Source organism: Pogonomyrmex barbatus, unplaced genomic scaffold (genome assembly GCF_055798465.1).
Source record: "Pogonomyrmex barbatus isolate J1 unplaced genomic scaffold, ASM5579846v1 scaffold12, whole genome shotgun sequence".
Lineage (NCBI taxonomy): Eukaryota > Metazoa > Arthropoda > Insecta > Hymenoptera > Formicidae > Pogonomyrmex > Pogonomyrmex barbatus.
In genome coordinates this window covers 617,401-761,579 of record NW_028297108.1, presented here as the reverse complement: position 1 = coordinate 761,579, position 144,179 = coordinate 617,401, and the positions used below count along the sequence as shown (strand labels likewise).

At 39.1% G+C, this 144,179-nt stretch overlaps 3 protein-coding genes, 3 long non-coding RNA genes and 2 pseudogenes across 13 annotated transcripts in view; 5 read left to right on the top strand and 3 right to left on the bottom strand.

Moving 5' to 3' along the window:
• Reck (reversion-inducing-cysteine-rich protein with kazal motifs) overlaps positions 1-6,330 on the bottom strand; it is a 19,577-nt gene extending 13,247 nt beyond the window's left edge. Inside the window, exon 1 of the mRNA XM_011636442.3 lies at positions 5,950-6,330. Within this exon, the coding sequence (XP_011634744.2) occupies positions 5,950-6,037 (88 nt within the window). The 5' untranslated portion in view covers positions 6,038-6,330. The remainder of the gene's footprint in view (positions 1-5,949) is intronic.
• Positions 6,331-11,472: 5,142 nt separating this feature from the next.
• LOC105425600 (zinc finger-containing ubiquitin peptidase 1) lies at positions 11,473-19,594 on the top strand. 3 transcript variants are annotated; one of them, XM_011636439.3, is made up of 9 exons: positions 11,473-12,247; positions 13,786-14,016; positions 15,603-15,886; positions 15,963-16,266; positions 16,371-16,801; positions 16,886-17,288; positions 17,352-17,479; positions 17,565-17,788; positions 17,887-19,594. In XM_011636439.3, exons 2-9 carry the CDS (start codon positions 13,811-13,813, stop codon positions 17,929-17,931), a joined length of 2,025 nt encoding a protein of 674 aa, XP_011634741.2. In that variant the 5' UTR covers positions 11,473-12,247; positions 13,786-13,810; the 3' UTR covers positions 17,932-19,594. The 3 variants fall into 3 exon arrangements, with proteins under 3 accessions (XP_011634741.2, XP_088927550.1, XP_088927551.1); XM_089071424.1 differs by lacking the exons at positions 11,473-12,247; positions 13,786-14,016 and adding an exon at positions 15,288-15,445; XM_089071425.1 differs by lacking the exons at positions 11,473-12,247; positions 13,786-14,016 and adding an exon at positions 15,336-15,466.
• A 216-nt stretch (positions 19,595-19,810) lies between these two features.
• On the bottom strand, positions 19,811-20,624 carry Cox17 (Cytochrome c oxidase copper chaperone COX17). The gene is made up of 2 exons (XM_011636438.2): positions 20,317-20,624; positions 19,811-20,091 (listed from the first exon to the last, which is right to left on the bottom strand). Exons 1-2 carry the CDS (start codon positions 20,415-20,417, stop codon positions 20,007-20,009), a joined length of 186 nt encoding a protein of 61 aa, XP_011634740.1. The 5' UTR covers positions 20,418-20,624; the 3' UTR covers positions 19,811-20,006.
• Positions 20,625-27,973: 7,349 nt separating this feature from the next.
• Positions 27,974-126,212, top strand: LOC105425598 (uncharacterized). 5 transcript variants are annotated; one of them, XR_016138148.1, is made up of 4 exons: positions 27,974-28,634; positions 28,728-28,784; positions 52,114-52,260; positions 52,328-56,444. It is a non-coding gene; the product is annotated as an uncharacterized LOC105425598 (long non-coding RNA). The 5 variants fall into 5 exon arrangements; XR_016138147.1 differs by having other exon boundaries at positions 27,982-28,634; positions 28,725-28,784; XR_016138151.1 differs by lacking the exons at positions 52,114-52,260; positions 52,328-56,444 and adding an exon at positions 125,543-126,212 and having other exon boundaries at positions 28,019-28,634; positions 28,725-28,784.
• Positions 105,444-107,322, bottom strand: LOC148937641 (uncharacterized; annotated as a pseudogene).
• LOC105425596 (uncharacterized) lies at positions 118,974-125,437 on the top strand. The gene is made up of 4 exons (XR_016138146.1): positions 118,974-119,525; positions 119,629-119,714; positions 119,919-120,046; positions 120,663-125,437. It is a non-coding gene; the product is annotated as an uncharacterized LOC105425596 (long non-coding RNA).
• A 1,373-nt stretch (positions 126,213-127,585) lies between the features above and the next one.
• LOC148937640 (uncharacterized) lies at positions 127,586-130,171 on the top strand (annotated as a pseudogene). The gene is made up of 4 exons (XR_016138142.1): positions 127,586-127,677; positions 128,670-128,728; positions 128,960-129,046; positions 129,350-130,171. The product of XR_016138142.1 is annotated as an uncharacterized LOC148937640 (transcript).
• Positions 130,172-136,895: 6,724 nt separating this feature from the next.
• On the top strand, positions 136,896-139,609 carry LOC105428115 (uncharacterized). The gene is made up of 2 exons (XR_016138096.1): positions 136,896-138,538; positions 138,933-139,609. It is a non-coding gene; the product is annotated as an uncharacterized LOC105428115 (long non-coding RNA).
• Positions 139,610-144,179: the final 4,570 nt, after the last annotated feature.

Below are 144,179 nucleotides of genomic sequence, written 5' to 3'. Positions count from 1 at the left end.
CTCCGAGTAGAAGACGTCCCATTCATTGCCGATCTGACTGATACTCATTAATCGTGCCGTAATCAATTCTCCGGCCTTCGTGATCTCTGCCTTTCGCAATCCTATCGGCCATTATCGGCGATTACGCCGAACGCGCCGCGTCGTTATCCTCAAATATAAGCGCGATAATCCTCGCGAGGGCATAATTAGATGCTGCCGGCAGGCGAACGAAGCGCGCACGTATCCGGAGAAATTGTATTATACATAATTAATATAGTCATCAAGCTTGCACCCGAGCGAGCCGGTGCATTTTATGGTGCGAAGAAGAGAGAAAGGGAAAGAGGAAATCGACAAGGGGGCAGCGAGAGCGGGGCACGCAGGGGAAATAAAGAGAAGGGAATCGAGATACGTGTCTCTCGACATGTTTTTACTCGGCGTGAAGCTGTCATGGGGTTTTATGTGTTTATTTATCTCTCTTCTCGCGCAGTATACACCATAAATGGCTCCCTCTCTCTCTCTCTCTCTCTCTCTCTCTTTCTCTCGATGGAAGAGTACATATAAGTAATCTTCATGGCGAAGAATCTTTCGGAGGCTTTGGCCGATTGGCAATCCTTCTCTCTTTTAACTCCTTCGTTTGTTCTCTCTCAGTCCCTCGAGATTCTGCTCCCACTTTTTTTTTCTGTTCGGCAAAAAATTTGTGACAACCGGTCCTCCGGAGAACACTATCGAATGTCACTGTAGAATCCACAAAAAGTCCATCCCAGTATTTTCTTAATTACAATCTATGTCTTTCACATTGTAACGTGTGCGATCAGATTTTTGAAATTGATGTATTAATTGTTATCCGGGAAAAACAGTTTTGCTAATATATATATGTATATATATATGTATATAATTGATATATATATATATATATATATATTTATATATATATATCAATTTGGTCAGATATTGATCTAAAAATAATTTTGTTTGATTAAAATAATTGTGTAAGACATTCAAATTGATACTCTAATTTACAAATCAGAGTATCAAAAGTTTTTATAGTACGATCGTCATCCTACATAATTATTTGATCAATAAAAGTAGATCCAGCGAAGTTTTCATACGTTTCAGCAAAATTGTTCTCTTCGTGTGTGATCTTTTATCAGCATTCTGATTTTTTATCAGCATTCTGATCGATTAACTTTTTTTAATGTGTCGCCAGAGTTGGTAATATATATTTCAAGGCTAAAAGTAATGTAATACCATGTTAATGGTATAAAGATGATATTTCATTACTAACACAATTAATATAAATGTGATGTTTCAATCTACATCTCTATCAGCGCTTCATTTGCATAACATATAATACTGCATAATATCATTTTATACTTCTTTGCGTAAGCATAATTACGCCAATTTACAAGTCTTGAATTTCTTCAGTTCGCGAATATGACTCTCAGAAGGTTTGCTATGAAAAAGGAAGACCTGAAGTTCTCTTGAAGAAAACGTTCACGCGCCTTCGATCGTGCCGTTCTGTTTCTCTCGTTTTTATCTTCATATTTACATCATCGCGAATAATCATTATTATATTTAATGTCATCATTTATTTTCTATTATGTGAGTGAAATGGGATGTCGCGGTATTCCGATTCGATTGCGTTTTATTATCTAATCGTCGGAATCGTAAAAAAAAAATCCGCTCATAAAGAAAAAGAAACCAACCGGAGGAACAAAAAAACAGAAAAGCAAAACAAGAGGCTTAATTGCCGATCGACCAAATTATTGTAACCGCGACGTAAATCTTATCGCATATATGACATTAATACATATCCTCGAAATCTCTGAATGTCCGAATCGATGCATACCGTCGATTTAATTGTCGGTCATTGGGCGTGATATATGTGCACAGCCAACATGAAAATTATCGTTTCAGTTCGGATGACGATGTATGAAATCTTAAAACTTCTTCAAAGGTATACAGTGACATTAAAATGAAACATTGAAATTGATACAAATAATATCCAGATTTCTCAATACCATACGATTACGAGACATATAAATCTCTATATTTATTCGCAATAATGAAATTATGCAAGAGCAATAATGATTTTTTGCGCACGTGCAAAATTCGCATATGTAATTAATACCTGATATCTGATAATAATCCGGTTTCGCGAAATTAATATGTATTTTCTAAAATAAGGGTTCTCGCTCAGCTTTTGAAAGGTATAATGGTTCATTGAACGTCATTAGAGCGCGGAAAACTCCCCCGGGATCCGATGATATTAGAATTACTTGGAAAACGTATGACGGCATAATAATGCATTGACGGTTAACGAAGGCGTATCGGAGGCGGCGATGAGCGGATGTTAACGGTTAATTAGGAGTATCGATCTCGATCGGCGATCGACGAGCGAGTGCGACTGTGGGTGCACGCTAGTACATTATGCATATTACAGGCTTGCGTAAGTCCTCCGCTCCAATTTCCAGTTGCGGCGAGACACGCGCGAAATTACACGCTCGACGGTGCGGAGCGCGGCCGCGGCGGCGGGCGATTTTACGCACGCTTAGAACCGGTGTCAAATTTACACCCGGCGATCATAATAATCAACACTCCCCGCTGTCATTAAGAGGCGCGGATTATGTACAAGCCGCCAATTATCTCGCCGCCTTTTACGCGAACTCTGCAAAACAACCGATCCGAGCTATCTCCACGCCCGCCCCGTAGGTGATCAATTTCAAATGGACATCATTACGATCTCAAGTGTTGCCCGTTTAACGATCTCCCCTCCCCCCTCCTCCCTCTCCCCTCCTCCCGGTCACGATTGAATCGCTAAAAAGTCACGGCGCGTGGGACGGCTGTTTTTCCCGTCAATCCGTGTGATTATTTATGCAAATGCACGCGCAAAAATTGCACTCGCGCGATAATAACGTAACGATCACTCATCGGCAAAGAGGAAGAAACGGAGAGAGCAACAGAGAGAGAGAGAGAGAGAGAGAGAGAGAGAGAGAGAGAGAGAGAGAGAGAGACAAACATGAAATTTTATTGACAACACAGATTGAGTCGCTGTCTCGCTCAACGTTCAATTTTTTTTCTCCTGGTACAGCCGGGCCGAAGGTGTCGTGTCCGTATATCATTAGGACGGAATAATTACGTAACACAACGAGAACTTTATAATCATTCACGCGCGTACTGTGTAACTATAAATCAAGCGGCAAATTTTGTAATACGCGCGTGCCAGCGGATTACATTACGTACATTTTCCAGTCGTGTAAATAAATTGCTTCTGCATTCCTGCGACCCGTCAAAACCGACGCGACGCGTAACGTGTTAATCATTTGCGACACATGGATGCAATTCGCATTCTATGTAAATCGTATGCGCATCGGTGACGTCTATTACGGCGCTGTTTACCCTCGGTATCGCTTCTCGAGCGGATGGGAGAGTTGTGAATGATGAATGGAAGATCTATCGCTGCTGATTTATGAGAACAACCCAATAATGCCGTAATATTTTCATAACATGCACGCACTCCCCAGCTCTTAAATCACACAATCCTATGAATCTTAAATTACAATTCTTAAATTACAATCCCATTAAAATCAAATTCAAGGCTGAAGATTAAAATAAAGATCGTGAAAATAAAGTTCCAGTCTGCAAATTGAACGTTAACATTTGATCTTCCATTTACATCTCTTCGAAGCCTGGAACGCATTATGCAATAAATTTTCGATTCTTATTTTAAAAGAACAGTTCTGCCGAAATATAAAAATTGAACCCGATACAGATCTGAAAATAATTTTGTTAGGCCATCCAATTAATTATGTAGTTGACATTGGTTGCAAAAATATCAAAAATTTTTGCAATATTATCATTATGCTTAAGCGTCTTACATAACAATTTTGACAGTTCAACAAAATTATTTTCAGATTTGTATCTAATCAAATTTTTAATTTTATTTCAACAAGATAGTTCTTTTTGCGTAGAGATTGGTCCACGTAGATTCTTCCACGAATCATGCTGTTCTCCGCGTCGCGTATCGTTGAGTACGATCGAACGAGAAGCGAGCGAGCGAGAGAATCGCGACGTGTTATCACCTTTGGCACTCGTGGCTGTACTTATGCTGCGAATGCCACCACTTATGCGTGTGTTTCTCTCTTTTTTCTTATTGCACATATGCGAATACGCCTCCATGCTGGACTGAAAGTAAAGAGGCCGGGGACTGTTAGTGATACTTGGTTCACACGAACGCACGTGCACCATGTAAATTTCAGAAAAGATTAAAAGGAACCAGAGGGATGTGAAAATGGAGAGAGAGAGAGAGAGAGAGAGAGAGAGAGAGAGAGAGAGGAGGGGCGGGGGAGATCGCGCGTTGTGGAAACGTCACCTCGGTAAAACGAACTCCCAACGGAGACTCGCAATTGCATTCGATTTACGATAATCGAGGACAAAACTTATAATGTCGTTAACATTCGCGTTATCTTGCGCTAGCTCGCATATTTATTTCAATGATAATTACGACAGGCAAGCGACAGTGCTTTTAATTTCAAGCGTTCCGAGGCTTAAGATTCTTTCTTTTTCGAAGGAAATTTACAAACGAGTCTCAATTTTTCTCGCAGTTATCAATATTCAAGTTCATTTGCATTCAAGATAAATAGAAACGCATAAGTCATATCGTGATGATCGCGATGGAAATCCAAGATTTTATAACAAAAAAAGATTAAGTTGTTTTAAGTGTCGACTATGGAGGAATTTTAACGGGATGACCGCGCGGCGGAAGGAAGCGGAGCTTTTTGCGGCACGACGATCCGTGAGAACTCGAAGCACTTCTCGAGTCAAATCGCGATAAAAAAGCTCTTTCCCGAGCCCGCACGTTCCTTATCCCGGGGAAGAGTTTTCAGCGAGGCGAGCGAGGCGAGACATTAAAAATCGCCATACGGACAGCGGGGTGCGTATGCATGAAAAAAATCAGCGCGACGAAGGGATCGGAGGAGAGACCGGGGGAAAAAAGGCGGGGGAAGTCCGTGCGCACATGTGGCGGGAAGTTGTCGTTGATATCTTCTTGCCGCGCGATGACGAACATTCTCGCGAGGAATGGGTTCAATGAATCTGTCCTAAGATCTCGTATTTTTGCGCGCCGCGCAAAAGCGCTATTAAAAGAGAAAGACAGAGAGAGCGCGCGTGAGAGAGAGAGAGAGAGAGAGAGAGAGAGAATCAAGCGGCGTGACATCGCATCAGCCGATCTTAAAAATAATCGTGGTTCATCTGGTGACATGATAAGTTGCTCCGCTAAAATAGCGACTCTCGTAATCCGCTGTGAAAATAAATATAGCTAATATATGACAGAATCGATTTCGACGCAAAAGTTTTATACTTTTACAATTTTACACTTATTATTTTGGATGAGCGTGTTCCCAAAGTAAGAAATTCGCTATTAATTATAAATTACTACAAAGTTTCTATAGAAAATAGTTTCTATAGAAAATATTTATTGAAATATCTAAAATATTAGCCAGATACAGATTTAGAAACAATTTTGTTAGATTTCTAAAAATAATTATATAGGACAAGTACCAAAAATTTGTGCAATTTGTTATCATCATGCTTAAATATATTACAGAATTATTTTGATAATTCAGATATATCTGACCAAATTTTTAAATACATCAGCAAAATCTGATTCTTTCTGTATGTATACGTGCCAGCTGATTTCTCAATCAATTGTATATTTCGTGAAGAAAAATAAACATTGAAATGCACATCTTGCAGAAAAATTAAAATTAAAATTAAAAGTTTAGAGCTTCGCAAAGATAATGGATTACTAACTCACTTTAATTTATTCGATTCATAGAATCAGATTTTAACTCATTCGTTCATTCAAAAGCATAGGGATAAATTTGTCATCCTTTCAACTTTTATTCGTACATTTCACTTTATCTATTTCTTTATAAAACGCTCACAGGAAGAAGATAAAAAATTATTTACCTTGCGCTGCATCAAGAAAGGGATTCGCGACGGCCGGCGCGAGAATCGTCGCGATCGTTGTTATCAGCAGCATCGTCAAGCGATACATTTTTCGATGCGCGAAGCACCCTTCTCTTGAATCCTTGTATAAAAGATGCGCGCGTTCACCTCATCTCACCACCGCACGTCGTCGTGAGGGAAGGAAAAGAAGCAAAAATGCACGAGGAAGAAAGAAAAGGAAAAAGAAAATGAGGAAAGAGAAGAAGATGTCAGGTAGTCTCACGGACGAGTCACGGAGGAGTCACATGTCGAGACGAGACACGCGTGGCACTCACACAGAAGATCCGAGATGTGCACTCGAGCACAGCTCGCGGGCGACTGAGCTTTTCGTGGCACTTATATGAGCCACGAGTTGAGCTTTTTACTGTGAGTGAGTGGGTGAGAGGAAGAAACGAGGAATCGCATCGGGGCCCACCGAGCGTGTGTGTGTGCCGGAGGAGGGGGGGGGGGGGGAGACCGAGACGACGAGGGCGGATACGAGTGAGAGAGGGACGGCGAGAGAGGAATTGCGTGTGTAGGTGGGAAGAGACGCGTGGCGCGCGCGGCTGTCACGCGGTGCAGCCCGCTATTGTGACATCTTCGACTGTATACCCTGCCGTATTTTTTTTTTTTTTCTTTCTTTCCTCTTCCCGTCGCCTTCTGACCGCACGACGAGTTCTCGTGGCAAGTTCTTTGTTACGCGCGCAAGTAGCGAAATCCGGTCTCCTAATGGCGCGTTCCTTCTATTAATTCTGTTAGGTTATTAGTCCACAAGCTTTTTCTTAACGTTTCAGGAGAATAAATAAAAATCAAATAAAATAAGGATGACAAATAATAAATTAATGTATAATCACAGGTTATACGTTTTTCTAAAACAAGATGAAAACAGGTCATGACAGCTGAGACGCAAAATCTTGTGTGGTGATATAGTACAATACAATTAAAAACAATAATCATAAATATTAAACATTTCTATCTCAGATTGAGTCATCCTCAGCATACATCATGATTCATACAATATAAAATTATCTTATTATATTTTAAATTAATGTTAAAAAATCCGCAAAAAACTAACTAATGCGTCAAAATTATAAAATATTATTATAAATTATAATAAAATAATGCTTGTTATAAAATACAGATTACAATAAATTTGTGTGAGTGTGCATATATATGATTTAAAGGATTGTTTTTTAAATCTAACCATAGGCATATGGTTTCGTTAAAATAACTCACTAAATTTTAAAAATTTCTACAATAAGTATTAAAAATTAACGTGCTTATTTTATAATATTAGTATGACAAAGTCATAGAGTTTTACAATCGCGTTGCATGTTACATATATCGTCGCGTTTCTCTGTCGTCCTTTTTATCGAGAGCGCAGAATTCGATAGTGCGCAGAGAGACACGAACCGTCGCATTGGATGAATTGTGTCGAATTGATGGATGGACAGAAAGAGAGAGCGCGTAATGGACCACTTGATCGTGCCTGCATTCGTTCTCCGGCTGCCGTATCTCCTCGAGTACTTAGCTGCTCCGTCTCGGACCGAGAGCACAGGTCAGACGAAAATCAGTCCGTACCCATAAATCTAATGTCGCGGCCCATTGCCTCATCGCCTTCGAGCGGTGGACCGCATTCCGAGAAGAAGGAAAGCCGATAACCCGTAGGACGATAACTTCCGCCGATAACACCGCCGATATGATACGCATAGTAAATCCTCGTAATAATGTTTCAGATATGCGCTCGTATCCGATGATATAACGTCCTGTACAAATAATCTTCAATTTTAGACATCGATCTCAGCGTCTTTTTCGTCCGCGCTCGTTCCAAACGGTACAGATATTTCAGCGAGATAAGATTAGTGACATTACTCACGGCCGTATCTACGAATTCGAATTATTAATCAGTTCAGGAAAGCCTACGGTGCGCACACGGGTTTTACTCGGTGAACGGCTCAATTAAATGTCAGGACGAGATTCTGTCTGAACTGCATAGCTCGCATTTCTCTATGCTCCCCGATTTATCATGTGGTCAGAGACTGAACTCCACGGAGGACTATCCATTCCTTATCGATGCCGTGCCGGCCAACGGGCGTCCGAAAACACGTTCACTGTCTCCGGATATTTGATTGACTGATCGGAGCTGATTCTCGGAGCGTTCGTAATTTATTAATTTATTCCACCGATAAATCGCCTTCAATCCGCACGTGGGCAGTGGACGACCGGTCTCCCTGATACCTCTTTTTCTTCTCCTTTCTTCTCCTCTTTTAATCTTGCCTCTCTCTTTCTCTCTCTCTCTCTCTCTCTCTCTCTCTCTCTCTCTCTCTCTCTCTCTCTCTCTCTCTCTCTCTCTCTCTCTCTCTGTCGTTTCAAAGAGGTAAGGCCGTTATTCTATTGCGTCGATGTAAATAACAGCAGTGCGATGTGTCATTTGCCTGCGTTGCACGATTGAGTGTAATACAAAAAGAATTTATGTTAACCTGCTAATTTTAAGTAAATTAAGTCTAAAACGCACAATTCTATTCCGTTCAGTCAGTGAATATAATCTATGAGTATAGTCCAGTCATATGTGATATTTTTCGAAAATAAAAGAAGTTCTTTTTTTATTTTGCCGATTAATATATTTTTGGCATAGCATCGCCTGATTGATTTTCACGACAGGAACATTCTTAATGTAACGGATTTACATTCGCCTTCAAATTTCTTAGTATCGGGATCGGTACCTCAACATCTTTCGCGCCGTCCGTCGTCTCTCTGGGACTTCAAGACGATAATATAATAATGCAACCTTTAGTCCATTCTCGACCTAGCAGTAACGCAGTCACGTAAAGCAAACGCGCGACCGGTTACGCGATCGAAGCTCTCCCAAGACACGTTCGCTATGTTAATCGCGCATGATCGTATAAATATTCAAGCGTCGCTGGACCGCGGCTCGGACGGGCCTCCGACGTGCTACCGGTGGGCTACCTTATCCATACTACTACCTGTCGCGCATAGGTAATTAACAATGAAGGAATGACGTACAAGTCGTCTCGCTCGCGGCGATCGACGATTGCTACGCGTAAGAATGTAGCGCTTCGCACAACGTTTGTTCTCGGCACTGTGAACGATGAGAAATTAGCCATTAACCTCGATATGAAAACTCCGAGGTGTCGAATCGAAAATTACTCTTGACGATTTCTCTCTGTCTCACCGGAAATCGTGACTCTCGTATAGATTAACCGACCGGATATTCCAGTGATATCGCTCGAACATCGATGAATTCATTGAAATTCCGTCGATCTCCGTGTATGTTATCGCTTGATAGAGACGCTCGATACGACAAGACGCAAGGATCTTGCATCTCAATTATCCGGCGAGATTCGAGCGAAACATCCTGCCGAAAAATCCGTTTGCAAACGGCAATTCCGGGGAAACCAGTTTGCCAATTGCCGAACAGCGAATGCGAATCGGAGCTGCGAGTTCATACTGGTTCAATCTCGTCGAATGAGTTAAGGATCTTTATTCCGCACGGGAGGATGCGACTAATTTGCGAAGCGAGACGTGATGTCAGCTCGTGCGTTGCTCGTGCATCCTTCTTTCGCGACTCCGACACTAATGAGACATGCAGACGTGCGATTTTGCACGTCCTCCCCGCTTCTGTATCCCGGTCACACATAATTTTATGTGAAGTAATGGAGAATCTTATAAATTAGTCAATAAATCATATATTTATACAAAATAATTAAATGAATAATGCTATTTAAAATGTTTGTCTAAAAAGAATAATCAGACCAGCTAAATAAAGATCAAGAAAGTAGAAAAATATTTAATATTTAAATGAAATTTTTATTGCCTTTATTTGATTCTATTGTTTATTTCTTTTTAGGCAAACATTCTCGATCGGGGGTCTTTGCATCGGAGCGATCTAATACCGAGAAGTCAGTACAGTCCGGCAGCGTGAACTTCGCCGGACTCGATTTAACTCGCTCAAGTACTCGGAATGGTTATTAATTATCTTCGTGCAGATGTGTCGGCTAATTGGACGGCGTTGTATGCATCTGACGGACGAGACAAGCAAGACGTGAATTTTGATTCATCCTGGATCAGCGCGAGAAAGTTATCGTTGTATAAAAACGTCATATAATTTTTCTTGCTCGTGAACTAAATAATAAAGTTTATTTTCAAAAGAATTACCTAAGAAATTTTTTTAACACTTTTCAGAGGAAAATATCTCAGTTAAATAAAAAAGTTGCTTTTGAGCGAAGAATATGAAAAATGTTAGGGCCTACGATAGAACAAATATTAGAAACAGGAATTTAATAAATATTAAATTTTGGAAATGAAAATTCGGAATGAAAATTAAATGTAACGCACGATGTATATAAATAAGTATAAAATATATCTTATATTTATTGAATTTTTACTTCTAAAATTTAATATTTATTCCTATTCCTAATATTTCCTCCATTGTGCGCAAGGCTTTAGAAAAAAGATAAAAGTAAGTATTACAGATATTATTAGAAATATTATAATTTTTTATATCTAAAATATATCTTTCAATATTATATATAAACCTATTATAACATAAAATTCGACATTTAATCTTGCAGAAAACTAGTTTCAAATAGATTCCCCTCAGTTTATTCCGACTCATCTAATTTTTACGAAGAGGAGAGAAAACGGCTGACCAGCGACGAGGGGTGAACAATTCATTGAACGTCGCGGTATCCCTCGCCCGTCGTCGAATGCATGTCGATGAGGCGACCGACGAGCGACCGTCGTTGCATCGCCGTGAGAAATCGAATTCCCCGAGCGCGAATGTATCGCGATCGCGTGCAGAATTCCGAGCGGGGCCACGTCCGCATCGGGATGCATCGCGACGACACGACGCGACGCGACGCCCGCTATCGCGGGAAATAATGGCGGGCAACACGCCAGCCATGCGGATCGCGGATCCGCTCGGCGTTGCACTAACAATGCGGCGCGAAGAGGTACAATCGCGACAGTTGCATTCTGCCATTATGCCGATAATGCCGGGCTTCGCCGTCGGTTCTCTTTTTACGCGCCGGCTTGTCATTACGGAAAGCTCGGGCGTGGAAAGACAATGCGGGAGCGATCGGAGGAATTGGAACGCGCAATAATGAGCGTGATGCGATCCCCGTGCGGAGATTGCGTTGGTTAAGACACGGCGTTATCCCGTTATAATTGTCTTTCTAGAAGTTATTCGAAAAAAAGCGTCACGCGTATTCCGCATTTCGCGCTTTCTGTTTGGAATAAGACAGACTGACACTTGAAGTAATTTGAATCGGAGAGAAAGCCTCTTCAAGCTTGGATCTAATGCGAATTCAATTTATATAATATTAAAATTCAATTTGTCATTAGTTAATATTTTAATGTGTCGCATACAATCGATAACTTTGTCGATACCGCGTGTCGAGGCTCTCACAAGCCACCCTCAGGAGATGGAGCGTCAGCCGTTACCGACGGTATACTCCAAAGGGGTGTCGAGTGGCGCTGGAAGCGTCGTTGGGGGGTGGCGTCGGAGCGGCTCGCGCGATCAGCAGCGGGTGGCAGTACCCCCTACGCGAGGGGAAGCGAATCGTAAGATCACCCGGACGAATAGACCGACGGACGGAACTGCCTGCGGTGCTGTCATATGGAGCCGGGCAACGGGACGGCGCGTTAGGCGATCGGCGGTCCCGCTTCCGCGGGACGAGCGCGAAGGCCTACCACGAGAAGAGCGCGAATGATCGATCCGACAGTTCGGTGAGTGAGCGAACGAGTGACCCAAGTATCGCGGAAAAGCGCTACGAGGAAGGAAGCAAGAAGGGAAGAAAGGAAGAAAGGAAGGAAGAGTGCCCACGGGGACGATTGGCTTCCGAGTGCACGCGTACTCGTCGGCGCGAGGGACCCAGAAATGGGTCAACCCAACCTAACGGAAGCCGTTTCCTCGCGCGAGTCACTCGGTGGCCTAGTTTCACCGGGGGCGAGCAAATAAAAAGAGTCGCGACGTTCCCTCTCTCACCCGCCACACCGCCGCCGCCGCCGCCGCCGCCGCCGCCGCCGCCGTCGCGAGACGGCGGCGACGTTACATGCGTCTCGTCGTCATTGCCGTCGACGACGACGCCGCTGATCGCGAGGATCGGTCTTCCATCTGTCGCGGGAAACGAGTTATGGACTGCCTCGGACTTCCTGCTGGCCTTCGGCTGGCGAGAGTCCATCGATTGACTCGTCGCTCCGACGTCGCGATACGGCATTAGACGCGGCTGATAGCCGCTGCGGAAGTGAAATTGCTGAGGTGAGAAGCTTTTAGGCGCAGCGTTTGGCTCAAATGGATGGATGAGGGTACTTCCCGGGGGAGAGAGAAAGAGAGAGAGAGAAAGAGATGCATTTTTACGGATCTAGTCCAATTGTCCGTTACCCCGAATCGATTACGATGCAGTGAGCGCGATTAATTGAAGCTGGTGATACTGTAAATCAGATGCTGCGATTATTTTAACGTATTTATCATTCAATCATTATTTAAAATATCGGTGAAGGAGAAAAGAGTCACTTCTTCCGGGAAAGAATCCAGAACAGGTGTATTCCTTAGAGATTACTACTGTTATGATTATACTATATTACCAACGTATCGCGTGTTCACAGTCGTTGAAAAGGATGTCCTCTGTTCGATTGCATTTCCGAGAGAAAAGGAAATGTAGAGAGAAGTCGCGAGCAATGCCTTGATAAAATTTTCCAAATGTTCATTCGCACATCATCGTCGCAAGTCCATTTTAAATCAAGAAAACTCCATTGCCTCAAACGCAGCATAAATATTCAAAAGATATTCTAGAGACATTTACAGATGTTCGAATATTTCTAGAAAATGTCTTTTGAACATTAATGCTGTATGAGAAAGCGAATGGTTCGCGCTTCCACGATGGTGCTTCCGGAATCAGATCACAGCAATAAATCTAACAGTGTGTATTAATCAGATTTAAGCTGGCACACATATATACGTCTGGTTAATTGGATCAGTTAATTGACAATTGATTTCCGTGGAATTGTTTTCAACACGAACAAATCGATCAGAAGATTGCGAATTCGTTTGCCGTAAGATATCCCGCGGCGATATCGATTATCGGAAAAAAAAGAAATAATCGAAATTATGCACATAATGCCAAATTATCCATCACGTAATTATCTATCATGTGCTAACCCAACATGTCAAAAGTGGCTTTAAAGAATCACGACCTGCGACCTCACCCTCATTGTTCACATCGTGCTCGACGTTCGATCGGAAACGTTTCTTAATCCGGAAATGTTTTTCTAACTTTTACGTTTTGTTCTTTCAAAAAAAGATGGAATAAATAGATGAATCCGAGAGAGAGAGAGAGAGAGAGAGAGAGAGAAGTAAATATGATAATAAGATAAATAGTAATGATTTTTATTCTATCATTATTATGTAATCATTTCTTAATTAAAACATACATTACAGTTTGTGTTTTATAAATACAAATATATAAATATCAAAATATTTTATAATTGTACATAAGTTAATTATTATTTTTGCTAAATAGAACATTGCTTTACGCATCTCGCATTTACTGTTACTTTATATCTCTATCAATATAATTAATGAAGAGCTTCCAGTAAAATGATATTTACATAAGGATTACATAAGGACATTGTGTTTCCCGATCCGCCGTTATATCCCTCCATTATTTATCCCGGAAATTTTGAATGAATCCCACTTATCCGTCAGGGTCTGCGCGCGATAATCGACGCTAAATTTGTAACGACAGTGTACATCTTCATGCTTCCATTAATCATGTTTAACTGGATTTTCTGATAAAGGATCCGAAAGGCTGATATCGTGAAAATGGCGTCCAGTAAACCGCCGGAGATGAACTACACGTGTGAGATTTGTGGTCTGGAGGGCTTCAACGACGAAGAGATGCGCTCGCACATGGTGCAATATCATCTGCAAGGCGCCGCCAACTGCCCGTTCTGCGACCTGGGCGAGATATCGCCCACGGAGATGTTGGTTCATGTCAATAGCGCTCATCTGGACTATCTGACTCCGAGGTACGTTAAAAGAACAAACTGATAGAATAGCGTTATTCTTTCAAATTTTATTTCATGCATCTCTCTAGAAAATGGGAATATAAATTCTTTTCTTAGGTTAATTACAATTAATATTCTTTATAATATTATTATAAGTATAAAATCGAGATTAATTAAACCAATTAAATTTTATAGATAAATTATATTAAGAGTTACTAGTAAATTAGAGTTATTATCAAAAACTAATATATTGAGGATACAGAGAATTCCCAATTCCCAAATCAAATAAACTTTTTATTCCCAATTATCAAATTAACTTTTATGATACTTTTTCTTTCCCTAACGAAAATAATAGTCATTCAATTTTTTTATACAATTTTCAATTTATTCAATATTCCTCTAATAATATTACAAATTGCAAAGAATTAATTTTTCTAAAAGTTTTATAGATAAATTAGAATGCTTGATAAAAATTAAAGTTCAAAAATATAAAAGGTATAATTAAAATAAAGATTGGATATTGTTCAGTCAATTAATTTTATTGTGCATATATCTCGACTAGAAATCCCTGTTTAGTTCGGAGTCGAATTTATCGGCAATTATCTTTAATTATAACAGTTTTGATCAGTTAATGTTGCATTTAGGATAATCATTTGAATTATGCATAATTTTATTACACATAAAATGAGTCTCGAAATGAACGAGAGATGTCGTCACTAATCAATAAGCCTCTAAAATTTTGTAAGCGTTTGCATTTACAAGAATAAACATGCATTTTCCTATATAATTACTAATGATTAGCAACAATCATTTATTGATATAACTATTGCAAATTGATGTTCACCAATAATGTTGACGTGCCAGTAAATTGTAGTTACTGTTACCGACAACAAAGTTACCAACAGTGAATTGCCGATAATATCGTCAATATTTTAATTCCCGCCAACAAGTCACATGACCAAATCGTAGTTTAGGGTCCGAACACAACGAAAGAAATTAGAAAAAAGTTAAAAAGAAAAAATTAGGAAAAAAGAATTAAATTTTCACTACCAACATAGAGACATTCACATTTTAATAATCAAGGAACACTATTCTTTCGTTAATCGAAAATAATTTTTTGTTTCTAACTTATATTTAATTCTTTATTCCTTATTCATTGTGTTCGGACCCTTAGAATGTTCGCCATCGTGGCGGGAATTGGACGTTACAGCTGATAGGCGTATTGTCAACAAAGGCTGCATTCCAATATTCACTGTCAGAATACTGAGAATATAGAATATAGTTCATATCACGTATATTATAGATTTGTAGCAAAGTATACTCGTGTGAACTGCTGAATTCATTTTAATGAAATAATTTAATAATTTAATGAAATAACGCAAACATTAAATCTTGGACCAGATTTCATGTGGGAAAGAGCGAGAAAGCGGCGGCGCATCGAGAAACACGAGTGAGATTTTTTGACTGAAATGTAATATACGTTTTATGAACTCAATTGACAGCTATTTTTGTATCTGCATCCGCACGTACATAAATTTTGTTGACGCTTGACCGTTAGCGTCAGTGATCGGAGATTAGCATTAACACTGTTGTCTGTATATTTACAGTACTCCAGAGAACGATATGATGGCGTTCATCGATGATGATTCGCTGATGGATGAGCACAATAGGCGCGATGAATGTCGAGCACTCTCGCCATCCATGTCCTTGCGACCGCCTCATCTGCAGAATGGCTGGGGTAGCTCTCTAGGGCAGCATATCAAACAACAGCAGCATCAACAACAACCGCAGCAACAACAGCAGCAGATATCGAGAAAGCCGGATGTCCAAATGGCAAATCCCAACGTGAATAATAATAACAACAATAACAACAGTAACAATGCCAATACTGGTAACAAATACTGTACAGACTGTATTCAATGTTAGAGCATGGATGGAAATGAGATTGTAACTTCTTTTTTTTTTAGTATTGGAAAGTGCAGCGGGACAGGGCTCACCATTACGCTCAGGCCTAAATCTGCAATTGCGCTCGCATGCTTCCCCGAAACTTCCAGTGCAGGAATGTCCAATGTGCCCCTATAGTTCCGACAGTCCACTGAGATTGGAAGAGCATATCAATCGCCAACATTTTGATCTCACCTCACCGTCTTTCCCGCCGGAATCACCGCCATTGCGAGACGGAATCTTTAACTGCCCCCTTTGCGTCACATCTTTTCCAAATTCTTCTGATCTTGAATTACATGTCAATATCGAGCACAAAGATATACTTAGGTATGATATCTATCCTGTAATATCACAATCGCTATGACTATGAAATCACATGCTCAATCAATAGTATAATTACAAGAAAAATTTAATTAATTCGTTTTTGTTAGTCCTGCAAATGGAACGAGCTCACAATCTGATACGGCTACCATTGGTAGTGATTCGACATCCGCCTGTCCAGTATGTCACAGTACATTATTTAAAAATAATGACGACCTAACAGCGCACATCGAAGAACACTTTAGCAAGAAGAGCACACCGTCGCCTGTAACGCCAGATGTCTCGACCGATCGTATGCTAGCGAAAGATATGGAGAGGAGAGAAAAGGAGGTGAGGAAACTGCGCGAGCAACGTGAATTCGAGATGTTGAGAGCGCAATATGGCATGGACAATCAGGGTAACTTCAGAGAACAGAGTGTCACTAACATGCAGCGGGCTGTATATGCGGGCGAGATGACAGTAGCCGATTTCTTTGAGAGGCAAATCGAACTCCGAGAGGCCGAGAGTAACGGTATTGATGATGGCAGCTCTTGTACACGCGGTAAATATGATTCATGATATCCTTTTGTCCTTAAAAAGAACTTAATTTTCGAGAATTTTCGTAACGTTACTTATTCCTTGGCAGGGCTGGTCCCGAAAGTACGAGCCATTAGTCAAGCTTGCAGTAATGTAGTAAATACCTGGATGTGTTCCACTGTGGACCATTACGCATCAACTTACGGCGACAAGGGCTGGGGATGCGGTTATAGAAACATGCAAATGCTAATTTCATCTCTCTTGCAACATACAGGATACAACGAGTTAGTTTATAAAGCATGGAGCTCCGGAGCCGACGGCAATAGTTCCACAGAGAATCCTTTACGCAGTTCCATGCCGTCGATCTCCAGATTGCAGAAGATGATCGAGTGGGCATGGGCGCAAGGTTTTGATATCCAGGGCGCAGAACAACTCGGTGGTAAACTCGTTAATACTAGGAAATGGATCGGTGCCACGGAAGTATTCACGCTACTCTCTAGTTTGAGGATAAGGTAAGTTCCAAACTTGTGATCAATTGTAAAAATCATACGCCACACTATTCTGATTTCGTACAGGTGTCAGCTAGTAGACTTTCATAGACCTACCAGCGTGGATGGAAGCCATCCTGAATTGTTCAACTGGGTCTTGCAGTACTTTCAACGATGTGAGGACTTCAAACCACCTCTTTATCTTCAACATCAAGGTAAACATCAAGGTGTTTTTATTTTTTCGCGTATACATTCGGAAATTAGAGCCAAGCTAAACATATTCAACGTTAATGAATGCAGGACATAGTAGAACGATCATGGGCGTGGAACAACTAAGAGACGGTTCAATAACCATGCTAGTATTAGATCCGAGTCATAGCCCGGTGCAAATGGCACATTTCAATAGTACGAGTAGCGCGCCCGGTGCGATGAGGCTCGTGCGAAAATCCACCGCGGCAATGAAAGCCAGACAGTATCAAGTTGTGGCTGTAACCGGTACTATGGATACGGAAGCGCAGTACCAGGTAATATAGGATAGCATTATGAATTACTTTGAATTACTTTCTCTCTTATTAATAGCACGCACGACGCGTCATTTCTCGTGTCTCTTTTTCTTTTTTAGCAAAGTAAAGTACTACGATCGATGCGTGTTCCTCAAGATAGGTGAGAGTTGCTGGTCCGAGAAATCGAGTCATGGACGAAGACTATAGACTACTGCCTCAAACCAATCTTATCCGGCATCCTTGAAATTACGTGACCGCGATGTCTTATGTTCTTCTATCGCTAGCAGACTTATATTCCATATAGCATATTATATATAGTTGCAGATCGTATTATTTAACAATATATTCTTGCATTTCTTATAGACGTTAACAATGAACTGATCCTTTGAATCGTACCCGCGCGAAGCCTGTGACGCAGAGAAAATAATTTTATGGAGCTAATATTTAAATATCAAAAGAAGGCTCTTCGTCGCGTTGTTGAAATCGAGCACATAATTTTTTTTTTTTTTGAACGGAGAAAGTCGCGTAAATTTCTATATACAAAGAGAATTATCAGATCGAAACGGCGAAGAATCCATGAGAAGATAATTAAATCGACTGTCATTTCTTGTCCAAATGTTCTGCTCAATTTTCGTCGCACCGAACAGGCTGTGCTAATCCTTAGTCGACCAATCGTCTTGTGCCGATCGGTTGCACCATCGAAAAAGCTGTAGCAGAGCTTGAAAAAACGAGACTTTTTCGTAGCTGTGATGCTGTTATCAATCGATGCTAATCACTCACATATGTCTAACAGATACCACTCTTGGAAACGCTCCAGAATCAATGCGGAGTTCCCAGCATTTATCTCGTTCTACATCCTACAAATCTGTGACAGAAAATTTCCACCTAAGCATTGTCGACTTTTAGTCAATATAAAAAGTGCCGAGAGCCGTATGGTGTATACCTTACGACAAATTTTATACAACAATAATGAAAGATATTCTTTGACGTATTTTGATTGCTAAAACGCTTCTACGAAAGAATCTGGAGTGTCTGCAAAAGTGACCAAAAGTCGCATTTTTTCATATATTATATACTATATATAAATACACACACACATACGCGCGCGCGCGCGCGCGCGCACACACACACACACACACACACACACAGAACACATTATATATACATATATTACACATCTGCACACTCTTCGTTATATTGTATTTCACTTGCCCACACATAAAGTACAACTACTTTCATATTAATTAAAAAATATTCTATTTACTTATCTAATCGATTTTAGGCTACTTATGTCTTAGCTTGTAAGTCCAACGCAATGCTGTGAATGAGAAGATAGATGAAAAAAAAAAGAGTCCATATTACTGGTTATTTATATTATATACTTGACAATTATGTGAGTTAGTAAATTATTATTATTACTCTTATCATATTTCATATAAATTGTACTGATATATTTAAGATCTATTTATTATAGTTAAAAATATATTTGCGACCATTCTATAAGGACATGATACCTCACGAAAGTATCCGCGCCCGTTGTTTTATAGCTTCGATATCTATGGTGCACCAGTCAAATGTAAGTTTATCTTTCAGCCCAGTAGGACCATATCACAATATTTATTGACTGGCCATAAAAAACTGTCAAAAAAAGATGGTTAAATTATAAATTAATACTGGAGATTTCGCCATTTTACCGATTTAAGAATCTGTTCTTATTTGGAGTGTTCAGGGAAATCAAGTTGTGGAATTGTTATGCAGGAGTAAAAAAAACCTTTGCATTAGTCACACATCAAATTAAAATATATGCTTTGTTAGAATTCCCAACAAGGATTTTCTTTTCTCTTTCCTATCTCGAAGAAAATAAACAATGAAAAAGACAACAATGAAAAGAAATAAACATTGAAAAAGATAAGATTTGTAAATTTGAATGTTTCGGATAAATTTTATTGGAAAGATGAATAGATATGATTTTTACTTTTAATAAAATTATTAACTACTACTTTGCATTTCTCAGCGTATTAAAATCTATTTAGATTACATTAATTTGTAACTTTACAAACATAATGCTTTATTCTCCATCCAATCTAAAAAATTATTTACAAAAACATACATAGATACATTGACATGTAAATATGGTTATGACCTGAGGTTTCTCAAGATTCTTTGTCGAGTACACTTTTTGCATTTTTTTAGCAAAGATATCTTTGGTGTTGAAACACTTTTATCAATCTTCTATATCTTATATATTAAATCCCATTGATCTCATACAGACTTTGTGTGCTTCTATTAGATCGCTACAATTTTCCTCGCCCTTTTCTATGATACTGAAAATACAAAACATTGATATAAAAAAACTTGTCATACAAACAAAATGGCACCTCACAAAAATATAAATAAAAATATATTTTGTTAAATAAAATCTTTAAATAGAATATGTAATACTATTAACAAATATATATTAATTAATAATTAAAAAATTCTGCGTAATATGAAATAAAACATTTTCTTAACCTATAAATGCACAAAAATATACATGATCATATTATTACCATGCGTCCCTCGCTTTTTTTGTCTCAGGACAAGCGCAGCAAGGTTTCAATTTTTTTTTCTCTTCCGGTTTCGCTTCTACCTTCTCTATCGCATTTCCCATTTTTATTAACTATGGAAGAAACTTTTTCCGCTCAATCACGTAATATCATGTGGTGTCAATTATAAGGATGTGAACGCCCCTTTGCGACAAATTGTACAAAGCTTCAATAACACATTAACAACAGTTAGTAATTAATAATATAAAACCAGTAATTTAATATAACAATAATCGGCAATATTAAAGCAAAAACTATATTATCGACTGTTGAAAGTTAAGTATTAAGGGAATGCTGGACTGACGAGCGAAACCAACGAAAACGTTTACACATATGCACATCTACCATAGATACATTTATGTATACATACACTTATCACATCATTTCTGTCTGTACACATATGATACACATATGAACAAATTTTTGTGATACTCCTCTGATCGTAATAAATGTCTAAATCTAATTCTAAGAACTCAACGTTGCTTCTTCATGTAACCTTCTAGGCTAGCAATATCAGTTTTGTAGGTATAGGTTTCATATAAAGCGAATATTTACTCAGCTTTGGACGCCATTTTAAGTATCAAATGGTAAAAAAGATCTACATTTAAAAATTTTTCTCGTTTTTGATACGAAATTCATATGCTAAACATGTAATATTAATGCATAAAGTTTAATTGTGGAAAAAGACTTCCAGATCCATAAAATTAATAAAAATATGAAAGCAATACAAAAATTAAAATGCGTTTTGTCGGTAATACAGACAAGCATCGTCTTAAGAATTCTAACGATTAAATTCACTTTTCATCAAATAATGGCAAACAATAATATTTCTTTAGTTACATTAATACTGATTCTTTCTTCTTCTTCTTCTTCTTCTTCTTCTATATATAAGCTTAAAAAGCTTGTTTTACCTCTCTCTGTGCTTATGCAGATGCATAGAAATATGAGACCTACATTTTATAATGCCAGTTCCGAACGATCTACTTTTGACAAAGTTCTATGAGCAGGAATACTCTCGTGTCTCCACTCAGATATCAAACCATCGAGTGGAGACACGAGCTCTTATTTCAATAATTATTACTGCACTAATACTGTATTGACGGACTGTATGTATTCATCTTTAGGCTTGTTCTACAATGCATTGTGTGTCGGTGTCGCAAGCCGCAAGCCACAAGAATTGACTAATCACAGTCGAATATGGGGAGAATACTTGATTGTGATTGGTCCATTCTTACGGCCCACGACCCACGATACCGACACATGACATATTGTAGAACAGGCCTTAACGCTGTCCCTCGTAATCAACGCGGTTTAAGACATATGGAGCGCGAATGTAGATGCTATTTCTCGCTCATGTAGAGATATTTCTTAAAAATTTGATTTTGTAAAATGATTTTCTTATATATCGTTGTTTTCAGCGTAAAATGCTCTTTAATTTTTGTTCATATAAAAATGTAAAAATTTTTGACAATTAAGGATGGGATGGGAATATACTCAAAAATATTTTGAGTAAACATTTTTGAAAAATTTAAATACACTGTTGTAAAGTGCACTTGCAATCATAAAACTTTTATAAAACTTGCAATCATCAAAACTTTTGTTTAAAACTTTTTCCATATCTTTAACGGTTTGGGCGATATTCACTGAGGAAGAGAAAAATCACTTTTTTTCAAAAAGTAGTTTGAAAACCCCTCAACATGCGAGAACGCAGATATAAAAAAATATGTGTTTCTTATTTTTGTTTATATTTTATTCGAAGCTTATTAAAAATTAGAGGGAGACGATTAGTTGTGTTTTCTTGTAAGCTATATCGTACGTTATATCATTTAAGGCTTACTGCAAGAACTTTTTTATATACTTTTTTTATATATTTTTTCTTTTACTGTGTTACTATATAATAGATGTTTTGTTTTTTAGAGGAATTAGTACAATTGCAATCTTAATAACTACCATAAATAATGCTTATTCTGTGACATAATTTACTGAGATAAATATTATTAAACAATATTTTTATTAGATTCTTTTACGTGCTTTTCTTCTTTTTATTGTAATTAATATTGTATGTGGCTTTATCAAAATTTTTTAACTTAATCTTACTCAGAACTAGTTACATGAAAAGCTAATATAAAAATAAAGTAAATTTTATTATTTAGATCCTATTTTGTAGCAAACAAAAAGTTATGTATCTTTGCATTTACAAAAGTTATGTTTTTATAAAATAACTTATTTTAGGCAAAAAAATTTGTCGAGGATATGACAGTTAGTGAAATATAATTAACTTTTAATATTAATGACAAATATTATGGTTTAGAATTATCATCTTTTATAAGATATATATCACAGGAAAGCATAAAAAAGGTATATATACAAATCCAAAAATATTATATTGCATTTATATAAAACTAATTCAACATTAAAGTTTGTTATAAATTCATGCGATTCTGTTTGTCATATAGTTCTGTTTGTCATATGGGACTCATAATTTGCAAATTACTTTGAGATTGAAGCTACAATTGAACTGAATACAAGAGGTTTCTATTAATTTGCAATTTTTGTAGTAATTAATGTTTAATCCTTGTTGTAGCTATACTGATTTATCGTAGACGAGAAATAGTTTGCAATAATTGTTATAATAAATAGCTTTATATTTTTATTTTTCTTAAACATATATAATAATTTTGTGATCGTAAAACTTGTAAAATATAAAGGAAACTGAAATATTTATATAATCTATCATATAGAAGTATAAAATAACTCCTAAAATAACTAATCATACTTCAAGAGACTTAGAGAGACGTTTAATTAAAAAATAATAACTCTTAATTAGAAAACAATTAATAAAATTTCACGATTGAGTGTGTCTTTGCACGATGGACCCCTTTGTGTTTATGTACATTAATAAGCATGATTTTACAGCTGTTTGTACGATCTGTGATTGTATGGTTTATAGTAACAGTGAATCACGTGCAACATTGAATAATTACTTTTAGCAGCGCTTACTTTTCAAATCTTAACTGCATGCTCATTCCTAGAATTTTACTAATTTATTTATTGTTAATTATTGCGATAGTGTAAAACATGCATTAGAGTGAAACATACTTTTCTATTCGGTTCAACTTTTTCTATTGTCTATGTTATACAGTTATAGCTATAATATATATAAATCCATATAAGACATAACAGAAATGTAATATAGTTTTAATTTAAATATTAAGTTTAGATATCTCATTTAATGATTTTTTAAAAATTAAATATTTCACAATGTGTATATTTATATAACAAAATAGATTATTATAGATACAACAATATATGAAGCCGAAGATTAATAAATTAATATCGGTTCAAAAATACACAGAAGCCGATTTGAAATCCAGAGACATGTAAACTCTTATATAAATGATATGTATAGATTTTTTTCTCTACATCGCTTGCTGATAAAATTACAGAATATTACATTGTATTAAATGATATTGCATTTAACTATATTAAAGATAGTGAGATATAATTACAACAAATTTATTCTTATCGTTTGAGAGATTTTTTGATATCATAATTTTATTATTTTCTTACAATATCTATCTATTGTAAACATTTTTATATTTAATTATTTTGATATATTTATTTGAACGTAGTAATACAAATTATTAACCTTTAACATAAGAAATAATTTTGAGCAAATAAAAACATAAACTACAAGTATATATTTCTTTATAAATAGAAACAAAAAGAGAAATTGTTTTTTTTAGTATAAATATCTCTTAAAAAATAAATTTATTTGGAGTTTCAAAATTTTAAAAAATTAATTATTTATTAAAATTAGATTTCTATTAACATTATTATAAAAAAATAATGAAATTTTACAGTAAATTAAAAATAACTTTTTATTAATATATTTGTAATCTATTAAATCAAAACTAATTGAATATAATAAACGTCTTATAAAACGTTATAAATTATTTAAAATGTTTATACATATCATTTTTAAATTTAATTAGTCAAATACGCTTTCAAAAAGTGATCAAGCTTTTAGACAGGTTGTATACACTAATTTTTATTTATATGTATCTGTTTGTATTTAAACTTTTCATTACTAATAAATATTATTAGCTTTACTTATATTTAAATTTAATGTTAACATTTGTACATTAACGTTTTTATATCTAATATTTAAATTGATCATAATCTTTTTGATAATTTTTTTGATAATCTCTTGCAATCTCAAATTATGATGTCAAAAGTGAAAAAATATGTAACATCATATCTTAATTAAACATTAGAATAGATATCTTTTAATAAGAAAAATAATTGTTATAATCGATAAATAACTATACATTACTGGTTATATTATGATCTTATCTTTGATTAAGTTTATTTTATTAATTGCAAACGTTATTATGTGGGAAAATTCATCATTTCAATCATTTCAATTGTAATTACAAGAGATTTTATCATAGATCTTCTTCTTTCTATTGTTATTAATCCGGATTAATGTCAATGGTATGTTGATAGAAGTTTTGATTCTCAGATATGTGCTTTTAATATATTTTTTTTAATTGTTTTAAAATATTATAAAATGACACTTAATAATACAGTTTTTTATTTTTATTTCAAACAATCATTATCATTTCTTAGTCAACAAGTTTTATTAAATATTATGAAAATGTGTATTAAGAAGAGAAGAAAAAAATTTACATAAGTCAAATTTTAAAAAAATATTCAATCGTGGTACAAATAGCACTAATGTATTGTAAAAGTAAATAATATATTTATCATATTAGTATTTTGAACTCTTAAGATGTTTAATTTTGTCTCAAAGTTTATTAGAAGAATTTTTACAAAATACATGTATCAAATAATGTTTCAATTATTAAAGATTTTTACCAATTTGTTTACTTGTATACTTGATACTATTTTATAACAATTTTTAAAGGAATGCTTAGAATTTAGTCATGTGCACGGATGTATACATTTTTCGGAGTTTGCTCATCTATTCAATATTACCTTTATTTAACTACAATTGATATTTCGTATTGCACAAATATGACGAATTTGTAATTTATTACCCAAAACAAAATTTTTCAAATTTCTAAAAGAATTACTGGATATTATGTAATTGTATAGAGAAAATTATTTTATACTAAATGAATATTCTTATTTATTATTATTTGCAATTGCCTTAGCAAAGGGAAATTTCTATATTGGAATATAATAATATCTCAGAGATATTCAATAAAAAATTTGGATATATGAAAGATATCAATAAAATATACTATTGTCCACATTTAAGAAAATGTAGAGATATAACTGATTTTAATTAAATATATTTTTATGTTATCCCTGAGATATCTATAATTATTATCTGCTCTTATTAAAATTTTAAATGTATATCGCAGGAATATTAAATATATTAAAAAAATATATTAGAGATTATTATGATAATTAATCATATCTGAGAGAAGTTTTCTAATAATAATAGCTTAATTTACATCGATTTATTTAATATGCATATTAACAAACTTATATGCATATTAAATGATCGATATAAACTAGACATTGATATCCTAGACTGTATCACTTGTCTAAAAGATAACTAAAAAAATATTTAAATTTTTATAAAGATAATCTTAATTAATAATTGTATTGTCAAAATATATTTAATTTATTTTCATTTTACAGCCTTCCATTTAAACGGGTTACATTTAGGTTACATTTAGCTGGAGCCTCATTTTGGAAATTTGTCTTCAAAAAACTATTTCATTGCCGAAATGATCTCATAACACTGCTCTCATAATACAATTTTTTATTTTATCCTGTGTAGTTTATTCTCTGTGTAGTTTTATTTACGAGAAATAAAATTTTGCCGCGTCTATCTTACAGCAATGTCTGCTACAAATAAAATAATAAATTATACAAGTCAATTTATTATATAATATAAAATATTACATAAATCTGTGTAACCGTCACTTAACTGATTATTACTATATGTTTAAAGCTTACTAGTGATATGTTATGTTTATATATTTCATATTACTTATTATTATATCTATAATCATCCATATGATCATCGATGTTTGTTATCACAATTGTTTTATTTTGCAACAAACTGTCAAAGCAGAAAGATTGTGATTCTGGTTATAAGAATACATTATCATTTGTTAATCAGTTGTAATAGTAAGTACAACTTGATTGTTATAAAATACTTTAAATATTTATTAGCATATACGATTTTAGTTTATAAATTTGATCACTAGAAACAAAACACATACACACACAAAAGATTTCTGATCCTTAATCATACATCGCTTGTGTGCAGGTAAAGCTTAAACTAAGTAGAAAAATTCTCTACTTTTTTGTGATTTTTGCAATTAGTAATGAGTTGTTAATTATTAAAAATCACTGAATAAGCGTTCACTGGCAAATGCAAGTACAGCGACATGTTACCATTTATCTCTCAGCGCATTCATGGTTGGCACTATAATCAGATGTTCATTTGTAAATCACACATTCATTAAATATTTCAGCGTACTCTAGCAACCACAAATGTGCTAGGCGATTACAACTCACTGCTCTTATTCGATATTTGGCCCATGCAGATATTCAGCCATTTTTAATAATTAATAACTTATTATTAATTGCGAAAATTGCAAAATGATAGAGAACTTTTCTGTTTGACTGGCTCTACTTGCATACAAGCATATTATTTTAAATTAGACACCCTGTATATACATATATAATTTTATTATATAATATTTTATTATATAATTTCTGAATATAAAAGTGTGCTAAGATTCAATTATTAAGAAATTAATAACTTACGAAATATTTTATATTTCATGCCAAAAAGTACTAGAATATTATAAAGAATATATACTAATAAAAATAATAACAATAGAACAATTTTAACATTAATTCCATCTGCAAATAAATCGTAATCATATCATAATTAAGTGACTCCCTTGAAACTTTACAATTTCTGTTATTTCTTTTGTCAATTGCTTTATTTAAAATATTCCATTGTTTGAATTAAAATAGGACACTCTGTATTAATATTTATGACCAATCAATTATTATCATATATTTGAAAGTGATTAGAGAGAGAGAGAGAGAGAGAGAGAGAGAGAGAGAGGGAGGGAGGGAGGGGGAGAGAGAGAGAGGGGGAGGGAGGGGGGAGAGAGAGAGAGAGAGAGAGAGGGAGGGAGGGGGAGAGAGAGAGAGAGAGAGAGTCTGTGTTTATTTCATATATTATTTATTATATCTTTTAAAATCATCGATGTTTATTATAATAGTTATTATTTTGTAGCGAAAAAGAAGAATCGTTGTTCGAAATTGCTCTAAGTAAAGTGCGTGACGTGTACACGCAAAACGCGCGTGACAATTCGCGGCGATCGAAATATCCTAATATCATAAATCATCCAATCGCATCAGGTAGCCCATTGATGTTTAAGGCCATTGCATGTGAACAAATTTTAGTGGTAATTGTAAGGTCGTGAGCGAATTGACCAACTATAATCGATTATTTTTAGACTGTAAGGAGAATAATTGATTCTGATTGGTCAATTTGCTTATGATCTTACGATTACGATTAAAATTTTTTCACGTGTAATGGCCTTTACCACACGGAAGTGATTATCAACCACCCCTTTGTTTCGCAATCGACGAAATGTAAGTGTAAGCTGTTGATTGGCCGAAAATCACATGATTCGTCGTGTCAATCGCTGATAGGGTGAAATCGATCGGATGATCCTGCAAGCTCTTCACAAAACTCTTGTTCAAAATTCTCGGTCACTCGACCATGCGCTTATCTCGGGAAAGGTAAATTGTGCTTGTATCGTTAGATCTATTACTCTTGTCGTATTACTCGGTAGTGAGGCTCGTGTCGTAATTTATGCTTGTTAAACTCACTCGCTTCGTGATAATATTTCATTTTAGTCGTCGCGTTTACTTTTCGGCGAAGCATTCCGAATCGTGATGAATCCGTACACGACCGCATTCAAATCCTTCCTGAATTTTATTCAATTCAAAGTTCTTTATCGCCATGTTGTGATTCGAGTACCTTCGAACTCGACAAGAATGCGAGCGTTTTCAAGAGAGCAAATTTTCGGTTACAAGAGCGTGTATCTCAGATTGACGAAGCGGCACGTAATCATTCGTAAAGTTCAATCAGTGTGCAAGAACTTGTGAACATTCTCAACCCGTTGCAAACATTCTTTCAACATCCCGTTGTGGACATTCTCTCATCACGTGGTCGCTCAATTTGTACGAAGAACTATTCTACAGTGACGGTGAGTATTTCATATTTTTCTATTTCATATTTGTTTCATACATATTTGTTATATTGAACAAATTCTATTTTATTTTTTTCATTAATAAAGAAGAGCGTCTGTTCCGTTCTACTACTTTTATCTTCTGGCGTACCACATGTTAAATTTAAAGTAAGTACAGTCAAATTATTAACTTGTTTTTTTCCACCAGTCTCGAGCATTTGATAACACTTTTCCTAAGAAACTCAAAATTTCCTTTTCTGATACAGATATCTCTGCAATACTTTTATTAAGTAGTCACATTTATAATATAAAAAAGAAAATTGATAAAAATAAAAATCGAAACAAATTCAATATAAATTGAATAAAATATGATTTATAACGTAAAGATATTAAAAACATTCTGACTCTTCATGCAATTAAAAAAATGTATTGCACATAAGAAACTTATTATTAACTTTTTTAAAATTTATAAATTTCATTGCGATTTGTGCTGTTATAAACTTTTTTAATATAAATATTTACTAAAGATTTAGTAATAACTCCATTTTTATTTAAATAGATCCTAAATCAATCGATTTTTGCAAACCACTAGATTCTTTTTCAAATTTTTTTTCAGTGTTATCTGTAAAATACATATTTTGTAAAATAAAAATAAATTAATTAAAAAATTTAAACTTAGAAAATTAGATAATAAAACTATCCTTATATTAATATTAAGAGTTGATATTCTTTTCAAAAAAAATATAAGAAAATCCAAAATATATTCATTATTATTATGATTTCTTTATTTATCTCAGATAATAAATTTGAGATAATTTATGTACACATACTCAGATAGCAAATTGCCCTCATGCTGCTGTCAATTTGTTTGAACCTATTTTGCTTAAATTGCCTTTATTATTGAAGAAAGCGGCCTCCGCTCTTGTGATATTCAAAATGAAATTCTAATGATAAATTTTGTGCATTTATTGGTTTTTTATGACCGTGATAAGCAATCAAAAGAGGTTCTGCGATATGGCTATTATTATATGAATTTCACCAAGATAGAATAGGCCATAATTGACTTTGTGAACTCTTTGCAAAAGGCAATTCATCAATATTTATATTTATTAATATAATATAATATTATTAATATTATTAATATAATATAATATAATATTATTAATTTCTATAACATCATTTATATCTTTGAAATATTCTAATCTTTCCTGTAATGCTCTTTGTAAACCATAGTAAAAGTAATTTCCCATTTGACATTCTCGAATTATCATTTTTGATGTTTCTAATAGAGTTCTAACATCAGTGGGCAAGTCACTGTGACCTTTTGTGCAAAATATGTAATAAAGCTGTTAAGGATTTAATTTTACATTACATTGTATAACCCATGTATGTAATAGTTGTTTTAAAAATTTATTTGCTTATATTAGATAAATTAAAATCTTGAATAGATACAATATTGTCGTCAGATTGTAAGTTTTGTATGTTATCTATTTTAAAAGATAAATTTATTTCACCGGCCGAGTTTTTAAAACAGATGTCATATTATTATACTTATTTTCATTGAAAGAATTCATGAAATCACTTCTTTCATTTTGCGTAGCTAATAATAAGCAACGATTTTGTTTCCTATGAGATAAATCTCGAAATTTCTTAATTTTCGGCATTGTAATAAATTCCTCACTAAATTCTGTTATTGAAAAATTAAGTATTATGAATAAAGTTTTATATCTTTTATCTTCAATATACATCATTACAGATAATCATTTTGCTTAAAAAATTGTTACAGTATCAGTCACAGCTATTTATCGTTATTTTGATTTATGACATTAAAAGAGAAAACAAAATACAAATTTTCACAAGATATATTAAAATAATTATTTTATTATTTTATTAATATTATATTAAAATAATTCTTAAAATAATGGTTACTGCTCAGTTATCAGGAACAACTAGATCTAGTGATCTGGTGGTTTCTGATAGCACATTGTAAGTAATATATCATTATAAGAATTATTTTATACTTTTTCATGATTTATTGGATAGATACTTTACTTTCTGGTATTTTTTACAAGTTTTAATATCAATTATATAAATAGATAAATAAAATCAACATATTTGATTTTATTTACCTATTTATATATCTATTTATCCAGTTATTTTTATCTCTCTTTCTTTATTTACTTATATATTACTTTATTTTATTTATACTTACTTTATATATTATTCTTTATGTTTGAAATGTATTATTTACATTGGAATGTACACGTATGTCTACTTAATTTGATCTTCGCTTAGTTATATATTCATTGTACTTTAACAAATTGTTTCTGCTTACTTACTTATCATACTGCCTAATAATTTAATCTATTTATCTTATTTGCTTTTATTTACATTTATCTTTTTATTTATTTTCGCCTAGAGATAAATTTACACACCTATATACTTTCTACATTTGTTATATTTTTATTTCTATTTAATTCAACTTCTAATTCAATTAAACTTAATCTAATTTAATTTAACTTTATTTTATTTTATTTATTTATTTCTAATTTAATTCAATTTAATTTAAATATAACTCAATTTTTAATTAAGCTATACTTTTTTATCTCTATACTATCTACTTGTAAGTGTTAATTTAACATATAGATGTAACTATAACTATTCAACTCTCTTAACTTTAATTATTTCTGCTTAGTATTAATAAAGTTAGATTTAATTTCAATTCTTCTTTATATCAGTCTTAATTTAATTTAACGTTACTCTATTCTGATTTAATTCATTTTGACTTAATTGATTCAATGCAATTTTCACTTATGCCTTCTTATTACTATACTCATTAATTCTCATTTTCTTTCTCTATTCCATTATACTTATTTATTATTATTTCTTTTGAAAAATTTGTTTCACGAGCGCCGGATAGCTATCATTATGCTATTCTTGGCTGCTCTGGATGAATATTTGTATATTGCTTATTGATTCCAATAAACACACGATAATATATTATATTATACGTTTAAATCAGATATTTGCCGAAGGTTTAAATGTAATAGATTCAACATATATCAGTTCCGTATAATTTTAGTTGTGATGTCCGGCTAATATACATTATTATAAACCTCATTTATTTGTTTTTTAACGCTATTTTCCAATCGATTAAAATCGATTAAAATATTTAACGAATAAACTATAGTGGTTAACGAAAGTATTCGAACGTTTACATTTATGATTTTTAGTACATCAAATATTTAAACAGAAATTTCTGAAACAATTTGGCGTTTATAGCAAGAGAGAAGTTCAGAGATCGTGTTAGTAAAATTAAAAAATAATTCAATTATGTATATAGGATTTACAAGATATTTATTACAAGTACGTATCATGAACGGATAATAAAAGTATTCAAAGTTGCAAATATTTTTACATTTTTATGTACTAATATTTTGTTGTACCTCCTTTGGTATTAATCAATGTTCAATCTTGATCCTGCAGTGACTTTGACTTATTGGCCTGATTTATCTGCAGGGTCGATAAGATTGATAATGTAATAAATACGTGTACATCAAGATGAACACATTAGCAATATATCTAATAACACACTAATTCTTTTTATTTGTTCTATCTTTTTTTCTTTTTGTCTAATTTATAAAGAAATGCATAAATTATATATATAATTATATATATATAAATTATATACCTTCATCATTACATTGTTTGTTCGTATCAATTTTTATATCCATGTAAACATATATTTCGTAATCTCTAACTACAGTCTTTGTTCCCTCACAATTCTGATTGACTGATTATTAATAAATGCACATAACGAGAATAAGAAAGTAGAAAATGAAAGAGTGAGTGAGATAGTATGTTTGTCACTCTTTTTTCGTTGTGTGTATTATAGAAAAAAAATGTGAAGTATGAAAGTGTCAAGACGCGCTTTTTGAACATAGAAAGATTAATAACAAAATGTATAATGATGATGATGATGATGATGATGATGATGATTTATTTAACGCACTATATCTTCTAAATGAATTACTCGAATTTAAAAAATCGAACGTAAAAATACAGGAAATTGAAAGATCTTCTTATGATGTATCATTTGATTCCCCTTCCCATTTGAAATTTTTGAAGGGTTGACATCCCCGCCTAGGGAGTTGAAGTTGGGGATGAGAATTTTATGTCAAAACATGCCCCCTCCGAATAAAAATCGACCTGTTTTTGCGTTTTTTTGAAAAATCATTTTTGTGAAAATTATTCAGTTTGTTTCGTTTTCCACCACACTGTATATGATAAGAAACTCATATATAATATAAAAGTTTATTAACATTGTACAAAATTATATATAATTATATAAATTTCATATAATTTTATATATTTTATACATTTCGATAAAATCTTATATAATTGTATATAATTATATATGAAAAATTGTTGAATTTTTTAAAAACTTTTGCAAACATCAATCATCGGTGGAGGGGATAATAAAAGGAATTTTAATCGATATCAATAATATTGATAATCGAATTATTATAGAACTACTACATTGAAAATCTGCTAAACCAAAGCGACACGGAGTTGATAATATAATTTGTTACATCCGTAGTTCTAGAGGAAAGATAATACCTTTCGTCAGGAGGAGGAGAACTCGAGTGGATGCACGGAACGACGTCGATCCGCGAGTCGAATGCGCGTTAAGGGAGCAGGAATCGGGTCAGCGTCGGTGACGTTATAACCCTTATCTGCGCCCGCGCTATCGGTGGTCCGTTTTTTGGTCAGAGAACCGAATCTCTTTTACCAGGGATGGACCTCGTGCAATCCTCAGGGAGCCGTGAATAGTTCGGGGTCAAGTTTTAGAGTAAATAAATTGAGACGGAATTTGAGTTAACTGATTTAATAATAATAATAAAAAAAAAGAATTCCAATGTTATTCGCAAATTTTATTGTACATTATTATACATTAAAGTGTTGAAATACTGGTTACAAAAAAGAAAAAATTTTTATACGTAAATTTTATTAATAATAATAAATAATAATAAATAACAAACAAACAAAAGAAAATCTGGATTTTATATACTCAATTGTTCCAATTGGGGTAAAAAATTGGTGATCGCGAGCATGTCGATGGGATCGGGTTGCAGGTGTGGCGGGGGATTAGGGTGCGCGGTGCGGAAAGCCTTGACTGGGACGAGGATCACGGGAAATATATAGGGATGGTATCAGTGATTTAGTGTTTTGAGATCTGATCCCAAAACTGACTGTCGGGTTTGAACTTTCTTTTGATGAAAAAGGTGCCAGGAGGTGGATGGGTGGGAGAGCGAAGAAATTGGCGAACGAGATTAAAGAACTTCTCCACGTCGAAGTTCTCTGGAGTGCACTATTTTTCAAAGTCGGCCGCGGAGCGGAGGGCGGTGGCGTATTGGTGTAGCGAGATGTTAGCTAGCCTCGGTTCTACTTCTATCAATTGCTCCGCGAATTCTTCGGCGTGGCAGATTTCGCGACGAATCCGCTTATTTGACTTCTCCCGACGATGTCGCAATGCCCGTTTCGTTCGTCTATTCGGGATGGCGTTCGTTTGGTTCACTATGTAAAAGAGAGTCAGATGAAAGAGAAATTGAGGAATCGAAATAAGGCAGCTTCACCGAGTTAATCAGCGGCTTGCCAGATTGGAATGTTGTGGAATCGGGGAAGGCAGCTTCATCGAGTTAATCGGCGGCTTGCCAATTTGGAATGTCGGAGTGTTTTAATGAATCAAATATGTAGAGGTCGTGAACCAAACAGCCAGTCTACCGCGGGAAAAAGTGATAAGGATGGACTTACTTTTATTGTAGCGGCCGTTAGTGATGGTCGAGAAGTGTAATGGCTAGGCTGGATCGTGGATCGAATCACAAAAAATGTAAAAATCGCGCACAAATTCTAACTGATAAAAAGATTTTCCGACAACTTTGGATGGTCCCGTCCGTGAAGGCATGGAGCGATGAGAAGCGGGAAGAGAGCGATCCGCTCCAAGTCGCGGTTTTTAAAGGATTCCGAAGGAGTGGGAATATCCGAGGGCATGATGGATTTCCGCGTTGGCTTGTCGAATGATAGTTTAGAATCACAAAAAGAGAAAAATTGTGTGAAAAAGTGAGTATAGAGGAAGGAGGGGAGCGGTGTTCTGTGAATTGTGGTTGTTTTTATATTTCCAGATTTCCTAGCGAATGATGGAATTAGTTAGTAAAAATTTTCCGCCATTCTACACCCTCAATCATTCATTGGTGTGGCCGCCAATGGCCGCTAATCGTTTCTTCTTGATTGGCGTTTCCCTTAGTTTCTCCACCAATTTGGGGAGTGTCACCCTCGAACGATCTGACGCGTTTTTTATCCATTAGGAATTTGCTTTTGTTAATATTATTTTTTTTATTGGTATGTCATAAACTTGTCGGTGCCGACAAAGCTGTTTATCCCAAGAATTTTTTTTTGATAGTGAGACATATCTCGAGAGGAATTTTTGTTTATTTATTTAGGGTTTCCTTAGATCGTTCGAAGCGCTTCGTTTACAGATTAGCAGCCGTTGTTTTTTTCCGAAAGAGAAGAATTCGTGAAGGACGTAACAAATTAATTGCATTTATTTTATATTAAAGACTTTAGCAAGATCCTGCTTGCCGAGAAAATGCCATGTTCGCGTTTCGCGTGTAGTTTGTTAGTTAACATGTATTCGGCCTATATCTATGTGATTATAAGTATACTGGATAATGTATGCAACATGTCATTTTAAGAGTGAATGAATTTTTAGTTTCAAGTGTTGAAAATAACAATTGCATTTAACCGCGAGATGATAGTTCTGCTTGCAATTTAAACGCATAAAAAAGATCAAAATAACAAATCTAACATATACATAAAGCACATTGAGAGAAAATGAAATAGTTCTGATAATTATAATTATATATTTCTGAAATTTAAGTTCCTTAAGTGTTACAAAGTAATAAGAACCAAAGTATTACTGAATATTATAAAAGTATAATAATGGCAACAATATATGTAAACTATTAATTGATAGTGAAATAGTAACTCAATTATAATTATAATTATATAAATTTCAGCAAAGAAGATATAGCATTTATATTTTTACAGTTTAGACAAATATTTTTTTGAAATAAGCCTTTTTTACAATTCTATAATATTAGAGATAATTTAAAAAAATACATTTTGACAACGTTATACAATATATATGTAGATATGTGTAAATATATAAAAGCTGTAGATGAAACAGTTAATAAGATTCAAAAATAGTTATCATATGAAGCCGTTGAGGTCATATGGACTGCGTAAATTCGCGATTTGTAACAAAGAATCCCGAGTTTAAATTTCTGGCGATTTCGTTTATTTTTCTGAATTTCTTCTATTAATTTATCTAACAATGATTTATTATAAATACTTAATAGATTTTCGATGATTTCTTTTTTTTACCGATTTGTCTGTGTTTATAAACTGTGCTTCTTCCGAATTTAGCGGTGCGTGCGTCGTGCCCTCCGAAGGGAAACTGGCCTGCTCGTATTTTCGCGGACGTTTTATATCCCGAGCCCTTCATCAAGTTATTTATATTTTCTTTGGTTTTTCTTTTAAGATTTCCATCCGATTCCTTGAGCCGCGTTTTGACTGCTTCCTTGAACGGAGTATTGTTTTCAACATCCTCTATCACGCCAATTTCGGCACGCATTCCTCTGCTTAGATAAGGAAGTACTCTTCTAAATAATCCTCCAAGAAAACTAATCCCATGACCGCGCTGATAGACTGAACCAACGAAAATTCATGGAATTCTGCCTCCCCTGCCTCCACCGTTTTGCATTTCGTAATATTCGTCATATTTCATGGAGGTTTAGTTTTTTTTTTAAACTTCGTAGACTTTCCACTGCGAATGGTAATTAACGGATACGTCTAAAGTGTAATGTTATTATCAACGTTCCGGATATGAATATTTTTTTTCCACGCTGATCTTTTATATCTATTTCAATTTTATGGAATTTCATTTGACGCAATGGAGTATATTGCAAAGTGGAGAAATATTTTACTAGATTCATCCCGTACGTGTAATTACATCCGGGTATTTCGGTTGGAACGATTCGAAAAAGCGGACTCCGCGTATTGCCGGTTATGTAAGGCTCGCAAATGTCGCAATAAACGTACATTTTATCAGGGATACCGTGCCACATGCTACAGGGTTCTGTAGTCCAGAAAGATACAGAGTGTCCATTACCGATGGCATAATCAAGTTTCAAAAACGGCTAATTCGTTAGAATTAGGTAACTTGTGACGGTAAATTGTGCCGGTATCATCGATGTTGATCCTCAATATTTGAAAAATATTAGCTGGCAGATTTATATAATGAACGAGAGTACAGTTGTCGTCACAATCGATGCTTATACGAACATTACCACCTGAGCCTTTTTGGTTCGAAAGTAAAATGTGAATCGATGTGTCTGCACTCTTTATTAATTGCGTAGATAAGTTCCTCTGTATTTTCATAAACTCCTGCCTGTAAGTGCAATTCTTTCACCGTAAACTTATCAGCATTCTTCTCATCCTTTACGCTCTTCAAATCAACAAATCTAATCTTATTATCGTTTCGACGTACGTGAAAAAGATTGGAAGGAAATTGAATCTCGCTAAGCGCGACTTCCCATTCCCCGAATAAATGTACGCCGTGAGGTAATTGCGTGGTCAAAGAAGAGCATGTATTTCCCGGGAATTCTTACTGCTATCGCCCATAAAAAATTGCTCCTCCTTGGAGATAAGTTAAACTCGAAGCGGGAATCTAACTGTCGAATTTACTGGGATATCCTTGCCAGTTAACTAACAGCTGTTTATCAGCACCGCGTCCTCTGCTTTTTATCACGCGCTCGACAATAAACTCTTTCTCCCCCAAATTTTTACTGACCCGTGCTAATTCTTGTTCATAAAAAATCTCATCGATGTGTTCACCCGATAAATCATACAATTCGTATACGCGGGGTCTTCGCCAATGAAGAACGGCAAACTCGAAATATTTTCTCGCTCCACCGCGCTTCGTATCCTTTCTCGAAAGTGGCTTTTGCTCTACTGACACGAACGAGATCATTAACATCGAATTTAGCCTTTTGTTCTACTACTTTCGACGCCCCCTTCTCTCTCTTCTTTCTACGTCGCTCCATATTTTCGCGTGCGATGCGCGCATTTTCTCTTGTAACGGTCGCCGGTTGCATTTTGATGAACGAATGACAAGTGTGATTGTAAGCGCGCAGGATATCTTGCAGCATTTCGATGTAACGTCGCGTATTTTTATGTGTAAAATAGCGCTACATTCGTTCCTTCAATGTTCTATTGAAGCGTTCAACGACGGCGGCTTTGACGTCCGGATTGTGAGTTACTCGATAACGTATGCCTCTTTCTTTTAAAAAATCTTGCATTGGTCGCACGATAAATTTTTTACTCTTGTCGATTTGTAAGTACACGGGTATTCGACCATCGCTTCTCGAAAGAATATTTTGAAAGCTCCTTGTCACGCAATTGCTCGTTTTATCTCGCAACGATTCTACCCAGACAAATTTACTAAGTACGTCGATAATCATGAGAAGATAAGAAAATCCGTCGTTGTAACTTTTGAGATTACGGAGTTCAATCAAATTAGCCACAGATCATCGATATTCGTTATGTTGTAACATAATTGCGGAAATTTTCATCTCGTCGGACGGTGCAGCGTGTACGCGTCTTGCGATTCGAGCGAGCTACTTCTTTACGAGAGAAATTCGGTTTAGTGGCACGCGACAAGTTATCCGTTGCCGAATACCCCGCATAGTGCGCTGGATCATAATATAGATTTTCAAGCCTGGTCATTTCAATTCACTCCAATCGAGTAAGCGTCTCTTTCTTGCCTGTTGAGAATCTTTCACGAAGGTTATAGGGATATCGTCTTTACGAAAACGCGGCGAAAGAAACAATGCGCACTTCGCTCGCTCTTCTTCTTCGGTCTTGCGTTTTTGTCCCTTTCTCGTGCGTCGTATCCTTTTCCTCGTCATCGTCGGCGTCGTCGTCGTTGACGTTGAAAGTTTTCTTGATATTTTTGGAGTGGAACTCGCTCGTGGTGATGATAATATCTTGACAAATGTGATTGCTAACAATTTCTTATTTCCCACGATCACGAGCTACGCATCACCATTGATGGTTGGCCTCCATCGTACACTGTAACGAGATGTCATTTCATTAAAACGCCGCCAGTTCATCCACGAGCTCCAGAAGACTCTTGTGGTAAGAGAGTAAAGCTGGCCGGATGTTAGGCCGAGGGCACGCATTTCGCGTTCGCTCTGAGAGCACAGATTCCTCGCCATGATATAGTAATGGCGGTGAAACGAACATTATTGCGAGGCACTCCTGCATGTTCTGCCACTCGATCCATTAGACATCATTAGACCGGTACTTTTCCACCTTCCGCTCATGGGACACACTCAATGCGGTTTCGCTGGAAACTACCTGCGCGTCCACGACCACTGCCTCACCACCTTTAACAACGGTCAGGTCGGGCTGTCTGCAGAGGTCGAATACGCGAGTTCCGCATCGACTTGCCATCCCTTCTGTAAGAAACCATCGACTTTACGACATAGGTCGTTATGTCGCAGGATTCTCCCTCTGTGCGTTCTGAAGCAGCGCTGAATGCAGTGCGCTGGCGTCTCCGTGTCCGGACAACTCGCACGACAGCGAACATTGCGCCCATCACGACCTCGGGAAACCCTCGCTCTTGACGGGAGGCTGTTAACCCGTACATGATGATAGTGCACGTAGTCAGCTCCGAGTATAGCATCAGCACGACACCAGCCGACACGAACTCAATTTGGACGAACCCACCTCCCTGAGTCCGCCCCCATCGCACTCGTACAACCAAGCAGTGCACTGCTGCTTTAGCTCGGCAGTTGTGGTAACTTTGTTACCATGGACGCGCATCTGATCGTCACATCAGACCATCTGCCTAGCCACGTACGTGGTTTCGGCAGCGGCGCACGCCGCGGGCAGAGTACTCCTGCACAACCGCTGCAGTCAGTTATGTTTCAGTATAGGGATGAATGTTCTTAGCAGAGGCATACTAAGCCCGCCACTCTGTATCGGCGCATGGAAGTAACCAGCAGGCACATCATGGGGCAATCGCAGCCACTGTCGCACCGCAGCGCGCAGCAGCACATCCATCTCCTTTAAGATCTTTGAGGTGATTACCCTATGATCCATCGGTGGTAATACCGTGGAAGGAGACAATCCCTTAGCAATCTCAGCCGCTGTTGCGGCTTCAGAGGTGCCTTCGTTAGTTGCCTGATGGAATTGGCTAAAGGAGGGACGTTTGCGTATTCCCTAGTGACCTTGATACATGCCTCCTAAGTAGGTCCAGACATCGACTGGGGATCTCTGCGGTATTAGCATTCCCCCCACGGTGAAGTAAGGTATCATGTCAATTTTCACCTTCTTGTCTCTGCCAGACGCCACCATCGAGAGCACGCCAGTTTTCTTTGCGTTGATAGTTAACCCATTTTGCAAAAAGGCGGCATGAAGCCGTGTCAAATTTTCCTGCAGTCCGATTTTGGTAGAGGACAGGAGCACAATATCGTCTGCGTAGCCTAATGCATTGATCAGTCTCGATTCCAATCGATAGATAACATCCCCCGAGAGAATTCCTAATGCCCGATCTACGACCAGATTGAACAGTAGGGGCGACAGCGAATCACCCTGCCTCACACCACATCCTACATGAATGGGCGACATCATTAGGCCACCAGCCGGCTGTAATACAGTCCATGCCTCTGAGTAAACGGCCCTGACATATAACCGGGGTGTTTGTCGTACGTAATAATCGCGCAAACTGACCTCTTCCTGTTGCTTTCACGGTTTTTCTTTCGCACATCGCGTCGTTTATCAGTTCCGCGATATTCGAATCTTTTATAACGTCACCATCAATAGTCGCGATTCCTTCCTCATCCCAAGTAATTCTCGCGGGTACTGCTTTATCAATCAAATGTTTCAAAAGTAAACGCGCGTTGGCACGAAAACTTTTCGGCATCTTTTCTAATATTTTTTCGACGCTTTACCGTTTGCGCTTACGCAGAGACTCAGCATGTAGTATATTACTTACTTGCTCATCAAGATGAGAAAGTTTGCTCAATGATTGTGATTCGTGCGCTGGTTCCAGCATGTCCCCTCCTGCGCATCTGAATTGTTCTCATTGGCGGCGTTACGCGTCGAATCTTCCTTTTGCGCTTTATCAAAATGGAGATATCGCCAAAGTACTTCTTTATACAATTTCCATTTCTCACCTACATCGCGCGGAGTGGAGAATTAAGAATTCTGCTCATATCGAGCAGTAACAAAAGTCGTTCCGGGTGTTTGTACGAAATTTTAAATTTTATCCATGTATCGTCTCCGAATTCTGCCGCATGGAGTTTTCATCGATGCCTATTTCCGATTGCTGATGTTATTGGAAACGATGCTGCATTCTTTCGAGATTTTCCGTAGAAATCAAGATCATCTTCTTTGTCCTTTCCATAATTAGGTTTATTCGATATCTCTCTCTCTCTCTCTCTCTCTCTCTCTTTCTCTCTTTCTCTCTCTCTGATTATTCTCTGATAATTTTCGAAAATAGGAACGAAAAGTATAGGCTCTATGAGATACGATAAAAATCCGCCTCGCTGTAGTAATAGCCTTTTCTTACTTTTCCAATTTTTTTTCGCTGTGCGACGCAAAGATGCTTTATATTATATGGTTTATATTTGTCGAGACGATTTTTTTCAGAACGTTCGAGCGGGACGTCACCCTTGAGAGTATTGAAAACATACTCACAGATACAACGAATGAATTTTTCATCCGACTGCCGTAAGAAAGAGACGCGTTGATTTTTGTTCAAATAACACAGCGCTTTGAGAAGACAGATATTTTTCTTACCGATCGATCGTTCTGCGATTTTTCTCGCATTAACCGAAGACGTTCTCTTCTTCATCGCGAGGAAGTTGCGCGATTGTTGCGTGAGAATGCGAGTGCGATACTTTTATATGAAACTTCCGGAAAAGGATCTGCACGATACGTAAACGTAGTTCAGCGTATCATCGGGAAATATGCACGTGCGAAAACGTACTCGTCGGGAATTGATTGTTTCAGATCGAGCAATAAATATCCGTGAGATTGAGACGTGGCATCGTGATACGCTTCCTCGAGAAACTTTGGATCGTTGGGATAGAGATGGCGAATTTGCGCGCAATCTTGTGGATTTTTGAAAACTACAAAGTAATTCGAGAGATATATCGCGTTGTCCGCGGCTCTGATGAAAGAGATTTTACGTGATAAGAATTACGCTGAGATTCTTATGATGACTTCCCTTGATAAACAGATCCACGATCGCTTCGCTCGAGGACGATTCCCTTATAAGATCATCGATTATTATCAATTTCGCGCGGGATGGATCGTTAGAATAATCTTCCGGACGTGGTAATCCCTCGTGAAATTCGATTGCGAAATCTCGAGTTTTGTAGTAGAGTATTGAAGTTGCTGATAAGTATCCTGCCATTCGGCGTAATAAAACAAAATTCTTTCAAAGTAGACATCTGCCGTAACGAATAAATGATGAAGAAATCTCTTTACAAAGATTGTTTTTCCACATCCCGTCGGTCCGCACACGATCGATGTTTCCAGCGTACATCCATTTCGCGAAATAAACGTCTTGCGCGTCGTATTTAAATTAATAAACAAAGGGATGGGACACTTGAGGTTCTTGATTTTTTCTCAGAGAGATTTTTGAGATTTTTGAGATTAGCTTACTCGCGGAAGGGCCTCACCGCGGCGGAGGTGTGCTCGCACTAGCATCTTTGCGTAACGAGCTCGTACTCGTCCGTGACAAGCTTCGCTCGTACGCTCGTTCGAGCGTCCACCGCGAGAGCACCGTCTCTTACGAGCTTGTACGCGGTGCTCCTCGAAAGCTAATTCAAGCCGAGAAGCTTATTCGCGAAAAAATAATTGAATACTTATTATTGCGGATGTAAAAATTTATAATTTTTTCTTTTACAAAGTAATTTAAAAGATCGTAACTTATGCGATTATAATTTAGGATTATAATTTAAAAAATATTTTACAAAATATTTTAAAAATTCTCTATTGTAAATTCAAAATATTCTCTGTATAAAAAATTAGTGATAAAAGTAAGCTATAGGAAAATTATAAGAAAGTGGGAAAAAATTGGATTTAAAAATTTAATTTTACAAAATTTTTTTATTATACTTTTTCTTACAATTAGAGAAATAAATATTTTTATTACATTTTTTCTTAATAACTAAACGCAAATTTACATTTGTAATTTTACATTTTCTAATCGAAACTTCGTATAATATACATTTTTCAAATTACATTTTTTCTTAAATTTAATACTAAAATAAACTATGACTAAAATAAAAAATAATCTTAATTTTTACAAGCATATTTATCCTGTATACATATTTATACTTGCGGGAGGACGGGGAAAATTCGAGCCTTAACCTAACTTAATTTTAAGTAAAATATATCATAAAACCGTAGGGATAAGAAAGATGATTGTCGATGAATCTGCGCTTTAATAAAAGGAGCACACGTTTTTATTTCGTTTCGCGTTATTGCTTCATGAAACGCGGTGCGGCGAGTTGTCTTAAATTGCAGATTTATCTCTTCCTCCTCCTCTTTTTCCCTATTTAATAATAAATTATAAATACTCTTAAAATTAAGCAGCCTCGAGTTTTCAAAATTTAATTTAATTCCCTTTATCTTATTTCATATTTTCGTGCGTCCGGTGTACGTATCACGTACGTGTAAAACTTTGGCCCGCTAGATACAAACGCCTCGATGAAGCTACCATGCTCTCTCGGGTTCGTCGGTCATGTCACCCAAAAAATTACCTGTACGCGATTCGTATTCCTCGGGATCACCGCTGCTCGTATATATATATATAAGAATCTGTATCGTAATATAATACGCGACGATTTAATTTTTCTAAATATTCATATAATTTTAATCGCGCCTGTACCGTCGTATATGCCGCTACCACCACGTTGGTTATGATGGTGAAGGTACCACAGCTTCGCTCTTTAACTGCCATGAAATGTATATCGCATCCTCGTTGACGGGCAATACATCGACTATCTCGTGTTCAAGACTCGACAGCAATTCGGCGAAACGCTGAGAGGATCTTATTATTTCCGTATTCGGCAGGTTACTCCGTTACTCCGCCGAATTTCCCCCAAAACGAATTAAGACAGAGTTTGGCGACGGAGCGTAAGCCGGAATTACGTACGATGTTGTTATCGAGAATGATACTCTCGGTTGCTTCATATTCCCGCAGGTAGCGTTCTTTAGAAACGTCGTCGTTGCATTCGCTCGGCCATTTACAATATTTCAAAATTTTATGTATAAAATACTCTTGTTTTAGTTGCAAAAAAGTGTTGATATATTCGGTAAACAATCCTCCCTGACGCGTTTCGGGGTTATATCGCGTGAATTTGTACTGCCAAATTTCGTCTACCCGCGTCACGAAATATCCTTTTTCGACTGCTTTGCGTAATTCGCAGGACACCCATGTGCCCTCGAACTCATGCTCCGCAGGATCGTCATGAGTGCACGCGTCGCAAGAAAATGATTCACAACATGTACGGCAAAAAGTAAATAATAATTTACCGCGTACGCGATACGGTAGTACCGGGTGGAAGAGATCACGCGGGGGGAGTACTCGGCAACGTATGAGACTCTCGGAGTAAAATTAAAATTTGGCGCAATTCCAATTAAACCGGCGCATTCCTCGCCCACATAAATATCCGGGTGACCAATTGGAAAAACTCCGATCTTGAGTACGTACGAGTACAGAGAACATACGTCTACATACCGTATCTTCTCGGTGCCTGTAACCTCGTACCGACTCGCGATATTGCTAGTGCGTCCGCTGAAAAATGCATCGCGAGGATCGAGAGGTGGGATTTGCATCATAGGGTAATTTTCAAAGAAATTCTCGCATCTCTCGATTCTCGCGCATTTCTTCCTCGAAAACGCACTCCCATTTTTCCTGTTACATCCGTGGTTTTGGATGAAAGATAATATCTCTCGTCAGGAGGAGGAGAACTCGGGTGGACGCACGGAACTTCTTCTGTTCTCACGGAACGACGTCGTGAGGTCGATCCGCGAGTCGAATGCGCGTTAAGGGGGCAGCGATCGGGTCAGCGTCGGTGACGTTATTACCCTTGCCTGCGCCCGCGTTATCGGTGGTCCGTTTTTTAGGTCAGAGAACCGAATCTCTTTTACCAGGGATGGACCTAGTGCGATCCTCAGGGAGCCGGGAACGGCGCGGGGTCAAGTTTAGGAGAGAAAAAAAATTTAAGACCGAATTTTGATCAACTAATTTAATAATAAATAATAAAAACGAGTTACAATTTTCTGTTCGTGTACATTAAAAAAGAGTTGAGGTATTTGTTACAAAGAAAAGTCTTATACATAAAAAATAAAAAATAACCGCGGACAAGGAAAATCTGGGCTTATATTCCCAATTGTTCTAATTGGGGCAAAAAGTTGGTGATCGCGAGCATGTCTATGGGATCGGGTTGCAGGTGTGGAGGAGGATTAGGGTGCGCGATGCGGAAAGCCTTGATTGGGACGAGGTAGGGAAGAGGATCACGGGAAATATACATAGGGACGGTATCGATTATTTCGTGTTTGGAGATTTGGTCCCAAAATTGCTTGTCGGGTTTAAATTTTCGTGGGATGAAGAAGGTGCCAGGAGGTGGATGGGTGGGAGAGCGAGGAAATTGACGGACGAGGTAAAAAAACTTCTTCACGTCGAAGTTTTCTGGAGTACATTGGTTCTCGAATTCGGCCGCGGAGCGGAGGGCGGTGGCGTATTGATGCAGCGAGATGTTGGCTAGTCCCGGCTCTACTTCTATTAATCGCTCCGCGAGTTCTTCGGCGTGGCAGGTTTCGCGACGAATCCGCTTATTCGCTTTCTCTCGACGGTGTCGCAATGCCCGTTTCGTTCGTCCGTTCCGAATGGCATTTGTTTGGTTCACTATATAAATGAGAGTCAGATAAGAGAGAAATTGAGGAATCGAGATAAGGCAGCTTCACCGAATCAATCGGCGACTTGCCCGGTTGGAATGTTGTGGAATCGGGGGAGGCAGCTTCACCGAGTTAATCGACGGCTTGCCAGCTTAGAAGGTTGTGGAATAGAATGTTGTGGAATCGGGGGAGGCAGCTTCACCGAGTTAATCGGCGGCTTGCCAAGTCGGAGTGTGAAGAAATCGGGGAAGGCAGCTTCACTGAGTTAATCGGCGGCTTGCCAATTTGGAATGTTGGAGTGTTTTAATGAGACAAATATGTAGAGGTCGCGAACCAAACTGCCAGTTACCGCGGGAAAAAGTGATAAAGTTGGACTTACTTTTATGGACCGCTGGTGATGGTCGAGAAGTGTAATAGCTAGGCTGGATCGTCGAATCACACGAAATATAAGAATCGCGCACAGATTCTAACTGATAAAAGAGATTTGTTGACAACTTCGGATGGTCCCGACCGTGAAGGCGTGGAGCGATGAGAAGCGAGAAGAGAGCGATCCGCTCCAAGTCGCGGTTTTTAAAGGGTTCCGAAGGGGGATGGCACGGCTTTGCGCGACTAGTTATCTTTAAATCTGTATCCACCCGAAAGAATAATTCCTATTTCTCCTTCGCGCAAAAAGTTTTTCCGAAAAACTCTCATGCACGTTGAAGCGATAGTTGTACATTCCTCGAATGGACACACGTTTCCCCGCTGTAAGAATATTTTTCGGAAGGCCATGCATGCTCGGCAAAGGATATCAACATCGGTGCGACAATACTCGAGTATTTCACGTTGGAAATCAAATATTACATTTTTTTCCGACATTTCTGCGTGCCACGCGAGAAAACATTCGCGTTCCTCTGTTCGCATGGTTTCGGGCGCGTAATAGCGAACATCGGGTAGTGGACCGACATATGTTTGATTATCGACAGTATTAAATAAGTGCGGAAAGACACCTTTGTCACAAGTATCCGGTAACCCGAAGGCCTTCGGTAATTCTGACAAACGCATTGACATATAATTAACATTGTCGATAAATTTCGCGCGATTCGCTGTTAGGACCATAATTTTTGTACCGTTTAAAATTACACGAGGTTCTAATCCGGAATAATTTTCTACAATGTGCCGAAGGATAAACTGCGCGTCGAACGATTTCGCGTTATGCGCTATGCAGATAATACGTATAAAATGTTTTGTAGGACGTGTTGCGAATTCGATAAATTGTTTTACCGGATCTTGGCGAAAAACAAATTCGCGTACTCCGCACCACTCGCATCGCACCGACAAATCATCTATCTCCGCGCACGAATCGCAAATCTGTTGCGCGACACACAGAGTCGGGACGTGAATTTTTATTTCGGTTCCCTCAAGTGATTGGTCTTGGCGTGTCTCAAAATCATAAAACACGAATGCCACTCGTCCCTTTTTGCATTTCCGCTCACCTGAGTTATTCTGCTCGCTCTCTCTCGCAAATACAGAAGAATCCCCGCCGCACTCAACAACGGAGGATCTGTCTTCGCGAGAGAGAGGCTGCATGTAACAAAGATGGTTTACGGGTTTTTGCAAACTGCAGATTTTATAAAAAGAAATGTCGCATTCGTGTTTTTTTGTCGTTTTTACAACCCGCCCGCATCCTTCGCAGAGACGAATGGTGTTACAAACGCTCGTCGGAGTTTTACCGTCATACGACTTTGTCGCCCGATGATGTTCGAAGCATGCGTTTCCGAAGAACGAACGTTTGCAAGTCTCACACCTAACGAGTTCCACGATTTCGCATTGATCGCACGGCGGCACGTTGTTACAACGCGAACATTTATTCGAACAGCGGTGACCCTTTTCCTCGCGATATCCGATATTACATGGAATACAATACTCTCCTCTACTCCCCGGCTGCTTTTAAATTTAAAATTGGGCTATAATGTCGATGTTGCTCGTGATATATAATATTTAGCCGATATAAAGGTTCGCGTTCTAGAGAGGCGAGTACCGTGCTTCCGTCAAATAAGGGTCTCTCGCCGCGTCCAAAAGTAGCAGAATTATAAACAATAATAGCTATATTAGATGCGGCGAGAAAGCATTGGAAACATTCTATTTCCCGAATCCCGCAACCCTCCGATGGAATGGTGACACCAGCTCTCCTCATCAAATCCAACGCGAGTTCGCGTTGTAACGAGGAATTCTGATGTCTTACCATATTCCACCGCTCGTGAAGTTCCCCCGCACGCAACGTACCGCGTTCGTGATAAATTTGCGCGGTCACGAGAGAGCGGGGAAAACATAAATTGTCCGAATTAGAGATTGTTAAAATCGAACGTTTCGCAACGTCTTTCCGTGTAAGTTTATTCGAAACGCGTCCGCGATCTCTGGGCGCCGCGACATTGAAAACGCATACGTTAAAATTCTGCGCGATATCATAACCTCCGGAGCTTTGCGCTACCGAACTCGACGCCAAATGTCCTCACGAGTTAAGTCGCGTGCCGATCGAAATGATAATCCCGCCGGATCGTGCGTTAAATCCTCCGAATCGAATGAAAATCCTACGTAATCATGCGGTTCGGAGGTATGTAACGCATAAATTTCGGCGAATGCATTTTCAAGCCAGTTATAAACATCCACTTCTTCGGGTAGCGGACGCAAACGGAATATCGCCTCTCTTCCTAATATCGCGAAATTTCTAAAGCGGCGCGAATTTTCCCCGATTAATAATAAATGATTAAAATTTCTGATCTCGTGACCAACACGTGCTTATTCCCTTTCTTCTTCCTCCTCCCCCTCCTCTTTCACTTGTTCTTCTCCTGTCATCTCCTCCTCCTCCTCCTCCTCCTCCTCCTCCTCCTCCTCCTCCTCCTCCTCCTCCTCCTCCTCCTCCTCCTCCTCCTCCTCCTCCTCCTCCTCCTCCTCCTCCTCCTCCTCCTCCTCCTCCTCCTCCTCCTCCTCCTCCTCCTCCTCCTCCTCCTCCTCCTCCTCCTCCTCCTCCTCCTCCTCCTCCTCCTCCTCCTCCTCCTCCTCCTCCTCCTCCTCCTCCTCCTCCTCCTCCTCCTCCTCCTCCTCCTCCTCCTCCTCCTCCTCCTCCTCCTCCTCCTCCTCCTCCTCCTCCTCCTCCTCCTCCTCCTCCTCCTCCTCCTCCTCCTCCTCCTCCTCCTCCTCCTCCTCCTCCTTCCTTTCTTCGTCTGCTATTTCCTGCTCCTTTCCTGCTGCTCCTCCTCAACCTCTTCCTCCTCCAAATTTTCCTGAGATGAAAGCCCTCCTCCTGCGGCTCTTCATTGTTCGCTTCTGTGCAAAAGTTACAAAAAATTAGAAACATTTTATAGAAAATACTTCAAGATTGCTTAGAATATTATGTTCGTATTTAATTTAGTAAACGAGCATATTTTTCTGAGGTAACTCGCCTTTTATCGATAGTATCTCCTTCTCGCATAGAGAATAGGGCTGGGAGGAATTCCTATTAAAAAAGTTCGATAATTTAAAATTGAATACGAACATAAATCGAAAAAGTAAGAAAAAAGATTATATACCAGGCGGTGTTTCTCTAATTTCCTCTTCCTTCTTCGGGTTCTTCCTCGCGCTCCTCCATCTCCTCCTCCTCCTCCTTCTCTTCTTCTTCTTCTCCTTCTTCATCGCTCCAAATTCTTTCTTCCGGGGTTACGGGGGAATTCATATGGTATTCTAAGAAAAAATATATCGTAAATTTTTATTTTCGATATTAATATTATGTCCTTAATCAATAAAGATATTATGTACTTTAATTAATATTTTCTCTCTATCGACTTACCGGGCGAAAACACTCGCTGATCGGGAGTACTTACTGCCGTATCTAAAAACAAAGTTGTATTAAGATTTTCTAACTTTTACTATTTGTTTTAAAAGAATAATTTCTGATGCCTCCTCTTCTAATTCCTGCGTAGATTCAATACGTGGCCTTCCTAAAAGCATTAATATTTTAATCTTGGAAAATTGTATTTTTTAACATTACTCCCGTCTAGTTTTTAATAATATTGCTTACGCGCTGAACTTGCTTCTGCCTCGTCCTTTGCGCGTCACCTTCGAATTTGCGTGAGGATTCACCACCGCAGTGACTCTTTGACATGCCTTTCTTACTATAATTTATTATTAAAAATTAGCTAAATCGCGAGTTCGATATATGAGTTGCTTTTATAAAAATAATAGAGAGTCACTTACCATTGTGGAGATGAAAGAGGAGATTTTGGATGTCTCCAGCCACATCTTCCTCCTCGTGTCCAATCGCACGTCGCGTTTCAGTTATTTCTCCGGCAATCCGAAATAAACGCGTGTCGGTACCAAAGTATCCTAACTGATACAATACTCCCAATATTGTATCAGAACATTTGTACGAAAAACGTGTGAAAAACAGATAGTTGACATCGAGCGAAACGTTAGATATTTTAGTTAAAAATTTCTCCGCGTTTATGTAAGTATTCAACATCGATGCTAATTTTACGCTTCTTCTAATCACTTCACTGCCCATTTTTCCCGCCTTTATTCGCGCAAAATAATCCGAAACTTTTAAAACTCGCGTGACGAAACCAGGGTGAAGCACGAAAGAGTTCAACTCAGAAATAGTTTTAGATAGCCCAAAACGTACTATATATAGGGAAAATCTTTTCCAAAAGAGATTTATAAAAAATTGTAGAATTATCCCGTAGTTTCGAGAGCGCGAGGGATAGGAATGCTATCTCAGCCCAAGTAATAAATCATTTTTTCTTGAAAAATTTATATTACTTGTAGTTTAACCTTTTTCGATTTCACTTTTTTTTTGTTTGCTAACGGCGTTTTTTTGTTATAAACGGTGCCAGATATATAGCACGTCCAAATAAATAGTTATTTAAATTTGAGGAAAGTTCTTGCTTCTTCAAATTTTTAAACATTTAACAAATTGTCACGGCTATCTACATCTTATAATTTTAAATGAAGGAATGCGCGTAATATGATAAAATATTGATTTATTGATTTATTGATTGAATTCTTGTCGATACCAGGCTTCGATTGTTACCAACGAAGATTCAGATGACACCTCTGAGAAAGAACCTTCCCCCTCTTAATTATGGGTTTGAAAGAAGGAAGTGGTGAGAAGCTCGCGCGGGGATTCTGACCATTTCCACCTATAAATATGCGTGCGGAAAAAGCGGCTTTTCTTCGGTACTACCTAGGCGGTGACATTAGTCAGTGGCGCGTAATCAACCTTAGGGTTAAATTCTAAACTTATAATCAATTTCTGTAATATTTCTCTTAGGAGAATTTAAAAGCCTCCTCGATTAAATAAAGGTAAATTTTAAACTAAAATAATTAGGAAAACTGAAATCTTAAATTCTTAATTAAAATCAAGATTATAATTCTAAATCCAAAATCGGTCGCTAACAATAACGTAGTGTACCATTTAGTCACAGTCAATGGTGTTGCGACTGAATAATTTGAATTTAGAATCTTAATAATAAATAATTATTTTCAAACGTATTCATGCCCAAAAGAGGAGGGCGCAAAGTTCAAATTAAAAGATTAAGATTTCAGTTAAATCAAATGATAATTTTAAATAAAGATCCCTTCTCATTATTCCTAAAACTTAAGAATTTGGAAAGACAAACTAAAACTAAAATAATTAAGCAAATTCCTAAATATAAATTAAGAAAAATTGATTTCGAGGTAAATTATCCGAATTATAATCAATAATCAAATTAATAAGAAGGATCCCCGATACAAAATTTATAAAATTCATTTCCTATTCGGGGTTGATTAATTCACAAACCGGTTCAATCCCAGGGTAAAGTACTTAAATGTATTGACCTAAAAATGGACAATCAGGACGTAACAAAATTAAACATTAACAAATTTTAAACATTTATAAAATATTTCTTACTCGTACTTCTATTGTATATTTCGATACTTTCTTCTTCTTCTTGAAATAGTTTCTGCATGATTTTACGATGATTTTTAAAATTTTCTCATTTACTACTCTGACACGTTCGAATGTGATCGAACCTATAATATTCGCTTTATTCGAGAAAATTCTTTCCTTGTTGAAAAAGAGCAACGTAAAATTATAGTTTAATCGAATGTTCAATAATTTATTTATTTAACATTTTTCTCATCTAACATCTAAGACTCACTCGTGTTCGAACATGATCGAATCTGTAATAATTCTATTATTCGAGAAAAGTTTTTCCTTGAAAAAAGCAGAGACAAAGCAAAAAGACGCGTTTCTTCTAGAATCTACGGTTTAACTGTATATTATTTATAAAACGTACTTTTTTTGTTTATTTCAAAGGGTGGGGAAGATGCGATATAAGTAGGTAATGTTGTACCGCTACACTGCTTCACTCGAGTATCGACATTCGAAGCGTCTATTTCGAAAATATCTCTCCGAGTTTTCGTTTGTTAAAAGTGGACATTTTGTTCAAAATTCTCTTAGTAATATGGCCGGACAAGAAGCTGCGAATCCCGCTAAATTAGAAAATATTCGCAAGATATTCAAGAACTCTGTGCAAAATGTGGAACAAATTTGCTGCTTTCTACAACGTACTACCCTCTCAATACCTCTCATACGAAGAAATTACACGTGAGATTACAATTATCTAAGGAAAAGGTCTTCGAGCCTGTTATTAAATTGAGTGGTAATTCTGCAGAAGGAATCAGCTTTGATCCGGACACGTGGCAGCAATTTCAAGACAGTATTCGGTACATGAGCGCAAACTCACTCTCCGCAACCAAAAGGATATCGAAGTTGCTGTGAGAACGCAAATAAATAATTTACCATTTTTGGATACATATTTTAATATTGTATTTTTAGAATTAATTACACTAAAATTTAAAGAAATTACTAATATAATTTTAATGAATCGAGAGTTATAATTTTTATATAATAACTGAATAATGTATTTAATTTTGAACAAAACATATTCATATATATATGTGAAAAATAATAAATTTAGCTTATACATGATAACATAAATGTAAATTTACATCGTTTCTTTATCTTTCCCTTTATCCTTTAAATTTTTTCAACTTCTTTCCTTTTTTTTTTAAAGCTATTTACGATGACCTGCACGAACGTGTTTTCCTATTGTCTCCTAGTATCTCTATGCTTTCTTGACATCTCTCTCTCTCTCTCTCTCTCTCTCTTTCATCTTTCAGTATTCCTGCAAAGTTATCATCGCGTCGAAAGAAAATTTTTTCAACCCACGTTTGTCATAGGATAAAAGCCTCGTATAACTTCAAATTCGTCGACGTCGTCAAAACTCTAGTGCAAACCTGGCCGTTCCTGTTTTCCTCCCCCAAATACCATACGATTCGGTAAATAACTCTAATGGTTATTACTTTGAAAACCTCTCGTCTTCAAAACGTTTATTCATTTCCTCCATACAAAAAATGTCAACTCGAGAAATTTATTTAAATTCGTTAGCTATGAGGCGTCGAGAAACCTTCTGTCCTAGAAAACATGATTTATCATAATCCATATACACGTAATAAAAACTCGCAAAAAATCAATTTTCTTCTCCTCGCTCTATCCCTCGTGTCATAAAAACCGCATTTCCATTCTCGTCAAGTATATTCCCTTCACACCCTCCATCTTTCTTTTTCGCAGACGCCATTTTATTTTCGGACTCCGAAAATAAAATCTTCCCAGACTTTCTCCTCGTTCCTCTTTTTCGTCTAACAATTCGACAACCAATCACACACATGGAGCACTATGCAGAGTCAATTACGCGCCGGGCAGCTTTGGCTTCAGCCAATCAGAATAGCCCCATTAATTACGTAATTATCACTTGCTCACCGACCAATCAGAACGTTCCATTCCCACGTGACTGACAGTTTTTTGACAGCGGGAGGCCACGCCCTTGGCGCCAGTGAGAAAGTGGTGGGGGTTTGTTTTGACAGGCCATGGCTACCCACATACTACTTACGAGCTGCCACGGCCGGTGTTGCAAATTATAATATTTTGGAAAGCTGTTTGGAAAGCGTGGGCAAGATTTACGTGTATGACTTTGCAGGCTTCTTTCAATGGTCGGTTATTAATATTAGGTGATGGTATATTCACTGATTGTCAATCTTCGTAGTGAGGGCTGTTTAATTCGCGGCCGTGGTTTAAGTAGGCAGGTGTATATCCGATGGCCTTGTGCCATGCGATATTGTACGCAAATTGGAGTGCGGAGATGTGATGATCCTACCGCCGGTGATTTTTCTGTATGAATTGCTTGATCACAATTTCGATCGTTCGGTTGGTTCATTCCATCAGATTGCAATGAGGGGAGTAGGTGAGAGTGAGTCGGTACTTAATGCCATACGTTCGCAGCACGATTTTGAATTGTCCCGCTATAAACTGACGACCATTGTCGGACATTACTGCAGGGGCAGTCCGGAAGATTATCTGTTTCGTCAGCCCCTGTATTACGGCCGCGGTAAAGGTTGCTTGGTAAAGGTCGTAATTCCATCTATTTAGTAAATTGGTCTTGCATGATTAGTAATCCATGGTCAGAATGGCCATGGTCGAGCGGAATAGTGTCCACGAGATTGATAGTGATCTTTTTCCATGGAGCTAACACATATGACGGATGGAGAAATCCGGCCGGATTCCTGTGTTATTTTGTGTGCAAGACAATTTTCGTAGTTTTGTACATAGCGTGCGATATCGACAAACATTCCGAGCCATTAATAGAGGCGGCCGTTTGCGCGATCGTTTTTGCTATCTTTAAATGCTCTGCGATCGGTTCGTTGTGTATTCGGTGTAGCACTTCGGATTGGCGCTCCCGTGACACGCACTTCTTCCATTAGTCTGGCGTTTCACGGAAATCTGTTGAAAATAAGAAGAATAAACGATACAGCCGATTTTGACGGATGCTGTAATCTTTAAAGCCCGGTCTCTCGTGGACTTTTTTAAATTGTCGGCGATACCACGGGCAGATGATGCGGAAATAATTACGAGTTTTCAAGACTGGTTCGTGGTCGGGCCCTGCCGTGACGCACACCCGGAATTGAATGATAGAAAACATATGTCTGCTATTGTACTTAGAATGGTGATAGTACATTCAGTAGATACATCAGGTCGTAAATTTATGTCATTTATAACGCAGGCCCATAGTGGATACGCGATATCGTTTCATGGAAAAAGATTTATCAATTTGGGAAGTATCGAAGCCAATGTTTTTGGAAGCCATTCAGAATCTATTTTTGTACTTGTATAAAATGGTCTCGCTTTCCCGCGCGGAGAGCGGTCAGTCGGTTGCCAGGAGGGGAAGCGAGGACGTTGGAGACAGAAAGTTGTTATTAAGTTATTAGGCGATAATTATAAGAAATAACGATGCTTTATTCAATTAATAGCGGTGCGATGGAATGCACCGAATCTTCGCGTCAATGTTCGTGGCCGTGGACGGGCGAGACGGCGATCGGCGCGCGGATAGCGCGTGGATACAAAATGAGATATCGCTCTGGCGGTCGGCGCGATACTGGTCGCGGCGCGCAGTTCGGTGGCGCGGGGCGCGCGCGGCGGCGGCGGTGTCGCACGTGTTCGTCGCGGGCCTTTAAATCGGCGTTGGTTGAAACGTGCACGCGTGTCGCGGGTGTTGTCGCGAGGGTGGATATTCGCGAGGTCGTCGGATCGTTTAGATCGGAGAACGGGTGTGCCCGTTCTCTGCCGAGAGGGCTCGGCTGACGGGGGGTGCGCCCCTCGTCTGTGTGAATGCCGAATGAACTCGGCCAGCCGGGGAGGGCCCCAGCTGTGTGCGGAGAAGAAAGTGACGGTGCCGAGTGTACTCGGCCGATCAAGATGTACCCTGGTGCTCGGAGAGGTGGTATCGGGGGGAACTCCGATACCTGGCGGAGAAATCTCAGAAATGGCGGAGTCGGGTCGAGCGAACTCGACGCGCTGGGGAGACCCTAGCAACTCTCGGCTTGCCGTGCGAGATACGGAGGATAGGTGATACAAAGGACACACACACTTTACTCAAACACACAGTGTACCATGAACGAAACGATGACAGTACCACTATTGGGTATGTAAGTTAGCATACATGCACGACAGATAGTATAATAAATAAAGGGTAAATAAATAGGACTTTTATAATAAATAATAAATAATGTTAGATAAAAAGGAGGAATAAATAATGATTACATTACATGTTTGCAATTACACACATGAACATGCTACCACCACCGGTACCAGTGCTTACCCTGTGCCCTGTCGGTCCCTCTCCGCTTGCTCCTTGATGGACATAATCTCCCCCGCAAATTTGCTAAACGCGGACCATTTCTGTTGTCCTTGGATGATAGCCCCCAATATCTTTCTCAAGTCAGGTCAATGTCCCCCAGTTCAAAACCCAACGAGTCGAATAATTCTCTTCCAAAACCATGCTCTGCATTCAAGCAGAGTATGGTCCGCGTTGTCACTTCTTCCGCCCGTGCAATGTGAGCATAAGGACGAGGGAGCCCGACCCATTCGAGCCAGAAATTCGTTGAAACAGCCGTGTCCGCTGAGAAGCTGCGTCATATGAAATGTCAACGAACCGTGCCCGCGACTTATCCAGCCGTCGAGCATAGGAGCAAGGGCCTCCCTGATCCTAACCCCGGATTGTCTGGGATCCGCCAAAAGCGCCCTCCAGGACTCCATAGCGTCTGCGTCCGCCCGCTCTCTAATTTCCCTCCTCGTTCTGCTAGAGATAACATTTCCATTTCTATTTTCCCTCTCCTTCCAGTAAATGTTCGCTAGTCTATTGGCCCTAATATGAAAGGGGAGAATTCCAGCCAATAGAGACGGCTTTCGGCCAGGCCAAGCGAACTTGGCGCGTTGGGGAGAGCCCCAACAAAACTCAGGCTTGCTACCGGTTTCGGATGCTCGCTTCCTTGAGACGGGCTCTCGGAAAACGAGCTAGGAACAGGAGTCAACGAGGAGTGATTTCCTGTGGAGAGCGATGCCTTTTTATATCCGAGATCGACCTCGGTATTTTCGGTCGGATCGGTCGAATTGGTCGATCTCGGGGTTAGCATCCCTCTCCCCAGGAGCGGAAAAAAGGATCGGGTATAATTGGTTTTTTGGGGATTAGACGGAATAGGAGCGGGGGATGATTAAAGATAGGGAAGGAATTCGGTGGGAAGGTAACGGCGCGGTGCGGGGGTGGTTACGCGCTTGTGGACGCGTCGTGACGCGATGCGGGACGCTCGCTCGGTTGCGTGGCGCGGCGTCGGTGCGGCGCGGGACGCGTTCATGCTCGGTGGTACGATGCGTGGCGCGGTGCGGAGTGCGTTAGCGCTTGTCGGCGCGACGCGTAGCGCGGTGCGAGGAAATACCACGAAAACATACATGTTTTCGTGATATTCTCCGACGCTTTGAAGTTCGCATATTGACAGATTAAAAAAGGAGGCATTACTGCCTCTTTGCGGCCACTGCCGCACTCCGCCTGATGTTCGGCGGTCCCCGACGGAGTCGGTCGGGGGAAATTCGGAGGAGGAATGGAGCGGAGGGATACGCTCCGTTACATGTATATAACGTCATAATCTCCACATATTTAGAACTAAAATCATATATATTTGAATTGTGATACCGGAAGGGCAAAAATTTTAAGAGATATTCCGCTATCTCTATATATATATATATATATATATATATATATATATATATATCAAATATCACAAATAGTACTCTACTTTGTACTATCAGCTTCAGCATGGAATATATACGAAATTTTCTTTGCTTATATGACACATACTTCGCGGACCCCAATTCTATGATTATATATATATAATATATATATATAATCATAGAATTGGGGTCCGCGAAGTATGTATCATATAAGCAAAGAAAATTTCGTATATATTCCATGCTGAAGCTGATAGTACAAAGTAGAGTACTATTTGCAGAAAGATTATGTCACACAGCAGCGAAATTTGTGACGAGCTTCGAAAATAATGCGACGATATTGACGGCGGGACATAGACGATATTGACGGCGGGACACCTTGAAAGAGTCTGCTACACTATTGAGCTGGCGATATTTCACGTCAAATGTGTATTGCTGGAGTTCGAGTATCTAACGTCCGAGCCGTCCGTTCGGGGATTCCAGGCGCTGGACTCATCGGAGAGTCTGGTCAGTGACAACTGTGAATTTATATCCCTCCAAATAATTCCGCATGTGGCGGATCCCCCATACAACAAGGCATTCAAGCTCCGTGCGCTCAAACAATTGCGCCCAGCTCCATTCAAAGTACTCGCGTAGGCAATTACGCGTTCTTTAGAATGTGACACCGCTTCGCATCTGTTCGAAAGATATGTTTGATTATAATTGAGAGATTCACAGCCTGGTCGGATAGTGAATATGAACGCGTATACTTGCGGGATAGCGCGTGGGTCGGATACGCAGCGCGTTGCTAGGCAAACGGGCCCTTGTGTTGCCAAGCGCTCGAAGGTACGGGTTATTAGGCAACCACAGATGCGTAACACGTGTTTTCGTACGTCGAAGGAAAAGTCCGAGATCTCCGACTTTTCGTGTGTGAGGCAACGAGAATACTGAGAGCGTTCGATATTCTTGTGGGAAGGTGAAAAGTTCAAGAACATTCCGATTTTTCGGAGGAGGAAACGAAAATACCGCGAGCGCCGGGTATTCCGCAGAAAAAAAATCCAAGAATATTCCAACTTTTCGAACAAGAGGAAACGAGAACACCGCGAACGCCCGGTATTCCGCAGGAGAAAAGTCTGAGAACACTTCGACTTTTCGAATAGGAAGAAAGTGAGAATATTGAGAACGCTCAGTATTCCACAAAAGAAAAGCCCGAGAACACTTTTCGGATAAGAAGAGAAAGTGAATACTGAGAATACTCGATATTCTGAACAAGAAAATTCTCGTATTGTTCGGATCGGAAAAGTATTTCGAATGATCGGACAGGTCTGATTGTTCTTTGCAAAATTTGTTGGGTTTATATACCCATTCTTGCGCTTGTCAACACGCGATTTGTTAAATTGCAAAACGCTGTCGACGTATGACAGATCAGCGGCGCGCGTATGTCGCTCGGTCGCGATCGGGGATGTCGGGCGACCCTGGTGTGGGCCGCGTAGCGCACGCTTAGTAACGGAGCATTACATATGCTCCGTTATAGTACAAATATTAATAATCTTAAATATAAAGTAGAATTGTAGCGATCAAATAAAAATATAATTCTTTATAAACAAATATGCGGAATATGTATTTAGGAATTTTTCAGTTTTTTAATGAGACAATGTTGTTTTACATTTTTCCTTTCTAGTTCTGTTTCACGTGATGCAATGATTACGTCTCAACGAAGAATGTATCTTGGACAAAATTTTTTTCAGAAAATGTGCGATTTCTCAATAAAAATGTATAAGTCCAAATTAATATTTTTTATTAATGCAAAATTAATTCATCTTTTAACTCAAAACCACGCTTTGCAATGTTGCAAAAAAATATCACCTTTGAATTTCATATTCATTATGTTTGGTTCAAATGAGAAGGAAATGTTTTATATGCTTAATTCTAAAGGATCGATAATTATTTCGCCCCTATTGTTGTCAAATGTGCATTTCTTTTATTGTCTGTCCAAATCCTTTATGAAAGTAAAGGATCTTGGTACAAATTTTCAGCTTAAAACGGAATAATTTTCTATTAATAAAAATTTTTATGCAGGAACATATAATTACGAAATGCCCATATATATTTATATTAATTTCTTTCTTTTGTAAAATTTTTGTATAAAACTTTGGCACAAGAAAAATAACAGTAATAATGAGAGAACATAAGAAATAATTAAAAGAATAAGTTTCACATTAATATTCTTTTACAAAAAGTTAAGTTGAGATAAATTGAGAAAAAAATTGAATAAAAATATATATAATCATATATATTTATGATCAAAAATATATGTGATTATATGGACATTTTTATTTGATTTCTTCATAACTTAAGATTTTATCTTTTATAAAACAAGCAAAAATTAAAATTCTTCTAATTAATTTTTAATAATTATTTTTATTTTCCTTTATTACTATTTTCTTTATGAAAATTCTAGTGGCGAAGAATTAAATAAATATTTTTTGGATTAATTCATATTCTATGCCAATTAATCCTATGCAACAATGTAAAAAGATTCTTGATAATATGAAATAATAATACTTATTCAAGAAAATATGAATTATCAAGAAAATATGAATAAAATCAATAATTAGAAATTCTATTGAAATATGCAATTTTCCATGTAAACAAAATAAAAAAGGAGAAACTAATATGAATATATTTCATATAATGTTATAATATATATATATATATATATATTTATTTTATGTTCATGCATAAAAACTTTTTTATCGGATTCTCATTTTAAGAAACTTCATTATTGTAGATTGAAGCCGCTGTAAGGTAGGATATATTACTGCCGAAGTGGAACTGCTATCGAGTGGCCTCTAGATATAGAGAACAACGAATATACAAAGAAGCAATCTCGCAATGAACAGACTCTGAGACGAGCAATGGGCTTTGCTACTCTCTCTTGAAAAAAGTTACATGTTCTAATGCAGCTTTTACAAGATGAGTTGACGCCTCTCGTCTAAATACAACTTTGAAATTTTCTCTACAGTCAGCGTACTGCTCCCCGTGTCTGGGGAGCTTAATTGAGACGAGCAATGGGCTCTGCTACTCTCCCTTGGAAAAAGTTACATGTTCTAATGCAGCTTTTACAAGATGAGTTGACGCCCCTCGTCTAAATATAGCTTTGAAATTTTCTCCACATTCAGCGTACTGCTCCCCGTGTCTGGGGAGCTTAATTGAGACGAGCAATGGGCTCTGCTACTCTCCCTTGGATAAAGTTACACGTTCTAATGCAACTTTTACAAAATGAGTTGTCGCCTCTCGTCTAAACACAATTTTGAAATTTTGTGGAATTTAGTGGAATTTTCTCCACATTCAGCGTATTGCTCCCTTGCTTTGGGAATTTAAACAGTGTTTGTTTCATACCGAGCAGTTGTAATAAGAAATATTATGTTTTGTCAGTTACATTTAAAGTGGCAGGCCTACCGAAAGCAGGATTATCAATAATTATACATTAACAAGCTCCAGCGGCTTTTAATAATTATATTATATTGACAATATATATATAATAGCGAATTATATGACTTTTAGAATTGTATCAGCAGTTTATTCCAATTAAATATAACGAATATAATTGAATACAATTGAATATAAAATTCAAAGGAATTGACATTCAGTCTTTAAAATATAAAAGTGATATTAATATCTATAAATCTATAAAATAAAATTAATATATTATAAAAATCATATTATTTTTAAACAAATATTAAAAAAAAAGTATAAAGATATCATCTTATTTAAAAACTGTGTAAAAGTGTCGACTAATTTTCCTGTACAAGCAGTTTTTCGTTGTGACGTTCTGTCTCATGTTCATCTTTTTATAGCAACATATTCTTGAAATACACTAAGAGAAAAGATTTTGTGGATTTAACAAACCACCAGTACCTTGTAACAAATTTGATTTGTAGATATAATGACAAAAAATATATTAGTACCGAAAACGAATATGATTTGTTACATTTGATTAGTTGTTAGTCCAAAATAATATTTCTATCATGAAACAGCTAGTTCGTCATGAAATTGCTATTTCAACCAATTATTGATAATAAAAGCAATCATGTAACCATTGGATAGATTTTTATTTGCTAGCAATACTGATTATTTACAGAAGATACAATTTAGCAAATTAATTGTTTTATTTACAATTATATATTCCTTCATATATATTTCTTTCTGCAATAATGTGGGGGGGGGGGATAGAATTGACAATACATTAAATTCGAATAAAATATATTTCAGCATGTAGATCTTACGTTATTACAGTTTAAAAATATAACGCATTATACATAATAAACAGGTTATGTAAGTAAAGGATTTATTATACTTGATAGATTGCAATCTATAGGGTTTCCAAAATTTTACTGTCAATTGCTCATATATAAAACGGATTAAACTGGGCAGAAAAGTCCTACTATTTTGCAAACAATCACGCAAAATTTTGAGTTATTAATGATTGAAAATGATAATCTATAGAAGTTTTTTTATAATCAACTCAGAAATTTGCGTTTTATCTACAAAATAAGAAGGGAGGGTGTGCGTCACGGCGGGGCCCGACCACGAACCAGTCGTGAAAACTCGTAATTATTTTGCGAAAAAATACCACCTCAGCCAGGAATCGAACCTAGATCTCCTGCTTACCGGGCAGGCATCTTATCCTTTCGACTACCGAGGCATGTGATGATATTTATCGCAAATAACGTGTTTAGAATAACACGTCAACAATACAATGATACATATACATATACACATATTACAATATATATATATATATATGTATATATATATATATATATATATATATATATATATATATTACAATATGCACATATACATGTATTCTTTCGAATCCCCACGACCGGTACTCCAGAGAGATGATGATCCTATTCTCTCGATGGATGCAGATCGGACTGCAGCGGCGACACCCTCCAACACCATTGGCAAATATACAAATAATCCTCCTGGAGCACGACAGGAGAGATTGCATCAAGCATGGCTCGAGCCCCCGGATAGAGAACTTTTCTGTTCAATTTAATGTTCTACCTTCATATGAGCGATTGGCAGAAAAGTTTCGGATACTTTGCATAATGATAGAATTCTTTCTAAATGCTATAATTAAGCATATATGTTTCTTTATTAACTGTAGTATATGCATAAAGAGATTATGGATCAAGCAAATCATTTATTCTAAAACCGGACCGCCTTTATGTCGGCGCGTGATTTATTAAGTTTTATATACGCGGATACGCGTCGGTCCAGGTTCGATGCAAAAGACGGCAAGACGACATATAATGTTCTTAATTATTAATTATTTATTTAGATAAATAATTTAGGTGAACAATTGAGATGTCTAATCATGATGACCATTGTAGTATTTTACAAAAACAAAGATGGTTCGCACGAATCTCTAGTGGTTAGTGGTGCGCATTTGATTTATGCGTAATATTTCACGCAAGAATTACAATAGTTTGGCTCGCGAGTATTTACAGCGAAGATTTATGCGATTATGTACAACGACGATTTACAATAAGTTGTTAAGCAGCACAATTATTTTATAGCAGAATTTACACGGTTATTTACAGTGAGCGTGATCGAAAATCGAAATATCGCGAGCGCGGTCGAGAATCGAAACGTCGCGGGCGCGGTCGGATTTCATCGCGAGCGTGGATCGCGGATTGATTCCCAGAGGAAGGAGAGAAAGGATAGTGCAGGTCGTTCATGGTGGCGAATGGCCTCCACTGTCAGTAATATATGGGTAGTCATGGCCTGTCAAAACAAACCTTCACTACTTTCCCACTGGCGCCAGGGATGTGGTCTCCCTATCAAAAACTGTCAGTCACGTGGAAATGGAGCGTTCTGATTAGTCGATGGGCGTGGCAGGTAATAATTAGGTAATTAGTGAGAGTACGTACATACATACATACATCATATATATGTACGTACGTACATACGTACATACATATATACATACGTACGTACATACGTACATATATACATACATACGTACGTACATACGTACGTACATATGTATGTGGCCACCGCATATATCGCGCTCGATAAACATAACCATATCGGTGAGCAACTCAAATTTTACACGCGTATATTTTAGCATGGTGTCCCACGTAAAACCTGGCAATGTATAGTAATGAGCGGAATCGAGACTATAACTTTTGATGCAACTTTCGCGGAAATTTTCGAAAACATCGGCCAATAACAAGACATCGGTTTTTAAATACAGATCGCTACATTCGCCTAAAGTTTTAATAGGGAACCATTGCCAAACGTTCACGGCGTGCGTGTAATTATTTTCCGACATCGTATCACCGGTCAACGAGCTATAAAATAATTCGCGCGGTGGTAGGCGCGTGTCCTGCAGCTTGTCCGCGCGATCTACGTATTCGTAGGGAAAGACACCTTTACGCGTTGTTACGTCCGTGTTCTGGACGAAAGATAATATCTCTCGTCAGGAGGAGGAGAACTCGGGTGGACGCACGGAACCTCTCCTTTTCTCGCGGAACGACGTCGTGATGCCGATCCGCGAGTCGAACGCGCGTTAAGGGGGGCAGGGATCGAGTCAGCGTCGGCGACGTTATTACCCTTACCTGCGCCCGCGCTATTCGGCGGTCCGTTTTAGGTCAGAGAACCGAATCTCTTTGACCAGGGATGGACCTAGTGCGATCCTCAGGGAGCCGGGAACGGCGCGGGGTCAAGTTTAGGAGAGAAAAAAAAAATGTTTACTATCAAATTTTTGATCAATTAATTTAATAGTAAATAATAAAAGTGAGCTACAATTTTCTGTTCGTGTACATAAAAAGGTTGAAGTATTGGTAACAAAGAGAAGTCTTATACATAAAAAATATAAAAAAAACAAAACGACCGCGGGCAAGGAAAATCTCTTATATATCCAATTGCTCAAGTTGGGGTAAAAAGTTGGTGATCGCGAACATGTCTATAGGATCGGGTTGCAGGTGTGGAGGAGGATTAGGGTGCGCGGTGCGGAATGCCTTGATTGGGACGAGGTAGGGAAGAGGATCACGGGAAATATACATAGGGACGGTATCGATTATTGCATGTCTGGAGATTTGGTCCCAGAATTGTCTGTCAGGTTTAAATTTTCTTGGGATGAAGAAGGTGCCAGGAGGTGGATGGGCGGGAGAGCGAGGGAATTGACGGACGAGGTGAAAAAACTTCTCCACGTCGAAATTTTCCGGAGTACACTGGCTCTCGAATTCGGCTGCGGAACGGAGGGCGGAGGCGTATTGGTGCAGCGATATGTTGGCTAGTTCCGGCTCTACTTCTACTAAGCGCTCCGCGAGTTCTTCGGCGTGGCAGGTTTCGCGACGAATCCGCTTATTTGCCTTCTCGCGACGGTGTCGCAATGCCCGTTTCGTTGGTCCGTTCCGAATGGCATTTGTTTGGTTCACTATATAAATGAGAGTCAGATAAGAGAGAAGTTGAGGAATCGAAATAAGGCAGCTTCACCGAATCAATCGGCGGCTTGCCCGGTTGGAATGTTGTGGAATCGGAGGAGGCAGCTTCACCGAGTTAATCGGCGGCTTGCCCGGTTAGAAGGTTGTGGAAATGAATATTGTGAAGTCAGGGAAGGCAGCTTCACCGAGTTAATCGGCGGCTTGCCAATTTGGAATGTTGGGGTGGTTTTAAGATAAATAAATTGAGAAAAATAAATAAGAGGTCGCGAACCAAACTGCCAGTTACCGCGGGGAAAAATGATAAGCTTGGACTTACTTTTGTTGTAGCGGCCGGTGGCGATGGTCGAGGAATGCAATTGCCCAGGCTGGATCGTTGAATTGTTCGAGAATAATAAAGTCGCGCACAGATTCTAACTGTAATAGTTACGGAAGGTGTCGACCACGAATGTAGCAGGAAGAAGAGAGCGATCCGCTCCGAGTCGCGGTTTTTAAAGGGTTCCGGAGGGGTGCGAATATCTGAGGGCGTGATGGATTTCCGTGTTGGCTTGTCAAATGATAGTTTAGGAAAATTGTGAATATAGAGGAAGGAGGGGAGCGGTGTCCTATGATTTGTGGTCGTTTTTCCATTTCCAGATTTCCCAGCGAATGATAGAATTAGTTTTTAGATAGATAGAATTTATTAATAAAAATTCTCCCGCTAGTTCACACTCTTAATCGCTCATTGGTGTGCCAGCCAACGGCCACTAATCAGTTCTTCTTGATTGGTGCTTTTTGTGTTTCCCCACCAATGTGGGGGGTGTCATCCCCGAACGATCCAACGCGTTTCCTATCCGTTAGGGATTTGCTTTCGTAAATATTAATTTTTATTGGGGAGTCATAACCCTGTTGGCGCCGACGAGCCGGTTCACCGAGTGTTTTTTTTTTTGATAATGAGACATATCTCGGGAGAACGATTGTTTATTTAGTTTTTTTTTTTTTTTTTTTTTTTGTTTGATTGGGTTATTTTTGTTTGATCGTTCGAAGTGCCCGTTTATGGATTAGCAGCCGTTAAATTTTTCCTTCCCGAAAGAGAAGAATTTGTGAAGTCCCCCGGACGTAACAGCGTCAACAAGTTAAAATCTTTGTTTAATAATGTTGAAAATTCGAAATGTAAAATTTTTAATTTTTCTTTTGTTAGAAAAGGTGCCAATTTATCGACTGGTATTTAAAAATTTGATACGAATCGATGAACCGTAGTTGTACACAATTTCGCAAATCTGATCTCTCGGCGGTATCTTTAACGTGTTTTGTAAACGAGATATATTTTTCTTTTGTTATCGGCAGCACGTCGATCCTGCCTTCGAATGCCGTAGCTATTTCCATAATGACAAAGTGCGCGTCATAACCGGATAAGTTGTGAAATACTATGGGAATGTAATATGAATCTTTATAATTCAGATTACAATTTGAATGCGCGGGACCACGGTAACGGCCGGTAAGGTGGCAGTGATCGCGTACCCGCGTGTCGTCCGACGCAAATGATTTTTCACAAATGTGACAACGCGTCGCGCTACGATATGCCTCCCACTGTTCTCGCGATAACGCTTCCATAGGGACATTCGCGGATAACAAAATTTTTACTCGATGCGCTAAAGCTTCGAGTTGCCGAACGAACCATATAACGCAGTCTTCACCGCGACGAAATTGGTACGTGGATAACGCATCATCGTATGAGCATCGCACGTAATATCCAACCACGCTGAATACCTCATGCCGCTGATAGGTGTATGACGCGTTTTCCTCCTCTGTCGGTTCCGTTCGCCGTAGTATGCACTCCAAGTCTGCGTATGCGACGAAAGGAAGTCGTTCCTTATTTACATGTGTTACGTCCGTGTTCTCGTCAGGAGGAGGAGAACTCGGGTGGACGCACGGAACCTCCCTTTTTCTCGCGGAACGACGTCGTGACGCCGATCCGCGAGTCGAACGCGCGTTAAGGGGGGCAGGGATCGGGTCAGCGTCAGCGGCGCTATTACCCTTACCTGCGCCCGCGCTATTCGGTGGTCCGTTTTAGGTCAGAGAACCGAATCTCTTTGACCAGGGATGGACCCAGTGCGATCTTCAGGGAGCCGGGAACGGCGCGGGGTCAGGTTTAGGAGAAAAAAAAACTGTTTACTACCGAATTTTGATCAATTAATTTTAATAAGAAATAATAAACGTGAACTACAATCTTCTTTTCGTATACATAAAAGGTTAAAGTATTGATAACAAAAGAAATCTTGTACATACAAATATAAAAAAAAAACGACCGCGGGGAAGGGAAATCTCTTAAATACCCAATTGCTCAAGTTGGGACAAGAAATTGATGATAGCGAATGGGTCTATAGGATCGGGTTGTAGGTGTGGAGGAGGATTGGGGTGCGCGCTGCGGAATGCTTTAATCGGGACGAGGTAGGGGAGAGGATCGCGGGAAATGTACATTGGGACAGTATCGGTTATGGCATGCTTGGATATTTGGTCCCAGAATTGTTGGTCGGGTTTAAATTTCCTCGGGATGAAGAAGGTGCCGGGAGGTGGATGGGCAGGAGAGCGGGGGAATTGACGGACGAGGTGGAAGAACTTCTCCACGTCAAAGTTTTCCGGAGTGCACTGCCTCTCGAATTCGGCTGCGGAACGGAGGGCGGAGGCGTATTGGTGGAGCGATATTTTGGCTAGTTCCGGCTCTACTTCTACTAACCGCTCCGCGAGTTCTTCGGCGTGGCATTCGCGACGAATCCTTTTATTAGCCTTCTCGCGACGGTGTCGCAATGCCCGTTTCGTTGGTCCATTACGGATGGCATTTGTTTGGTTCACTATACAAATGAAGGTCAAATATGAGAGAAGTTGAGGAATCGAAATAAGGCAGCTTCACCGAATCAATCGGCGGCTTGCCCGGTTGGAATGTTATGGAATCGGAGGAGGCAGCTTCACCGAGTTAATCGGCGGCTTGCCTGGTTAGAAGGTTGTGGAAATGATTGTGAAGTTAGGGAAGGCAGCTTCACCGAGTTAATCGGCGGCTTGCCCTTTGGGAATGTTGGGGTGGGTTTAAGATAGATAAATTTTTGAGGAATAAATAAATAAGATGTCGCGAACCAAACTGCCAGTAAACACGCGGGAAAAATTGATAAGGTTGGACTTACTTTTTGTTGTAGCGGCCGGGGGCGGTGGTCGAAGAATGTAATTGCCCAGGCTGGATCACTGAATGGTTCGAGAATAAAGTCGCGCACAGATTCTAACTGTTACGGAAGGTGTCGACCTCGAGTGTATCAGGAAGAAGAAAGCGATCCGCTCCGAGTCGCGGTTTTTAAAGGGTTCCGGAGGGGTGGGAATATCTGAGGGCGTGATGGATTTCCGTGTTGGCTTGTCAAATGATAATTTAGGAAAATTATGAATATAGAGGGAGGAGGGAAGCGGTGTCCTATGATTTGTGGTCGTTTTTCCATTTTCAGATTTCCCAGCGAATGGTAGAATTAGTTTTTAGGTAGATAGAATTTATTAATAAAAATTCTCCCGCTAGTTCGCACTCTTAATCGCTCATTGGTGTGCCAGCCAACGGCCACTAATCAGTTCTTCTTGATTGGTACTTTTTTGTGTTTCCCCACCAATGTGGGGAGTGTCATCCCCGAACGATCCAACGCGTTTCTTATCCGTTAGGAATTTGCTTTTGTTAATAAAAATTTTTTTTATTGGTAAGTCGTAAACTTGTCGGCGCCGACAAGGCTGTTTACCAAGGATTTTTTGATAGTGAGACATATCTCGGGAGAACGATTGTTTATTTAGAGTTTTTTTTTTTGTTTGATTGGGTTATTTTTCTTTGATCGTTCGAAGTGCCCGTTTATGGATTAGCAGCCGTTAAATTTTTCCTTCCCGAAAGAGAAGAATTTGTGAAGTCCCCCGGACGTAACACATGGTAATGTAGACATCTGCAAAAAAGAAAAGGAAAACATGATTTTTAGTATTTAATAAACAATTTATAAGAGAAATTATATTTGATATTGAATTATATGAAATTTGTTAAAAATACATACCGATCGCAGAAGTATTTCTTGTGTTCTTTTTTTTGTTTATTTGCGAGCTGACGAGGCGGGACAGATCTTTAATGCACGCAAAGTGCCCCACATTATCGTCGCACGGATCCTGCATGTACAATAGATTTACGTGTTTCTCCATTTTCTTATATGTCAATCGTATCGGGAGTATCTCTTTTTCCTTGATACCATAGACATTGATTGAGATGTTATTAAAATATTCGAATTTCTTAATCTGTTTCAACGTCACAGGAAACGTCTTGGAGATTCAGGACCGACGTGTAATGTAGGTATGACGATTCCCGATCTGTATGCCTTTTAGCCGGATGCAGAGCCGCAACCACCCATATTGTCTCTGCAATATGTTTTCGAATTTGGAAATCGAACTCGCCCATTATGATTAATGGAAATATTTTCATTGAATCGTTGCTCTTATAATTTAAATTATTGATTATTAATTTTAATACTTTTTTTTCTTTTATGTAGAATTGTTCTATCTTTACATTTTCTATTTTATTAATATTAATAATAAAATAATAATAATATCTGTATAATATAAAATTATAACACCTAAATAATTTACAAATTTAATATAAACACTCTAATTATATTAAAATAATTATTTAAATTATTTAAATAAACTCAAACCTCAAAACTTTATATATATTTTTATTCTTAAAAGAAATTTTTTAAATATAACATAAATTAAATCTAAAAAATTTTTTTATTTTTTATAAAATTTTATATGATACCTCACCTCAGTTTATTGGTCATATTTAACTCAAACAATAACTAAATCTTAGAGATACATAATAAATTATAAATATAAACATTATTAGTACATCTTACTTTTCTTGTTTTATATAATTTAATAACTAATTTTCAATATTCTAATCACATTTATAAAAATTTTTATATATTCTAACAAATCATGATAAAACCTGTATTCATAGAATATATTTTTTAGTTCACAATCATTAAATCCATTTGGGATCCCAAATAAGAAGGGAAGGTGTGCGTCACGGCGGGGCCCGACCACGAACCAGTTGTGAAAACTCGCAATTATTTTTGCGAAAAAATACCACCTTAGCCAGGAATCGAACCTGGATCTCCTGCTTACCGGGCAGGCATCTTATCCTTTCGACTCGAGGCATATGATGATACTTATCGCAAATAACGTGTTTAGAATAACACGTCAACAATGCAATGATACATATACATATACACATATTACAATATATATATATATATATATATTGTGTATATATATATATATATATATATATATATATATATATATATATATATTACATAGTCTTGCCATAAATTATGTCCCTCTTAAAATTGTACGTATTTTGAAGTAAAACGAACAAAAATGAATAAAATACATTGTATGTTATTTTTTATTTCCTAATTTATTGGATAAACATGCAATTTATTCAATGTGATCTTTTGCTTTCACACACATATTCAATCGATTTGGCCACTCGTCTATCGCACGCACCGTTTCCAGAGATATCGAAGCCACTGCTGCCATCAAATCACGCTTTAACGACTCGATATTACGGTGAGGTTTCGAGCATGCCTTCTCCTCTAAAACTGTCCAGAGTCGGTAGTCCGAGAGGTTGAGGTCGGAACTTCCAGAGGGCCAATCTTCGCATGCGATAAACTCCGGTAAATCTTTTAGCCACTATTCAGTGGTTCGTGCTTTGTGTGCTGGAGCGGAGTCTTGTTGGAATATCCAATGCTCATCGGAAAACAATGTTTGAATGAGTGGCTTTACAACAGGCTCCAAAATGTCACACTGGTAATTTGCCGCCTTAGTTTTTACGCCTTGTTGACAAAAATGGAGCTCGGTGACTCCCTCGTATGACACGCCTCACCAAACCATGACAAAAGCCGGGTGATGGCCTCTTTCCACCTTAGCAACCTTCTGCGAAGCTTCTTGAGAGCTGTGAGCGTAGACTCTGTCATTTTGACGGTTGTATTTTTCTTCTACGGTGAAAATTTTCTCATCGGTAAACAGGATTCTTCGGTACCCGCCCTTAGCGTGCTTCAGAAACAGTTGTTTCGCTCTGGTCGCTCTTATGTTGCGTAAAGCTGCTGTTAAGCGATGTCCTGTACTTCGTCGGTAAGCGGCAAGCTTCAAGTCTTGTTTGATGATGCGTGACATGGTCCTCGGTGGAATCTTCATCTCTCTAGACAAGATTTTCTGCTTACGGAGAGGATTCCTTCGAATTTGCTCAGTAACAGCTTTGATCGCCGCTGGCGTCCTGGAAACCCGCGGGCGGCCACTTCTAGGTTTGTCATCGATAGAGGACATTTCACTGAACCTTTTGATGGTACGGTATACGAATTTTTTAATAATTCCTAGCGACCGCAACAGATTGAAAATCTCGACCGGCTTTTTTTTGCACTTGTGTAGAGCTATAACGGCGACTCGATTTTCTTTCACACCCCACTCCATATCTTCAGCTTGGATAGTTAACATCAAGTGATATTTTTCTAGAAAACCGAAGCCTATTTATGTCATACAGAAACAACAAACCATCAAATGTCAATTCGTTTTCGAAATTTTCGAATTCAAATTTAGGGACAGAATTTTTGGCCAGACTAGGTATATATATATATATATATATATATATATATATATATATATATATATATATTGTAATATGTGTATATGTATATGTATCATTGTATTGTTGACGTGTTATTCTAAACACGTTATTTGCGATAAGTATCATCACATGCCTCGGTAGTCGAAAGGATAAGATGCCTGCCCGGTAAGCAGGAGATCCAGCCAGATTCGATTCCTGGCTGAGGTGGTATTTTTTCGCAAAAATAATTGCGAGTTTTCACGACTGGTTCGTGGTGACGCCGTGACGCACACCCTCCCTTCTTAATTCGTATTTGTTTAATTTGGTAATCATTAAGATTTGATTTAGACAATATTGTCTCTGCAATATGTATATTTTCGAATTTGGAAATCGAACTCACCCATTATGATTAACGGAAATATTTTCATCGCTGAATCATTGCTCTTATAATTTAAATTATTGATTATTAATTTTAATACTTTTTTTTCTTTTATGTAGAATTGTTCTATCTTTACATTTCTTTACTTTTCTATTTTATTAATATTAAATTTTCAATGATTTTTTCAATGATAATATTTTTGTATTTTGAAAATCTGATATATGGATATATTATTAATTTTTTAATTATGTTCATTTTCCTATAACAAATTTGAAAAACATTAATAATAATATATTGACGACGACGACGACGACGACATGATTTAAATTTTTATTCGAAATTAGATTTAGATTTAGGGTAGAATTAGATATAGTGATATATGTTTAGATCGAATTTAGATATAGATTTAAGATTATGATATCTCTCGACTATCTCGACAGTGTAGGCAAATGATAATATACATATATAAATAATAATATTTTTTCCATAAATAATAACATTTTTATTAATTTCATGACATTTATCTAAAAAAAATGTTTTTAAAATTTGGACAAATATGTTTTTAATATAAAGCTGAAGTTTAAAATTGTCATAAAAGTCCAATTCCATTAAAAATCTCAAAATCAGCAAGAGTTTCTCATTAAAAAATTTACAGACAAATGAAAATCTTTTCATAACTTTGACATGTATCACTATATCTGATGTTTTCTATTTAGTGATACAAGTCGACACAAATATCATTCTATCTTTCTTGGCTTTCAATGATGAACAAGGACAAAATGATACTTGTCGACTTGTGCCACTAAATAGAAAGCACCATTATTGTTAAATATGCGATGTTAAATGTGTATTAATCTTTTTGTGTGTGTGTGTGTGTGTGTGTGTGTGTGTGTGTGTGTGTGTGTGTGTGTGTGTTTTAAACTTACTTTATATAATTATAATGCCTTCAAAGTGTTATAATAATGCCTGTATAATGTCTTTATACAATAATACAAAAAAATCTGTAATATAAAATAAATGCTGTAATATAAAATATATATAATCTGTATAATATAAAATAATAATAATAATATCTCTAATAATAACAATAATAATAATAATAATATCTATATAATATAAAATTATAACACCTAAATAATTTACAAATTTAATATAAACACTCTAATTATATTAAAATAATTATTTAAATTATTTAAATAAACTCAAACCCCAAAACTTTATATATATTTTTATTCTTAAAAGAAATTTTTTAAATATAAATTAAATCTAAAAAATTTTTTTATTTTATATAAAATTTTATATGATACTTCACCTCAGTCTATTGGTCATATTTAACTCATACAATAACTAAATCTTAGAGATACATAATAAATTATAAATATAAACATTATTAGTACATCTTACTTTTCTTGTTTTATATAATTTAATAACTAATTTTCAATATTCTAATCACACTTATAAAAATTTTTATATATTCTAATAAACCATGATAAAACCTGTATTCATAGAATATATTTTTTAGTTCACATCATTAAATCCATTTGGGATCCCAAATAAAATTGTCTATTTGCAACGGTGAGTCGAGGACGCTTAACACGACTAAATTCTTCGAGTTGTTCGATGCACTCGTCGCATCGTTGCAGCCACGCGAAACACTCCACCAAAGTAGCGACCTGGCTGCATTGTTCTAGCAGCTCGCGTTCCACACTCGCTCGAGATGTTCCATTTTTTATACTACGTCCCACGGAGCACTTGCACTTGCACGTGATTTATCCACAATATCTTTCTTACGCGGTGCAAATTGGGCACATGTTACATGACATTGTTATATATACGGACTGACTGCAATTGGAGCAAAATCGACCGTTTAACGTGTTACGTCCGTGTTCAGGACGACAGATAATATCTGTCGTCAGGAGGAGGAGAACTCGGGTGGACGCACGGAACCTCTCCTGTTCTCGCGGAACGACGTCGTGATGCCGATCCGCGAGTCGAACGCGCGTTAAGGGGACAGGGATCGGGTCAGCGTCGGCGACGTTATTACCCTTGTCTGCGCCCGCGCTATCGGCGATCCGTTTTAGGTCAGAGAACCGAATCTCTTTGATCAGGGATGGACCTAGTGCGATCCTCAGGGAGCCGGGAACGGCGCGGGGTCAAGTTTAGGAGAGAAAAAAAAATTTAAGACCGAATTTTGATCAACTAATTTAATAATAAATAATAAAAACGAGTTACAATTTTCTGTTCGTGTACATTAAAAAAGAGTTGAGGTATTTGTTACAAAGAAAAGTCTTATACATAAAAAATAAAAAATAACCGCGGACAAGGAAAATCTGGGCTTATATTCCCAATTGTTCTAATTGGGGCAAAAAGTTGGTGATCGCGAGCATGTCTATGGGATCGGGTTGCATGTGTGGAGGAGGATTAGGGTGCGCGATGCGGAAAGCCTTGATTGGGACGAGGTAGGGAAGAGGATCACGGGAAATATACATAGGGACGGTATCGATTATTTCGTGTTTGGAGATTTGGTCCCAAAATTGCTTGTCGGGTTTAAATTTTCGTGGGATGAAGAAGGTGCCAGGAGGTGGATGGGTGGGAGAGCGAGGAAATTGACGGACGAGGTAAAAAAACTTCTTCACGTCGAAGTTCTCTGGAGTACATTGGTTCTCGAATTCGGCCGCGGAGCGGAGGGCGGAGGCGTACTGATGCAGCGAAATGTTGGCTAGTCTCGGCTCTACTTCTATTAATCGCTCCGCGAGTTCTTCGGCGTGGCAGGTTTCGCGACGAATCCGCTTATTCGCTTTCTCTCGACGGTGTCGCAATGCCCGTTTCGTTCGTCTGTTCCGAATGGCATTTGTTTGGTTCACTATATAAATGAGAGTCAGATAAGAGAGAAATTGAGGAATCGAGATAAGGCAGCTTCACCGAATCAATCGGCGACTTGCCCGGTTGGAATGTTGTGGAATCGGGGAAGGCAGCTTCACTGAGTTAATCGACGGCTTGCCAGGTTAGAAGGTTGTGGAATAGAATATTGTGAAATCGGGGAAGGCAGCTTCACCGAGTTAATCGGCGGCTTGCCAATTTGGAATGTTGGGGTGTTTTTAAGATAAATAAGTAGAGGTCGCGAACCAAATTGCCAGTTACCGCGGGGAAAAAATGATAAACTTGGACTTACTTTTGTTGTAGCGGCCGCTGGTGATGGTCGAGGAATGGAATGGCCAGGCTGGATTGTTGAATCACTCGAAAATAATAAAATCGCGCACAGATTCTAACTGTAACAATTTCGGATGGTGCTGACCGTGAATGTAGCGATGAAGCAGGAAGAAGAGAGCGATCCGATCCAAGTCGCGGGTTTTAAAGAGTTCCGGAGGGGTGGGAATATCTGAGGGCGTGATGGATTTCCGTGTTGGCTTGTCAAATGATAGTTTAGGAAAATTGTGAATATAGAGGAAGGAGGGGAACGGTGTTCTGTGAATTGTGGTTGTGTTTACATTTCCAGATTTCCCAGCGAATGATAGAATTAGTTTTAATATAGATAGATAGAATTATTAATAAAAATTCTCCCGCTAGTTCACACTCTCAATCGCTCATTGGTGTGCCCGCCAACGGCCACTAATCGGTTCTTCTTGACTGGTGCTTTTTGTGTTTCCCCACCAATGTGGGGAGTGTCATCCCCAAACGATCCAACGCGTTTCCTATCCGTTAGGGATTTGCTTTTGTAAATATTAATTTTTATTGGTGAGTCATAAACTTGTCGGCGCCGACAAGCCTGTTTACCAAGTTTTTTTTTTATAGTGAGACATATCTCGAGAGAAAGTTTGTTTATTTAGGGTTTTTTTTTTTGTTTGATTGTTCGAAGTGCTCCGTTTATGGGTTAGCAGCCGTTAATTTTTTTCTTCCCGAAAGAGAAGAATTCGTGAAGTCCCCCGGACGTAACAAACGCATCAAGAGTATTTATCTCATGCTTCCTAACGGCATACATTATTCCAATGTCAGTGTCCGTCTGACGAACTATGCATTCGATACATTTAGAGCACCACCCGTCGAATAATAAAATTGTATTGTGCAATGTTTTCTATTACTATTTAGTACAAGGAGTTCCGAACGCGTAACAATTTTTTCTGAATAATCCATAAGTTCATCACTCATATCACTTATGCAGTCACTGTCGTCAGACAACGCATGTTCTTCGTCTTCAATGTCAATGTTAATATTGTCAATATTGTTAATCTCCATTTCTAGTTTATCTTCAAACTCTTCATCCACTATATTCCTGAGGTTTTCCATGTTTATATTTTCTATATTTAACACATTATTCATCGTCAACTATTTTTCTTACACACGCACACAGTATCGCAGTCGATATTCGCTTCGAGACTTCCGAAAATCTACTGTGATCTCGTATACCCAATGATCTCTACTGTATATCGTTTGTAATTTCGCTGTCCCTTTGTCAAACTCGAAGCATGGTCATAGGTTTTCCGAGTTGCAATTTGGATTTTTATAGCAGCCCAAGTTTTCTCGTTTTTTTTACCCCCAATTTTTTCTCCGATAAGAAGATTCGATAGAAAAAATTTGATGACTTTTTTTTAAAGACAGCATAATTTGAAAGTAACAGTTGGAATAATATCAATCGATATCCGGAAATAGTTTTTTTCAACATAAAAAGAAACTTGATATTTATGATGGAATATTATTTATTTTATTTATATATATCGGTGTAACATCGATAAAAAATCGTATTCAGTTTTATAGTTTCCGTTCCGTGTCACTGTCAAAATTTATTTGCTTTTACGTGAAAACTTGGACTTGACCAAACAGGAACGAGCATGTTTCAATATTTATTATTAGGAAAAAATTAAGAAAGAAGAAGTGTCCATTTACCGACTTATTTTTATTGAATAATGAATTTTTCGAGATTGTTCGAAATTAACTCGTTACAACATGTACATTTGTTTAGCAGCCGAATTATTGGCGCTTCTCTTAATATGCTGTGACACGTACAGTCATCAATTTTTTCTAAATCGGGACATCATTATAAATCTTTCAAATAGCAATTTGTTTAGGTACATAGCAGCCGGAATATCGGCGCTTTTTTTTCCTTTTTTTTCCTACGTCAATTTCTACAAAAAATATCTTTTCTAGCAGCTCTTCCTAGACAAAAAAAAGACCCCCTCCTCCCTTCCCCCTCAAAAATACATTCCAAAGGATCAAAGCATTCCCCCTTCCCCGTGCGTTACTCCCTCTCTTTTACCCCCCGTCCCCGAGTTACCCCGCACTCCGCTCGAAGCTTCTGAGTTAGAACCGGCCTAGTATTCTTACTGAGAGACAATTCGGATTAACTACGATTTAATAATAAAAAAAAAAAGGAAATACAACATCTTAACTGTGCTCGTACGAAGTAGCACAAATGTTAGAATGTACATTTGAAAAATATGGAAAATTATCGTTTACAAAATTTTCATACGCAAAACTTTATATAATTAAAAAAAATCCGCTCTCTACATGGAAAATTATGGTTTACAAAACTTTCGTACATAAACTTTATATAATTTGTAACGGTACGTCCTTGCGCGCTAGATTTATTCTATGGTACGGACGCGGGGACGTGCGCTCGGAGTATGCTCGTCGGATGTCAGATTCGTGAGAGGATTGCAATCGGGTTTTAACTATTTTATAATGATTTCGTTATATAAATGACGCCTCTTACAGCGCGGTCGCTCGTGGTCGTCTTTCGCTCGTCGCTTTGCGCTGTTCGTAACGCGGTTGGATTGATGATGCGACGGATGGCGATCTGATCGTGGTCGTATCGGTGATGCGTTGCTAGGCAACCGGGCCCGCGCATGGCTGAGTGTTCGGACGCGTGGGTTGCTAGGCAACAGTCGATGCTTGCCGTGATGCGCGTGATGGATGTCGCTGGAAAGTCTGAGAATGCTTTAGCAGCCGAATTATTGGCGCTTCTCTTAATATGCTGTGACACGTACAGTCATCAATTTTTTCTAAATCGGGACATCATTATAAATCTTTCAAATAGCAATTTGTTTAGGTACATAGCAGCCGGAATATCGGCGCTTTTTTTTCCTTTTTTTTCCTACGTCAATTTCTACAAAAAATATCTTTTCTAGCAGCTCTTCCTAGACAAAAAAAAGACCCCCTCCTCCCTTCCCCCTCAAAAATACATTCCAAAGGATCAAAGCATTCCCCCTTCCCCGTGCGTTACTCCCTCTCTTTTACCCCCCGTCCCCGAGTTACCCCGCACTCCGCTCGAAGCTTCTGAGTTAGAACCGGCCTTTTTAATTATATAAAGTTTTGCGTATGAAAATTTTGTAAACGATAATTTTCCATATTTTTCAAATGTACATTCTAACATTTGTGCTACTTCGTACGAGCACAGTTAAGATGTTGTATTTCCTTTTTTTTTTTATTATTAAATCGTAGTTAATCCGAATTGTCTCTCAGTAGGAATACTCAGCCGTAACTTTCGAATACGCCGGAGAATACTGAAATCGCGTGCGCCTGACATTCCGTAAGAAAGTTCGAGAACACTCCGACTTTCTGGATAGGATGAAACGAAAATACTGAGAACGCTCGGTATTGTCGTGGGGAGAAAAATTCGAGAACACTCCGATTTTTCGAGAAGGAAAGATCAAGAATACGGAGAACACTCAGTATTCTTTGTGAGAATCTTATCTCGCTGTTCTGATCGGATCGGTGCTTCGAAATGAACAGGTCGGATGAGCGGACAGGTCTCTATGTTTACGCGAAATTCGTTGGGTATTTATACACATTTTCACGCCACGTGTCAACGTTTAATATGTTTTAAATAAACCAGCTGATCGGTCACGGCGTCGACGCGTGACAGCTCAGAGGCGCGCGTGTGTTCGGTTGCGGTCGGAGGTGTTCGGGCGGCCTCGGATGGTGCGGGCCGCATAGCGCGCGCTAGCAACGGAGCATTTTTCGAATGCTCTGTTACAAATTGAAAATCCGGTTTCTACATTTGAATATGGAAAATTATTGTATATACATCTACAAAATCTTCATACATACCCTTTATATAATTGAAAACCCGGTTTAAACTTTCGTTAAAAAGACTTATATTAAAAATCCGATCTCTAAATTCCCAATTGCTCTAATTGAGGTAAAAAGTTGCTTATTGCGAGCATGTCGATGGGATCGGGTTGGAGGTGTGGCGGGGGATTGCGGTGAGTGCTGCGGAAAGCTTTCGGGGACGAGATAGGGAAGAGGATCGCGAGAAATATACATCGGGATAGTATCGTGGAATTGATGTTTTGAGATTGAGATTTGCTCCCAAAACTGGTTGTCGGATTTAAATTCTCTCTTTATATAAAAGGTTCCGGGTGGTGGATGAGTGGGAGAGCGAGGGAATTGGCGGATGAGATGATAGAACTTCTTCACGTCGAAGTTCTCTGGAGTGCACCGCTGTTCAAATTCAGCCGCGGAGCGGCTGGCGGAGGGCGGTGGCATATTCTTGCAAAGAGATGTTAGCGAGTTTCGGTTCTATCTCGATTAACCGCTTCGCGAGTTCCTCGGCGTGTTCGGTTTCGCGATGAATCCGTTTGTTTAGCTTCTCCCGACGGTGTCGCAATGCCCGTTTCGTTTGCTCGGGATGGCTTTCGTTTAGTTCACTATGATAAATTTAAGAGAGAGTGAGTGAGCTGAGAGAGGTGAAAGAATTGAGGAATCATGGTTGGGCAGCTTCACCGAGTCAATCGGCAGCTTGCCAATTTGGAAGGTTGAGGAATCGGGGGAAGCAGCTTCACCGAGTCAGACGGCGGGTTGCCAATTTGGAATGTTGAGCAATCGGGAGTAGGTATACTAGGTGGGTTCTAATCCAGGTCCTCTGAGGGGGGTGTGGGTGTGCGGGATGGAACGGCGCGCAACTGAGGAGCTCCGGGAAGGGAAGGGGTGTTGGACAACCCAGTATCATTTGAACGTAAACAGCGTGCGATTGAATCGACGATTGATGCCTTCAACATTGATAAATAATTACGAAAAGATAAATAACGAAGATGATATAAAAAAATTGCGCGTGGACAGGGCGCGTGGACATGACGTCAGGAGAGGGGGTGCCGCTACGTCCATTGCTGCCGCTTCGCCCACCGCCATCGCTGCCGAGTAAAAAATAAAAAAAAAGAAAAAAATAAAAAAAGACCAGATTGAGGTAGAAGAGTCATAAAAAAAGTCACTTAAAAATACAAAAAGAAATGTCACAATCCAAGAAAATGTCACGTAAAAATACACACAAAAAAATGTTTAACAATCCAAGAAAAAAATCACTCAGTCATTTTAACAAATATACAAAAAAAAATGTTAGTAATCCAAGAAATAATTTTACCCCCTTCCGGATTACTCGCAGGAGGGGGACTTCAATGAAACGTACGCGCGTTTCTGCAAGGGTTACTACGGATACGAATATCTCGAGCCGAGTCTCACCGTCACGTCTTTTCTACATAATGATCCATTCGTAATCATCGATTGTTCTCGACAAAATGAATCGATCAAGAGCGCAACCGTAGATGTGAGATTGGAATTTGAGACTAAGGAGAACGTACCCATGAATATCACTGCGTACTCTCTCATTATACACGAGTGTGGTTCAGTACAATCCGTTGACCAATGTTGTACGTAAGATCACCTAAGAGCTGGCACATGAGAAAGAGAGACAATAAAACGATACGTCGAAATTGACCGCAGTCTCGAAAAATTGCTCGTCATGGTCGCGCCAATGTTCGTAGACCTGCAAGGTTTTCTCGTTGGAGGACAGTTTGTTGCAAGGTTTTCTCGTTGGAGGACAGTTTGTTGTAAAGGAGTTTGCCGCTCTCAGAAAACGGACCGTTCTTTCTCACTACATTTTCGTAAACCCTATACTATGGCATTTCCTCGCAAGTGCCGACAAGTCTCGCGCACGCTGGGTGATACGTCATCACCATAGATTGCGATGGGACGACGGAACGATTTCATACAGCAAAGCTAAGAGTTTGATTACAAAGGCTGTGCATGGAACGGAAGAAGAAGACGACGACGACGACGACGACGACGACGACGACGACGATGACAGCGATGCTGTCGTATATGTCAAAGGACATGAAAAACGACAATAGCTGGAACTTGCTTCTGGATGATGAGCGCGTGTGCATCGAAACTGTGGATGCTGATTACAAAGACGTAGATTCTCTAAACAATCTGGATGCTGATAATATTATGCAATGCGGATATCACTATACTAATTGCGCATTACAAAATGTATTCAAATTATTTAATTGGTGGTCAGATAATCATGAATAAAATAAATATGATATACGAATTGTTTTTTTTATTTCTTTCCTATGCGTTGATAATTCTAACAATCGACGTACCGCTTCTTATCATATAACGCCGAGAAGTTTATCTTGCCGGGGTGACTCGCGCGCGTCGGATAGGAATGTAGGTCAGTGTGTCGATCATGCACATGAAAGAAATTGAATCACGATTAAAAAAAAAAGTGAAAATTTTTTTTAATATTTATTTAATGCAAAAAATAAATCATACAATGCACTTTTATTTATTGTATATATATTCATTTATGGATCTTTATTAATTATGTTGTATAATATTGTTGTCGCATCCGTCCGCTCCGTTCCTCCTCCAATTTTCCCCCGACCGACCATTCGTCGGGGACCGCCGAACAACAGGCGGAGTGCACCGTTTTAAATCACCGCTGATTTAAAGGTCCGCGACGAACACGTGCGACACCGCCGCCGCCGCGCGCGCCACCGAACTTCGCACCGCGACCAGTATCGCGCCGACCGCCCGAGCGATACCTCATTTGTATCCAAACACTATCCGCGCGCCGATCGTCGTCTCGCCCGGCCACGACCATTCGCGAAGATCGGTGCATTCTATCGCATCACTGTTATTTGAATAAATCATTATTGTTCTTATATCATTTCCATTAATAGATGTACGTATATTAAATGTCAAAGCAGCAGAAAAAACTTCATTCAAATTATAAGATTTATCTCCAGATCTCAAACAATGACCATACAATAATTCAAAAAATCTTCTATCTATTTCCAAAAATTTTCGCTTAAATATTACAACCGGTTCAGACAAAGTCCTAAATTTACTTTCCGAATAATAAGCCTCATCATACTCCCAAGTTGATAACACAACATAATCCGCATTTATATTCCAAAAACTAAAATTGACTTCCAAATCCATTTTTAACGGCATCATTTCACAATAAGTATACTTAATAAACAAAATACTATAACGATAATGAAGTCTTTCAATCAAATAAATTTCCCCCGACCGACCATCCGTCGGGGACCGCCGAACAACAGACGGAGTGCGGCAGTGGCCCCAATTCTATGATTATATATATATATAGAGATAGCGGAATATCTTTTAAAATTTTTGCCCTTCCGGTATCACAATCCAAATATATATGATTTTAGTTCTATATTCTTTAGTTCTATATTTAGTTCTAATAAACTCTACCTTTTGGAGTAACAATCAAAGTTTGTCTCAACATACGCATATAATCAACCAAATCATGCACATATCCCAACGACAAATCATCCACAAATGTAAAAAAAATTTTTCCTTTCTTTTTTATATAATTTGCATGTATAGGTTCAATCACACCAGTATCTTTATACATCATACGCATATCAAAATGAACAACACTCCATACAATATCAAACTCATGACTATCAAACATCTCAGCCATAACTATTCAAACTAATATCATACTCAGAATGCATCAACATATATTGCCTTTATTTTACACTTCTCAGTCAAAGTATGACAACGTCGCATAATATTAATTATACCCCTTAATCACATAATCATAAGTTTTTTCAGATATTTTAGAATTACCAATCAACGACTTTATTTCAATTTTCCGTTCAGTCTCTCTCTACCCGAATCTCTCACGTCAATAATTGGACAACAACAATGAACATTATACCGGTTTTTCTTCACATGACGCACATAGTTCGCTCCAACATCCACCAAAACTGCATCCTTGCCTTCAAACGGTAACATATTTTCCGTATAATTTATAAATTTTAAAATTAAAGCCTCACAACAATTACGTACTGCTGCCATCGCATGCGGATGATTAACCTTTCCAGTTATAACAACATTTAACTCCGGAAAATTCTTTTGTATCATAGCTATTTCCGACACTCAAAGCATAATCAATCTTCAAACTTCCTTTTCCAAATTTACTTTCTAGCATAGATTTAAACATATGTCTAATTTCATGTCGGATCCTTCAACTGCTCAGTAATTTGCTTCCTCGAAGCCTCAGCCATCGCAGCATTCACATCAATTCCACCAATATCACACAATCTCGAAAATAATTGCACACCTTGATTAATTCGAACCAAGGCTGCCCGATCTGAGGGTCCAGGATTCGAGTCCCTGTTCGGGCGCCATAAAACGGTCTCGCTTTCCCGCGTGGAGAGCGGTCAGTCGGTTACCAGGAGAGGAAGCGAGAACGTTGGAGACAGAAATTTGGTCAATCAAGTCGTTAGGCGATAATTATAAGAAACAATAATGATTTATTCAAATAACAGTGGTGCGATGGAATGCACCGACGCGAATGGTCGTGGTCGTGGACGGGCGAGACGGCGATCGGCGCGCGGATAGTGTTTGGATACAAATGAAGGTATCGCGCGCGGCGGCGGCGGTGTCGCACGTGTTCGTCGCGGACCTTTAAATTAGCGGTGATTTAAAACGTGCACGCGTGTCGCGGGCGTTGTCGCGAGGGTGAGATATTCGCGAGGTCGTCGGATCGTATAGATCGGAGAATGGGTAGGCCCGTTCCCTGCCGAGAGGGCTCGGCTGACGAGGGGTGTATCTCTCGTCTGTCTTAGTGAATGCCGAGTGAACTCGGCCAGCCGGGGAGGGCCCCAGCTGTGTGCGGAGAAAAAGGCGGCGATGCCGAGTGTACTCGGCCGACCAGGACCCTGGTGCTCGGAGAGGAACGGTGGTAACGGGGAGAACCCCGATGCCCGGCGGAGAAATCTCGAAAACGACGGAGTCGGATCGAGCGAATTCGACGCGCTGGGGAGACCCCAGCAACTCTCGGCTTGCCGTGAGAGATTCGGTGATACGGCTTTCGGCCAGGCCAAGCGAACTTGGCGCGTTGGGGAGGGCCCCAACAAAACTCAGGCTTTTTACCGATTTCGGATGCTCGCTTCCTTGAAACGGGCTCTCGGAAAACGAGCGAGGAACAGGAGTCAACGAGGAGTCAACGAGGAGTTCCTATAGAGAGAGATGCCTTTTTATACCCGAGATCGATCGGTATTTTCGGTCGGATCGGTCGATCTCGGGGTTAGCATCCCTCTCCCCAGGAGCGGAAAAAAGGATCGAATATAATTGGTTTTTTGGGGATTTGGGGAGAAGGAATAGGAGCGGGGGATGTTTGAGAGTAGGGAAGGAATTCGGTGGGAAGAATAACGGCGCGGTGCGGGAGTGGTCACGCGTTTATAGACGCAGTCGTGGCGCGGTACGGATGCTCGCTCGCTTGCGTGGCGCGGCGTCAGTGCGGCGCGAAACGCATAAAAGATACGCTCGGTGGTACGGTGCGTGGTGCGGCGCGGGGTGCGCTAGCGCTTGGTGGCGCGATGCGAGAAAATATCACGAAAACACACATATTTTCGTGGTATTCTCCGACGCTTTGGAGTTCGCGTATCGTAATACTTAAAAAAAGGGAGGCATAAATGCCTCTTGCGGCCACTGCCGCACTCCGCCTGTTGTTCGGCGGTCCCCGACGGATGGTCGGTCGGGGGAAATTCGGAGGAGGAATGGAGCGGAGGGATGCGCTCCGTTTCATGTATATAACGTCATAATCTCCACATATTTAGAACTAAAATCATATATATTTGGATTGTGATACCGGAAGGGCAAAAATTTTAAAAGATATTCTGCTATCTCTATATATATATATATATATATATATATATAATCATAGAATTGGGGCCACTGCCGCACTCCGTCTGTTGTTCGGCGGTCCCCGACGGATGGTCGGGGAACTATTCGGAGAGGGAAATTCGGAGAAGGAACGGAGCGGAGGGATGCGCTCCGTTACATTTCCCCCCTCCGTCGCAAGCCAGAAACCAATGGCTTATGTTGGCCGGCTGGATCATAGCGTCCCATTTGCGTTAAAATGCAGGACGTATTTTCTTCCCCGTATCTTGACCCGGTATTTGCGGTTTTTGTGTACCGCGAAATGCGCTACCGGTACGATCATTCCCGGCCAGACTTCCACCGGGATCGGCGGAGGTCGTGTCGGGCCGGCGGGTTGAAGTGGCAACGTAGTTGGCTCGGCGCTGGTCTGCGTGGCTATGTCCATCATTCGTGGCTTGGCGATCAGTGGCGTGTTCGTAGCCACCGAGACGGTCTTGCCGATGGTAGGGCGGACCATATATCTCTCGGTCGATCGTCGGCCTTATTTCGGCGGCGACGGTGGTGCTTCTGTGAGCCAGATAGCTTTTCGTTGCTGGGCTGCATCCGAGCGCTGGATGCTCGTGCCGACCTTCGGCACGGTTTTTCTGACTGGGGCACTTCGATGGTTCGGCGATGGCTCGGTCCCGGTATCGGAGTCTGATCCGAACAAGTCGAGGTAGAGTTCCTCGAGTTCCGGCCGCGTTGGATCATATGGTGGCAGCAGGCGTTCTTCTAAGAACGCGTCGATCTCGTCTACGATGTTTACGCATCTCTCCATACGCGTTTCTCGGCGGTTCGCAGTGAATTGAGCGGGATCGTTCTTTGTTGCCGGCGGTCGCGTCGCTGGCGGTCGCGTCGCTGGCGGTCGCGTCGCTGGCGGTCGCGAGTTTTCCCCCTACTTTTATTAATTTTCGGCCGTTATCTGTTTATACTTTGGCTCGAATTTTCCCGCGGACGTCTGGAGCCTCGTTGTTGTCTTTTTGTTGACGTCCCGCGGTTTGCCCCTTTTCTGTGGTGCGATTGCCGGGGGCTCGTCGGTGGTGGTGACAGTCGGCGTGATGTCGGCGTCGGTCGGCTGGTTGTCGGCGTCGGTCGGGTCGTTGTCGGCGTCGTCGTTTGACGTTTCGGCGGCGCTGTTTCGGTCTTGCCGGGCGACGGTTTCAAATCCTGGAGGTGAACGTGCCGATGCTATTTCCCACGTTTACTCCGTAAATCGTAGATTACGGGGGAAATGGCTGCCTTCACCTCCAGAGGCCCGATGTATCGGGGCGCGAGTTTTGCATTAAATGTCGCGCTTCCTGGAGAGGGGATGATCGCGCTTCCACACCCACTCTCCGAGCTTTGGTCGCCAGTCCCGTCGCCTTAGGTCGTAATTCCGCGCCTGCTGTTGGAAGGCTCGCGCCAGGTTAATGCGGACGAGCTCATACGCGTCTTCGAGTTGCTGACGTAAGGCGTCGGGTTTGTCGGAGCCGACGATGGATTGGTTTGCCCGGACAAATGAGCATAGCTCCCGACCGAGATTTAAGTAGGCCGGCGAGTACCCAGTGGTGTCATTCGATGCGATGTTAAACGTGAACTATAATTCGGGCAACGTTTTATCCCACGTTTTCTGAATGCGCCCTACATACTGCGCGATCATGGTCTTAATAGTCCAATTTATCCGTTTTCGGTCGGTTGCAATAGGGGCCATAAGCGGGGGTGAAATAATGCTTGATCCTGAAGGCGCTGAGGAGTCGCTCGACTTCTTTCGCCTTAAATTGAGTGCCGTTGTCGCTTATCATCTCGGTCGGGCAGCCGTATCGGAATATGACACTTCCGCGATGGTTCTCGCGACGGATTCGGCGGTGGCGCGGCGGAGGGGCCGAATCTCGAGCCACTTCGTAAAGCGGTCCTGCATATTGAGGATCCACGTGTGTCCGCGGAGGGAGCGCGGTAAAGACCCGATTAGATCGAGCGTCATTTGTTGGCACGGACGGTCGAGTGCGGTTGCATGCATGGATCCGGGCGGGTGTCGGGTCGGTACTTTGTACGCGAGGCAGCTCTCACATGAGCGCACATATCGCTGCTGTGGCTAGGCCACAATCCTTTATCTTCGGTGCAGGACCGTCTATATGATCTCAATCCCACGATTGATAATGCTCGACACAGCGACGATAGGTTTGAATCTCCAAATCCGCCTTTATATGTTCCGGAAGCTTGTCCCACGTGGTCGATATAGTCGCCGCACACGCGTAACAATATGACCTTCGATATATATTGCAACTGCTCAGCGCTCAAGTCCCGAATATCGGAGGGATGCGACAGCACGAGGTACATTTTTGCAACTGAGCGGTTCGTGTTTTCGCCTATAAATAGGTGTTCGATCGAAGCCTAGATAATGCAATGCGAACATGAAATTTGTACGGCAGTTGCTGACGATACGCGTCACGAACTGTGACGAGAAAGCGCGAATGATGGGAGACATCGCGACGGAGCGCAAGCACGGTGAAATGTTACGTTGAGTACTATACGCGCCATCATTTGCGGACCGTCGAATTGCGATAAAACCAACGTTCTCATAAGCTTGCTCGAGAATCCGCACGATGTACGTTTCGAGAACGTGTACGTATACTCGAAATTGCTGCAACAACCGAAATATCGATACTTGGAAAATTTATTAACATCGATAGAAGAAATCGGCTACTTTACGTTCTCCAACAACAGCAACGTTATTCCACCGAGCGATGCACATCCCAATTCGATCTTTGTCTTCGACGACGTTGCGTGCGATAAGCAAAATGCGGTGAGAGAATACTTCTCGATGGGTCGCCCCTCGAATATCGATTGCTTCTATCTCTGTCAGACGTACGCGAGGATACCTAAACATCTGATATGCGACAATGCGAACCTGCTGATCCTATTCAAACAGGATGGTACCAACTTGAAACATGTTTACAATGATCACGTGAATACCGATATGTCGTATGATGAATTCTATACGTTATGCCGCGATTGTTGGCAGCGAGTATGTATTTCTAGTGATAGATAAGAACAGTCCGCTTATCAATGGGCGATACAGAAAAGAATTTAACACGGTCGCGGCACCATAACGCGATTAGTCGATGTCGATATGTCAAGCAGGCAACATGGATAACACCAAAAATCGCGAGAAAATAGCGAAACAGATTGCGAAAACGAGCGATTCGATTCGCAAAAAATATCGCGCTTTGAAAACAGATAAAATAGATGAAAATGTAGCGTTGGAGAGACGTTCCAAGCCCATCGTCGAACCTCTACAACAGATTGTCAAGGAAACACATCCAATTAAAAAAGAAGCCAATGTTGCAAAGAATATCGGTATTAAGAAAAAAAAGAAACGTGAAGACAGCGATGATGACGATGACGATGACGATGACAATACTACTACTACTGACAAGGATTCGTATTGGACGGATGTTGAATGATTGAAATTATCGCCGCACCCTAAAAAGTGTACAAAACAATTGAATACCGCATCAGATTCATTCACGTTCGATTCTACATCGAAAGAACTATCTAAAGAACCACCGACAATATCGACTATTCGTGCGAAATGAAAGTATTTTTGAAACAAAAGACGTTAGTAAATCGTCACTCGAAACAACCATCAAACAGAGTCTGCAAACGCAAAGAAGAAGCCGTGAGGTGCTTCGTGATCAGCTAGGACCGTTGGAACGAAAGTACGTGGGCCTTCTTCTCGGTGACATAGATAAAGCGATCGATAATGTGTACGGTGTCTATTTCGATAAAAGTGGTACGATGCTCGGTGACAAAAAGTTTGATGTTGACAAAGATAACTCGATAATCATAGACAATGTGAGATACAATGGTACACCAGGATTATACAAATTGATCTTCAAGAGACTTCCCGATGAGGCTATATTCATTCCGAAGATGACAAACAAACATATAAAAGTATACTATTAATATCGAATGCTCATAGACGTGGTCACAGCGCCCATAATCCCGTTATAGGCAACAAGGGATACAAGTACATTAACATTATCGCTCCGCTCGTATCTACATATAAGAAAAGCGATAAAAAGGGTGCAGGTATTGGTATTGGCAATATACCATCCACCATGAAATTAAACGACAACAAGATCGATTACATGCATTGGGACGATCCCAACGAACTGCGGATCGATTCCGATTGCTCGACTTCGTACCGAGCTGGTAACAATGCTCACGACAACGAGATTCTGTCGATCATCGAGGAACTTCGCGAAGCTGGCATTATTATAAATTAATCGCCTATCGACGAAACAAGCCAGTCGATTAACGTCAGTGAGGAAAAAAATAATTTTAAATTGTATATCTTATTTACTATTAAACATCGTCGAAACATGCGATCTGATGGACGTGAAAAAAATGTTAGCTCCGAGAGGCGACGACTCGTTGAGGAACTGCACGCTCCGGCGAGGAGAAATTTTCCACGAAGACGTGTCATAATTCGGGGATATGACGATCTGTGGCAGGCTGACATCGTCGAAATGCGCCCGTACTCGAAGTTCAACAGAGGCCATCACTACATACTCATGTATCATCGATGTGCTGAGCAAGCACGCCTGGGCCGTACCGCTCAAAAGCAAGGCCAGAAGCGAAATAGCCTAACGCTAAGATAATTCGAGAGAGTGGAAGATGTCCAAAAAACTTGCAAACGGATATAGGGAAGGAATTTTACCGATGTGCAGAAACTTTTGAAAAAACACAACGTTAATCATTATTCCACGTACACGTTGTTGAAGGCATTGATCGTCGAACGATTCAATCGCACACTTAAGAACGACATGTGGAAGATGTTTACACTCAACGGCACTTACAAGTGAGTCGACGCGCTACCGCGTCTCATGTCAGATTACAATGCGCGCAAGCATCGCACTATCGGCATGCGACCCGTTGACGTAACTCCCGCGATCGCCAAAAGACTTTTGGATACGGTATACAGCGCGATAAAGATCGCAGGTCCAGCAAAATTCAAAGTAGGCGAATCGGTACGCGTGAGCAAGTACAAGACAGTTTTCGAAAAAGATTACACGTCAAATTGGAGATGTTTAAGACCGTTTAAGATCACCGAGGTGTTTAAGATCGTTAAAGTGCAGCGTACTGATCCCATAACCTATCTGCTCGAGGATTATCGCGGAAAATCGGTCGTGGGCGCATTCTACGAGCACGAATTGCATCGCGCGACTCATCTGGATGTGTATTTCGTGGAGAAAGTACTATGAAGGAAGAGAGACAAAATTTACGTCAAGTGATTGGGATTTGATGGATCGCACAATTCGTGGATAACAAAAGCAGTGTGATTTAAGTCAGTTTTTTATTTTATAATGTATTAAAAAAATAAATATACATGTATACATGTATACATGTATACAAAGAGTTTTTATTATTTTTTTCTTCTATTACATTTTTTTTAAACTATACATGTATGCAACTTACGAGAACACATGTAAAACTACATGTATTATAAACAATATATGTATTAAGCTGAGCATACATTAAATAAATCGAAGAGAGAAGTAAAGCTAATTCCTCAGCAAGCAGGATCTTGGTTGTATGTATCGATGTCTTTTATCAAAACTCTTTGTTTTGCTTTTGTATTGTTACGTCCAACCCGAGGTAAATATATTTTTATATATTTTTTTTCTTAATGAATGGGGCTTGGAAGGACGCTCCAAATATCCTCTCGCAGGTGGCCGCGCTGAGGCGTCCCTACGAGTCGGACACACTGTGCAGAGCCACGAGTGCGAGTCAACGTCTTGAAAAAGACGCTATGACTTCGACTGCGTGACGTGCGTCCGTCGGTCCGTAATTTAGGCAAGAGAATTTAATCTCTTTTGCCAGGGATAGGACCATGCGCGAATCTTGGGATGACGAAGAATGAAAGAGGGAGTGAATAACCAAACGATAAATAATTTAAATTTTACATATAATTAACAATTTTAAGATACAAGGTTAATTACATATCGAGATCGTATACAAGATCGTACATTAGCTACAAGGTCGTATCATATATTTTTTTTCGTTGGAATATATTTATTGACGATATATTTATAAAAATATAAAACAGGAAGGGTGTTACGTACAGAAATTCGTGTGTTCTAGAAATCGACGGATGTATTGTTTGGTTTTTCTGTGTATAATTCTATTAATCTATTAATTTAGTTTTTTTTTATTTGTTATTAATTTATTTTAAATTGTATGTTGTTGACTGTGTGTGTTCTGAGAGGAGGTCGGGTTTTCGCCAGTGAGATCTATGAGAGGAGGGGAAGGAGTCCGTAGTTCACAGAACTCGTCCAAGGATTTCAGGAAATCTGAGTATGTCTGGAGGTGGCGCTCTGGGAAGAGTACACTGAAATCTGGGGGTGATCCAGATTCAGTTTGGTCTTCAGGTTTGATCGGGGAATAGGATGGAGGAGAAAGGTGTAAATAATTGGGTCTCCTGCTGGAACAACTCGTGATTTCCTGATGTATTAAAACCTCGGATGTCCCAGGCAAAGGATAGCTTCCCGTCTGGCGAGCTCGCTTGTTCCGACGGTAACGCCTCTTTAGGGCTCGCCTCCGTCTTTGAGCGTCGGAGAGTGTGGATGATGCAGCTTTCACTAAAAAGGAATGGATTTGGAATATGAAGGAAATGTCGTTAGTCGCGAACCTTAAGGCTATCTCTGAAATATTTCAGGAAACCGAGAGATCCGAGAGGAGAGGAAAAAGGGAAAGGAAAATTGTAAGAGAGGAGAGAAAAGCCAAAAGAATAGATTTCCCGAGTTACTCGACAGCCATGAACCTGCTGAGTGCTCCGCAACGCATAGGGAGCCCGAGAGGTTCGACGGCTGAAGCCAACAGGGAAGAAGCAGATTTTTGCCAAACTATTCGGCAGCCATGAACCTGCTGAGTGCTCCGCAACGCATAGGGAGCCCGAGAGGTTCGACGGCTGAAGCCAACAGGGAAGAAGCAGATTTTTGCCAAACTATTCGGCAGCCATGAACCTACTGAGTGCTCCGCAACGTATAGGGAGCCCGAGAGGTTCGACAGCTGAAGCAAGGTGTTGTAGCCAGGCCTACAACCAATAATAAAAGTAGTCCGCATGGCAACAAAATTAGGTTGCACGAACCTCGAAAAGTCTTTCGAAAGATTACACAAATGTGTGATCGCCGAAATCGCGACCAGTCTTTCGAAAGACCGAAGAAATGCATCGCGAAAACATTGCGAAAAAGCTGATCAACAAATTCCTAAATTTTATGATCAAATCGAGCGTGATATTGATTGATCAATATCACGCAACCGATCGACGCAATCGATCGGAATGCTGACCGGGCATCGATCAGACTATATAACCAGCTATACAAGGCGGAATAGTCAGAGTCGGGAATCAATCAAACATTACGTGTCGTTCGGAATCGTCATTATCGCGCAAGATATTACACGAGCACAGCGAAGTTCACGCGAGCCGTACTATCATCGTCTCAGGTGACATACTCGGTCGACGGCCGCCAGAGTAATGCGATACGCGCCCGCCGACGTTTAACCGTGTGTGAAAGAAATAATAAAAGCAATAATTAAATCTAAGAAATTGTGCAGTTGTTAAATAAATCAAGTATCCTAAAGAAAGTGTGTTAGTGATTTCAAGATTTCCTTCCATTCGTTTGATCCTGCTCGGAGTCCCAACTCCTTAGGCTTAACGAACCCGACTATCTCTAAAAATTAACGTTGTAGCCCATCCGGGGTACAACATTTTGGTGGCAGCGATGGGATAGTCAAAACCATCCCCAAGAACAACTTGAGAGGACCATCGTTAATCAAGCCAGCAGAATCAAACGAGTAAGCCCCAACGCATTGCATTACGGGCAGAAGAATCAAATTCTCAATAAGCAGAAAAAATAAGACCTGCAGTAATAGACAGGCAGAAGAATCAAAATAAGCAGAAAATACAAAACCTGCAGCAATAGACAGGCAGAAGAAATTCCCAATAAGCAGAAAATACAAGACCTGTAGAAAACAGGCGGACGGAAAAGGCCCCGTCAAAAAATAAGCCGCCCACGAAATTGTGTCAAGTGTACAGTGCAATATTAGTAGAGTGCCGACCTACGACAACGAGTGTCCAGTGGCAGCGGAGCAACGACCAGAGAGTCCACGAGCACCGAGAGCCAGCCAGCGCTGACCGTGTACAACGATACCAGGCAGCAAGGACGCTTCACCGACACGCACTACTACACGCAGCCAATTGACGCACCAGCACAAACAGCGAACATGCGAGCGTATGCGATTTATCTACTAATGTAAGTCAAAGAAATTATATTTTGAAAAAGGCGAATGTCCGCAGCGAAGGACAACGTAGCAAATGCGACTTGGCCAAAATCTCGGTCAATAAATAATTCTGTAAACTTTCCGCATACTATCTCCGCGTTAAATACCGCGAGAAACGCATTAAAAGAAATACGCGATAACGTGCGCCGCGTATTACAATACGATAGTGACGAAGACGTCCACGTAATAACAGAACGCGAATTTCCATACGACGAAAAAGATTACAGCTTGCTCGAACCGAACGACACCGACTCTCACACTAACACACACGTACAAGCGCGAAAAAACATACATACAAACCTACGAGACGGAAGCTTATTCAATTCTTTTAATATATATCAATCGCTAATAAACGAAATGGCTCACTCACCTGTCGAACAACAGAATGAAATCGACAACGAAATTTTACAATTACGACACTCGGTCGAGAGACATGGACCGCAAGAAAGTCGAACGAACCGCCGCGTCACAATCGACGCACCGCCCGATAACAGTCTCATTCGAGAATTAATGGACGAAATACGTGATCTCCGTGTGCAAGTCAACGGATTAAGACAACAAACACAATTGCCTATGGGCGAACGAACGAGAATATCCCAGGATTTTTTACCACACCCGTTAGATCTAACTTACGGACGTTCGTATCAAGATATACGAAACCAGCCGGGAAACGCACTGGCATTCCTCACACTGAAAGACGCGCGTAACATGATCCCAGAGATCGACGGCACGTCACGAGGACGCGTATACGAATTTCTAAACGCAAATACGTACGCGATAAAAAATATACATCCCGCGGATGAACATTCTCTATTAGAAGCAATTCTTTGCACTAAATTCAAAGGCAAGGCCATGATGGATTTCCGTACGCGAGATATAATAAACTTTGAACAATTGAAACGAGAGTTAGAAAAAGAATATTTAAGCAAACGAAGCACCGCACATTTGCAACTTGAATTCAACTCGCTCAAACAAAAAACAAACGAGAATGCACAAGAATTCGGCAGACGAACCGACAATATAGCCATGGAATTATATGAATCCATGGAAGAAGGGAAAAATCATACGGTCGAACAGCAACGCGCGATCTTAGAAAATATAAAAGAGCAGGCGCTCCACAATTACCAGAATGGTTTACACGAAGAAATTAAATTAATTGTACGATCGCAGCGTTATCAAACTATACAGGAAGCAATCGCAGGAGCAACCGCGGAAGAAAAAACGCGAGGACCTAGCATGCGAACGCTAACCTATCGAAACCGGCCAGTATTTAAAACGCATACACCTAGTCCGCGTTGTGAGAAATGCGGAAAAATCGGCCATTACGGATACGATTGTAGGACTAGCCGCTTTTCAAATAGATATACTCTGCCTAAGCCAGAAAGGCAACCACGAATTAATACAGTTGAGAAACAGTGTAGCTATTGCAAAAAGATAGGACATTTACGGCACGAATGTTGGACATTAAATGGAAACCCGGAAAATAGCAAAAATTCCGGAAAAATTTTTTCGAATTCGCGAAGAGAAAATTCCGCGAAGAATTTTAAAAATAAAAAGAGCGAAACCGGCGAAGATAAATCGACCGTCCCGCGTCCCGCGTCAGAGTATCGCGTGGCACACGTCAAGGGGACACCGCTCGTTAACACTGGATTAAATGCGATTACATTACCGATTGCAGAAGCCAAAGGTAGAAAGATAAATTTTTTGTTTGATACGGGAGCATCAGCAACAATAATAAAACTGAAACATGTCCTAGACCACGTCCTAATATATGAAGAAAAAACTAAGTTAAAGCTAAGGCATAACAGGACATGAAATAATAACTTTGGGCAAAACACATATTACGGTGCAACTGTCGCGAGAAAAGATACGACACCCCGTATACATAGTGCGAGATAATGCGCCAATGGAATATGATGCAATCCTAGGAGCAGATTTTATTTAGAAATACATGACTGCGTTCAACCCAAGAATAAATTTAGTACAATTTCAAAATACGAAATTCAGACTGTACCCATACAGGCGCGTAACCTTAGGGCCGCGCAGCGAAACAATCGTGCAAGTCACGACTAACCAAAATATAATGGGATTGACAAAACCAGAGGAAATGATACCTGGAATTTTTATTGGATGTTGCTTAGTCGAACCACGAAATTATACGTGTCCAATAAGTATAATAAATATTACAGAAGAAGAAAAAATTGTGCAAGTACCACAAATAATAATAGAAGAAATAAATACACAAGAAAAAATAATACAAGAATCTGTAAACACAATACAGACAAAAAATAAAGAGACAAAATCAATAGCTCGAGAAGAGCAAATAAACAATTCCTTGCGCACAGAACATTTAAATGAAGAAGAACGAAAATCGATATTAAAATTATGTCACGAATACAATGACGTGTTCCACCTAGAAGGGGATACGTTATCATGCACAACAAAGATTAAGCATGAAATAGCAGTACGAACAGATTCGTCACCAGTAAACGTACGACCTTATTGTTTACCGGAAAAACACAAAGACGAGGTAAATAAACAGATTCAAGAAATGTTGAAACAAGAAATTATCAGACCGAGCGTCAGTCAATGGAACGCACCACTATTAGTCGTGCCTAAAAAGACAGATGCGTCAGGAAAAACAAAATTACGAATTGTAATAGACTTCAGAAAATTAAACGATCTCACAATCGGAGATTCATTTCCGTTGCCCAATATAACGGATATACTTGATCAGCTGGGCAACGCAAAATACTTCACGACACTGGATCTCGCATCAGGTTACCACCAGATATCAATGACGGAGCGAGATAAAAATAAAACAGCATTCTCTACACCACACGGTCATTATGAATTTAATAGAATGCCATTTGGTCTGAAAAACGCACCTGCAACCTTCCAACGATTAATGAATTCAATTTTAACAGGGTTGCAAGGAATCAAATGTCTAGTGTATCTGGACGATATTGTAATATACGGTCCTAGCTTAATAGAGCATAACAAAAGATTAAAATTAGTTCTCCAGAGACTAAGAGAGAACAATCTAAAGCTCCAACCGGACAAGTGCGAATTTTTAAGAAAAGAAGTGATTTATTTAGGACACATAATTACGGAAAATGGAATTTCGCCAGATCCATCAAAATTGCACGCCATAAAAAATTTTCTTATGCCCAAAAAAGTAAAAGATGTGCAATCATTTATCGGATTAGCCGGATATTACCGAAAATTTATCGAAGATTTCTCACAAATAACAAAACCTCTAACAAAACTCACAAAAAAGGGAGAAAAATTCGAGTGGACCGAAAAACAACAAAACGCATTTGATACATTAAAAAATAAATTAACGACGGCACCGATATTAAAATATCCAGACTTTACGAGAGAATTTCTCCTAATAACGGATGCATCGGATTATGCAATAGGAGCCGTCTTATCGCAAGGCGAGGTAGGTCAAGACCAACCCGTCGCGTACGCCAGCCGTGTACTATCGCGAGCAGAACAGAATTATAATACGACGGAAAAGGAATTACTCGCAATAGTATGGGCAGTTAAACATTTTAGACCTTATTTATACGGGACAAAATTTAAAATAATTACCGATCATAAACCGTTAATATGGTTATTTAACGTAACAGATCCCGGATCACGTTTAGTCAGATGGAGATTAAAATTGGAAGAATTCGATTATGAAATAATACATAAAGCTGGGAAAGCAAATGCTAACGCCGACGCATTGAGCCGTAACGTAGCAACAATAACAGAAAGGCAGCAAACTGACGACGTCGCGTCAGAAAAACAATATAAAGAAGAAGAAAAGAAACAAATATTATATGAATATCACAACGCACCTATAGGAGGACACCAGGGCGTTGAACGAACAATAAATAGAATACGATTACACCACAGCTGGCCAGGATTAAAAAGAGACGTTGAGCAATACATCTCAAAATGCGAATATTGCCAGAAAAATAAATTGCAACGACGCGCTAAAGCACCACTAATGATAACAGATACGCCAACAAAACCATTTGAAAAATGCGCATTAGATATTGTAGGACCTTTGCCTATAACAACGATGGAAAACAAATATGTATTGACATTCCAGGACAGTTTAACAAAATTCAGTAAAGGAATACCAATACAAAATCAAGAGGCGACAACAGTAGCGAAAGAATTTGTCACAAAAATTATATTAGAATATGGAATTCCGGATAAAATATTGACCGACCAAGGAACAAATTTTACAAGCGAATTATTTAAGAATACGTGCAAATTACTAAAAATACACAAATTACAAACGACGGCCTATCATCCAGAAACAAACGGAGCACTCGAAAGATCACATCGGACATTAACCGAATATTTACGACATTATATTAATAATGATCAGACAGACTGGGACGAATGGATACCGTATGCGATGTTCGCATATAATACGACACCGCACACCGCTACGGGATTCACGCCGTTCGAACTGGTATACGGGCACCAGGCACCACTACCTACGGCCCTAACTAGCTCACCGAAATCATCGTATACATACGATGATTATGCGCAAGAACTCCGTGAAAGAATACGAGCCGCGAATCAAATAGCAAAGGAAAATATAAAAGAAGAAAAACAAAAAGCCAAGGAAACATACGACAGGAAAACAAAAATACGCACGTTCGAAATAGGAGATAAAGTCCTACTACACGACGAAACAGTTCGGCGAGGGAGATCAAAAAAGCTAGACGCGTTATGGATCGGACCCTACACAATTCTAGAAAAACTAAGCGAATTAAACTATAAAGTAAAAATGGGCCGCCGAACGATAAACGTACACGCGAACCGAATTAAACCGTTCGTGGAAAATTAAAAAGGAAATAAAAAAGAAAAAGCACACAATAAAATATAAAATAATATAAGAGAAACAAGAAAATAAAAATAAAAACATTGAGACTTACTGAAGAAGAATCTCAGCAGGAAAATAAGCCAACATCCACAGGTCCGAAAAATAATAATCCAAGAGTACGAAAACACTACACTACAGTACTACACTACACTAAATAACTACACTACAAACTAAAGTATGATAGTACGAGGCGTGCACCACATCAGGCCCCAGGACAGCGGTCCCTCGCCTGCACGGGATCGTCCGGGTCCTCCACCTCCTCGCCCTCCACCTCCTCGTCCTGAGCAGCTATTTCGACAGGATCGTCCGGGTCCTCCACCTCCTCGCCCTCCACCACCACATCGGCAAGTACGGCGTCGGGCATCGAAATAAGAAGCTCATATAGCTCCACGGACCAGGGCAGTTCGAAAATCCTGCCGGGAGCCTCATTGGTGACGAACCATATACATTCGTCACAAACATGCAACACACCATTACAATAAAAGCGGTTGACGATCATCAACCACTCACGCACACGTCGGAAATGGGCCTGAGCGTCAGGCTGGCCCATAAATTCGTCAACGTCATCATCGTCAATCTCAACATCGAAGCCCTCGTCATCAGACGAGGCTTCCACCGCGGCATCGTCATCGAAAACTGGCGGAGCACGATTAAAATTTGCGTTGTGACCCATGATGTCACAAGGAAAGCACTTCGACAACTGACGAAATGCAGCCAGAGAGCTCATCGCAAAAATGAAATATTAGAAGGATCACACCGATATAATAAATAAGACACCAAGAGAAACGATATACGTCGTAAAAAAGCAAGCTAAACAGATTCACAGGAGAATCGTTTAACTAAGATAACAAATTCAGAATAAAGTAATATTACACCTGGGAACAGGATAAAAAAGAAAAAACGCCGAATTCGAGCATCAAAAAATTTTCATGAGAAATAAGAATTTTTTTTTAACATTGCAGAATAAGGATATGGATAATCAATGGAGAAGAAGAGAAAAAACTACCATTTGAGGTAGAAAACTTCAAGCATCACCCCGGAATATACTTCGAGGAAATAGGAAAACTAAACATAATCGAGTCGTTCTGGAAGATAATTATAAAAATAGATATTTCGCCAATTGAAAAGCGAACAGAACAAATAGAAGAATACATTCAAAAAACGCAAAATATATGCACAATGTTACACCTCACAAACAAGGGGTCATGTCAAAACTATAATGTCATAATTGAAAACAATTATCAACGTTTAAAACACTTAATAAAAAGAATAAACGTTCTGTATAAAACACGAGAGACAAAAACGAAACGAGGATTAATAGATGGAATAGGAACTATTGCTAAAACATTATTTGGAACAATGGACAATGAAGATAGAAAACTAATCAACGAGCAACTAAGTATCCTAGACAACAAACAAAAAACGACAGAGCACATAATAAGGAATCAAATCAAGATTATAAACGCGACAATAGCACACATAAATAACCACGAGGAAATAATTCGGAATAACGAAAACATTTTAGCTAATGCAATCAAAAAATTAGAAATGACGCTAACAACAGAAATAAGTAACGAAAACATAAAAGAACATTTTATAATCACCAACGCAATACTTGCAGCAGTGACACAAAACGCGGAAGACACGCTAGAATACCTAACGGCGATAAAAAGTGGAATATTACACCCACGACTAATACCGTTAGAAGAAATAATAAAAAATCTTAAAGAAGCAATCACACAAATACCACAAGGATCATATTTCCCATTTAAAATAAGGGAAGAGGATTGGCAGACAATAGAAAAAGTAACGACAATGAGCGCGCACTGCGACAAAACAAACGTATACACAATCCTACATTTCCCATTAATTACACTTCCGCTATATGAAATACTAAACGTAATACCACTACCGGTACCATACAAACAAAATATATCCGCGCTAATTGAGACAAACAATCCATTAATCGCTTTGGATACTAACAGACACACGTACGCAAAACTAACTCACAAAAAATTAAAACAATGCAAGCAAATAAATACAAATTACTTGTGCGAACAAATCTTTCCAATAAGAAATGTAAAAACCGACCCACTATGCGAAATAGATATATATACAGAAAATGACAACTGTTATAATAATTGTAAAATTAAATATATAACAATAAAAAATAGCATATGGATAGCCTTAAGCAATTCATATTCTTGGCTATATTCCACACCAGCAAAACAAACTATTACAATTTCATGTAAAAATAATAAAGAAACGCGTACAACCATTACAAACACAGGAAAAATAACGTTATCAGACAATTGCAAAATAGTCACAGCAGACGCGACAATAAAATCTACAAGCACCAATAAAGGAAAAGAAATAAAAACATATCTACCGAAATATAATATTACGCTACTAAGCGAAACGTTCAAGACAAATAAGACAGAGAAATTAAAATTAAAAGTTATACAAGACGCAACAGACCTGACAGAATTAACAAAGAAATTAAATGACATGAAAAACGAAATAAACAATAACGAGACACCCTTTTTTCAACAAAAACACTTTGTATATCCTGTATCAATTAGCAGCTCATTAATAATAGTCATCGTTATCGCAACAATAATAATTGTATTAAGGAAGAAAAAACAAAACGAAACAATAACGCACGCAATGTAAATCGCGCCGTTAGAATAAGCGAAGGTATTCGATTCTAAGCAAACGATTATACCAAAAAATGTATCGGGAAAAAACAAAAATTATGTAAAAAGCGAAAACCTCGTACCTCCGTTTTCTTTTAATAACAGGGGGGGGATGTTGTAGCCAGGCCTACAACCAATAATAAAAGTAGTCCGCATGGCAACAAAATTAGGTTGCACGAACCTCGAAAAGTCTTTCGAAAGATTACACAAATGTGTGATCGCCGAAATCGCGACCAGTCTTTCGAAAGACCGAAGAAATGCATCGCGAAAACATTGCGAAAAAGCTGATCAACAAATTCCTAAATTTTATGATCAAATCGAGCGTGATATTGATTGATCAATATCACGCAACCGATCGACGCAATCGATCGGAATGCTGACCGGGCATCGATCAGACTATATAACCAGCTATACAAGGCGGAATAGTCAGAGTCGGGAATCAATCAAACATTACGTGTCGTTCGGAATCGTCATTATCGCGCAAGATATTACACGAGCACAGCGAAGTTCACGCGAGCCGTACTATCATCGTCTCAGGTGACATACTCGGTCGACGGCCGCCAGAGTAATGCGATACGCGCCCGCCGACGTTTAACCGTGTGTGAAAGAAATAATAAAAGCAATAATTAAATCTAAGAAATTGTGCAGTTGTTAAATAAATCAAGTATCCTAAAGAAAGTGTGTTAGTGATTTCAAGATTTCCTTCCATTCGTTTGATCCTGCTCGGAGTCCCAACTCCTTAGGCTTAACGAACCCGACTATCTCTAAAAATTAACGTTGTAGCCCATCCGGGGTACAACAAAGGAAAGAAAGAGAAAAGAAAAAGAAAAAGGGAGTAGACGTGTAAGGAGAACGGCAGAAGATAGAAAGGATGAATGAGAAAGTATAAGGAGAAGAGACCCGAAAATTATTACTAAGAGAATTTTTTATGTGTAATTAAACTTACTTTTATTCTGTAGAGTTGAGATCTGCGAGATGAAGGCGGTAATAGTGTCGTTAGGAAAGTTGATCGCTTATTCTTGTTGGTTGTTTTCAACTGACACCGACTAAATTATTGACAACTTGAATTATCGACAAACTGGTAAAACGAAATGTTCCGACCGTGTAAAGAAATGGGACGTAGCAGAGAGAGTGCGTTCCGTGCCTTTAAGGGCACTATATATATATATGATTTCGTTGAGGAAAACATCTGTACACTTATTGTTTTTCCGTGATTAGGATAATAGGGATTATCCGTCTAGCCAAATTCTTAGTAATCGACTCGAAGGGATTAGCGGCGTAGCCGTCGCGACCGTAACACAACATGTGTCATTCATTTATCTGCTTAACTAAATTCTAATAACTGATATCCGAAAGAGGAGAGTCGCGCAGTCATCAAGATGTAACGTCGGTGTACTTCAGCGATTAAGATAATAGGGATTATCCGCTTAGCCGAATTCTAGAAACCGACCTCCGGAAGAGATCAGTTGTGTGACCGTCGCGATCTAACAGAGTAACAAAGCATGCGTCACTCGTTTATCTGCTTAATTAAATTCTAATAACAGATACCCGAAAGAGAAGAATCGTGCAGTCGTCACGACGTAACAGTATATTAAATTAATAATGTATATAATATTATATATATAATATAAATATATATTGTATAAATATAACACTGTTTTATGTTGGTGTGTGTGTGTGTGTGGGGGGGGGAGGGGGATCAGTAATAAGCGATTAATTATTATGCTATTAATTATATTAATATTGTGGCGGCCCCCGCTCATACAACTAATACCTAGCAAAACATCCACGAAAAGCACTATGGCTCGCAGTGGTAGCGCGCCAAGTCTCATACACCTGAGGACCTAGGTTCGAATCCCACCGCGGCCAACATCTTTTTTCCGTCATCAAAACTCATCATATATCGTGGATAACTCTCCTCCATCACCAACCGTCACCAAAATATTAATTATTATGAATTTTATTTAAATTAATTTGAAATTATATGAAACATTTAAGAAATATTAAAGCATAATATCTTTCTCGTCGCTTTATTTAAAGTTGACATAATTAATTAAGAAATGTGATTAATTAAGAAATGATTAATAAACTGTGAGTAAATGACTCTTTAATATGCTTATTTCCATATTGAAACGAAACTGACTAAAAAAAGGAACGTATAAAGGATGTATCATCACTCATCAACTGAAAAACGAGTATTGAAAACGGATAATCTATTCAAAAAAAACGTATGCGTACTCACGTGTACTTGTTATGTTCCTTCGCTTAATGGACTGCGCGTGCTTGAAAGTGCAAGAAACGAGCATAGAAATGATAAAACGAGGTAAAAATGGGCTAAAAACGGTCCATATAAGGAATGAAAACGGTGAAATATTTTTGTAAGGGCGAGCAAGAGAAGGAATGATACGCAAATGTTCACGATAATTTAATTATCTAGCTATTCAATAACCTATTATTAGAGACACAAAAAAAAAGGAAAAAGAAATATGAAAAAAAATCTGTTTTAAAACTTACCGGTAGAAGTTACATCCACGATGGATGTCGGGAAGCTTTATCTTCTCCTCGGCTTCGGTCACCACTTCGTTGACAGTCTAGTCCGGATGATCCCCGGTGATGTATTAAAACATCTTCCGGGCCTGACAACTCCACCTCGACCTCGCCGGTGACGTGACAAGAGGCGCCGTATCTCCTCTATCTCCTCTCGATCGCTGCGTCCAGGTCGTGGCAAAGAGGATTCGTCTGCCTTCCTAATTCTGAGCCAGGCAACTCACTTCGCTCGGACAAATCCAAACCACTAAATGGCATTGCACTCTCTTGGACATCCATTTCCGGTTTACGAAGCCACCACGCTACGACGGCTTTATCGTCGTTATTTACTTCACTTATGGGATAATCTTCCTGTACCCATGAACGGGGTGAACGAAGCGGACGCCCATCGTCCACCCGATTGTATCACAGTAATGCGAGGCGCGATAGCGGCGATAATCAACTTCAGGTCTGGCACGATCCTATCCAGAAAGGGAAGGAAAGAACCGGTATCACGAACCGATTGCGGTAGCGGCGACGGCGAAGCCGCGTTTTCGCCTGGATTCCGTGGGTGCGTTTGAAAACGTCCCTTGCTAGGTGTAAGTAAGGTGATTTAGGAATGCGTTGGTGGGGATAATTGGGAACTCAGAGAACTCTTGGTTTTTGAACGACTCCCGTGTGAAATGTCAAATTATCAAAATGGATAGTGCTGATGAATCACATCGAAAGCATTTAATTTTTTGGCAATGATCAGCGATGAATTTTTGAAATATAATTTAATTTATAATAGATGATAATGATACAAACGAAGAAATTGATACTATTTTCCTGACAAGATATCGATATAGATTGCGTGGGACACGACAGAAGCCATTGCGCATTATAATTATGTAGACAGAACTGTTCCAGATGTAAAGGTAAAACAATTTCGTGAGCATTTTCGCATGACTCCTGAGACATATGAGATTCATAGGGGATTCAGGTTTTTTACTAAACAACGAGAATCATTCGAGCAGATCTATCATTCCTGTCCACAAACAGCAAATCCAACAAAGCAATCTAAGAATCGAAGTTCTGCATCACACACTGCTTACAATGTTATTGCGTATTTCTTGTCTTTACTTATGTAGAAGCGTACGTCCATCTAAATAATAATAAGATATATTAAGTTGAGATTTAACTTAATATTTGATAACAGGCTGATAATGATTGGCTATTAGAGAATTCTTAAATTTTAGACAGACTTAAGGATTCTCTATTTAATAGCCAGTAGTTACATCTGACAAATTAAGTTAAGTGAAATTGCATCTTAAAGTTGTCCCAATATCACATAATTGTAATCTCATTGTTAATTATATCTTTATCTCTAAAATAAGTTTTAAAAAAGAAAATAAAAGCATTACCAACAAGATTAAAATTAACCGATTTTGAAAAAATCGGATTTTAGCTAGAAATATTATTCTAAAGATGTATCCCAATAGAGACAGAAATAAAATGAAATAGTAATGAAAAGGAAATTAGTTAGATAGAACCTAAACAATCAGAATGATTCTGTTCTTCTTTTTCAGATTCTGGCAAATATTTTACAGAGCAAAATTAAAACAGAATTATTATTCTGTTCCACTTCTTTCTCCATCAAAATGCACTCTAAAGAATATTAATAATTCTGTTTCCACTGTTATGATATAGGCAAATACCTTTGGAGCTTTGATTAGTATATTTGTCCCATCTATAGCTTCTATTACATATGATAACTTTCCAATATGCTGAAATTTCTCTTGAACAGCAATACGCCGGTCTCCTTGGGGCCAGACAATAACGTCAACAGCAATGTCATTAAGGGCTTCAACAACTCTGATAAAAGAATCGCTTGCAGATGATTTTCTCATGTCAAATCGCTCACCTGCAGTGTACACTACAGCACTACTGACAACAATAGATTAAAAAATAAAGTGTCTTACTTTCATGAAGCATTTTTACCTGTAAGAATCAGGAGCAGTGAGAAGCCACAATGCAGATAACAACATAAATACACACTGCATTGCAATATCAATATTCTGATTACATTTTGTTACTGGTAATAAATAAAGATCTATTCGGATGTACTTGTATAGGCAAACTTGTATCGCACAAATATATGCATAAGGAAATTGATCCTTATGCATATTTATGTAATTATGCAGATGTATTTGAATAGATTGTAACAAAATCTTTCTACTAACTTAAAAAAAATACATAAAGATAGTGCATTTAAAGATTAGATACTATTATAGTAATACTATGCGCTATATAAAGTAGAATTAACTTATAATTATAGTTTTTCAAGGAGTTTTTTCATAAAATGTTCATATATTTCTTGTGCTTTGTCCTGACGTGCTAATAATTCTTGGTGCCTTCGTTCTTTGACTTTATCATGTTTCTTGTTTTCCTCGCTGATCATTTTTGTCCAAATTTCTAATTCGTTCCACACGCGTCTTTGGTTTTTAATTTTTTTCTTTTATCATCTTCTATATTATCAGTATCGCTGGTTGTATTATCAGTATTAGAAGATGCTGCTAGATGAGATCTCTTTTTCAGATTTGAAGCTAAAGCAATAGGTTTTTGGCAAGACTTTTCTCCCAGTACCTCCTCCAATTCTTCAAAATAGTTGCAGATTTTCGGTTCCACTCCTGTCTATTTGATTATTATGATCTTTTGTACGTTTATACACTTTAGTTATATCCTTAAACTTATTTTCACAATTCTTAGCAGTATATTGCCAGGCATTGTTGGCTTTTTTCAGTTCCTCACTTATTTTTATCCATACAACATCATTTCTAATGATATTACTTTCAAACAACGGTTGATGTTGCTTCCATTGATAAATGAGTGTCTTTACAGCATTTTCATCTTTCCAAAATGCAATAGTTTTCTTTTCATCATATGTTAGAGTCTCACTTGAAAGCATATTTGTATCATTTTCACAAGTTTTTCAGTTTGATTTTTCGGATTCAGGGGTCTCATCAAAACATTGCCGAATTTGCGAGACGTCTGGTACTTCAATCATAGTATTTTCTATAAAAACAATTAATAAAATACTAAGTCAATGCAAATGTCGACTTATGAGAATAATACAGATTTGATTTTGGGTAAAATTCTAACATTTGATGAAAAGAAAATTATCGAAAGATGAAAACACTGTGAAAGATACTCAGTGGAAACAACGTCAATCTTTGTTTGAAAGTATCATTAAAAATAATCTATATTTAAGCTTCATAAGTATCATTAAAAATAATCTATATTTAAGCTAAAATAAAATAATCTTTATTTAAAAATTATCTATATTTTTTTTTATTTATCTATATTTAAAGATAATTGAAGATTTGAAAAAAGTTAACTATGGTAATATATTGCTAAGAATTGTGAAAATTTAAAGACATATTTAAAGTGTATATATAAGCGTACAAAGGAGTATAATACAGTAACATACATGAAGGATGCGGTTAGGATGCATACTTTGAACAAAATTTTGTACAAAATACACAAATAAATACTTACCCATTTTATCCCATAAAAGTAAACATCCATTCAGCATAATCGCTTCATTTGTAACTTAGTCTCTAATAAGCAGGTGCATCGACAAATTAATTTCTATATTAGATATCTTTTTTTTCTCGCTTTTATCTGAGATATCCTCTTGTTACGTCCGGGGACTTCACGAATTCTTCTCTTTCGGGAAGAAAAATTAACGGCTGCTAATCCATAAACGGAGCACTTCGAAAGATCTAAAGAAACCCTAAATAAACAAACTTTCTCTCGAGATATGTCTCACTATAAAAAAAAACTCTTGGTAAACAGCCTTGTCGGCGCCGACAAGTTTATGACTTACCAATAAAAATTAATATTAACAAAAGCAAATTCCTAACGGATAAGAAACGCGTTGGATCGTTCGGGGGTGACACTCCCCAAATTGGTGGGGAAACACAAAAAAAACGCCAGTCAAGAAGAAACGATTAGTGGCCGTTGGCGGGCACACCAATGAACGATTGAGGGTGTGAACTAGCGGGAAAATTTTTATTAACTAATTCTATCATTCGCTGGGAAATCTGGAAATATAAGAACAACCACAATTCACAGAACACCGCTCCCCTCCTTCCTCTATATTCACAATTTTCCTAAACTATCATTCGACAAGCCAACACGGAAATCCATCACGCCCTCAGATATTCCCATCCCTCCGGAACCCTTTAAACCGCGACTTGGAGCGGATCGCTCTCTTCTTCCTGCTTCATCGCTACATTCACGGTCGGCATCATCCGAAATTGTTACAGTTAGAATCTGTGCGCGATTCTTATATTTCGTGTGATTCAACGATCCAGCCTGGCCATTGCATTTCTTGACCATCACCAGCGGCCGCTACGACAAAAGTAAGTCCAATTTTATCATTTTTTCCTCCGCGGTAACTGGCAGTTTGGTTCGCGACCTCTACTTATCTATCTCATCAAAACACTCCAACATTCCAAATTGGCAAGCCGCCGATTAACTCGGTGAAGCTGCCTTCCCCGATTTCTTCATACTTCGACTTGGCAAGCCATCGATTAACTCGGTGAAGCTGCCTCCCCCGATTTCACAACATTCTATTCCACAACCTTCTAACCTGGCAAGCCGCCGATTAACTCGGTGAAGCTGCTTCCCCCGATTTCACAACATTCTATTCCACAACAGTCCAACCTGGCAAGTCGCCGATTGATTCGGTGAAGCTGCCTTATCTCGATTCTTCAATTTCTCTTTCATCTGACTCTCTTTTATATAGTGAACCAAACAAATGCCATCCGGAACGGACGAACAAAACGGGTATTGCGACACCGTCGGGAGAAATCGAATAAGCGGATTCGTTGCGAAACCTGCCACGTCGAAGAACTCGCGGAGCAATTAATAAAAGTAGAGCCGGGGCTAGCCAACATCTCGCTGCATCAATACGCCTCCGCCCTCCACTCCGCGGCCGAATTCGAAAACCAGTGTACTCCAGAGAACTTCGACGTGGAGAAGTTTTTTAACCTCGTCCGCCAATTTCATCGCTCTCCCACCCATCCACCTCCTGGCACCTTCTACATCCAAAGAAAGTTTAAACCTGACAAGAAATTTTGGGACCAGATCTCCAAACATAAAATAACCGATACCGTCCCTATGTATATTTCCCGTGATCCTCTTCCCTACCTCGTCCCAATCAAGGCTTTCCGCACCGCGCACCCTAATCCCCCGCCATACCTGCAACCCGATCCCATAGACATGCTCGCGATCACCAACTTTTTACCCCAATTAGAACAATTGGGTATATAAATCCAGATTTTCCTTTGTCCGCGGCCATTTTCTATATTTCAAATTTTTATGTATACAATTTTTCTTTTGTAACGAATACTTCAACCCTTCTTTAATGTACACACACAGAACATTGTAATCCATTTTTATTTATTATTATTAAATTAGTTAATCAGAATTCCGTCTTAAATTTTTTTTCTCCCCTAAAACTTGACCCCGCGCCGTTCCCGGCTCCCTGAGGATTTCACTAAGTCCATCCCTGGTCAAAGAGATTCGGTTCTCTGACCTAAAACGGACCACCGATAGCGCGGGCGCAGGCAAGGGTAATAACGTCGCCGACGCTGACCCGATCCCTGCCCCCTTAACGCGCGTTCGACTCGCGGATCGGCATCACGACGTCGTTCCGCGAGAACAGAGAGGTTCTGTGCGTCCACCCGAGTTCTCCTCCTCCTGACGAGAGATATTATCTTTCGTCCAGAACACGGACATAACACTCTTTTCCTTATATTGATGAGGTAGGGATAGAGAACAGTCATTTTCGAAGTAGCTTGAATGTATTTTCGAACGCAACGATCGAGAGCCCATCGAGAGTTTTTGAAGTGTTTTCGGGAATATTAAGGACACTCGGATAGTATTTTCGAACGCACATCATGAGGGCGGATTCGGAGAATGACGACCCGGACCCGTAGCAGCACCGACTCTCGCGATGAATTCCTCGAAAACTTCCAGGAGAAGCACCGTTAAGTTAGAAGATAATTTAAAAGGGATCATCCAGAAAATCCCTCGCGGAGTCACAGGATGAATAATCCCCGAATCTCTTTCTCCACACTATCACTATCGAACCGGCCTCACTAGTTAGGCCACTATCACGTCCACTATCGGAAAATTGCGCGGCCATCTTTACCGTACAAAGATTCGAGAACAACTGTAGACTCACAAAATCTAGACATTTATAGAAAACTAGCTTCATTGCATCACTACGAACACTTGGTATACACATGAAATAAGCTGCAAAATTCAACAAAAAAAATGAGAATAAGAAGAAAAAAAAGGGGGAGAGAATCCAAGGAAATACGACAACACTTTGATAATAATGGCAGAAATCAGCGAGCCTGCCTGCTTGTTAAAGTACAGATTTTATCCTCACAAATAATCTTTTTTTTTCTCATCACTAACCCTGGCTTTTGGAATATATTAAACGACAAGAATAGCTAGGAATGGCTAACACTACAAAAAATTAACAAATACGACCTGTGAAAAATTTGAAACCTATAAATAAATAAAGAGACAACTGAATTGCAAATCAACTGCGATTATATCTATAAATAAGAAATTAATATTCAAATGAATAATGATAAAATAATCAAAATTTCAAATGAATCATCGGATCACGGGAATAACCGCCATAATCCTGATAATATTAATAACACGGATCGATAAAACTTACGGAATCATAAGTTATGATTGCGGATCCCATCTGCAAATTACACCACCTTATCTTTATTAAATATCGAGAAATGTGACATTCCATCACAAAATGTAGAATCTAGCAAAGTTTACGTACAATTATTACAGATAAATGAATTCGAAGCAGTAAGAGTAATACAATTCAAAGTCGAAATCGATAGAATGATCAAAAGATGTGGAATGTTCTCTCACTCCATGGACGTTTTTAACAGCAAATATTCATACATAGAAGAAACATCACGCAAAGTACGCGAGCATATGCACGCTTATGGAACTTATCAATTACACAACACGTATATTATAACCGGATTAAAACCACATCTCAGCACGACCGGTGACATTAACAGACAACGTAGACGTCGACGGTGCATGCAAGGGGAGCACGTATTCAGATCCGTATGGCACGTGGATGGACGTTGTCGTACTCGTCAATATAAGGATTACATTACAAGATTAGCCGATGTACGAATAAACACTAATCGAGTACTACTTAGATCGGGAATAGCTTGTGAACTCAGCGCTCGTTGTGCAGATATAGAAGGAGGCGATAGCTTTTGGGACCCAGTACCCGCAAATTTTTGTAAATTCTATTACGAGGTATTATATAGCGGATATGCAAACAAAATATTAGACAATATGAGCGAACAACTCCTGATTCAAACAAAATATTAGACAATATGAGCGAACAACTCCTGATTTATTCTCTAATCTGCTGCTGCTGCCCCCTCGGCCGATGGTGGTGTTGGCACTGGTGGGGGTGTCCTTCGCACGACCGCCGTGCACGGTAACGTTCCCCTTGTAGGCTGGGAAGGGAAGTGGCGTGTGGGTGGTGTGTGCCACTCCCCGGCGGCACACCGGGATTGGCGGACATCTGCCGCACAGCGACGTCGTCACCGTGCATGTCGTCAGTGTTACCGGTATCGACGTCGCGGGGTAGGCCGATGGCGTGGCCTATGGTGGGGTCCCCGTTGGACTGCCGCGGGTGGTCTGCGGCAGGCTGGGGACTCGCGCGGGGGGACTCGGTCTCTCTGGGGGTGTCCTCTGCACAGGCCCCCCCGCGCTCTGCGACGTCACGCCGCCCATCTCCCGCCGCGTTATCTCCGCGATCTTCTCGGCCGAGACCGCGATCACCCGACTAATCGCTGCTGCTGTTGTTGCTGCTCTGTCACCGCCACGGATGTTGTTGGCGGTGGCGTCCTTCTCACCACCGGTGGAGATGTCCTGGGCATCGGTAGTGTTATGCCGATCGGTGATCGCTGCAGGTTGATATTGCGTGGCCCCCTCTCACCGCCGAACGTGGGTGTTCCCCCGCTCGAGGGTGGCGAGTGAGCCACTGCATGGCAGAAATTTCGGAGTAAATTTTTAATCTTCGGAAACATTAGCGCCGGAAATTGGAATATATTTAGTGGGGAAAATAATAAAATTCATACTAAATATTCTTGTACACGGATATGCTCTGCACACCGTGTATGGATGGTCAATATAGGATGATAGGAGCCATATGGGACTCATTAAACCAACTTCTATTACACTTAGGAAAGAAGAAAAACAAGAAACTTCCGAACCCATGGTCCCAGCCGAGATAAGCAACAAACCAGACACAATCGAACAACCAAATCAACAAGGCCTACAACCCATATATCTTCCCCTCCTCACTAAAGAAACCTTCACACTTGTATTCCCATTTACACGGACTGCAGATTAGAAATAATATTAATATCTTAAAAAAAAACTTTAATGTTCTTTGCCCTACCTAACAATATTTTCTTTTTTTTTATATATATTATTGTTTGCTATAACCAAATCTTTTAGAACAACAACAATGGAAATCGAATCATATGACACTAATTTCTTAACACGCGGACGTTTGAACGTGAAGGTTCTGCGAGTGCAATCATCGTTATTCTTTTGGGTCCATCTAAAGAACGAAACTGCTTTGGAAAAGCTTCACCAGGAGTTAAATTAAAGAATGATCATAAGACAGGATCAGTTACATTACCTGAGTGACGTGAAACAAAACGATATAATAGCCGTTAAAAAGGGAAATGCATGGCGGAGAGGCCTCGTAACCGCGATCCTTCCCAACACACAAATAGCCCGGATCGCCCTTCGTGACTGGGGGCGAGTCGTTTACAGGAGGTACTTAGACATATATTTCTGCGGAGAACGCATTTCACGAGCTACCATGGCAAGCTCTTACCTGCGGACTAGCTTACATGGCTCCCCTCGTTCCTTGACTTTGTGGCCGCAGGACACGAGGACCCTATGCCAAATCTTAATGGAAGGACAGGAGGGATAGATTCAAATTGTCCACTCCCTCGCCGATGATGCAGCCCTCATATCAATGACCGTTAAACATAAAGCAGGAAATGGATTTGTAAGTCTGCGTCGAGCGCTGGTTCAAGCAGGACATGCTCGCATCGAGCGATATCTGATCGGAAATACACTCCCGTCAGTCTGAATAAAATATTGTAAGAATTAGACGACCGTAAGCGGTCATGAAAGAGATTCGGAATATAAACAGTTAACAGAGAGGAGCCGTCGTGGTCGTGCAGACTAAGTGTCGAATTGGTAGACGAAGGATCCCGAGTTCAAATCCAGTCGGTCTCCGTTAATTTTTTCCGAATCTAATAAATATCTTTCAATCTCAGAAGTGGGATTCAGCCCATGTTATCTCAGAGAGGATACAGCCTATGTTACCTGATAGGGAGAATTCAGTCGATTTTGTATGTGTCGTTTGTGTGTTGTTCGAAATGAACCAAGTCGGGGAGTTAAATACTCCAATGTCGTGTCGATCGTTCAAAAAAAATGAACGGAAAAAGTCGTGGAGTAAAATACTCCAATGTCGTGTTGATCGTTCAAAAGTGAACGGAAAAAGTCGTGGAGTAAAATACTCCAATGTCGTGTCGATCGTTCAAAAGTGAACGGAAAAAGTCGGGGAATAAAAGTACTCCAATGTCGATCGTTCAAAAAAAAAGTGAACGAATTTGGAAGCAGAAGCTCCAAATTTCGGATAAATTCCGGTAGATGAAGACTCGGTACATTCGAGACGAATGTAATGCCAGAATGGCCGAGCTGTAAGAATTAGACGACCGTAAGCGGTCATGAAAGAGATTCGGAATATAACAGCCAACAGAGAGGAGCCGTCGTGGTCGTGCAGACTAGTGTCGGAAGTGTTGGTAGACGAGGGATCTCGAGTTCAAATCCAGTCGGTCTCCGTTAATTTTTTCCGAATCTAATAAATATCTTTCAATATATATAAAGGTATAAAAATATATAGGTTACATATTATACACTTACATTATTATATACTCTTATACACTTATTATTATATATTTTTATACACACATTTGCTATTAGTTGTGTGAGACTAACATAGAAATTAAGTTTTAGTAATGCTATATTGCCCAAAATTTGTAGCATATTTGTTTTTCTTTTAAACAATATAGTAAAATAAGATTTAAAAAGATAATACATAAAAATATGCATAAAAAAAAATATTTTATTTAGAAATTAATGGGAAATTTAATTATATTATCTTTATTCACGTATATTATTGTTACTATGTGTGTGTTCATGTGCGTATTAACGCTAAAATATATTAATTAATCCTGTCGAATAGGGCTTGTTGTTGTTACTGCACTGAAAATCATTCTATTTATGTATTTGTGAATTTTAATTATAGAATTTTAATTAGCATATTTATCACATTTTTCTTTCTCTTTCCATGTAATCGTTAATGTATCGGTTCAGTTTTAGGAACAGACTTCAGCGAAAAAGTATATATTATAAAAAAAATTGTAGAAAAGACGAGAGAATAACAATAACAACGATAAAACCTTTTCTCTCCTCTTTTCTAAGAAAAGGAAGAAATTTTTTTTCAGGATACTCATGTAAACGATAAAACCTAAAAGTAGACTCTTTAACTTACGAAGAAGAAATGATATAATTCATTAATATAGAAAAAGGGAGAGAAAGAGAAAAGAATCATTATATTTCTTCTTTTCTTTTTGCAAATGTTGTCTACCCCCAACATTGGCCTTTTTTTTTTGTTTTGAGAGGAGGAATCTTTGCAAGACCTCCAACGGAAGACAGTTGGGGAGTGTGGGATTCGAGTGAGCGGCACGCCGGACGAAAGACCGTTCAGCAGCGCCCACTAAACCTCCTCTATTTCCAACACGACCGTAAGCGGGGGAGGGTCCTGGAACGTTGACGAAACAACTCATCACGAACCCTCCCCCTTTGGTCATGGCCCAGTAATGGGCAACAGACGCATCAAGGGACGTACCATATTTATTTCGAGGAAGATAACAGATAGATACAGAAAACGTTAATAAATAAATAATGAAAATAAGTAATAAAATAATAATAAATAAATGAATAAAAGTATGCATAAATAAATAATTATATACAGGTGAGTGGGCGGTTTAATTCGCCACGAAGAACCATGCTACTAATTAATTAGTTGAAAACCTATATTGCGTAATATGCGGAAGTCGAAATTAAGAGTGAAAACAGTGTATTCCCTGTACATTCTCTTTGAAAGAATTCATTTATTCGCTCGTTTATTCAATCATCCTTTCAGTCATCCAATTGCAGGCCCTGAATAAATCAACCAATCAGGAGGGCAGAATACGGTTCATAAGAATGAGCCCATAGTCACATTCGGGCACAGCAACAGTTGAACATACTCGAATTAGGACAATTCGTATAATGTAAGGCTATCACATGAAAACCTTGAACAGACCGGGATCCAGGGGAAATAAATTCCCTAGGGCATAGAAACGAGCATTAAAGATCTAAGAAGCGAATATGGCGTGACCCAATGTGATAATAGACCAGATTTAATGGTCGCGGTACCCAATACAATCCTAACCGATTCCTTGCAACATGATCCCCCGGGCTTCGATCGTCCTGGCATTAGCATCCCTCCTCAACTCATTCTTACGTCTAATCGAGAGGGGGGTATCGCCAACCCTGTCCTCCCTTTCCCTGACATACGGTACACAGTATAAAAAGGCCGCCGTAGGAGGATTGTCCTTACATAAAAGCCATCTAACGTTGTCACGGTAAGTATAAGATGGTTCAGAAATTATGGCCGCATAAGCCCCGTGTTCCTTCATCATGTGAATAAATATGTCCTGCGCGACCGAACAACTGTTGAGGTTAATTTGAATTAGCTTCATAATTGCTTTTCCGCAGGTGCAATTTCCATGGTCATAGAATCCCCTTGAGAGTTATTACCTGTCTGTTCGTTGCTTTTTTCAGGGGAGGTTGCTCCGCTGTGTGATCTGTCCTTTAGATTCACCAGCGGACCCGGAGCTACTGGAGGACACATTTCATTTCCGGCCCTATGGCTATACGGTAGTCCTTTCTCCTTACAGAGAAGACAGCTTGGGCGATTTTTGCATGAGTTAAGTTTGTGCGAAGCGTCTCCGCAGTTAAAACAGTAGCCAGTTCTGTCCAGTTCACTGGGACATCTGTGTTTCGTATGACCCCTAGCGAAACATCTAAAACACCTCACCGGTCTGGCAGGTAGTAACTCTACTTTGACCGATTTAACCCAGCCAAGTTCAATCGTACCAATGTTTGATAATTTTAACGCTGATTGTAGGGGACATTGAAGCCACTTTTATTTTAAATAATGTTCCCCGGAGGGCATCTCACCCTCCGGGGTGGATACATAAGAAAACGGCTAGGCCGCGCGCAATTTAAATACTATATGGGCGGGGAACAATAGCCCCCCCCCGCCTTGTGGGCACTAAAATTGGTGTGGCTGGCGAGGTCGCTCCCCGCCAGCATGCGCAAATTAGCTCACTTTATTTTAAAGAATGTTCCCCGGAGGGCATCACACCCTCCGGGGTAGGTACATAGGAAAGCGGCTAGGCCGCGCGCAAAATTAAAATAATATATGGGCGGGGGACAATAGCCCCCCCCGCCTTGTGGGCACTAAAACTAATGTGGCTGGCGGGGTCGCTCCCCGCCAGCATGCGCAGATTAACATTAGATAATCCCCCCCAGTTCGCGTGCTGAGGGGATGACGCAATTAATAATTGGCGGCCCTCGGGGTGTATCACAGATAGATAGGTTAAACAATAAAAGACCCCGAGGGCGCGCACGCGACAATAATTAATATAATAAAATAGACTGTAGTCAGCGCGGCACACTCACACTCGCTTAAAATACAATAATATTTACGCGACACGCACACTCGAACATTCATGGCCCCACAGAAAGAAAACAAGATAAAATAAATATAAATAAATAAGATAAAAATAAAGATAAGTAAAAATAGATAATAAATAGAAATAAATAAATAAAAAAGAATAAGAATAAATAACAATACCATGAAACAGAAAATAAAAACAAACGGTCCGGGCAATAAAATATGTGTACAAGAAAATAAAATGGTGTCCAGACACTAACAAGAGGCGGACAGGAGGCCCGTCCACATCTCATGAAAAAATAATAAGGTAATAGAATAATAAAATAATAAAATAATAGCGTAATAAGAATAAGAAAAATACATATAAATAAATAATAATAAAATAATAAAATAAATAATAATAATAAATTAGACTTAAAGATTAAAGGATAAACTATAATACAGAGATGTGGACATCGGCCGCTCCTGCCCGCTTGGATAAAAAAGGGGGACCAAGACGAAGACAAGAATAAGTTACGCGACATTCACACTCACGGAGATACGCGACGCGTCGCAACTTCTTCAGTGACGGCCCAGCGCCGGCGGACGGCCCGAGGCGGCGTCGCGAGCCCCATCGCCAGCGGGGCGAGAGGGAGCTTGGTACTGGCGGACGCCGGACACGTGCTCCACATAAATGTCCCTAGACTAGCGGATGGTATCCGAGACGATCAACCGCCGCATCATCGAGGCATACGGACCGCCAATCCGCAGCACCCTCAGGACAGCCTCGTTTCTCGGATCCCACGACCCGAGAGCACCGACGACGAAGGCCGTCACGAGGACACGGTACCCCCGCCGCTGGAGCTCCTCAGCCAGGGGAGAGTACTTGGCGATTTTCCTTCCCCTGGCTTCCTCGAAAGACATCCAGCGGTTTTCGAAGGTCACCGTGACATCGCATATGACGACACTCTTGGAGAGCTCGTGCCTGACCAGGTCGTAACTCGCCAAGTTCCCCGTCCATGCCCTCTATCCGCTGGTTGACCCGTTTGTCACCAGGCAGACGGCAAGCCTTCCAGAGGCGGTACAATACGGCATTGTGCCTCAGCTGTATTGCGGCAGCATGGACGCCGCAGTGACCGAGCACATGTGGTAAGGTCTCCGATACCTCCCCGCATCGCCGACAGCGCTTGTCGCCGTCCCCCCAACGCCGCGCGCCGTTGAGGGGAAGGACATCGAGACGTGCTCGATGTATAAAGCGCCAGTCGGCGAAGCGGGTGAAGCTGCCGCCGCGAACGAAGTGATTGCTCACTGGCACTCGCGACGACACCTCGAAGACCTTACCTTGGTCGGGTTTACTGAGCAATCGCTCCGCGTAGTGCTCGGCTACAGCTGAGCGCAACCGATTCACCACCTGGTTACGCGCTCCAGGTGGGATCTTAACCGCGGCACCCCTGGGTCCTCGGCACTCCACGATCATCTCCTCGGTCTCCGGCACCCACCGCCACCGCAGAGACAACCGCTCGGACAGCCTTCGCGCGGCATTCCGCGCCCTCGACCAGAGGGATTTCTCCCCTCCGCCTTCCCTCCAGCGAACCAGAGAGGAAGGCGGCGATACTCTCGCAACTAGGGGCGTGGCCGATCCTGCGCTGAACCACCCCCGTCAGCGACTCCCAGGCGAGACGCCTGACGGTGGCATCAGCTAACGGAAGGAGTCCACACCCCCCCATCGCGGGAGCATGTAGACCCCCTCCGCGCTGGCACGCTGGGGGAGATTCAGCCAGGACTTCGCGAATCTCCGAATCGCGAGATCCGCGGCCGTGAGGGGACGCTTCTCCACACTGGCTCCCCGCAGCAGAAAATCCAGGTGTGGTAGGATGAAGGTCCCGAGCACATCACATCTCTGCCACGGGGCGAGGAGGGCGCGATCCACCGCGCGAACGTCCGAGAGGAGGTCCCCGATGGTGGCGTAGGGTATCTGGTCGACCGAGAATCCCGTCGGAACACCGAGGTGGGTGTAAGGCTCACCCTCTGCCAGATGACGCACCGGTTGGCCCTGGATGCTGAACGACGTCGGCAGAACCCTGCCGCAACCATCCGTGCCGATGTGCAGGGTGGCGCATTTGGCAGGGTTGAACCGCAAACCCACCGACGCCGCTTCAGTCTTCACTGCGTTAAGCAGTCTCCTCATACTCTCCGGAGTCTCTGTCAGGAGTGCAACGTCGTCCGCGTAAGCCAAAACACTAAACTTGTTATTAAACATGCGATACCCCGCGTCGACATCGGTGGCTGCACGCAGCACCGAGTCGATCGCGAGGTCAAAAATAATAGGGCTTAGCGGACAACCCTGGCGTACTCCGGAGCGTATGGGGATGGGCGCGGTGAATCCCTCGGCGGTGCGCACACGCGTAGTGCAGCCGTCGTACATCGAGCCCCATATATTAATGAGACCCTTAGGCACCGCCGCTCCAGCCAGAGCACGGCGGATCGTCGCGTGCGGGATCGATCCAAACGCGTTGGATAGGTCCAGCCACGCGACAACCGCCTGCCTCCGGCTCCTCCTCGCGTCAGTCAGGGCCTCCTGAAGGACGAAATTGTGCTCGAAGCATCCCTCGTCCCTCAGGAAGCCCTTCTGGGCGGGACTAAGTCGGCGGTTGGCGACCGCCCAGTCGGTCAGACGATCGGCGAGAATCGCGGCGAAGAGCTTGGGGACGGTGTCCCCCAAAGCGAGAGGGCGCCAGTTCTCCAGCATGCCCCGGTCTCCTTTCTTATGTACAAGTATCGTACTGGAGGTCTTCCAGGACGCGGGGACTGCCTCGAGCCACAAGCAGCAATTACAAATTGCTGTGAGGAGCCGCGTACCCGGATCCGCCCCACGGAGGTCACGGTAGGTGACGCCGTCGGGACCCGGCGCAGAGTTATTCATGCGCCGGAGCCGACGGTCCACCTTTCGCTCCGTGAAGGGATTCAGGAGATACGCGAACTCCTCCTGCGAACCCGAGATTGCGAACCCGCTGATTGTAGGGGACATTGAAACCATACTACACCCAGATCGTTTCTGGCCACTCTGATGGGTCCGATCCGGACACTGTCGGGGGAGCAATCTCCCACAACCGAGACCTGTTGACGAATCTTCGAGAGAGTTACCGAATCATCAAAGCCGGACAGTCTGATATCCGCCTGCCTCATGGGTTTACCTATCTTGACACGAGGGTCCTCTATAATTTCCCTCATCTTTTCGACAATGTGGTCAGCTGTTTTGGATGGATCTTCACCCCTGATTTCTAAGAGTACACCACCAGAGAGGGCTCGTTTTATCCGCGTATCCGTGACATTGTGTTCCTTCAGGGAAATACTACTCTTGGCCTTGCCCAACATCGACACATACGATGGTCCATCGTTGTCAATTACAATTGAGATTGCCGCCACATTGGGAGACGGGATGTTAACTCCGCTCCTTCCAGGACGACATGGTCGCGGGATATGGTAAGTTTCCCTGTAGTTATCCATTGCACGTTCCGTCGCTCTGCCAGGAGGTCTATTATTATTACCTCTTTTCCTTCTGTTTCTCTTTACAACCTCTGACCAGCCTATTTCCTCTCTGCCTCCGGCCTCTGAGGATGACACAGGAATATTGTTAGCAGCCAATTCCAAGAGACGAGGCTTCATACTCAGGTCTGTCCACAAAACGATTTTCTGTATTCTTCGGATTGTCGGTTTCTCCTCCGCTAGTAATATTAAAGTCATTGGTTAATAATTCTCTCATTGCTCCGGTGAATTTCATCAAGAGCTCATTGACTGCCTCGTATTTATGATTTCTGTTTCTGTTAACTCTACCTGTGTTATCTTTATTAATATTTACATTTGATTTATTTACAGGAGCCGAACGTTCTTTGTCTACAAAACCATCAGACTGTCTAGCATTTTCCTCCTCGACACGGAGCTTCAGGCCGCCTATGCTAGACTGTGCTATCGTGGTTGAGGATTTCTTTTGTTTTAATTCAGCGGTAAGTGCCCTGATCGAGTTCCGTAGCATTCTATTTTCCTCTTTCAGCTTGTTGAGTTCATCTTTAATTTCATCATATTGGCTTCTACTAATATTATCCTTATTTCTGCCAGATACTCTATCCATCAGCTTTTCTATTCCTCGTCTCGCTGCCCACAAGTTGACTTTAATCTACCTGCTTACCGGCCCTTGCAGAGAGTTTGATTTCTTCCTATAACCTTCAACCTCACCAAGCCAGTCTATAATCTGCGCTCCAGCGTCTACAGTTTTCAAGTATTTAATTATATCAGATTTTTCTTCAATTTCCATCTTTTGTGTGCTCGTAAGTTTATCACCGCTAACATTTCTGGGAGAAGAACCGAATCTTCTCTTCTTACCTCTTCTATTTAATCCACTGGGACTATTATCCCAGTTTATCGTGGACGACTCCGGTCCAGTGTTCCCATAAGATACGAAACTAACTTCATCCGAATCCAAAAGGCTGATCGTTTCACTAGGTTGTAAGTTGTCGTATTTGTTACTTCCAGCTCTTCTTCTTTCTCCACTCGGTGTTTATTATTATATTTGGGCTTCCAAGAATCCTCTTCATCGTCCGGGATGTAAATTATGTTCGATAGATTCGGGTCCGGATATCTCGACAAATCAGCTACCACATGAGGGGCTCCTGAGGAGGAAGAGGCACCCTCATCATACGTCTGCCCTATGCCACTTGACGAAGGCCCGCTGGCGGCAGGGACTATACCGCCAGTACCTATACCCCTCTTGCTCTCCCTCGATAAAAGGGGTCCTCGATGACGACCGCACAGAGAGCAGGTTCTTTCCACGAGGCCGCCCTACTGCCATCCGAGAAGCAGCAACCCCCAACATTGGCCTAAGGCGGGGGGTTGTTACGTCCGGTAGACCTCACGATTCTTTTTTTTCGGTACGAATGAGCGAGTTCCGATACAGCGTAAAAAATCATTCTGAATAATAAACTAAAATATTTTTTACGAGCTCAAGCTCTGTGGACGCCAGTCTGCCGAACACGTGAACCTCAGATTGTTGAGGGCCGCTTTTCGAACTACTAAATAAACTATAAAACCCGATCGAATTGTAACTAAACTAAAATAACACTTCATCGACAGTCATATGTCGAACGTAAAAAAACTTAGTGCACTAGCGACGACGGAAAATCATAAATTAAATATCTGTTTTCTCTCATGGTAGGCTGCATACTCGAATAGCCATCTTCGTGGCATCAGTTATTTAATCCGCTGACCACCCATTCAGCCACAAATATTAAGATAATGCCATATGTTAATAGAGGTTCAGATTGACTACCTAATTATCCTCCCTAAAAACCCTCCCCATACTAATCAGACTCTTTTTTCAAAATTCAGAATTACGATAAGCTAACTCCTCTCACATCCCTAATGACTCGCTAATTCCTATTTGTTAAAGATCCGTGAGATATTCTTAATTTCGAACCAAAGCCCCATTCCAGCGACAGCTTTTTACTAAGATCCTCCCTGGAGGAAACGCACTTTTTTATTACTTCTTGACTGGCAATCTTCATGCGCTCTGAACCATCAGTTTTTCACGAGCAATCTTAAACCTTTTTACGAACATGTGTTCGCGTTCGTTCGCGTTCGCATTCGCATTCGCTTTTTAACTCTCGGTTTAGCCTTTGTTGATTCGCGCCGAAGTAACCGCAGATTTAATTATTTAAACTTTAATATTGGGACGAGTAAATTAAATAAGTTTGTAATTTCATTCAAATATTACTTTATTTTATTCCGAACGGAAGTGTTCCTTTTGTTGTGTGCGCCCTTGCTTTCTTCTACTTCCCTGTGGAACCCCAGGAGCACTTAAAAAGAACCCCAAAAGAACACCACTTAAATACCGATCATTTCCCCTTGCTCCCATCCCTCCTCATTTACCTTTCTGAGCCTACCGTGCTTAAGGTTTAATATTTTTACACTTACATAAATGTTTATTTAAATTATTCTATTATTTTTATTTACTTATATTGTAAAAACCGGGCATGACCCTAAATATTTTAACGTAGAGTCTTACCCTGCCATGCCCGATGACCTCCGCATTTTTGTAACACCCGCGTGCTACACCTACATTTTATTTTATTTTTTTCCACTCACATGCACGCATTCGAAAAAATATTAACCATTAGCATTATCTACCGAATGATTATGCATACTATTTTTTTCTTTATGTTTAAGTATTTTATGTTTTAATCTTGTATTGTGTTCCTTTTACATTAATTAATTAAATGTTTCCATTAATAATAAATCAATTTATTCATTCTTAATTTAATCTTCTCGTCACGCTCATTCCCATCCGCTCTCGGGGATCACATATGGTCCTACCCAGGCAAAAGAGATTAAATTCCCAGACAGCACGCATGTCTAAAAGACATCTAAAAGACGTCTTATAAGTGTCGGTCCACAATAGATGATTTAAGCTTTAAGAAGTAAGAAATTGACCAATTATAATCGAATATGAAAAGAATACTCGACTATGATTAGTCAATCACCTATTGTGGACTGACACTAAGAGACGTCTTGAAGACTTTACCAAAAGACGTCATAAATACGTGTTTTGGACATGTCTTGAGAAAGAATATGTCTTAAGAATATCCTTTTAAAGATGTTTTTAAGACTACATCAGAAAAATGCTTTTTCGACATCTTAAAGACATCTTTTCTAAGACATATGTTCCATAACCTCATCTGTCATCAATATAACTTCTAAAAATTTTAAATGACAATTCCAAACATAATTATTTACATTACCGACTGTGATATTTATCGAGAAGCGACTACACATTTATTGATTGGAATAAATAACATGACCAATTTCGATATAATGTAACCTATAAGAATATTGGCAGTCAGTTTATCTAGTACTCCAATATTTTATATTATAATATACAAGAACGCAATTAAGATGAAACTATTCAGAAACGTATTGACAAGAGGAAGAATACGAGATAGAAGGAATTCGAAACAGCTGGAATTACTTGATAAATTGGTATATCAATGATTTAACATCTACATTTCTAATGACAAAATTGATTTCTAATTACAATAGATAAATCAAAGTTGTGTAACCATTATATCAATGATGTACCAATTTATTAAATAATTCCAAATTCTGCCTCGTATTCTTTCTCTTGTCAATACTTTCCGTATAATTAATTTTTATGTCATTATAGAATATCCAAAAGACGTCCAAATAAGACTTCCAAATAAGACATCTGAAAAATGTCTGAAAAACATCTAAAAAATGTATTTATTTATAAAAATGTATTCATTTATTGAAAAATAAGCTTTTATTGCTGTTCTGTCTGTATCCTCCTAAACGATTAACATCATTGCTGATTAAATCTTCATACACAAGCTTAATTGCGTTGAGAACTTCGTCAGACATAGTCGGTTTATGTGTATATAAATTTAAGGTATTGCAAGTTTTTGCCCTTTACCAAGAGCATCATGTATCTAGATCGTTCAAGCACCCCGTATGGAAAGGAACTATTGAGAATTATTGAGAACTATTCAGATTTCTATAGTTACCATTCAATTTGTTAACATTTTTATAAGTGGTCCAAGTATCAGTCGGTCTTGTCTTTTTTTCCAGATAATCAATTTAGATTCATCTGGAGGCTACTTGCATATATCAGCAAATCTAGTTTCTTTATCATTTTCTGCACATATTTTAATATAAATATTTTCTACCCATTACAAGCTGGTACTGCATAAATAGTTGGCTTAGATACGTATACAGGCAATTCTAGTACAGCATACTGCAACAAAATATAAACATTAATAAATATAAATCTTGGTTTATATAAAATTAACATACATATTGATGATATTGGTAATTTTCTTAAACTATGATCTTTTTTTAATGTGTTATGCAGTCTAAGAAAGTTGTAAAAATTAAATGCTAAGAATAAGTTAATTATTAGCTATTTATTACGAATAATAAGTATATACCAATAAATTATAAAAATATACGATAAAACAATAATTTTCATAATCGATAATTATAGATCCATGGATATATAGAATTATTTCTGACAAAAAGATTTTTCCTATAAACTTGTTATCAGACATAATTCTTATAAAAAGCCCAAGTGTATTGTTTCATAAGTAAAGTAACAAGAAATAATCAACTTACCAGTTTATCCGTATTTTCACCGCAATTTCAGTAGTCATATTGAGAATTATATTCCACTGTGGCGGTCCCCCGCTCACACAACTAATACCTAGCAGAAACATACACGAAAAAGCACCATGGCCCGCATGGCGCTGTGGTAGCGCTCGAGACTCATACACCTGAGGACCTAGGTTCGAATCCCACCGCGGCCAACATCTTTTTTCCGTCAAAATACTTCATATCGTGGACAACGCTCCTCCAACACCAGCCTCCACACCACTTTAATTGTCTCAAATAAATAAAAACACAAGATGGTGAAAGTGCGTGCAACGCCGTAGTGTTACGTCGTGACGACTGCACGATTCTCTAAGCGGATAATCCCTATTATCCTAATCGCGGAAGTACACCGATGTTACATCTTGACGACTGCACGATTCTTCTCTTTCGGATATCAGTTATTAGAATTTAATTAAGCAGATAAACGGATGACACATGTTCTGTTACGATCGCGACGGTTACGCAACTGATCTCTTCCGGGAGTCGGTTACCAAGAATTTGGATAAGCGGATAATCCCTATTATCCTAATCGCGGAAAAACAACACGTGTACAGATGTTTTTCCTCAACGAAATCATATATATATATAATGCTCTTAAAGGCACGGAGCACTCACTGCTACGTCCTTTTTTCACGCGGTCAGAACATTTTCAGTTTATCAGTTGTCAATAATTCAGTCGGTGTCAGTCGAAAATAATCAACAAGTACAAGTGACCAAGTTTCCTGACGACACCGTTACCGCCTTCATCATCTCGCAGATCCCAAGTCTCCAGAGTAAAAGTAAGTTTAATTACACATAGAAAAATTCTCTAATAATAGTTTTTGGGTCTCTTCTCCTTATACTTTCTCATTCTTCCCTTACATCCCTTCTTTCTATCCTCTGCCATTCTCCTTACACTTCTACTCCCTTTTTCTTTTTCTTTTCTCTTTCTTTCTTTGCTTGGGCCGTCGGACCTCTCGGGCTCCCTCCTTCCTATGCGTTGCGGAGCACTCAGCAGGTTCATGGCCGCCGAATAATTCAGCAAAAATCTGCTTCTTCTCTGTTGGCTTCAGCCGTCGAACCTCTCGGGCTCCCTATGCGTTGCGGAACACCCAGCAGGTTCATGGCTGCCGAGTAATTCGGGAAATCTATTCTTTTCCTTTTTCTCTCCTCTCTTACACTTTTCTCTTTCCCTTTTTAATTTCTCTCCTCTGTCGGATCTCTCGGTTTCCTGAAATATTTCAGAGATATCCTTAAGGTTCACGACTAATGACATTTCCTTCATATTCCAAATCCATTTCTTCTAGTGAAAGCTGCATCATCCACTCTTTCCGAGCTCAGAGACGGAGGCGAGCTCTGAAGAGGCTCCGTTACCGTCGCAACAAGCGAGCTCGTCAATCAGGGAACTATCCCTCGCCTAGGACATCCGAGGTTTTGACACATGAAGAAACCACGAGTTGTTCCAGCAGGAGACTCCATTATTTATACATATCTCCTCCGTCCTATTCCCCGATCAAACCATCTGAACCTGGATCACCCCCAGATTTCAGTGTACTCTTCCCAGAGCGCCATGACCTCCAGATATATCCAGATTTCCGCACCCAGAAATCCTTGGACGAGTTCTGCGAACTCCGGACTCCTTCCCCTCCTCCCCTAGACCTCACTATCGAAAACCCGACCTCCTCTCAGAAACAACCACACACAGATAACAAAATACAACTTTAAATAGATTAATAACAGATTAAAAATATTAAACTAATAGAATTTGTACACAGAAACCAAACAATACATCCGTCAATTTTTAGAACATTTATATTACATGAATTTCTGTACGTAACACCCTTCTTGTTTTATTATTTTTTTTTCAAATGTATCGTCAGTAAATGTATTTCAACGCAAGAAATAATGACACGATCTTATAGCTACCTAACCTTGTAATCGTTTTAAAATTATTAATTACATGTAAAATTTAAATTATTTATTGTTTAGTTATTTGCTCCCTCTTTCATTCCTCGTTATCAAGATTCGCGCATGGTTCTGTCCCTGGCAAAAGAGATTAAATTCTCTTGCCTAAATTACGGACCGACGGACGCACGTCACGCAGTCGAAGTCATAGCGTCTTTTTCAAGACGTTGACTCGCATTCGTGGCTCTGCACAGTGTGTCCGACTCGTAGGGACGCCTCAGCGTGGCCACCTGCGAGAGGGTATTTGGAGCGTCCTTCCAAGCCCCATCCATTTAAAAAAAAAATATTTACTTCGGGCTAGACATAACAGTAGCGTCACGATATCAATTATATCAAATTAGAGAAAACTATTATATTTTTCTGTTTTATAATGTTCTTTCTTCACTAACATTGCAAAAGATTTATAATTTCTGCAATTCTAATCTTCAGTTATTCTAAATGCAACAATGTGCAATAAGATATAATAGCGACATAATATCCTTAATGTCCATTTTTACCAATGTAGATTAACTTTAACCTCCGATTTTCTAATTTTTAGAAAAAGATAAAAAAAAGTTAAACTGAGATTAAAGAGATTAAAAATTAAGATACATTGATAAAAACAGATATAACTAACATCGATTAACTTAATTGGCGATTATATAATTTCACCGACACTGTTGTTATTAATTCCCGCGCAATGTAATGCTAAGGGACATCAGACCAATGATGCGATTTCGAGGCCGCGCACATCATTAGTTTTCCTTCTTCATATTCATAGAGCCACTCTGTGGATCCGTGTGATCACGCACATTCGGCTGAGTTCGACATATCTCTATATATGTTTAATTGAAATACATAATACAGTTTGTGATATGAATAGAAACAAATATCAAATAGACAATGCCTCTATTGTTAATACTATCAGTAACTGGAAGATAATTCTATTTATGATATTTGTGTACAAAATACACAAAATCAAATATTGTGAAATTAAGTATTGTTCATTGTAATGTGAATGAAGCTAAAAAACTTCAAGTTAGTTCAACAACTTGCTCAATGGGCTCTCCAAAAAAATATAAAACTTAACGCACTGTCTGATCTTCTAATAATTTTAAGAAAAAGTAATCATCAATTTCTTCCTCAATGTGCAAAGACTTTTGAATACTCCAAGAAAGACGACGTTATTTATCAAAGAATTCAAATCTGATGTAAAATTTTGGTATCATGGTATCCTGTCGGGTCTAAAAACTATACTATCTAAAGAATTAGAAAGTATCTTATCTAACATAATAGAAATTGACGTATTTTTCGATGGTTTTTCACCACACAAGAGCATATGGCGATTTTTATGACCAATGGTTCCATAACGGGTAGAAAGGAAGATTTCATTATAGCCATATGGTATGGAGAAAAATCCATCAGATCTTGATGCTTTCTTGGAAGATTTTATTAATGAAACCCAGGAGTTAATGAATGATTTCACTGTACAAAACAAGTACTATAAATTAAAAATCAGAAACGTTATTGCAGATGCACCTGCGAGAGCATGGCTCAAATGTCAATCAGCATAGTAGCAAATTTGCTTGTGAAAGATGAATATATCTGTTATCTGACAGTTATTATTTTATTTGGAAATTATTATTCTTTGATGGAATAATACATTATTTTAAATACTTTCAATTTAATATAACATATATGTTTAACTTTTCTATCTAATTGTAAGTTGAAATAATAAGCTGCTTATTTTTTTTTATGGACTTAAACGTACAAGATACATGCAAAATATAGACACAAGCTATGAAATTTAGTAAATATATTGAAGCAATTAATTACAACTTAGTATTGTTTCAAACGATTATTAAAAATTGGCCTTTCATAATTATAATTTGCTTCCTTAAGATGATTACTTATGATTATAAGTCAAGCATAATGAAATCTTAAAATTTTATTTTATGGTTCTGAATCTCAATCTTATTACAAAATTACTACAAAATTAATTAAACTAATAATTATTTTTATAAACCAATACTATTATTTTTTTTATGAATTTTTTATAAATACATAATTTTGAACTTTTAAAACATATATAAAAAAACATAATAAAATAAAAAAAATATAAATATATTTTAATTGTCTTTTAATAATTTTTAAACTTTTATGATGATTTAATCTGACATGAATTTTATTTGTATATTTAGTAAAACTGAGCATATTTAAAGCATTTTCTGAATAAAAAAGTTGAAATATACATATAATAAAATGAACATAATGAATAATTTGTAGATTTTATAGTATAGTAAGATTGAGATTCAGAAGTGTAAAACAGAATTTTAAGATTCCATTATACTTAATTTATGATCATAAGTTATCGACCTAAGTAAACAAATTGTAGTTACAAAAGAGCAATTTTTAATGATCATTTTGAAACAAATTTGTTACGATGAGAAAGTGTTAATTTTTGTTTAATATTAATATTCTCTTATAAAGGTATACTATTAAAGGTGAATGGTTCGGCAATCGAATGACGTCGAATGACGATCCCTCTGGTAAAGATGCATTTGCGGACAAATGAATCCCTTTTCGAGCAAATCCATAAAGAATATTACAAAGCAGTAACCTCTTTAGCTACAAGACTTGATCTAAAATCTCTCTTTTGAGTCAATTTCCCTTAGAATCGTTTCATGTCTTCTACCTTGGCATTATGAAAAGAATTCTGTCAAGATTATATTGTAAGACTAGCAGATACACATTATCTAATGATATTATTCTTTAAATAGACAAGTTTTGTAATTTCCTGGGACCTTTCTTTCCATCTGACTTTGCTAGGAGGCCACATAAATTGAGTGATTGGAAATATTACAAAGGTACAGAGCTCAGAAGATTCCTATTATACGATGACTTTCTTATTTTCCAAAAACTTCCTCGAGAAGTTTATCAAAATTTTTTTATTATTTGTTTATTATTTGTTTTATTATTTGTGCTGTTTTATTATTTGTGTTTTATTATTTGTTCGAATTTTGGTTGATTCTATATTAATCAAAAATTATACTTTTGATACAGATAAATTGCTTAAGTTATTTGTGAAGCACAGTTGTCAAATTTATGGATTGACTTTTGTAATATATAATGTGTTAATATATAACATCATTTAATACATATTATTGCAGATTGTCAATTACATGGAAGCCTTGAAGAGTTTAGCGCATTTAAATTTGAAAGCTTTTTGGGACACTTCAAGGATTTATTCCATGCACCAGAAAGGTGCAACACTTTCACAAATAGCTTGCTGTGTAATGGAAAGAGCAGCTATGCTTCAATCTTCCATCTATGAGAATTAAATTATTATTAAAATAATGCCCATAATATGAGATCAACTTTGGATTGTCAAGGAATATAATATAAGAAAGTTGAGACATGAGATAAGATGTTTTGTTTGGAATCTGGTGATGCCTTGTCTCACGAAAGTCAATGAAGTAGTTAAAATTGAAAATATTATAAAATGTGATGAAGAAATCTACTTGATTGATAGAAGATTTAGAGTAAAATGTGATCTTTTTTTTTATCCATTTTCTTCGAAATATTTTAATATATATGTTGTGAAAACTCTTGGATCACTAAAAAAATGGCGTATAGATGATATTAAAAAAAAATAGTGCTCTTACCTTTTTCTGAAAAATATAAGAAAGATAATAATTGCATCACTTCAAAGAGTGTGTGTCTTCCAATGCCACATTCTAAAATTTTATAATTATAACAATAAAAAGCTTTCCAATTCTTTTTATTTTTTTGAATAAAAAGCTAGAATTGTTCCGTTTTCTTTATTAATTATATATATTATATATAATTATATATATTTTATCAATACACATAAACCTTTATTCCATGTATTCTTGTATTCTTGTACTATTAATATTAATAAATAATAAAAATGCTCATTAATAATGAATAATCTCTATAATTCTTCTCTTTTATAATAATTTTTCTTTTTATTAAAATAAATAAATTTGTTTTCTACTAATTTAATAATACGTGAACTAATTTAATAATAAGTGTTTAATTTTAATTTCTATACAAGTATTAGTTTCTCAACTTTTTTGTAAAGCCAATATTGAATATTCATAAATAAATAAAAGAAAATTATTATTATATTTCTTCGTTTCAACTTATTTTTATTAGTATATATATATATATATTATCATTAGCTACGTATTAAAATGTGTAATTTATGTATATAAACTTATTTTGTTTAGATGTTTTTATCTATATGTTAATTACAAAAAAAAATTCATCTGGTATGAAGTCGCATAAGCTTGTTTGCTTTATAAAATAATTGTTGAGTGACTTATATTTTCTTTTTACGTTATAATTTAATTTGTGTTCATTAATATTAATTGTAATTGAGTGTTTATATATTATCTATATATCTAAATTATACTATTATATATCTAAATTATATACATTATTTAAAATAGATAGATTATAATTTAAAATAGATATTTAGTCGTTGTTAGATTTAATAATAAAATGAAATACTATTAAATACTATTAAATAATATCTATTTGTTTATTTATTGAATAACACTTGTTTACAACAATTACAAAATTGATACATGGGATAAAGATCGATATAGATTTTAAAATATAAAATTCATCTAAACTTAAGTTTTATGTCTTCTGTGAAACTACCTGAAGAATTTTTTGTGAACTTAGTGTGTCTGTGTCTGCGTCATCGAAATAACAAAATTTCAACGTAGATTGCATAAGATGAAAATCGATATGAATTTATTTATATGAATTCTATGTTGCTCTCTCCTATTTTTATCTATGTTAAATTTCATCAATAATTCTATGTGGATAAGATAAAAATCGATGTGAATTTATTCATGTGAAATTCACGTTGTTATATCCTATTTTTATCTCCGTTAAATTTCATCAGTAACTTTACGTGGATCACATGTATTAAAATCTGTATGGAAGTATCCATATAGAATTCATGTGAATATCATGTCGATATAGTCTTGTCTGCTATAGCCTTGTAATCTATATAAAACACGTGGATACAACGTGGAATCCACATACCTGTTCTCATCGGGTGAACCACGCCTGCCCCTGCAAAATCTGTCACGCAATCAGACGTACTGCCTAATATATTGATGCAACCCTCTACAGGATTATTTCCTGGAGGAAAAATAGCAATATGGATCGACATCCTATTGTGCCAAGAAATTCAAATCTTCTGTAGAATGTAAAATAAAAGAAAATATTAATATATTATTTATTTATAAAAGTTATAAAATATTATATATAAAAATATTTATTTACTATTTACAAAAGTAATATATACAAAAATTTACAAAATAATTGTATTGACATTTCATTTTTATTCTCATATATTATAGAAAATATCCAGTCAGCAAAATGTTAGCAAAATGTCGGCAAATTGGCAACAGATTTAATCAGAAAATGTTTTAACCAGCAGACTGACTTCAATGAGATCTCATTCTGCTTACATTCTGTTGACAGAACCTGTTGACATTCTGTGTCAGCAAATATTTATATGATTGTCAGTTTCCTGTTGCATTCATGAAGTAATAAATGTAACAAGACAAGAAATTATGAGTCAATGGATCAAATTTTTTTCTACTTTTGCAGAAATGAATGAACTGCAAACACAATAATTACTCCGATAGCTAAATCTGAAAGGACATATTGCGCAAAGTCTGTTATAAATTGCAGAAATCTCATCTCATCTCGTCTCGTGCGCATCTCTAATCAGAAAATGCTGAAATAGTAGAACAACGAAGGAGAATTTTCCATATTAGGAATGTCCCTTTTGAATTATCTAATGAGCAATTTATTACATTATTTCATTTAAGTAAAGTTGCAGCAACATATGTTATCAATCTTATTGAACCACATATAACTTCTCAAACAAGGATATCTGCACTCGATTCCATTACTAAAATAATTATTTTAAAATAAAAAATAGCATATGTATACGATATACATAAATAAACAGCCATTTTTCTATACGTTCAGACAGCATTGCGATTTATTGCGAGTGGTTCTTATCAAATGGATATTGGAAAAAATTTATATATGGTTATCAGTCAATCAATAGTTTCATTCGCCCCCCTTCTCCTTTGGGTAGCCAGGTACCCTTTACCCCCCACACGGTGGTCGGCGCCGCGGCCGGCATCGCGGCATACGGGGCATCCCACCTTACTCTTACATTGGCTGGCGCGGTGGCCAGCCTCACCGCAGCGGTAACATACCCCGCTGCGGTCCTCCACGTTGGGGCAGTTCTGGCGGACGTGATCCATTCCCAGACATTTGTAGCACTGGAGAGGTCGCGCCGCCAGAAGTTCCACCCGGGTCATCGCCCAGCCAACAGTCAGCCGTCCCGCTGCCGCCAAGGCATTGGCGGGACGGACGGGGCAGCGCACCCAGCATGTACCAAGTCCGCCGGGTGCGCGCCTCACCTCGCCCACTCTGACGAGGGATTCGTCCAAATTGTGGCGGGACGCGATAGCTCCCGCCACTTCCGCCGGGGTGACCGAGTCATCGAGGTCCTTGACCCTTAACTCGGCCATCTTCTCCGGCCGCTGGACTTTAATGTCCTCGCGGCCGGCCAACACCTCCCTCATTTTCTGGGCCAAGGCGTCCGCCTTGGCCCTCCCATCTTGACCGGGGACCTCTAGGATAAGGGCCCCGGTCACCGCTCTTCTCGGGCGTATCCCCGAAATGCCGATTTCTTCCAGGCTCACTTTCTGGCGGACGAGGCGCATGGTCTCCTCGTATCCGCCAGGAGGGCAGGTCAGCGTGACCGCCGCTGAGCCTGGAGGCTTCCTCTTCGGAGGTCTCCCCGCCGTCATATTCTGGGGGGGAGGAGCCCCACCCCGTGAGGACTTGTTCCTCCCCGCAGGCTGCCTCAGGCGAGCCTGCGGTGCGGGGGGCTTCTTTCCCTTGGCTGGGAGGGGGGGAGGGTTGGGTGTTTTGGGGGTCACAACCCCCTTAGCTCCCTTCCCCTTCCCCCTCTTCCTGCCCACAACTTGGGCCCATGACGCCGGGCCGGTGTCCGGGGTCGGGGCTGTCTCCGGGCGAGACACCCGTACCGCCGGGGTCTTTAATTCTTCGGGCGGGTGGGGGGTCCCCCGAGGGGGAATGTTCCTCACCGCCCGACCCGCAGCTGCATCCTTAGGGAGGGGGGAGGGGTCCACCCCTTGATTCCCCCCTCCTTTCTTCTTCTTCCTTGCTCCCCGAACCTTCTCCCCTGGGGGATTGGGTGGGGGAGGTAGCGGCGGTGCAGGGGGGGCAGACTGGGGGGCCTTGATGCCCATCCCCAGTAATATGATGGGGAGAATTCTCCCCAGTGCCCCCTCTAAGTCCCCAATTGTGAGGGGAGCCACCTCGCTGGTCCCTCGAGTCGGGGGCGAACGCCGATCAGTGGGCCCAGGCACAACAGGAGGGGATGTCTCCCCTGTGCCTTTCGGGCCATACGTTAAGACACGGGGGGGGGAGGGTCTCCACGCTAACTACACGTGGCCCTCCCCTCCGCGTTGCCTTCGTTTCCGGCGGGCTCTGGCGGGGGGGAGAAATATCCCCCGCTCACACGTCTTCCGCCATCTTCCGCCCCAGTGTCGACTGGAGGCGGGGACTTGTATTTGCGGGAGCTTTTCAGCTCCCGCAGCTCCGTCCTCAGCTCCTCTATAGTGGAGCGTAGCTCCGCGTTGTCCTTCTGGAGCTGCCGGATCTCTTCTCGCAGGAGCCTACGCTCCCCGTCTCCGGCAGAGGCGGATTCTACCTCAAGGGCTCTCGTGTATAGAACCTCGCAGGCGGCGGTCACCTCTGCTGTGGCGTCCCACAGCAATTTCTGCCACTCGCCCTTGAGGTTCTTCGAACCCTGAGCCACCTTCCTTACTTTGTCCACCGTCTCCCTGGTGAGACCTTTCACCGAGGCGGTGGACTGCTGGCGAAGATCCTCCGTCAGGTCCCTCTCCGCGCCGAGGATCGCGTCCAGCTTTTTGCTGGGCATGGGGCGCGTTTGGGGATCGAGGGCCACCCTTAGGGCTTCTTCATCCTCCTCGTCCTTCCTCTTCAGCTCCGCCTCCAGACGCTTGGCCGCCGTGAACATCCCCTCGTGGGATGGGTCGATCGCTGGCCTGTCCCTACCCTTTTTACGGGGGCGAAGTGTGGCTGCAATGGGCTGATCTTCGTCTACCACCTCCACCTCATCATCGTCGGAGGGCGAGCTCGCGGCGGGCCTCTTGGTGGCTCCTGAGCTGGTGGAAGCCGCCGACACGCCCAACGCCACCGACTCCATTGATGGAGACGGCTTTAAGGCGCCGGGGACTCCTTCCCCTTCCGGGGCCTTAGGCTTGGTGAAGCGTGGCCCGGGTCGTCGCGGAGGTTGAGCCCGTTCCTTGGCAGGATCCTCGCCAGATGCCGTGCCCGAGGGGGGGGGTGCGTGACAAACCCCCTCCACCTCTCAGTCGGAGAAACTCCTCGTACTCTGGTGTACCCGGAGTCAGGTGCGCCGGGATCTCCAGCGATGTCCCGCTGGAGGAATTCTCCCGTGGCGGGGTTCCCTTGCGGGCCCCGAACATCGCCTTTAGGGGGCGACTCCCCTTAAACAATGACGGCACGACATTTATAAAATTTTTATTTAAATTAGCCATAGTTGCATATATAAAACTCACACCGCGACCCCTCTCCGATCGAGGGTGAGTCCGCCGCTCCGGGGGTGGGTATTCCCCTCACGTGACTGCCCGGAGTTGTCACGTGGGCTATCCGGTGGTGCGGGGATGTAACATCCGCACCCCAGTCCACACAACGGCATCATCTCCGTGTCGCGGTGCCCTGGGCAAGCGTGGTGCCTCCACGGGTGCGATCCCCACATGGGGCTATGGGCCGGGTCATTCCTCACATCCCCCCGAGGGAGGCAAAGTCTCCGACCCTAGTTCCCCATGCGGGTGCCCAAATCTACACCGACCACCGGACCCAGACCTTGGAATACGTCCAAGCGGCCCCGCAGACCTCCAAGAAAAACCCTCCCCTGGACGGAGCACCGCCCCCCCGGCATGTGTCAAGCCGTGACGCCAGGAGCACCCAGCGACACAGCGACACGCCTGCGGGAACACCCGCGTCGTTACGGACAGGGAGCAGACCTCCCCCTATCGGCGCCGCACCGCCGGGCGTTTGAAGTCAGGGTCGCCGTATCCCCTACCGGTCCATTGAGTGTGGCGCTCCCGAAGGAGATCCGACACTCTACTGGGGAACCGGACCCAGAGTACAGACTCATCCGCCGAAGCGGAAGGGGTCCGTACGGTGTGCGCTTAGACCCTGACCCCTCGCACCCGGGCTTTCCCAGGGTAGAACCCCGGTACTGCCAGCAGGTGGTCATAAGGACAGGGAGCCCCCTCACCACGACAAGGTGGCACACCACGAGAGGGGATGCCACGGATTCGTTGCATTCATGAAATAATAAATGTAATAACAAGACAAGAAATTATGAGTCAATGGATCAAATTTCTTTCTACTTTTGCAGAAATGATTTCAGGTTTAGCTATCGGGATAGTTATTGTGTTTGCAGTTCATTTATTTCTGCAAAAGTAAAAGGAAATTTGATCCATTGGCTTATAATTTCTTGTCTTGTTATTACATTTCTTGTTTTGTTATTACTTCATGAATGCAACGTGAAACTGATAATCATATAAATATTTGCACAGAATGTCAACAGGTTCTGTCAATAAAATGTAAGCAGAATGATCTCAGATGAAGTCAGTCTGCTAACATTTTCTGGTTAAATCTGTTGCCAGACACAATAGGATGTATCGGCACAATAGGATGTATCGATTGTATCCATATTGCATTTTTCTTCCGACAAGAAATAATAATCCTGTACAAGGTGTTGCATCAACATATTAGGCAGTACGTTTGATTGCGTGACAGATTTTGCAGGGGCAGGCGTATTCAATAGGTAATGATATATATGTAAATAGGAAAGGATATTACTCAATTAATTAGTAATAATAATTTTAATATTATTTATTATGTTTAATATATATTCAATAAACTATTTCAATTTTTTAAATCTTGTAAATATATATTGCAGTTATATATTGCATTTTATTACAGATTTGTGATTGGCGTCTAAAAATTATGAATACAAACGCCCATTATCCTGGTAATATTCATGATATTTATATTTGAAATAATTCCAATATAAAGAAAACGATGATCCATCTGTAGTAATATCCGAACAATAATTTCCAGTTAGGTAAATATATCACTTAGTATAATTTTGTATGTAGTATAAAGACAAAATATACCCAGATAGAGAGTTTAAAAAGAATTCATTTTTTTATCATCAATGAATTCATTTTCTGATGCAAAAAGAATTTCTTTAGATACAAAGAATGCTTTTTGCATCTGAAAATGAATTCAGATTTGGTGACATAAAAATTAATTCTTTTTCAGTTTTTTGTGCTATCTGAGTAAGAAAAATTAAATTCCACAAATAGAAGACATTATATTGAAGAGAAAAATCTTGCATAATGCACATTTAATAAATACATATAATATATGTAAGAAAAATTATAAAACAATAAAGATCTTATTTTGTAAGATTCTTGTACTTTTTAAATTTAAATAAAGTAACCGTTTTGTCAGGAATTAATGTCCGTTTTTCTAATTATTGTCTATGATTTAATACACGCACTGAGAGAGGTGACTGGCACGTATTGGATAATGGAGCAGGCTTAATAACTTTTCCACAACTTTAATAGAATGCGGTTTATCTATATTTTCACTGAGTCTACAACGTAATACAACGATTTAATAGATATCGCCTGTAACGATATCTCGACTATATTCACTACAATTACTACTTTCGATTAGTTTATCTATATTTTCACTGAGTCTACAACGTAATACAACGATTTAACAGATATCGCCTGTAACGATATCTCGACTATATTCACTACAATTACTACTTTCGACTATTCGACTTGAACTCTCGCGGATGACACGTCCGTCTCAGTCGCCGAATAGGGAGAGAGTCCCCGTCGCTCGCTGCTCCGTACATCGGAGCACGTTCGGTGATTTCAAAGTTAACAAAGATTACATCAGCCCTTGTCTAATTGGTCCTTTCCTAGTGTCACTCACTCGTGTCGTGTTCGATCGGGAGGCGCTCGAGGTCGGGAGCAGAAGCTCCAAGTTTCGGATAAAAGTTCGATAGAGGAAGACTCGGTACATTCGGGACGAATGTAATACCAGAATGGCCGAACTGTAAGAATTAGACGACCGTAAGCGGTCATGAAAGAGATTCGGAATATAAACAGCTAACAGAGAGGAGCCGTCGTGGTCGTGCAGACTAAGTGTCGGATTGGTAGACGAGGGATCCCGAGTTCAAATCCAGTCGGTCTCCGTTAATTTTTTCCGAATCTAATAGATATCTTTCAATTTATTTAGTGTAATATGCTATAATATGCTGTACAATTAGTTGATTAAAGAGTTTACACATTTATATAAATTTTGTCATGCATAGCTTAGTCAATATAAACATTGAGAATTATTAAAAAATAATTTTTTCTGTTGAATAATATATGGGATATACTATAAAATTCACCTAAGAAAAGTTTTATGATCTATCATCAGTTGAATATAGCTGTCTACAAACGTTATTATATTTTTTTATACATACTGCAAGACTATATTGCCAATGTACAAATAAAAATATTAAATTCTTGTATTAAAATGTTTTTATTTAGGTGATTCAGGATTTCTTAAGGCCATGGATTATGACTCCTGTAACAGGTGCAGCAGAAAATAATCCAGAAGCAGCATAATACAAAGCAAATAAGATGCCGTTCGTCATAAGAGCAATGCAATGGAGTATTAAAAAAGCGTTTTAGATGCCTGTTACGTCGTGACGACTGCACGATTCTTCTCTTTCGGGTATCAGTTATTAGAATTTAGTTAAGCAGATAAACGGATGACACATGTTCTGTTACGCTGTTAGATCGCGACGGTTACGCAACTGATCTCTTCCGGGGGTCAGTTACTAGAATTTGGCTAAGCAGATAATCCCTATTATTCTAATCGCTGAAGAACATGTGTACAGATGTTTTCCTCAACGAAATCATATATATAGTGCTCTTAAAGGCACGGAATGCGCACTGCTACTTCTTTTTTTCATGCGGTCAGAACAGTTTCAGTCTGTCAGTTTGTCAGTAATTCAATCAGTCGGTGTCAGTCGAATATTTTTTCACCAAGTACAAATGACCAAGTTTCCTGGCGATACGCTTTCACCTTCATCATCTCGCAGATCCCTCCGGCATTCCAGAAACAGAACAGTAAGTTTGACTACACATAGTAAAATTCTCTAATAATAGTTCTTTGGGTCTCTCTTCTTCTTATATTTTCTCATTTCTCCCTTACATCCTTTTTATCTTTGCCGTTCTCGTTACACTTCTATTCCCTTTTTCTTTTTCTTTTCTCTTTCTTTCTTTGTCTGGGCCGTCGAACCTCTCGGGCTCCCTATGCGTTGTGGAGCACTCAGCAAGTTCATAGCCTCTGAATAATTCGAGAAATCTATTCTTTTTTTTCTCTCCTCTCTTACAATTTTTTCTTCCCTTTCTTCATTTCTCTCCTCCGTGGGATCTCTCGGTTTCCTGAAATATTTCAGAGATAGCCTTAAGGTTCACGACTAATGACATTTCCTTCATATACCAAATCCATTTCTTCTAGTGAAAGCTGCATCATCCACTCTTTCCGATGCTCAGAAACGGAGGCGAGCTCTGAAGAGACTCCGTTACCGTCGCAACAAGCGAGCTCGTCAATCAGGGAACTATCCCTCGCCTAGAACATCCGAGGTTTTGACACATGAAGAAATCACGAGTTGTTCCAGCAGGAGACCCCATTATTTATACATATCTCCTCCGTCCTATTCCCCGATCAAACCATCTGAACCTGGATCACCCCCAGATTTCAGTGTACTCTTCCCAGAGCGCCATGACCTCCAGATATATCCAGATTTCCGCACCCAGAAATCCTTGGACGAGTTCTGCGAACTCCGGACTCCTTCCCCTCCTCCCCTAGACCTCACTATCGAAAACCCGACCTCCTCTCAGAAACAACCACACACAGATAACAAAATACAAATTTAAATAGATTAATAACAGATTAAAAATACTAAACTAATAGAATTTGTATACAGAAATTAAACAATACATCCGTCAATTTTTAGAACATTTATATTACATGAATTTCTGTACGTAACACCCTTCTTGTTTTATTATTTTTTTTTCAAATATAAATATATCGTCAGTAAATGTATTTCAACGCAAGAAATAATTATACGATCTTGTAGCTACCTAACCTTGTAATCGTTTTAAAATTATTAATTACATGTAAAATTTAAATTATTTATCGTTTGGTTATTTGCTCCCTCTTTCATTCCTCGTTATCCAAGATTCGCACATGGTCCCTGGCAAAAGAGATTAAATTTTCTTGCCTAAATTACGGACCGACGGACGCACGTCACGCAGTCGAAGTCATAGCAAGACGTTGACTCGCACTTGTGAATCTGCACAGTGTGTCCGACTGGTAGGAACGCCTCAGTGCGCCCATCTGCGAGAGGATATTTGGAGGGTCCTTCCTAGCCTATCCATTTTCAAAAAAAAAAAATAATTACCTCGGGCTGAACGTAACAGCCTATTAAAGCACTATTATATACAGGGTGTAGGGTCCATCCATAGATGTTCGAGCAAATATCTCGCAACTGGTTTGAAGTTACATGAAAGTGTAATAAGAGAAATTTGCACGGCTCTAAATCAGCTACAAAATGCAGGTAAAAAATTTTTTTTACTCGTAACTTTTTCGAATTATGGTTAACATAGGTTTTTTTAAATGGACCTATAATTTTTCTTGCATATTTATATAGTATGGGTCATTTGCAATCCAAATCATATGTAGTAAAAAGTTACTACTATGCATCATTTACGAGATAATCGGCATCTTAAGTATTAAAGTAGTAAATTGAATTGTAAGTATTTTTGAACGTGATTGGAATATCAAAGAGATTAAGAAGGTAAATAAACATTATTTTTTCATGAAACATTTATTAACACATAAATTTTGACCATTATGTTTGTACAGCATTCAACGTGTTTTATAACATTTTCCATTGTTGACTGCAGCATTTTTGCTGTAATGCCTTCAACAGCTCTAGTGATCTTATATCATAAATCTTCTTCATTTTCAAGAATATTTGTATAGACAATGTCCTTAATATATCCCCCCCCAAAAAAAATCGCAAAGTGTCAAGTCCAGAGACCTCAGTGGCCATCGCATAGGGCCATTAGTACCTATCCAATAATTAGGAAATTTATTATTTAAAAAGTTGACTACAGCACGTTTATTGTGTGCTGCACCATCTTATTGAAAAATAATGTCTCGAAAGATTGACAATGGAAGATCGCGTAAATATTCTGAGAAAGTAGTAGAGCAAAAATTCCAAATATCTGTTCCCATTAAAATGACTATGAAAAAAGAAAGGTCCAATAATTTTCGTTTCGATGATTCCGCACCGAACATTACATTCACCGAAAATCTGCATTGAAAATCTTTATCTCTTGTCATATGTGAATTTACATCGGACCAAGTATACAAATTATATCGATTTTTCATACTACAATTTGAAAAACAAGATTCGTCAGATCATAATATTTTTTTAAGAAAATCAATGTCAGTGCGATAGTTAACTCGAAGCCAGTGGCAGAACATTAATCGGCGATCTGCATCTCCTTTGTGTAAAAATTGCACTACATTATCATGAAACGGTTTGTATTTGTAGTTCTTTAATACAGCGTGCACGTAATTTTTTGATACTTCTAAATTGCATGCTATTCTTATAGATGTACATCTGTTTTCAATAAAAGTTCAATAAATTTAATAGCACATTTGTCTCTTTTTCTTCATCTGTTCTGTTATACGCTGTTGTCTTATTAGCGATTCTTTTTGACGTAATTAGTTTTCAACTCGTCGAAATGTACGACCGTTTGGTATCGTTCGTTCTGGATATTTTTGTTCATAAAGTGACCGTGTTTCATTTTCATTACGCATACTTAAATGCCACATCTCGAGCATATCACACTTTTCAGTAATTGTAAACATCGTTATTTTCGTCTACAATATGTATAATATGTATTCATTGAAAATACGTAGACAACTGACTAACAGATTCATACTGTATTATAATTTATACTCCGTGCTATACAAATACTTTATTTACAAAGCAGTCGTGTATTTTGACGATTTGAAGGTCATGTTCGATGTAACTGACTTCAAAATATTATGTAATCTGATATTAAGTCTGATGAATCTTATCTTTCAAATTATGATGTGGAAAACCAATTACTTTAATACTTAAGATGCCGATTATCTTGTAAACGATGCATAGTAGCAATTTTTTACTATATATGATTTTGATTGCAAATGACCCCTCTCTATAAATATGCAAGAAAAATTACAGGTATCCATTTGAGAGGTAATACCACCTTGACAAGCCTAAATTTTGAGGATCTTTCATATGAAAATTAATAAAGTTAACAATAATTCACTTTGTGCCGTTTATTATATACATTTTAAAGTCTATAAAAATCTTTTTTTATTTTTTTAATAATGCTCAGAAATCTATAAATATACCGTCAAAGTTGAAAGGTCGCGCTATACTAGCGGACAGGCAACTGCAAATTTTGAGCTAAAAGAAAAACAAAAAGATTTTTGAAATTTTTTGTTTTTCTACATTAAATTTGTCAAGGAAGTATGTAAGGAATTTTCGAAATTTTGATTTTTGTGAAAAATCTGACTTTTTTGTTTATAAAAAGAAAAGTTTTTAATTAATCGAAAAATCCCTACGTATTTCCCTGAGATATATATTTTTGAAGATGAATACTAAATTTCAAATAAATCGGTTAATATTTGTGTGAGTTATGTGTCCGCTAGTTCGAAAAAAAGTCGTTTTGAGAAAAACGTATTTAAAGTTTTAAGTAATCTTTTTTCGTTTATAAAAACAGTAAATTTAAATTTAGCTCTAATCTGCTATTCCTGCCTCATACAGTTGTTCTTTAAGAAGAGAACTGTGTTTATTCTCTTGTTACGTCCGGTGGACTTCACGATTCTTTTCTTTCTTTCTCGGAGCGAATGGACGAGCTCCGGTACAGCGTAAAAAACCATTCTAAATAATAACACTAAGATAATTTTTATGAGCTCAAGCTCCATGGACGCCAGTTTATCGATCATATGAACTTTAGATTGTTGAGGGCCCGCTTTTCGAATTAACAAACAAATTTTAAAACCTGATCGAATTGTAACCAAGCTAAAATAACACTTGAAAGTCATATGCGTAAAGCCAAATGTAAAAAAACTCTTAGTGCACTGGCGACGACGGAAAATCATAAAGCTGCCAAAGTAGATATTTGTTTTCTCCCATGGCAGACTGTGCACTCGAATAACCGCCTTCATGGCGTCAGTTATTTAATCCCGCCGACCACCCATTCGGCTACAAATATTAAGATAGTGCCACATGTTAATAGAGGCTCGGACCCACTCACTATCCTTCCTAAAAATCCTCTCTTTACCAATCAGACCTTTTTTTTCTCAAAATTCAGATCTACGAGAGGCTAACTTCCCCCACATCCCTAATGACTCGCTAATCCCTATTCGTTAAAGATCTGTGAGACACTCTTAATTTCAAAGTTCCATCCCCGCAACAACTTTTTATTAAGACTAACTTATTATTAAGATCCTTCCCGGAGGAAATAGTTTCACTTGACTTTATCTTTTTGAACGGCAGTCTTCACGCGCTCTGATCCGTCAGTTTTTCACGAGCAAACTGAAACCTTTTTTATGGACATTCGTGTGCTTTTGCATTCGTTCGCGTTCGCATTCGCTTCTTAACTCGCGATTTAATCTTTGTTGTTTCTCGCCGAATTATAATCGCAGATTTAATTATTAAATTTTTAATATTTTAATATTGGGATATACGGGTAAATTTGTAACTTCTCTTTATTATTCATTTATTTATATTCAAAACAGGAGTGTTTCTTTTTTGTGTGCGCCCCTATTGTCTTCGACCTCACTGCGGAACCCCAAGAGCACCTTGCAGAGAACCAACTGCTGGCCGACTCCCGTTTGCCGATTCTCCTGCAACGACATTTCTTAGTAATCATCGCAATAGTAAGTCGCATGGATTAGTTGTATTTGTAATCTACCCATCACTACTTAAATACCGATCGTTTCCCCTTGCTCCCCTTTCCTCACTTACCCACCGTGCTTAAGATTCAACCCTTTTACAATTACACAAATGTTTAGCTAAATTATTTTATTATTTTTATTCACTTATTATTATTCACTTATTGTAAAAACCGGGCATGGCCCTAAATATTTTAAGTAGAGTCTTATCCCGAACTGCCATGCTGCGATGATCTCCGCACTTTTGTAACACCCGCATGCTACACCTACATGCAATTTTATTCTTTTCCACTCATATGCGCGCATTCGAAATATTAACCGTTACACCGACGAGATACTATTAAAGACCGACGATCTTACGGGAGTTAGTGGGGCAAAAAAAATTCACTGTACGCTAACGCCCTCTTCGAAAAGTTGCGGTCAGAATAGGAAACAAAATGAGAAACATATCGATAAGATATTATTAAACACAGTGAATATATTTCGCTTTTCTTATCCCAAAATGTTATTAGCGTTAAGGAATTCGTATGGCATAGTAAATAATGTAAAAATTAATAACGTAATAATAGTTTTCAAGAAAATAAAAATAGATTTAAGATCTAATTAAAATAGATTAAAAAAAATAACTATATAAATTATATATTATGTTTATAAATGTCAAAATTATATTAAATAAGAAAAAAACATAAATACTTAAAAACAATACAATTTAAGAACGTATAATTAATAAATTAAAATAAA

What these genes read in the sequence shown, in the direction of transcription:
- LOC105425600 (XM_011636439.3), top strand. Translation starts at nt 13,811, where the DNA reads ATGGCGTCCAGTAAACCGCCGGAGATGAACTACACGTGTGAGATTTGT. An exon ending in TCTTTATCTTCAACATCAAG is followed by an intron (nt 17,480 to 17,564) that starts GTAAACATCAAG and finishes TAATGAATGCAG; the next exon opens with GACATAGTAGAACGATCATG. An exon ending in ATACGGAAGCGCAGTACCAG is followed by an intron (nt 17,789 to 17,886) that starts GTAATATAGGAT and finishes TTTCTTTTTTAG; the next exon opens with CAAAGTAAAGTACTACGATC.
- Cox17 (XM_011636438.2), bottom strand. Translation starts at nt 20,417, where the DNA reads ATGGGAAATGCGATAGAGAAGGTAGAAGCGAAACCGGAAGAGAAAAAA. An exon ending in AAAAAAGCGAGGGACGCATG is followed by an intron (nt 20,092 to 20,316) that starts GTAATAATATGA and finishes TTGTATTTTCAG; the next exon opens with TATCATAGAAAAGGGCGAGG.